Source organism: Mustela lutreola, chromosome 5 (assembly GCF_030435805.1).
Source record: "Mustela lutreola isolate mMusLut2 chromosome 5, mMusLut2.pri, whole genome shotgun sequence".
Classification (NCBI taxonomy): Eukaryota; Metazoa; Chordata; class Mammalia; order Carnivora; family Mustelidae; genus Mustela; species Mustela lutreola.
Window position 1 is genome coordinate 73,715,377 of NC_081294.1, and position 143,411 is coordinate 73,858,787.

The 143,411-nt window shown below is 48.6% G+C and overlaps 1 protein-coding gene across 5 annotated transcripts; it reads right to left on the reverse strand.

Annotated features, from left to right (window-relative positions):
• Positions 1 to 26,938: 26,938 nt before the first annotated feature.
• On the reverse strand, positions 26,939 to 101,056 carry LOC131832064 (core histone macro-H2A.1). 5 transcript variants are annotated; one of them, XM_059174624.1, is made up of 9 exons: positions 100,883 to 101,056; positions 91,642 to 91,847; positions 70,008 to 70,114; positions 69,373 to 69,570; positions 52,001 to 52,111; positions 42,918 to 43,008; positions 38,448 to 38,537; positions 36,243 to 36,417; positions 26,939 to 27,699 (listed from the first exon to the last, which is right to left on the reverse strand). In XM_059174624.1, the coding sequence occupies exons 2-9, from the start codon at positions 91,811 to 91,813 to the stop codon at positions 27,534 to 27,536; spliced, it is 1,110 nt and encodes a 369-aa protein (XP_059030607.1). In that variant the 5' UTR covers positions 91,814 to 91,847; positions 100,883 to 101,056; the 3' UTR covers positions 26,939 to 27,533. The 5 variants fall into 5 exon arrangements, with proteins under 5 accessions (XP_059030607.1, XP_059030608.1, XP_059030604.1 ...); XM_059174625.1 differs by having other exon boundaries at positions 52,001 to 52,108; positions 100,883 to 101,055; XM_059174621.1 differs by lacking the exon at positions 42,918 to 43,008 and adding an exon at positions 44,717 to 44,816 and having other exon boundaries at positions 100,883 to 101,055.
• Between the last annotated feature and the right edge of the window lie 42,355 nt (positions 101,057 to 143,411).

The window sequence follows — 143,411 nt, forward strand, 5'->3', positions numbered from 1 at the left end:
ACTGGGGGATCAATGTTACCCACTCTCGTTGATGAGCTGATCATACTTGCACGGGAACGTTCTCACTGGGTCCTAAGGGGAAGTCTCCTGGACCTCAGTTTTCCACCTCTGTGGCATGAAGTTCCAGCACAGCGACTGCCTGGCCATGCAGGGGGTGGTGTCCCAGAGAGAAACTCACCCAGCCTGTGCTGGGTCAGTGATGAGGGGGCTGCCCCAGGACACAGTGTTCCCGAACCCCTTAACTTCTGCACTCACTCTGCAGGATGGCATAGAACTTGACCCTCCCGGCTCATTGCTTCCACATGGTAATAGTTCATTCCCTTTTATACCAATTCTGAGTCTTAATAAGAGTTTCTTGGTTGAGGGGCAAGTCTCTTGCCATGCCTAGCCCACCGTGTAGGGTACTGATGGGTTCATTTTGCTCCTGACAACCGTTAGAGCTGTGCAGGGTTGGGGGGAGGGGTTGAAATTGTAATTTGTGAAATGGAGCAGCTGGGGCTCGTCCTAAGGTCACACAGGTGAGTGGCGGAGGTAGGGGGCAAGACAGGTTTGGCTGACTGTGAGCACTGTTATCCCGGGCCACCCTGCCAGCCTTGATCTGACCAGCTCAGCCGTCCATCCTCCTTCACTGGCTCTCCAAACATGCTGACCACTAGGTGTGCCAACCAGGTATTTCTGCAGCCCGCCCTCTTGAGGACCGGTAGATTGTGGCTGGGACAGCCCGTCCCTTGCTGAGCTGAGGCCCGTGTGTGGCTGAGGGCACTCTCACTCTGGAAGGCTCTTGGTAGAGGCAGCTTGGGGCAGCCTTGCTTTGTTTATAGTGAGCTCCCAAGCTTGATGGTTCAGAGAAAAACACAGAGAATGACCATCTGGGTGACGACACTGGCTCGCAGGTGTCTGTTGGTGCTGACACACCCTGGGTTACGTTAGAGGGGCCCACAGGCTGGCTTTTCCACTGAAGGACATTGGAAGGTCATCTGGAGGGCCCGTGGCTTGCTGGCCACTGCAGTGTGAGGGCCAAGGGGCAGGACTGGAGCTCCGGTAGGAGCTCCTCTATCTGTGTCCGCAGGCCCAATCCGGCTTCTGATTCTGCTCCTCTCCAGTGTGGGAGCCTGAGGGTGCTGCTTAGCTCCGAGCACTGACTGTGAGGTTGGCGGTGACCGTGAGGACCCGCATGGTGACGATGCCAGATGCTCCCAGGATGGGCCCGTGGGTCACGGAAAGCAGCCCCTCAGTGCTACAAGGGCTTGTGGTTTGCTGGCTTATGGGTGGTTGGCGCGGCCCTGGTGGAAGGGAGTCCTCCCAGGCCCCTCCAGCGGAGGCTGGGGTGTTTAGGGGGGTGGAGGCCAACTGGCCTGCTGACCCCGCAGGACAGGTTCCTCTGCAAAGTGGACCCCGCGCCTGGCCTGAGCCCCTTCTGCACGATAGACACACGGAGATCCTGTTAAGGCCATGGCGTCCACTGTTCAATCAATCAGGCTAATCTGCCTGGCCCTCGATAAGGGCAGGGATCAGGTTTCAGGGAGATTTTCCCGGGATTACTTCTAGTAGCCGCTCAGTCTAGACGGGCCTCTCAGTTACAGGCGTACAGACAAAGGCGAGCACCGGGAGTGCCCGGCCACAAGGCTGCCCGGAGCCCTGCCATGGGCCGCTCCCTCCCTCCCAGCCCCTGCTGTCTTCCTGGGAGGCCGGGGCAGGGGAGAAGCCAGCTCACTGACTAGGGGCCTCGTGGTTGCAAGGAGGGTCCTAAGCCCCTGCAGTGTGCCCAGCAGGGCCCTAAGTTGCCACAGTAATATGAGCGGTTGGTGTCTGTGGTGTCCTCACTCTGTTCCAGGTGCTGTGAAGGGCACAGCTCCCCTTTATCTCCTTCAGTGGTCTTATGACGGAATTACTCTTGTGCCCATTTTAAAGACGAGGACAGTCAGGCAAGGAAGGTGGAGGTAGACAGTGGTGGAACTGCGATGTGAATGGAGACCTATAGTTGGGCTTTTTCTGGGAACTCGGGCAGGGATTGGTGGGTGAGAGAAGGCTGCCCAGTGCTGAGGGCATGGGCAGTGATGTCTACCCACTGGCCTTGATTCTGGGCTATTGACCTGGTTTTGCTGCTTGCTCTGGGACTGGGGCAGGCTGCTTTGGGATGTCAGTTTGCTCGCCTATAAAATGGGCATGGCAGACAGGGACAGTGCAGGTCAGTCAAGAAGAGCGTGTGGGAAGTGGTTTTGGGAACGGTGAGGGCTCTGCCGCTGCCAGTCCCTGGTTCCTGACTTGTTGTCTGGCCATGAGCGAAAGAATGGATCAATCTGAACAGCCTTCCTTGTGAGGGAGAATCTGCGAATCCTGTAGTTCCCGCCTCTCCCTCCCCAACATCCACTGATCCTTGGAAATGTGGGTAGCAGCTCAAGGCTATAAGGGACGGGGAGCTGTGGGTATGATCCCCCTCTCCAGTTTTCCTGGAAGGTGAGCAGATGGCATGTCCCCCCCAGCTGCCCTTCTGGGGACACGCAGGTGTGACCCCTCCCACTCAGATACTGCTATGTCCAGATGGGGTGTGTGTGTGTGCACTTCTCAGGCTTTTGGAACAGAGCCTAGAGAGGGAGCTTAAGAAAATGTTTTTGGGGGGCTAGAATAGAAGCTTCGGTCTTGTCTGTGGATAATTGAGAGGAGGGAGACAGACACATGGTAGGCTTACATGGCTCTCCATTTTATGACTTACCTGCCTTAGGTTTGAAAGTCTGTCAATTACTTTTTGGTTCTCAGCATCCCACAAAGTTGAAGATCTGCCTCTGGAGAACAAAGCATCACTCATTTAATGGGTTAGCTTTCCCCAGAGCAACAGAACCAAAAACTAATACTTAATAAAGAATAAAAACAGGGGCACCTGGGTGGCTCAGTTGGTTAAAGCCTCTGTCTTCGGCTCAGGTCATGATCCCAGGGTCCTGGGATCGAGCCCCGCATCGGGCTCTCTGCTCAGCAGGCAGCCTGTTTCCCCCTTTCTGCCTGCCTCTCTGCCTACTTGTGATCTCTGTCTGTCAAATAAATAAATAAAATCTTAAAAAAGAAAAAAAATAGCAAAATTTGTAAGTTTGACGAGACCCTCAGGCATTGTTCTTCTGTACAAATGGGTTCTATCTCCGAGCGTTTTTGTTTTGTTTTGTTTTGTTTTAAAAGGCCTCAAATCAAAAATTGACCTTGTATATGAACCTTAGTGGGAGGAGGTTACACAGAGATAGCCTTGGGTGGACTGACATGTGCATCCCTTCCCCCAGTATGGTACAGTTGTCTAACATGTACACTGTGTTCTTCAGAGAGGAGTATACATTGACTGAGAGAGCCTAGTGAAGAGGGAAGAGGAGGTCTGTGTGCAAGGGACACAGGGACGAAGCATGAGGAGCTCATGGAACTTGGAGTTTCAGTAAATGACCTGAGTCTGAGACGTGGATCCACCATTTCACCAGCTGCGTGAGTTAAGCGGGTCATTTGGCCCTTCTGAGCTGAGCCTCTGCTTTCCCATCTGTGAAATGAGGAGAATGGTAGGACTGAGGTTGTCAGGCCATTGTGAAGATTGGTCTGAGATGGCCAGGCATGAAAGGGCTGTGTGAGGCCTTTCAGAAGGCCTTGCCCTTGGGAGGATGAGCATGGAAAGCCATTGGCAGAGCCATCGATCTAGTGGCTGGGCCTTTGTTGTGGGCTCTGGGGTTGTTAAATTGGCCCTGCATAGTCAGCCTTGGGTGCCTCGACTCATTTCCGTTTTCGCAAATGCATTTAAAATGCCACTGGGCTCAGAACAAATGCCAGTTTAACTCTGTAATGGAGTCTTGGGTTTTCGCTGAGCCACGCATGGCTGCTCCCAGCACGATGAGCAGAATTACAGTGAAATCAGCATGTGTTCATGGACGTTGACTGTGTGATTAGCATCTCTGGAATTGTCGAACCCTCATTTTTCCTCGGTCCAGGAGTGAGTGAGGTCAGGGAAAGAGAGGTGGGAAAGGAGTCTCTGGTGGAAACCAGAGACATGCGCTACAGGAAAGGGAAAATGGCAGCTTTTCTGCCACCCTTTCTCTGTAGAGTCTTGAGTGAATCACTTGGCAGCTCTGGCCTTCAGTTTCCTTAATCGGTCAGATGTGACCATTCCTGTGCTGTCTGTCCACTAGGGTTTTTGGAAGACCACATGGACATATGTACTGAAAAGACGTTTAAAAACACAGAATCTTGTGCAGATGTATAGAGTTGTTACGGATGGAAGAATAGGGTGTGTGGGTAAACGTTGGCAACACATGACTTGTCAGGTTTTGTAGTTCCATTTTTGGCTTCGGGGATCTACGAGGGACTTGGAAAACAGGCCAACCAGGCAGATGATTATATTTCTAGGAGCCCACACTGTGGGTTTTTTATGATTAATTATACATTAGTCCATTTTCACAAATAGAGTGGTGCGGACAAAATGGTGGCTCTTAGAGGTCAAGCACTGCATGTAAGCCTTATCCGTGTCACCTCAGGCTCAGGCAAGGGAGACTATGTGCCCAAATCATGCAATTAATAAGAAGTGGGATAGCATGTGAGCCCCTGAAATCTGTGGCCCTCTAGTATCGCCAGTAAGTCATTTACAAGTGTTTGGTCTTTCCTCCCTCCCTTCTTCTTCCCCTCTTCCTCCCTTCTTCAATAATTGTGTCAAAAAGTCCTTGGGTGTTGGCTGCTCTGGTGGAGTGAGAAGCTTGGCAAATCTTCACCTCCCCCCCCCCCCCAGAATAGTGATAAAACTGGATGAAAGTGTCAAAAACCACCATTTAGGTGTCCTAGAAACTCACTAAAATCACACTTTTCTGGCCAGAACATAAAATGATACAGCCAGCTTGAAAACCAATATAGATTTGGCAGTTATTTACACTAAAATATCCCCCCAAAAGTTAAACATAAACTTACTTTCCAACCCAATATCCGCTCTTAGGTATCTTCCTGTATAGATCTCCTTCAACTCACAGTGGGTTGGGTATCCCAAGGATCTCATCCTAAGTTGTCAATAATGTACGTGGCAAGTGTGCTTAATACAACCTAACCTACCAGACCTCCTAGCTTAGCTGAGGAGACCGTACATGTGCTCTGAACACTAATATTAGCTTCCAGCTGAGCACGATCATGTAACACAAAGGGTCGAACCTTTCATGGCATATTTGGATACTGCACTGAAAATGAAAAACAGAACGGTTCCACGGGGACAGGGTGGTTGTAAATTACTGGTGGTTTATCCTCAAGATGGCATGGTGACCGGGAGCTATGGCCCCTCCCCCTGGCCAGCACTGAGAGAGAGCATCGTATGGCATATCGATAGCCCAGGAAAAGAGTGAAATACAGAACTTGAAGTCCACTTTCTGATGACCGTATTGCTTTTGGATCATCACAGAGTCGAAAAATCGTAATGTGAACCATCTTAAGTTGGGGACCATCTGTGTTGGATTTCCATTATTGCTCTTACCGATCACTACAAAGTAAGTGGCTGAAAACAACACAAATGTATTATCTTATGGCTTTGGAGGTTAGAGGTCCAAAAGGGGTCTCACTGGCTGATATCAGGGTGTCACCAGGGGTGCATTTCTTCTGGGAGCCTCTTGAGGAGAAACTTGCCAGCTTCTGGAGGCTGTCCACAGCCCCTTGATTCATGGCCTCCTTCTTGCATCTTCAAAGCTGGCAACAGTGGGCTATATCCTTCTCATGGAGTATCTCTCTGACTTCTTCTGCCTCTTTTGAAAGGACACTTGTGGGTACAGTGGGCTTGCCCAGGGAACCCAGGGTAATCTTGCTTTCTTTGCACCAGCCGATTAGCAGCCTTAGTTCCATCTGCAACCTTAATTTCCCTTTGCTGTGTAACGTAACATATTCACAGGTTCTGGGGATTAGGACATGGACTTCATATAAAATAACCAGGATGACCTTGTTTTCTGAGGGTTGGCTGATCGAGCACATTGGTCATCTTTGGAAGCCATTGTTCTGCCCTACCACACTACCCACAGTAAAAGAAAATATGTGTCCACACAAAAAGCTGCACATGAGTATTTTCACAGCCTTGTACATGATAGCCCCAAACTGGTAGCAGTCACAATGTCCATCACCTGGCTGATGGATAACAAAGTGTGACATATCTAGAAAATGGGGGTATGATACATCAGTAAAAAGAGAGTAATGATACACATTCAATCCCAGATGAGCTTCAAAAACATGATGCTAAGTGAAAGAAACCCGTTGCAACAGATACATAATTCCCTGTATATTTGCCTCTGAAAGAGGCAAATCCATGGAGACAGAAAGCAGAGTGGGCAGAGTGGGTGCCTGGGGCTGGGGAATGGGGCCTGGCTGAAATGGACAGTGGGAAGTTCGTTGGAACGATGGAAGTATGTGCTAAAACCAAATTGTGGTGATGGTTACACAGTTGTATGAATTTACTAAAAAATCACTGAGTGGTATTCTTTAGGCTTGGTTGATTTTATGGTCATTGACAATTCACTAAAGCTCTTTGAAAAAAGAAAGCACTGGGGGTGCCTGGGTGGCTCAGTGGGTTAAGCCTCTGCCTTCGGCTCAGGTCATGATCTCAGGGTCCTGGGATCGAGCCCCACATCGGGCTCTCTGCTCAGCAGGGAGCCTGCTTCCTCCTCCTTCTCTGCCTACTTGTGATTTTTCTCTCTGTCAAATAAATAAATAAAATCTTTTAAAAAAAAAGAAAAAGAAAAAAGAAAGCTCTCATGCAGGGCCAACAGGGAAGCTGGCAGAGGTTAAAGGCCACATGAAGAAGGCGGCTCACTGTGGTGGCAGCCTCGCGGTTTGGAGAACTTGGTTATAGACACTGGGATTGAACAGAGAAGTGAATACATTGAGAGTGAAGGAGGCTGATTTTCCCACTATTAGAGGAGGGAGTTACAGATAAGGAAAGGGGAAAGTGAGAATGAACATAGTTATATTGGACTGTAATTGGAGGTATTTGTGTAAACGTGCGGCTTCCGATATTGATAAATGTAGAAATTAGCGTGTATGTAAATATTACCCATACATATAGATGTGTATCTACATTACAAATATTGGTACTCTCTTTCCACTAGGAAGGCCTAGCAACCAGGACAAATAGCACATCTGGTTTGCCCAGATAATGGTTTCTAACACCACGTTCTACTAACAGGGACTAGGAATCCTTGGAGAAATGGCTGATTCCAGGGACAGGGCAGGAAAAGCATGCAACATGCTCGAAATATTTTCTGCCAGAAAGTCAGGACATGGTTGAAGGGGCTCCCATTAGCGCAGTCTAGGACATTGGAGCATCAGAATAGATCATGATAGTAGTGATGGTTTAAACTCACAAGAAGGCCATCCGTGAGTCCACTCTAGTGTAAACGATGACGTGTGGGAGAAGAGAAAGCTCACATCATAGTAGAACGTCAGCAGACCAATATAGAAGCAGTAATGAGGTTAGGAAAATCTCCCTGCAGCAGGCATTATAATGATAATTATAATATTATAACAGTCATTATATAATAGTCATTATATAACAGTCGTTATTATAATAATGATAATTATCCAGGAAAAACTAAATAATTAAAGTAGTTTCGCATTAAAAATGTTAAAATTTCATCTCTATGTGAGAGCGTGCCACGCCTTGTTCTTGGCTCTAATTCAGAACTGACTCAGATGGGAAGCACTGTTTGATTCTGCCCTGAATGGTCCCAGGCCACTTTTCTCCAAATTTCTTTTCATCTGTATGGTGCTGCGTTCCTTCTGTCTTCGTGTGCACTGGGTAACCGTCCCCTTTCTGCTCTTGCCACTGTGTCACCTGCAGGTCTCCTAGGCAGTCTGGGACACCTGTCCTGTGGTGGCTGGGACACCACAGGAGCAAGCTTGTCAAGGGCTGCGTTCTCTATTCTTCTGGGACTTGCCATGTGGGGACAGGGCCTGGGCTGTTGTGCATGGAGGCTGTGGAGTCTCTTTTGTCTGCTCAGATTCCTTGTGGCCTCTTGCCGGCTCCAAAATTATTCTGAAGAGCTGAGAGTGCCATCACCTTCGGTTTGGGGGCTTTTTGTTTCCAGCAGCATTGCTTGACAGGTCAGTGTTGGAATGGGCATGCTCCACTCGACGCCGTAGCCCACAGGTTGCCGGGGTCAGTAGACTGGCCAGCACCAACTGTGGAGTGAAGCGTCCTTTGACAGCCGATTGTGGGTGAATGGTGACCTCAGGGGTGCCTTCCAAGAAAACACTATGCAGGAGTTGTTCCGAGCTGGGTAATGGCCTGTCACACCTCTAGGCCCAGACCATTTTGCCGTTTCTTCGCTTGCCAGTCCACACATTCCACAAGACTCTTCGTTTGCATGGTGGCTAGGCCCCTTTGAACCCCAGAGCTGTCTCTTTCCTTCCTTCTTGGAGCCCGGGAGGGAGGAAGTTGGGAGAGCAAATCCCCAAGACAGCTGTCATTTCTGGAGACCACACTGCCAGGGGCACCTTTGGGCGTGGGGATTTGGGCAGGACAGATGGCCCTGGGCTCTGGGAAGCTGTCCCAGGAAGTCTGGTTTACCACACACAAATAGATGTTCATCATCCTGGAGCTGGAAATTAGGTTTCTGGACTGATTTTTATGTGCTGTTTATGTTGGCCACTGTCCTTGGAACAACCTTGGCCAGCTGAGGGTTGAGGGAAATCATGCCTTGTCCACTTGGAGAGGGTCATTGAAAAAGGGATGGGCTGGCTGGCCAGGGACTTTTCTGATAGGGTCTGGCATGCCCCTGCCTGACAGGACTCGGTTCTGATTTGGGCTGAGTGCTCCCTTGGGAGTGGTAGCAGAGGTATTGCCAGCCAGGAGAGGCCCCAGGAGCGTGCTTACATCAAGTAGAAGGCACTTTTTTCCCAAGGAACAACCCTCATGAGCCAAGGAGGGTCTGCCTCTGTAGCTATGCCGCAGAGCCTTTATGGGGCTCTTCTTGCTTCTTGCAGGCCCTGTCACGTGGACTTGAGAAGCACCCTGGCACATTCAGTCTCTGTGAGAGAAAACACAGGCCGGGAGCTAGCGCTCTGGCCTGGAGTCTCGTGTCTGCCGAGAGAATGAGACAGTGTGTGCAAGCATTTCCCCTTTCCCTTTTGGAGCTCAGTGTCCTCATCTGTCATTGAGGGGGCCAGAGCAGAGGCCCTTGAGGTTTTCTTCCGGATGTCATAATACCTGCAGAGACACGTGCCTGGCAATTCTCCATGGTAAAGGGTATAAGTATTTGTTGCCATAGGGAGACCCCTTGGCCTGGAGCTCATCCAGGCAGGGGCTGCATTGCCTCTTTGCAGGCAACATGTAAGATCTTTCCTTTGTCTTTGGCGTTGTGCAGTTTCCTTGTAATATGTCTATGTGTAATTTTTTTTTTTTTTTAATACTACTTGGGATGCCTTGGGCTGCCTAAGACTGAGGCTTAACACCTTTTACCCATTCTGGAAAAGGGTCTGTCAGGATTTATCTCTTCTCTCCTACTCTATTTAGGAAATCTGTTGAGATAGTTCATAAATAAAGTTTCTCTTTCTTCCATTTAATTTTTCAGGGAAATACTGAAACCAGCACCATTTCGCTTGTAGATTTCCCTCATAGATTTGTGTGTTGGCTCTGGTGGTTCCACTCCACGTTAAGGGTCAGGTTCAACTCTGGTCCACAGGGCACTCGTCTCAGGACCCAAGCAGAAGGGGCGGCAAGTACCTGGGAGGCCAAGACAGACCGCGGCAGTGCATTTCACCTTGGCCTATTTCATGTCTACTCAGATTCCACCGGCCCAAGTACCTCATGTGGCTCAGCCCAATTGAGCTTGTGGAAAGTCTACTTGACTCAAGGAGGGGGTTGAGGAGAGGTGGCTGTTGGCTGAACACTAGTGCACTCTACCCCCGCCTGTCCTCTCAGGCACAAAGACTCACTTGAAGACTCAGACAGAAATGTGCTTCCTCCTTCCCCAAGACAGGATGGAAGTTTCATCTGGTCAGTCCAACAGGCTCAGGATCTTGGGACTGACATCATTTCTCTTGGTCCAGAGGCCTGTGAACTGAAGGGACGAGCATTTGCCTCCCACACCCCTCAAAAAATCCCCTACACAAAATGCCGTTGAAGAGCAGGGACAAAGTAACCACAATTATCCTTCAGTTATCCCCGAAAAGAGGAGAAATGGGAGGCACCAAGCAGTGGTCCAGGGTAGTCTTCCTCCTGGGAAAAATGCTGTGAGATCCTCTTATCATGGGCTTAGGCAGTGTTCCTGGATGAGGTCCTGGTTCTGCTCTCTCGGTGTAACACCTGGGTCCACAGCAAAAATACCTCCTGATTGGGGATCTGGGTGGCTCAGTGGGTAGGTGGCTCAGCCTCTGCCTTCAGCTCAGGTCATGATCCTGGGGTCCTGGGATCAAGCCCCGCATCTGACTCTCTGCTCAGGAGGGAGCCTGCTTCCTTCTCTCTCTCTCTGCCTGCCTCTGCCTACTTGTGATCTCTCTTTCTCTGTGTCAAATAAATAAATAAAATATTTTTTTTAAAAAACCACCTGATAAAATAAAATCTTAAAAAACAAAAACAAAACAAAAAACCTCCTGATAGCTTCAGTGGCTCACAACAAAAATATATTTTTTTAAAGATTTTGTTTATTTATTTGACACAGAGAGATCACAAGTAGGCAGAGAGGCAGGCAGAGAGAGAGAGAGGAGGAAGCAGGCTCCCCGCGGAGCAGAGAGCCGGATGCAGGACTCAATCCCAGGACCCTGAGATCATGACCTGAGCCGAAGGCAGCAGCTTAACCCACTGAGCCACCCAGGCGCCCACAACAAAAATATTTTTTACTCAGGGGTCTACAGGCCTTCTGTTCTGCTCCAGGCTGTGGGTCAGGTTCACGTGATTGTACATGTGGGGCCCAAGGTTGAAGGGTGACTGCTCTCTAGGGTTCGCTTCTCTCATGTTACGTCCCAGAGTGTGAGCCCAGCTTACAATTCTTCAAGCATTTCTTTCATGTCTTTGCCCCCTGTTCTGTCCTATCTCTGGACCACTTTGTGAGTTCTTTCTTTACATCTTTTCCACTTGAGTAATTCTTGTGCCAGCTGTAGTATTTACTGGGTTTCTGATTTCGTTTTTCATTTCTAGAAACTCTAGTAGATCGTTTCTCAAGTATGCCTGGTCAGTTTGCAAATTTTCTTTTTTCATTGGGTTTAAACTCACAGGCCTTATTTCATGTTTCGTTTGTGTAATCTGGCCCTTGGGGGTCAATTTTGCTGCCCTACCTGCTGACTTTCTCTCATAGTGGCTTCTTTCCTTGGATATTTGGTCATTTTTCATGGTGAGCTCATATTTAGCTGATGGTCACCTGCAAAATTCCCGAGGGCCTGGCCTGAACGTGTGTGCTCTTTGAGAGATCATGTGAATGCTGCTTCTTGGTGTCCAGCAATGTCATCTACCTGAGGTCACTTGAAATCTACATGTATCCTTGGAGGGCCCCAGATGGAGGAGGTGTTGTAAGTTCACCTGAGTGAAGACAGGCTTGAGTCATGCCCTCCCATGGGACACTCCCTGGGTCTATCTCCCTCACTCAAGTCAAGGCTGGACATGGCCCCGTTTCCTGGTGGTCTCCCTTTCCAGTGAGTGGACAGGAGGGGGTGTAACTTCCAAAGATTTAGGTCCAGATAGAGGTTCCATTTAGCCCTCCCCTGTTTTGTGGGCCAGAGGTTTTTTCTGCTTCTGGGATCAGCTGATGCCCCAGGGTGGCTGTGGTTTCAGCACTCACATGGCTCAGGCTTCTCCAGTTTGAGCTCTTAGCCCTGTAGGTTCCCTCCTCTCTCCCTCCTTCCTCCCTTCCTCCATCCTGCCCAATGTTTCTGCTGTCCTTCCTCTTTCCACCTTTGATTAGTCTTTGCATTTAAATTTCTATTTATTATGTCTGACCCAGCATTTCTGGATGTTTACAGTGGGAGTGTGGCCTGGTACATTGCCAGGAACTGGAGGCTCCAGAAAGGTGAGAGCCAGCCGAGAGATGGGCACTGTGTGCCGTCGGGGAACCTCGGGGAGAGCTCCCTCCACATTCATGACTGTATAGAAAGCCATACTAGCCACAGGATCTGTGAGTTTTTCTCAGAAATTCCTTTGGCTTTGGGGTCCTCAGGGAGCAAACACTAAACCACCACTTTCCCCATGGCTTACAGAAGTGAGCCTACGACTGGCAATGGGCTTTGTAGAGTGGAACTATCTGGTTGTGTGGATGCACAAGGTGGGGTGAGGGCGGAAGTGGACAGTTTTGGGGGTTTTGCTTTATTTAAGGCCTCAGGAACCTTCCATGAACAGGCCAGCCTTTGCCCATAGAGGGTTTCCTCCCAGGGATCCACACATCCCTGGACCTTATAACAACCTAAGAAAGCTAATCAGCTCTCTCTCCAAAGAGGCACCGAGCACAGACAATTACCACAGCACTGAAGCATTTCAAGGCTGTTATAAAGAAGGCTGAGGCAATGACAAGAAGGCAGATGGACTGAGACATTGCTGCCTAATCCCCAGCACAGACACAGGACTGGTCACTGCTCTGGAGCAGACCCTCTGTCCCTGGGCCTCAGTTTCTCTGCTACCTAGACATTGCCCATGGCTCCATCCACTCTAGACTTGTAGCATTCATTGACTCCAAGCTTGAACATGGCTCTAGGCCCATGCTTTGCACGGCTTCCCACGGAGGAGTCCTTGATCCATTCAGAAGCAAAGAGAAACTATTTTGCGAATGATTGAAAAAGAATTCTCTTAGAGAGTAAGGATTCCATGGGGTGGTTAGCAGGCAGGCCTCAGGATTTGCAGAGAGATACCAAGCATCCAGATAACTCGGGATGTGGCAGAGGGATGCCAGCTCTTCGAAGGGGCTGCCAGGCAGCCTTGGCTCCTGCCTGCAATGCCTCCCCAGCCTACCCCTTCCGGAGTGCACAGCCAGAGGGCTCCTGTCCGCCTGGCCTCCGCGGCTGGGGTGCTACAGGGACTGGCTTCTCGGGAGCCACAGTTTAAAACTAGCCCTGCCCTTGAGGGTTTGATCTCCCGCAGCAGATGATAAATTGGCCGCAGGCACTGAACCAATTGCCCAAAGCACTGGAAACATCGTAGCCCACCCTCTGCCTGCCATCGCTCATTCAAAGGAAGAAACAACACTCAGCCACGATGCTGAAATAAAAATAATTCTTTCGTAGGTTTGCTGAGCACCAGATTCTAGGTAGGTTTCTGGACCCTAAGTTTTTCTCACTGATTTAGGAGCCTGCTTGCCTCCCAGGCCTGGGATGCTTTGCATGCCAGCATTGATGGCTATGGCCTGGAGTCTAAAAGAGCTGGGACTGAACGTTCAGTGACTTACCCAAGGTCACACAGGAGACCTTGGGTAAGTCATTGAATGTTCTTGGTTCCCTTGTTATCAGAAAGAGGAGAACGGGATCTTCTGTGCAGAGCTGTTACGGCACTAAGCTGCCATTTATGGAGTGCTTGCTGTGTGCAGGGGACGTGTACCGTGTCGATTAATATTTGCAGTAACCTCATGGTGGGGGGCGGTGGAAGGGTAGTATTATTCCTATTTTATAGATAACTTGTAAGCTCTGAGAGACCAGTGGACGCACCCAAGACCACAACTGGTATATAGCACAGCTGGGACTGGAATCCAGAAGTTGACATGAATTCCTGCCCTTTGAAGGCCTTGTACATCTTAGGGACACCATAGGCACAAATGAGTGAACAAAGAGAAGAGAGCTGCGTGCGTTGTCTCGACCGTGCCGGGCCTCGGGCAGGAACCCAGGATTCCTGTGAGCTGGCAGGCAAGCCGACGGCCTCTTGGGGATTGCTCCAGCACAAGGCAGGGCAGGAGAAAGCCCTTGGGGGTGCCCGAGCAGACTCTTCCTCTTCTTCCTGGGGCAGGCAGGCCTCTGTGGAGGCTGAGCCCAGATCCTGGATCCTGGAGGCCGGCGCAGGGTTGCTGAGATTTAAGGAGTAAGTTCAAAGCAGAAAGGAAGCTCTCTTAAAAATGAAGGGCAGTGTGAGTGTCGGGAGCCAAAGGAGGATGGTTGAGAATTCCTAGTAAAACTTTACAGCTTCCGCATCTCTGCTCCTCTAAATTTTCCCATGAAAACTGCGTGTCTGGGGGGCCGTCTCGGCTGAGTGAGGGCAGGAGCCGCCCGTTAGCCGGGCCAGGCAGGGCTTTCCGGCTTCATTAGTGGCCGCACACGGCCCTGGTGGACGGCAACCTAATTGGGGGCCACACCACAGGCCCATGGTGGGGAGACACGGCTGGCCGTGCCCTTGGGGGCTGGGATGGCCTTGCCGTGGCCCGCCGGCCCGCCCGCCCTGCCGGCCGGCATCTGCTCAGAGGAAGCTCCGCTCTTGTCCCGTTTATGCATATTGACTTAGTGGAGTGCAAACACGTTAAAAGTTCACTTTCTCCTTTATAGGAGTCTATAAAAAGGCTCTTAAACTGGAGTCTCAGGGCTTGAGCGAGACAAATGTAGGATTGGGCCTTGGGGAGGGTGCCGTCCGTCCCCTGGCCTTCAGCACAGAGGCGTGAGCCCATTTTGGCCATTTCTTCAGCTTGGAGTCTGGAAGCCCCGGCTTGGCTGGCCCAGCCGCAGAGGACTCGTGCCCGCGGGCGCAGGGCTCCAGATGTTTGGCTTCTGGTGAGTTCCTGCGGAGGACTGGCCGCCCTCGTGGCCCACTGGGGTGTAAGAGCCAGAGAGGTGGCTTGCCTGGGGCCTGTGGGGGTGCCTGAGATCCTGGGGTCTCTAAGTGAGCACAGGAGAGGAAATGTCCCAGGTCCTCAGTGACTGGCTAAGTGAGCTTGATGATAATTGTCCCTGGTGACTTGGATCCCAGGGATGGCCTGCTGGGGTGAGGGAGAGGGTGGAGATCCAGGATGGAGTTGTGCCTCTGGAACCACAGAGCCCATGGCACACCTGTCCATGTAAAATGTCCCCTCTAAAGAGTGACTTGGTAACCAGGTCAAAAGCCCTGGGGTCAAGCCTTGGGGGGTGATTTGCAGGCTTTGGGAAATGACTTTTGCTTCTCAGTCCTTACTGTTTCCATCTGTCAAGTTGGGAGCCTGTCCCTGCTCCACCTGCCTGCCTCTTGGGGCGGCCGTGGGGCTGCAGTGGGAGAGGAGTGTTTGGGAATGGTGGGAGAGATCTGTAGAAGGTGGCCCTGGCGTGGGGTTCAGCACCTGGCACTCCTTTCTTCGGTGTACAGCTCACGGATGGGTCAGTGAATGATGCTGGAGCATGTACTGGTGCTCACCCCAAGAGCCTAGCTGGTCACCCTGTCTGGCTCACTGGGTCTCAGTGACTTCCATAGCCACGGCTTTGGGCAGGAACTCGGGAGCTGGTCCTGCTCACAGGCACACACCCTGGGGTGTCCCCCTGACACCTGCCGTCCCTTTGGTCCTTGCTGACCTGATCCCTGCCTAGGGCTGTGCTCACTGATGGCACTTGGTGGCACAGCTGAGGTGTCCACCCGTTATCTCCCTACCCGGTGCCTAGGCCTGGTGAGAAGGTCCCTTTGGGCACTGAGGGTGGTGAGGGTGGAGTGAGGGCAGCCCCAGTGGTCAGCAGCAGCCTTCACAGGCCTGTCCTGTGCAAGGAATTCCATACAACAACCAAGAGCGAGAATGAGCCTCGACCCAGGCTCAGAGAGGTCAGAGCTTTCCTGAGAGCAGAAAGTGTTCAAAGCCAAGGGAAAGGCAGAAGGGAGATAGAAACCTTCTGGAAAGAATAGCCAAACCTCTGGGTGCAAATCTCATCAAGGCATAGGAGGTTAGCATGGGTTCTGCCCCTGAGGGTCAGGCTGGCTTTGAAGTCCGAGCTGGTCTTGTCTCTCTACCTTGCGTCAATTCCTTAGTCTCCCTGAGACCATTTTGTCATGAGTAAATTGGGGATATGTCACTAACTGTAGAATATCTGGGGGGCTTCAATGCAAGAATGTGAGGCAGCCAGCATGGGGCCTAAAACAGAACTATCCTGTACATGGATATTACTATTTCTACCACCATGATTAGCAATCACTGTCTTTATCACTTTTGGTAGCCTAGAACCATTTGCTGGTGGCCATGCCCTGGCCATGCTTTTTGCTCCATACACTAAAATAAATGGTATGAAAAACTTGGGGTGTCTTTCTGGAGAGCTTCACAGACAGGTTCTAGAACACTGTTACCCAATACACAAGCCACCCACCATGCTGAGCACTTAAAATGTGACAAGTGAAAATGAGGAACTGAATTTTATATTTTACTTCATTTTAATTTAAACAGCCTTATGTGGTTAGTAGCTATCATATTGGATAGCACAGTTCTAGAAGGTTCCCTGCGAACTTGCCTAGCTCTTCTCTGAGCCGTGTTAGTAGCAGATGGAGAAGTGTTTATCAATAATTCCTGCACCTTCCGCTACATACAGTAAAGGCTAGGTTAGAATTGTACATGGTATCAATAACCACCTGGCCAGAGTCCTTTGAACTTGGCCCACATAGAGATCAGCTGGCTAACTCTCAAACATGGACCACAGCCCAAGTTTGGGTGTGGACCTGCCATGGCTTCTAACATTTATGGGAATCTGAGCATTAGAAAGAAGTAGTTCACGTTTTTGTCCCGGACACTATGCTGCCAGCTCTCTTTTACAGACAAGGAGACCACATCTCCAAGAGGTGGGGTGACTCACCTAGCCCCTGATCCCCTTCGTGTTCCTCAACCCACAGAAACAGAGGGCCAGCCAGTTTTCACACTGGTGGAATGCCATAGTACAGCTCAAGGTCATGGGTTGTGGAGCTGTTCTCCCGGGCAGAACAGGGAGTAGCTTCCCATTTTATAGCTGTGAGAATGGAGGCTCAGAGGGGCCAGAGGACCTGCCCAGAGTCCCCAGAGCCTTGGTCCGTCTGCCAGGGGCAGGGATGGTGCTCGGGGCCTGCTGGTCTCCAAGCCGGCTTCTCCCGTCACCTGAATCCTTGCCGCCGTGTTCCAACTTCCTGCGGCCGCTGCCAGAGTGGACAGTCCACACCGCAGGGCAAGTCTGCACCAATGGGAGCCCAGGCTGGGCCCTGAGTGGGGTGGTCCTGCCTCAGCAGGGCGGGTGTATTGGTGGGGGGGGGGGTGGCTGACAGCTGACAGCCTTAATAGGCACATTGTCCCCTTGCTGCCGAGTGCCGCCCGGCCACTTCCTCACACGCGGCGCGCTGATGAGCTCATGTCTGAGGCTGCGGGCAGCACAGGGCAGCCGGGCTTGGCTACAAGGAGGCCCGGGGCTGGCGAAGCCTGCGCGGGCTGGGGCCGGCAGGGTCGTGAAGCAGAACGTTGTAATGAGCGACGCCGGCTGGATTTATGGGGCTGCGCACGTGCGCCTGGCCTTCCTGCGAGGGCCTCCCCACAGGAACAAAAACAAGTCCTGGCTCGAGCTCGGCGCGACTGGGTCTTAACAAGAGCCCACTAATTACTGGAAGGCCCCGGCCGGGTCCCCAGCCTGTGGTGGAGCAGAGCTCGGGGCTGGTTCCTGTGTCAGCAGTGGCTGTGCAGGGTCCTGGGTCTCTACTAGGGAGGCCCAGCCGGAAGCCCAAGGCCCCTACCACTTACTGACAATGGCCTTGCATAAGCCGCCGACCTCCTCCTCACTTCTCCTCATCTATAGAATGGGGAGTATCCCCTCGGAGGCCCCTGGGAGACAGCACTGGAGGACGAGCGAGAGCTGACGTCACAGTTTTCCATTCCTAGTTCCGAATCCTGGGTCTGCTAGCTTCTGCTGTGCGGCGTGGCCAAGTAACTTGACCTCTCTGAGCCTCGCTCCCTCACCTAGGAAACAGGGATCAGAATGCTCATTTTGTGGGGTTGTGAGAAGGATTTGACCGGTGAATGCACATTGACTCCTTAGTGAACCGGGCGCTCACGCCACTGCAGCTTCTCCGTGCACGGTCCCATCTGGCTGTGTGTTGTGTCTCTTGTTTTCTGCCCTGATCGTGGAAGCGGCAGATGGGTTCTTGAAGGCCCTTTGTTGTTGTGACTCTGCTCCTGTCCCATGGTGTCTGGGCAGCAGAGGGTCAGACCCATTCTGTCAGGGACCTGTGTGTCCCTGGTGCTCTTTCTGGTGGTACAAGGGCCCGATGATGCTTGAATCCAGGCCTTGGGCATAGCAGACAGCAAGACTTTGCTCTCCTCTCCTGGGGCTGGAGCTGTGAGAAGAGGATTCCTGACTTGGGCTTGTGTACTGGGCCACAAATGCCGCGAGGGGCCCACCAAGGACATCTGTCCTGGGGCCAGTACTCTTGCCTGGAAATTCTATGCGTCCATGCTCACTGGCATGAAGGCAAGGAGCCCTTGGCTGCAGGAACTCAGGGGTCTCTCCTGAAAGCATTTTCTGCCATTTTCCCTGTTTATTGATATCGTGGATTTAGCATCTAGCCAGAATGTTCAAGAGCCAAAGAAAGCAGAAACACCAGATGCCATGAGATCCGGGCTGTGGTTAGCAGTGTGGCAAGAGTGTGCTGAGCTGGGGCCTGGTGCCAACATCAGACTCCACTCTGAAGCCACCGTGTGCCCACATGAAGCCAGAGAGCCTGCGGGGTGGTACCCCTGGCTGACTCGTATAGGGCTGGAGTGTCAGCAGTGATCATGTTCTCCCCAGTCTCCTCACTGCCTTCTCTGGGTCAGGCGCTCTGCCTGGTGACTGGTCTTCATGGTCCTGCGTGGTCCTTCGTGGACTCTGTTGGAGCTGTGATTCATGTAACCACTGAGAGCATGCCCCTTCCCGCCCTAGGCCCTCAGGGCAAGGAGCTGAGGGTGCCATAGAGGGCAAAGGTCCTGATCCCCAGCCTCATGGAGGGCAGGGTTTCCTTCACTTACTGCTGCGTGCCCGGGACCTTATATAGTGCTCAAGGGATCTGTGCGGATGAGTGATACTCCCTGTGTGTTGGGGAGACAGGCTTGTCAGCACAGGACAGCTGTCCAGGAGACACAGGGCTATGGCTTCTAGCCCTCCTAGAGGGCATCTAGCCCAGAGTGCGACGGGATCCAGGAAAGCCCCCTGGAGGAGGTGGCAGGGAGGTCTAAGAGCAGAGACATGAAGGGTTGAGCAGGATTACAGATAAAAGGTGGCAGGGCTGTTTCCAGCCTGAGGAACTGGCATACACAGAGTCCTGAAAGGAAGATGAGAGTGGCCCGAAACAGAATCCGTATCGGTGGAAAGAGAGGCAGAGGTAGGCAGGTGAGGCAGGCGAGGCTGAGCTGCCTTCCTCGGAATCTAAGCCTGCAGCAACTTTGGACAGCAGCTTCTGAACTTGCATGGGTCCCTCTTCTCTTATCCATTCTGCAGATGGAGATGCTGCAGGGGATGGTGAGGACTGAGCCAACTGTGTGCACGCCCGTGTCTTGCATGCTACAAAGGGCTGAACAGGTGAAGGCTTTGGGTGCTGGGGTGACTGGGGCCCCTTGAGGCCAGGGAGGGTTCAGGTGAGGGCCCCCTGCCAAGCGATGTCCCTGAGGTGTCACATCACCTCAAGGTAAGCTGTGAGCATCACCACAGTTATTTGGATTTGCCCGTAATTACATTCTATATGCACTGTCCGTGGCTGTGGACAAGTGTATCCTATGCACTTTGGCCAAGGGCAAGTTCCCCACCATTGGCCCACCCCCTGCCCACGGTGGCATTGACCCTCTCCAGGATGGGCCAGAGGGCCTGGTGAGCTCTCTCTGGGGCTTGGGAGGTTGCATCAAGATGGGCACCAGAGGCAGGACCTCCGTGGGACATAACAAGGAGCTGCCGGGGTTCAATTATGCGCCAGCCCCGGTGCTGGGCCGTGTGACTGACAGCTCATTACCCTGCTGCCATTTTGGGCGGTGGAATTTAATCTCCCAGATGGGAAGCAAATCAATTTGTCCATCCACTGCAGCTGAGCCTGCTCGAAGTCTACCCTAATTTATTCTCTTAAGCTTCAGAAGCCTGGCCGTGTTAAGGCAGAGAAATAGCGGCTTTCCCGGCCAGCCCAGGCATGGAGTGCACAGGCGGGCATGGTGAGATGCCGGAGCCTGGGGCCTGACCAGACAGCCATGGTGGCCGGCGGGGGCCATGCCATCAGCCACGGTTCTGGTGTGGGTGGCTGGGCTCATCACTGGAAGAGGCGTATGTGGGGATGGGACTGGCATTGACAGCCAAGTCATCGAGACCAAAGTCGCCTGCTCCCTGGGCTCAGGGCCAGAAGGGACTCCCGCCAGCAAGGCACGTATGATGCACTTTCGTGTGTTCAAGGGCTGGGTTACCCTACGCTGTGGTCATGGGTCTCATTCTAAGGCTTTGGACACAAGATTTGGCAGGTGTCATTCTGGGACTCTGAGCTTTCTGCCCTCAGTCAACTGTGGCCAGATGCTCGTAGCCACGGTGGTGACCTTCACCCTGTGAGGCTGGGACAGTTTTCAGGGCAATCGGAGGCCTCTTCCCTGGTGATTACATTACCTGTGGCATGTGCTCTGGGACCTGTCATGGTTCCCTCTCCACTTTGGGTGCAGGGCCCCAGCAGACCTCGGAGGGCAGTCTGGTGGTCCCTCCGGAAGGTACTCAAGGGGACTGTGAGCAGAGGTCTGCATTTACATGGTAAAACTGGCCTCTCTGAGGAGAAACTTCGGCAGCTTTGTGGGAGACAGATTTTGGGGTGCTCCCGTTCAAGGCGGATGTTTCTCTGCACATCCTTCAGTGCTGCATTCTGCTGACACAGGACTCTAGAATATTCTAGATGTGTGTGAGCGTGAGAGAGAGAGTGTGGGTGTCAGGGGTGTGGGAGGGGTGATCCTTCCTTTGGTGGGAGTAGGGTGTGAGCAGGATGGTGGCTTCCACGGAGAGAGCACTTTTTTTCTGGAGTTGGACAAAGCAGCCCGGCTGAGTTGATTTTTAGAGGTCAGAGAAAGGCCAGTCTATTTACACACCTTTGCTGAGGAGCATGGCGGGGCAATGATGGGGGCCGGGATTAATGAGCAGGTTTATTACCTCCCTGTCAGGAGGGTCATGGGATATTATTTTGATATCAGGGGGCCCCCAGAAGCAAACACAACAGGTTAGATTCTCAATAGAAGAAATGCTGGAGAAAAAGGGAGCCTCACCCCTGGCCATTGAGTGTTTCCCTTTCTTCTCAGCCAGGGCTGGGCCCAGGACCCTCCTCCCCCCCCAGTGCTTTCAGGGGGATCCCTCCAGGGCCGCACCAAGGCCAGCTCCCAAGATAACGTTGGACGGTGGCGCCAGGCCTGGAAAATTAAACATCGCGGTTGCTAGTGAAGGAAGCAGTCACGCCAGCCCCCAGCCACTGCGGGCCTCTGATGGGGGGGAGCCGGCCTGGCCAGGGGCACTGACAACACAGCCCGAGTGCCAAGTGAGGAAACTGCCTGAGGACTACCTGCCCCCGGCCCCGACCGGCCCAGGCGGGTCTTCCAGCCTCAAGCCCTAGGACTGGACTGGGATTGGCGAGACTGCAGGACAGACCCAAATGACTGTGCATCTCTTATTTTTCAGTCTTCGCTTCCCGCCTTTACTCTGCCAGGGCAGACTGTGGCTGTGACCAAAGGTAGCCGGCTGACCCCTCAACAGGAAGGAGGAATTCTGCCAGATGGACAGAGGCACAGACAGAAAGCCCCACATGCCAGGGATAGGGACGGGGAGCAGAGGCTGCATGTGCAGTTCAGGTCTGGGCTTCTCAATCCCCAGCAGACCCCATGGCTCCCCTAGCTGGGCCTGTAGACCTATGTGCCATCTGGCTACTTACCACCCATCCCCTCGCTCCCTTAGCCTAGGAGACCGTGGCCCATCCTAGGAAACCCTGGTGTCTAGGTCATCTGCTGCACAGAACCTTCCCTGCACGCTGGGCCAGTGAGCACGACTCCCTCCTGAGTCCGTGCCTGTCCGGCAAGCATGGCTCCGGGTCTCCCACTCTGCTGGACAGAGGCACTGTCTAATCTGCCTTTGCAAGAGGCCTCAATTTGGGGGCTCTTTTATAGTATGTACCCAGCAAATCTCGCTGGCCCCTAGATGCTTTAATTACATATTTCTCTTCATCTGTTCTCAAACACGTCTGTTTATACTGCCAGGGCTGGCCACAAAGGACCTGTCAGTGTATAGGCAAGAAGGCCTGCCTAACCCGGGTGAAACTTCGTGGTGCATATCAAAGGAAAGGCCACCTTTGGGGGTTCAGATAATATAGAGTGGGGAGAGCTTTGTAAAGTCTGACAGCTGGGTTCGAATTCCAGCTCCAGCCCTGAGGGTTGTGTGGCTTTGGGGGAATATGCCTCGCCTGGAGAGAGGTGTGTTGTATTTCTCTCATCTATAAAATAGGGATAGTGTTACACTGTTGCGGGGTTTCGGTGGGAAGTAGCAGGTATGGGTGTAGAGGACCGGTGTGCCTGGGGTACACACACAGGAGTTATCATTTTGGGTCCCCTGGGTCCCAGTGGGAGCCATGGAGCTGTGTGAGATCTCAGATGCGGGAGGTTGAGGGAAATGTCTGGGTTAGGCAGGGCAGAGCTCAGCTGCCGAGGGCTGGGACTGCTCCTCAGGAACAAAGTGGGGGGTGTTGTCTGGCTGGTGCCGCCACCAGATCGCAGGGCTGCGTGGCCCCCAGGTTGCAGAATAATTTCATTTTTGGTAAATTTCATAACTGCCCACCAGTCTTGTGAATAGAGGCGCATGCACACTTCGAGTTTCTCTCCCAGTCACACCAACCTCTTTTTAAAGTAATGAGCTGTTTTCTTTTTTCCCTGTAAACATGAGGCTGACATCAGAGAACAATTTTTGATCCTGGTTTTAAAAGCTAACTGGGTGGTTTGGACATGATGGGAATCCCAGGCAGTTGGCTGGCCTCTTTCCTCCGTTTCACTGAAAAGAATTTCTTCAATGAATCTCAGGGGCGAGATGCACTTTGGATTAGTGAAAGTTTAGAAACATTTAGGTGATTATGGTAAATAATTCACGCAAATCCTGACAAATGCAACCTACTCTTTTGTGCGTGTAGAAGGGCGAGCAGAAACCAGCCCCCTTCCTCTATTTGCTTCCCAGTCCTTTTAGCGCCATCTAGTGGAGGATCCCCGCTAAACACAGGATTGGCTTCTGTGGTCCGTCCTTCAAAGTTGAGGAAATGCAGTTCACATCTAGAAGATTTTTAACCCTGAGTTTGTTCTGTGTTTCAGTCTCTGAGTTAGAAATACCACCCAAACTGCCAAGGAAATGTAGAAAAAGAAAAACAAAGCTGGGGGCATCACGTTGCCTGATTTCAAGCTCTATTACAAGGCCGTGATCACCAAGACAGCATGGTACTGGCACAAAAACAGACACATAGATCAATGGAACAGAGTAGAGAGCCCAGATATGGCCCCTCAACTCTGTGGTAAACTAACCTTCGACAAAGCAGGAAAGAATGTTCAATGGGGAAAAAAAAAATCTCTTCAATATATGGTGCTTGGAAAATTGGACAGCTATATACAGAAGAATGAAATTCGACCATTCTCTTACACCATACACAAAGATAAACTCTAAATGGATGCAAGACCTCAGTGTGAGACAGGAATCCATCAATGTCCTACAGAATATTGGCAGTAACCTCTTCAACATCGGCCACAGCAACTTTTTTCAAGACATGTCTCCAAAAGCAAGTGAAACAAAATCAAAATGAATTTTTGGGACTTCATCAAGATAAAAAGCTTTTGCACAGCAAAGGAGACAGTCAATAAAACAAAGAGGCAACCCACAGAATGGGAGAAGATACTCACAAATGACCCTATGGATAAAGGGCTGGTATCTAAGATCCATAAAGAACTCCTCAAACTCAACACTCAAAAAACAAATAATCCAGTCAAAGAAGGGGCAGAAGACATGAGCAGATACTTCTCCAAAGACACACGAATGGCTAACAGACAATGAAAAAATGTTCAACATCACTAGCCATCAGAGCAATTCAAATCAAAACCACACTGAGATACCACCTTACAGCAGTTAGAATGGCCAAAATTGACAAGGCAGGAAATGGCAGGTGTTGGAGAGGATGTAGAGAAAGAGAAACCCTCTTATACTGTTGGTGGGAATGCGAGCTGGTGTAGCCCCTCTGGAAGACAGCACGGAGGTTCCTCAGGAAGTTAAAAATAGAGCTACCCTACGAGCCGGCAATTGCACTACTGGGTATTTACCCTGAAGGTACAGATGTAGTAAAAAGAAGGGGCATGTGCACCCCAATATTCATAGCAACAATGTCCGTAATAGTCAAACTGTAGAAGGAGCTGAGATGCCCTTCAACAGATGAATGGATAAAGAAGATGTGGTCCATATATACAATGGAGTATTATGCCTCCCAAGGATGAATACCCAACTTTTATATCAACATGGACAGGACTGGAGAACCTTATGCTGAGTGAAATAAATCAAGCAGAGAGAGTCGATTATCATATGGTTTCACTTACCTGTGGAACATACAGAATAGCATGGAGGATATTAGGAGAAGGAGGGAAAAAATGAAGGAGGGGAAATCAGAGAGTGAGAGGAACCATGAGAGACTCTGGACTCCGGGAATCCAACTGAGGATTTGGGGAAGGGGGTATTAGGGAGGGTGCATATTGCGTGGAGCACTGGGTGTTGTCTGCAAACAATGCATCACAAAACACGACATCAAAAACTGAGGTACTGTATGGTGACTAACATAACATAATGAAGGAAGAGAAGGGGGAGGGAGGAAGCAAGAAAAAGGAAAGAAAGAGAGAAAGGGAGGAAGGAGAGAAAGAAGAAAGGAAGAAAGGGAGAAAGAAAAAAGAGAAGAGAAGAGAAAAGAAATGAAATACCATCAGAGCAACCCGGATTCTCTCTAGTTGCTGATTATTACAGTGAGTCCTGGATGGCAGTGTTCGGCATCTTTGCATTTGAATCTGGTTGTGCCTTACAAGCAGTGTGATCATTGGCAGGTTCCGTAACTCCTCCCAGCCTCAGTGTTCTTAGCTGCAAAATGGCTCTGATAACAGACACTGCCCACAGAACTATCCCTAGGACAGAAAGGAATGATGCCCACATGGGCCTCAAGACGGCGCGTGGCACACGGTGAAGGACTGCTCTTTCCAGCTCCCGTTAGCCCTGCTTATTTCTCGTGCCGCTGCGCGCCGCGGGCTCTCCCTGCAGCAGTGACGCTCTTGGGTGAATGGCTGCAGTCAGGCCTGTCCACGCACTCTCATCAAGAAGTGGGAAATCTAGACTCGGTAGAGATCTTGGGGAAGAAAGGTAAAGGTGTTTTTTTTTTTTTTTAAAGATTTTTTATTTTTATTTATTTATTTGAGAGAGAGACAGTGAGAGAGAGCATGAGCGAGGAGAAGGTCAGAGAGAGAAGCAGACTCCCCGTGGAGCTGGGAGCCCGATGCGGGACTCGATCCCGGGACTCCAGGATCATGACCTGAGCCCAAGGCAGTCGTCCAACCAACTGAGCCACCCAGGTGTCCCGAGGTAAAAGTTTTAATAACACCTTACTTTTAGGAGAAACTTGGGAAAAAATCATCTTTCAGGTTTTCATTAGCGGTAGTGTCTTTTCACTGAAAAGCGTGGTTCTGTGATGGCTCAGAAAGTCTATTTTGATTTCATTAGGCACAGTTTGGAAAGGAAAAATGGTCCTTTACCTCCGTCCATTATATGCGGTGTGCTGCATATTTTCTCTTGGTTAAAGTCTGTTTTAGAAGCAGGCACGTCTTTTTAAAGAGAAACAGTCTTCTGCATTGTAGGCAAATTTAGATAAAGGCAAACTTACCTTTAGAAGGAAATAGTGTCTGTGTTTTGCTGACCGAATTTAGGTAAAGTGTAGCTACTTTGGTCCAGCTGGGATCTAACTACAGCTGACCCTTGAACAAGATGGGCTTGAAGTGTGTGGGTCTAACTTAGGCAAAAAAAAATTTTTTTTTGATAAATGCAGTACAGTACTATAAATGTGGTTTCTCTTCCCTATTTTTTTTTTAAGATTTTATTTATTTATTTGACAGACAGAGATCACAGGCAGGCAGAGAGAGAGGAGGAAGCAGGCTCCCTGCCGAGCATAGAGCCCAATGCGGGGCTCGATCCCAGGATCCTGGGATCATGACCTGAGCCGAAGGCAGAGGCTTTAACCCACTGAGCCACCCAGGCGCCCCCCCTATTTTTCTACTAACATTTTTTTCTCCTGCTTTCTATATTGTAGCAATACAGTAGATACTACATATACAGTATACACTCATCGGCTCTGTTATCAGCAAGGCTTCTAGCCGACGGGAGGCTACTGGTAGGTAAGTCTGGGGGAACTCATAAATATGTGGATTTTTGACTGTATGGGGGTTGGTGTCCCTGACCCCCATGTTGTTCAAGGATCAGCTGTCACCTGTATCACTAAACGATAACCCATGACCTTGAGAAAGCGTTACAAGGTGGCAGCACATCTTGGGGACCTTGGTGGTGGCACCTTTCCCTTAGAAGGTCCTCAACAGCAGGTCCAACACAGCCCCAGCAGAAGGCTTGAGGCAGCTCTATTTGGCAAGTGGCCCAGGGACACTGGGCCCATCCATGAGCTGGGGAGACCATCCATGGGGGGCGGGGGGGTGGGGGGGCAGATGGCAGGAGAAAGCCGGGCTTAGAGTTTAAAGACCTGACTCGAACACTAGTGCCATGGCTGTCCGCATGGCGTTCAGTATATCTGTTTCCTTATCCATGAACTGGGGACAATACCCCTCCCCAGGTATCACAAGGCTGGAAGGAGAGACTTCACAGGAGCTCCCCCTCCAGCCATCGGGGACTGAAGATGCCCGTGTCTGGGCAGTAGTGGCCTGTGGTGCTTCGGTGGAGGCAGGGGGAGGGGGGAGAATTAGAGAGGTGGGAGGGGGGGGAGCAGCTGCCTCGCGCTAGCCCCCCATCCTGTGATGAGAGGAGCCCACTTAGGGCTCAGGGGCACAGTAACTTGAAACAAGCCAGTCAAAACAGCAGTTTAACATTTTACTAAATCAATTCACACAAATTCCAAATTGCAAATATAATTAAGGACAACAGATTCTGTTCTGCCTTTGAAATCTTTCATTTTCAAATCCATCATTAAGACAAAAAGTAAACAAAAATTAAGTCGGCTGCAAATTCATGATTTTTCTTCTTGAGGAAAAAAAAAGGAACATTATTGTAAAAAGAACGCCACTGGGTGTACAATAAAGCACCACGACACACGGTTACAAAACAGGCTTCCTGGATTCGGCCACAGATAGAAGACACTGCTCTCCCCGCTGCTCTGCGTCAAGCAGGATTTCATTAAAATAAAACTATAAAATCTCCTAGGTTACACTAAAGTCAGACACGGTCTGGAACACAGTGCTTAACAACAGTAATGCCAACTATCAGTGCTAACGTAAAAACATTTTAGAAGGTCAAAAACAATTAAACTGGAAACCAAAACCTTATTTTCCCTAGATGAGCAAAATTGGAAATTAAAGGGTCCCGCCTTCCAACAGGAGTGATGGGGAGTTTTCGTTCTTTCTTTCAGATTGGAGGCAGGGGAACGGCTTGGGCTGGCTCTGTTGCTCCTCAGCCTAGTTGGCGTCCAGCTTGGCCATTTCCTGTACGTAGATGCCTATACTCTCGCTGTCAAAAAGCACGAAATACACCGTCTTGATGGAAGAGGACATTGTTGATACGAAGTAGCTGGAGATGGCCTTCAGGATCAGCTGAGCTGCTGTCTGCTTTGGAAAACCATTCCTGCAGGAGAGAAAAGCGCTCAGCAACCAGAAAGATGATGACTGCCATGGCTCTGCCTCATGCTCCCTCCCTCCCAGAGGCCCCTGAGGCCGAGGCCATGTGCCCTGCTTTGCCTCCTGTTGCCTTAATGCCCCTGGCAGAGACAGAGGGCTGTGGGATCCTGTGGCTGCTCGTACACAGGCCTGAGAAAGGCCCATGCCTGCCACACCCCGGAGCGACAAGTGTGCAGAGAACTGTGACCTTCAGGAGGATGTCCCATGTGCCCTCAGAAGGGACACACCAGGCTTTCTGAGAGCAACCAGCTGATGGGCAGGATCTGCGTGTGAGGCATTAAGTCTCCCAAGGGTAGGTCGAGCTCCTGTTTCTCCTCGCAGCATCACTGTGACTAGCATGGGGCCTGGCGCATAGCTGTGGGTCACAGTCCGTGGGACAGTGGGACGCTGGAGCTTCTCTGGGGTGGGGGTGTGTGTGTGGGGGGGGGACTGTTCTTCATGCCCACAGGCAGAAGGACTCCATCCCTCACATGGGCCTGAGACCTCACAGTGCCAGGGCTACTGGCCCGGAATGCCTCCCAGGACACACCAGCTCATACCACCCAAAGGCCAAGGCCCAGGGGAGCTGCGGGTGCAGGGAACAACTCCTGGCCCAGGAGGCCTCTGCATCTTGAGGGGCAGCATCCAAGTCTCCAAGCCAAATGGCTGTGAATTCACACCTATTTCCGCTTGTGACGAATGCCCAGTGGCAACTGCAGGGATAGGTGTGCAGAATTCTCAAGAATTGCAAATGAGGTCTAAAAAGACTGACACCACTTGCTCCAAGAGTGCCTTAGGCTGTTTCTGGTCAACTCTGCAGGCACAGGACCCAGGTGACCCGGGACAGCAGCAGGAACGGAGCAGCTTGCCGAGTCTGGCAGAAATCATGCAGGCTTTGGAGCCGGGGGCCCTGGGCCCAGATCCTCAGCAAAGAGTACTTGGGGTGAGTCTGGGGCCCATTTTCATGGGATTTCTTTGTTCTTTAGCAGGTCTACAACCTTCAAACGCCCCTGAGTGTGGGCACTGTTGGTAGCCTGAGTGCTGGGCCGGCCTGCCAGCTCTGGCTGCACTTCTTCAGATGAGGAACCTGCTGCCAGGTAAGAAGTTCTCTACTGCATAAGGTACGGGATCTCTTGTAGTACTCTGAGCCTTCCTCACTCAGTGTCTGGGAGTTCTGAACCACCTTAGGACCCCGAGCAGCTCAGAGCTACTGGTGAAAATCACTCTGGTGACCCACTTTGCATCAAACAGGGCTTTGCCCAGCTTTGAAGATGAATCCCCAGTAACTTCTAGATGCTTCACAATGAAGCTTGTTCTTAGCAGAGAAGGGCTGTCACCCAGGGCACGTTCCCAGCCTGTGCAGAGTGGCCTTTCGTGGTAGTGGGGTGTGAGCAATCCCTCACAGCAGGGCCCCCCTTCCTCAGCCCCACGACGCGCCCACAGGAGAGCCCGCACATGCCATCCTGCCTGCGAGGCTGAGGGAAGAGCGGCACAGGCGTGCCAGCCAGGGTGGTGCTGTCAGGCCCAGGTTGCTCTGGAGCTGACCCCGGTGCTTGGTCTACCAGCACAGGAGGAAGGGCGACCAGCAGGTGGGCGGGGATGGAGGGTGGTGGAGACCATGCGGAATGAAGGGTTTTGCTGGGAGTGGGGACAACTGGGACCCCCATGGCAGGTCATTCCCCTGCCACCCGTCATCCCCTCTCAGATCTGCAGACTCATCTGGGGAGGGAGCTGTTCTCGCACCTGACAGGCCCTGACAGTTGAGTTTTTGCAGCATAGGTTGTCCCCAACAAGGCACATGTTGGCAAGTGCTTGAGGACCTAAACTTAAGCTTCCGTTTGAGGGAGGGGGTGCTGGGGGCAGGCGTCTGCAGTGAGGACATTCCCAGGGTCCTGTGTTGACATGAGTGTTGGGGCAAGTCCACCTCGCACCTGCTGGGGGTGCATGACTGCTTACGGGCTGCCCTTCACCTGGTCCTGCCGGCTTTTGTGCAGATACAGGGTCATGGGGTCACTGGAATAAGGGGTTACCCTTCTGAGTATCTCCCAAAGAGCAAATATTTATTTTCCTGTTGTAAATTCAGCTGCTGCACAAAGGGGATGCCAAATGACAGCCCCTCCGTTCATCCCTGGTGAGAAAAGCCTGAGGCAGCGGCAGCCTGCGGCCGGTTCTGCAGGAGTGGGGAGTTCGAGGAAGCTGCGGCAGCAGCACAGGGAGGAGCCGGGCTCCAGCCAGGGGAACGCTGAGGGCTGCTGGACCATGCAGAGCTTCGTGTGTGGACATGGCTGGTGGGGGTGAACAGGGCCATGAGGAGTTGATCTCAGCCCTGGAAGTCTGGCTCCCCACAGCGAGGGCTCCCTTCTGTCTCTGCATCACAGCCGCAGGGGATGCTGGGCTCCAGTGAGGATCTGTAGAATGTCCCTGCAGTCTGCTGAGGGGCTGGATGGCTGCAGCCGCTCTCCTCTCGCGCTGGCCCAGCCTGCTGGCCCGGGGGCACAGTTCTGTCGGCTGCCCTCACCCACACTGTGGCTGCTGTGTCCGAGCTGGGTGACAGATGGGGCCGTGCAGATACTCTGGCTCCTCGGCTCTTGCTGACCAAAAGCACGTCTGTCACTCCTGCCAGACTCCCGCCCTTTCCCCTTTCAGACACAGGCCTTCTCCTCTAGCTTTCCATCCCCTTCCTCTCTAGACTCCTGAGAAGGGCTGTGTGACGGTCAGTGAGGGAACATTCTTTTTCGTCCCCCTGTATCAACCGTTCTCCATTTTTGCCGGTCTCAGCATCGCAATGGGCTTGTCCACACGCAGGGTGCTGGGCTCCCCCTGGCGAGTTCGACTCAGCAGGTCCAGGGAACGCGTTCTCCTCCTGTAGCCTGCATAGGCATTTTAATCTGAGCTCACATGGTGGGCCCCATGGTGAAGATCCTCTAAGTGGGGGAGAAAGGGGGGGGGGGGTCCAAGTTGTCAGGCTTGGCAGGCCCTACAGCTAACAGAACAGGGGCTGCTGTCCACTCTGAAGCTCACTGCTGGGTACGGGGGAATCGCAGTTGTTTCCAGAAACACCTCCCATTGACAAGCCTGTCTCTGTCGCAGGCAGCCACAGCCTCTAGAAGGACGCTAGCCACAGGACTGCTGCTGCTCCAGACTGCACAGGGCACTGGTAAGAGCTTTCCTTATGTTCTCATAAGGTGGTGAGAACTTAAGGACTTTATGCGCGGTGGCTTTGCAGAGCCACAGTTCAAAGTATTTGTGGCAAAACAGAATGTCAAAGTGGGTGCTCCCACAGGACCGCCATAGGTGCCAGATCCTGTGCCCACACGTTGGGGGCAGCTGTGGCACATGCAGTGGCCCCCCACTCTTCTGGGCCGAGCAGCTGCCCAGGGTGTGAGTCCAGGCCCTGCCCCCGGAGCTCGCTGACCATCCAGGGCAGTGGGCTGGGGCATCCATGCACCTGCTGGCCCAGGAGTCTGGGAGTGGTGAGCAAGAACCACGCAGGAGATCCTCTTTCACTCCCCGTATCTAACCAGCGGGAAGTCTTGCAGGGGCTTCAGGAAGGCTCATGGTATGGGAAGCTGCCTTCCCCCCAGGCCCCGCAACAGTGCTGGTCTCCGCACCTTCCTGGGCTGATGGGGCAGCCTTAGGCCCTCAGAAAGCTGCTGGCAGGTCTGCGATGCCTAGTCATTCTAGAGAGAGGAGGGGCCGCTGACACGCACAGTGTGGTAGGGGCCAGCTTCAGGAGACCAACAGCCTGTGGGGTCTTGTTCCTCTCCTGGCTTCCTGGCTGCTTGTGTTCCCTACTGGTTGTTTTTCTGTAATAGCCCTCCCAGCCTGGCCAAACCTTTGGCCTCCTCCCCAGCTCTGGCCTGTTGCCCCTGTTGACAATCACTTTATCTGTCTTCTGGAAAAGACCAGAGACCATCCCCCTCACCCCAAGATACAGCAGAACAAGAGGGGGTTGGGGCTTCTGTTCTGGTGTCAGATTGGGGTGTGAATCCCAGCTGCCCTGGGGCATTAACCTCTCCAAGCATTGTGGGTACTTGGGTGCCAGCTGGTGATGCCCGGGGTGCTACTGCTCCCCACAGGCAGCTGTAGCCTCCGGGCACCACTCGAGCCCTATGGGGCCTGTTAGGGGCTGCGAGTCCAGCAAGGTCCTTAAGTTACTCTGCAGCCAGTGCTTTCGACCTGGAGCAGACTAAGGAGACGGCTGAGCTTCCCCTGAAGTCATTCCGATTGTCTCGGACAGCCCTTCCCAGGGTCCTGGGCATCAGCTTCCCTAGACTGGGGCAAGTGGACCACAGGGGCTGCTGTGATCTGGCACCCTTTGGGCCAGCCTGGTCAGGGATGGAGGGGGCTCCGTACTGGTTGTCTTTCCATCCCACCTGGATGGCAGGGGTTCTGGGCTCACCAGGGCCACATCAGAGAAGAGGGTTTATTTCTCCAGCACTGCTGAGCCCCCACCTTTGATGGGGGATCGCCAAGCATCCCTGTTATTGGGAAGCTCCCTTGTGGGGCTGGCAGGCATACAGGAGGGATTCTAGGCCAGGAGCAGTGTTGAGCAGGTTGATCAGGGACGCTGGAGACTCTTGTGCAGAGAGGCTGTGTCCTGGGAGATGGAAAAGTCCAGGCCAACTTTCTGGAGGAGACCGTCTGGGAGCTTGCCTTGGAAGGCAGGGTAGGATCAAAGGTGGATTCTAGTTGGATTCTGTGCTGGACCAGTCCACCCGTCTATCTTGGCAGTCTAGAAGAGGGTAGGGCTGGATGGCACGGAAGGTTTGGTGATGCTGGGAAAGTGTGTGTGCCCACGTGTGGTCACTCTGCTGCCAGGATTAGGTCTCCTGCACCCTGTGCTACTGGGTCTTTCTAGGCATGGAGATGGGCCAGGGAGCATAGCCAGCCTGCTGTGGCCTGTTACTTCTCTCTCTCCAGGGTATTTTTGCTTGAGGCTACTAAGTAATTCTCCCCATTTGGTTTGGTTCTGTCCTATTGATCTTCTAAGGTTGGTGGTTCCCAGGGTGGAAGGAGACTGATGTGTAGGCCCAGGCAGGTCAGGGAATTCCAAAGTGGGGTTTCCAAAGTTCCCTAAAATCCAATCCTGTAGAGAGTGCTCAAGCAGTGGGACAATCATCTGCTGACCAACTGGAACAGAAGGAAGGGGTTCCATGTGCCTCATTTCAGCAGCACTGATGCAAAGAACTTCCCCTCAAATTCTGGCTCTACCCAGTCTAAGCTGTGGCACCTCAGGTACGTGTGTTAACCCCTCTCAGCTTCTGTTTTTTTCATTTGGTTTTGTTTGTATGGACTTAATGCCAGTGCTCACTGGGTTGGGTTGTGGGGAGATAATGTAGATCAGGAGTTTTGCACAGGGCCTGGGACTCAAGCAATGCCCATAAGTGGGAGCTTGAGAAAAACAAACTGGTGGTTCTTTTAAGCTCATAAACCTAAGCAGAGTTTAATCAAGGCCCCAAAGTATCTCTTCTCTTTATACTATGCCCCCCAGAGATGGGTCACCCTCAAATGTCCAACAGAGTTGGGGTATCCATAAATACTGTGACCGCAGTGCCCAGGGACCGGATGTCCAGAGGCCAGAGGTGGTGACTCTGAGGCCAGCCATGGCCTCCAGTGGGCTCAACTGCTTGGCAGTGGGGCCAGCGGGCTGAGGGTGGGCATTCACGGCTTCAGTCATCCTGCGCAGGCTGAGAGAAAGGGCTCCTGCTGCTCTTTACCAATGTATTTACATTTCTATACTGTGGGGGTTTTTAAATGTGTCTTTCTTTTTTTAATTTTTTAAATTTATTTTCAGCGTAACAGTATTGTTTTTGCACCACACCCAGTGCTCCATGCATTCTGTGCCCTCTCCAATACCCACCACCTGGTTCCCCCAACCTCCCACCCCCTGCCTCTTGAAACCCCTCAGATTATTTTTCAGAGTCCATAGTCTCTCATGGTTCACCTCCCCTTCCAATTTCCCTCAACTTCCTTCTCCTCTGTAACTCCCCATGTCCTCCATGCTATTTGTTATGCTCCATAAATAAGTGAAAACCATATGATAATTGACTCTCTCTGCTTGACTTATTTCACTCAGCATAATCTCTTCCAGTCCCATCCATGTTGCTACAAAAGTTGGGTATTCATCCTTTCTGATGGAGGCATAATACTCCATAGTGTATATGGACCACATCTTCCTTATCTATTCGTCCGTTGAAGGGCATCTTGGTTCTTTCCACAGTTTGGCAACCATGGCCATTACTGCTATAAACATTGGGGTACAGATGGCTCTTCTTTTCACTACATCTGTATCTTTGGGGTAAATACCCAGTAGTACAATTGCAGGGTCATAGGGAAGCTCTATTTTTAATTTCTTGAGGAATCTCCACACTGTTCTCCAAAGTGGCTGCACCAACTTGCATTCCCACCAACAGTGGAAGAGGGTTCCCCTTTCTCCACATCTCCTCCAACACATGTTGTTTCCTGTCTTACTAATTTTGGCCATTCTAACTGGTATAAGGTGGTATCTCAGTGTGGTTTTAATTGGAATTTCCCTGATGGCTACTGAAGATGAACATTTTTTCATGTGTCTGATAGCCATTTGTATGTCTTCATTGGAGAAGTGTCTATTCTTATCTTCTGCCCATTTTTTGATATGATTGTGTGTTGAGTTTGAGGAGTTCTTTATAGATCCTGGATATCAACCTTTTGTCTGTACTGTCATTTGCAAATATCTTCTCCCATTCCATGGGTTGCCTCTTTTTTGTTGTTGTTGACTGTTTCCTTTGCTGTGCAGAAGCTTTTGATTTTGATGAAGGAGACAAAAGCGAAAATGAACTTTTGGGACTTCATCAAAATCAAAAGCTTCTGCATTTCTATACTGTTTTAATTCTGCCATGATTTTTCTGCCAGACTGTGAATGCCAAAAACAAAGTGTTTTATTTCCCTTCCTGAAACCCACGATTTATGGGCCGGCTCTGGTGTAATCCCAGTCTCTGTTCAGGAAAGAGAGGGCTGCCATCTACGCGGCTCCGTGGGGCCAGGGGCTGCACACGTGTTCACCTTGGGCATTCTGCCCTCTTGAAAGCTTTCAATTGATTATTTTTAAAAATTTTTTACTCTGTGAAAATTGTAGAGAATTATTTTAGGCTTCAATTAAAAGTTCCCAATACCCACATGAAAGAACATGAAATCACTGCCTCCAATAAAGGCTCCTATTGCTGCTTTCTTCGGAAGCACCTTTCATCAGTGGAGATCCAAGTGCATCTGAAGCACTAATTGAGCCTCGGAGCGGTCTGTGAGGAAAGGCCGTCCCCAGAGCCCCCTCCCTGATAAGGCAGGCCAGAGAGGTTAACTCATTCAGCAAAGGTCCCACAGTGGCACAGTGCCCAAGAACAGACCATTTGTCAGAGGGAGACACAGGGGGTCCCAGTCTGAGAACACAGGAAGCCTGTCCCAGGCTAGCAAGCTCTGTCACTGGTGGTGTGGGACCCTGGTGAGGAGAGTGCCATTACAAGGCCTGCCCAAGGTGGAAACAGCAAACTGCTCTCTCTGTCCTCCTCGTGGGTTGGGAAGAGGAGTGCTCTGAAATGAGGAGCTTCCTAGAAAAGCGAGGAAGGAGTCTGAGGAGCAATAATCAGGCTCTCCCAGCGCAGCCTGTGGGGCTCAGGGAAGTCAGCGTGGTGTCGTCACACAGTCCTGCCTTCCTGGGGCACTCGGAGGAGCTGATGGCAGACACCCAGGTAGCTGCACAGTCTGGATGGGATGCCCTAGGTGCAGCCATGGCCAAGACAGAGCCCGAGGTTGGGGTCTCTGTTGGGCCCAAGATGTCCACACTTCAGCCTCTGCAGGCCCGTTTCCCTTGGCTTCGGTGCCCAATCCAGACTGTGAGCCTTCCAGGACGACCCCGTGACAGGCTCTGCAGCCTGCTGTTACATTCCCAAAGCCCTCTCCCTTCTCAGAGTGCCTCGGATGCTACTAGTGCACACAGCATCTGTCGGGGCTTGCTCAGGGCTGGGAGGTCGGCTGGGCCCAGCCCTGTTTCATGGTTACTTAAGTGCCCACTCTAGTGCACCCCTCCTGAGCTTGACAGCAAGACGGGGAGACAGAGGCAGAGTGCGCAGGTCTGGGGGAGGGGAAGGACGCTTGGGAAAAAAGGTGAGAGGCCGAGAATAGTGCAGTGGTGGGAGAGCACCCTCCACACAAGCATCCCAGCATTCATACCTGCCCTGTCCGCCCCACTCACTCCACACCTGGGCCTCTGTCCTGCACAGTTCACTGTCTCAGCACACCCTGAGCTCGCTTCCCATGCATCTACTGTGATACTGAAAATTTTCTGCTGGCCTCAGGCTTTCCAATTGCTGTTCACCATTGCTTCACGTTCATGTTATTCCCTTCAGATCTACTCAACACATCAGGTGGCCCGAGGACAGCCTCAGCAGACCTTGCACAAGCCAGAGTTCCATGAGGATGGGCCACATATGCAAATCAGCACATCCACTAACGACATCACAAGCCAAGTGTCCTTACCTGCCACTGCCAATAGATGGGAACGCGATGGACTTGAGCTTCTTATCATCGGCCAGGGCCAAGCAGTTCTTCACTGTCTTTTCCAGAAGTTCCTCACACTTGTCTGCACCCCAGACTGGACTGTTACAGTGGATCACAAACTTGGCCGGCAGGCCATGGCCTGCGCTGACAGCAGCTGGAGAGAACGAAACAGAAACAGTGAGGTCCATCCCTCTGCAAGGCTCACGGCACCTGATGCCCAACCTAGAGCCCTCTGGAGGCTGCTCCCCAACTAGACGTTTTAGGCGAGACATTGGGCCATGGCCCACCCTTGGAAAGTTGGCGTCAGTATCCATCACCACCAGGTATTTTAGCCAAGATGACAGCGAGCTCTCTCTGTACCCTCCCAGAGACAGAGCCTGGAGCACCTCACTCAACCGAGTATGTCAGCAGCCTCAAATGTGCCTTTTGGGGTCTCCAAGCCCCAGTCAGTCAGGGGACTCATGTACAGATAATGACATCGTAGCTAGATTGCCCCGGCACAGTTTAGGAAAAAAGCAACAGGAAAGCAGCTCTGGTCCATGAACCACTAAGCACCATGACAGACAGCTCTAGAGCTGCCTCTTTTCCCTCACTGACCCCCTCAATGTGGACAGAACTCAGCTCTTCTTCCACGATGCTATTTTCCAGTCCTGCAAGAGCCACTTTGTCTACCTCTCCATGTCCACACCACAGCCAGCTCTTGCCCTCAGGCTCTCCCCCTTGTCAGATCCAGAGAGCCTGGCCTCCAGTGTGTTCCCCACCCCAGCCAGGGTGGCATGTCAGCGCGGGGTCTCCCAGAGCAGGTTCTGCAACTCCCATTCCCCAAGACACACCACAGAGCCGGTAGTTCTGGGTCCACGGGTACAGTGAGTACTGCCTGCTCTCTTTCCGCACGGGAGCAAAGGGAGGCCTCCACATGCCGAGGGACAACCGTCCTCATGGCTGATACAACCTGTCACGGTAGGTTGTGACACTACTAGAGACCAGGAGAGCATGATGTGTGGGTGGAGTCTCACAGAGCAGTAGCAACAGCCCAGCAAAGTTACAGGTCTGCATCTGAGTCTTGGCTCTGCTCCCTGACTGACGGGAGAACTCTGGGAGGAAGTGCTGATCTCTGGCAATGAGAGACTGGGGTCTGTCCCTGGGAGAAGTCACAGCCACATGTCATGCGGGAAAAGACTGAAGAAAACATCCTTACAGGGATCACCTTTGGACAGTGGGGAAGGGCTGTGTTTTATACTACCTTTGTATGTTTCAAAGTGCCTTAAAACATCTTGTAAAATAGATGCTAATACCAAGAACAAAAGGAGTTATTAAAACAGACAGACATGTTGTTAGCCTTGCTAAATGTAGTGGGTTTGCCTCTGCTGTGTGTCAGGTGTACTAGCTGACCTGGGTGAGTGGTAGCACCAGGACTGCCCCTTGTCACAGCTCTACCCAAGGGTCACCCAAGGGAAGGACCTCCAGGCTGGTGCAGAGAAGGGCCAGGAAGGGACTGAGGAGAGGCCAGGAGCCCCTGGCTGGGTAGTTAATAATGCAAGCTCCTCCCTTGTCCCATATGGCATTTTGGTGGCAATACCTAGAAGGGCTTGGAAATGCCCTGTACCCTGATGCCATCCCCCTTTGACCACCTCACGCACCAGAATCCAGGCCAGCAGCAGGAAGAAGGACCTGATTCTAGCTCTTAGCAATCCTTCTCCCTACACCAGATTCCAAGTCATTTTCTTATCCCACCTTTTCTTAGAGGTGGGACTGGCAAATGGAGAATGTCTCTTGTCTTGCCCGTCAGAAACACAGATGGCTGAATGGAAAGGACTCATTTGCATGTCTCCCTCGCACTTCTGCAGATGGCTCAGCATCACTGTCGACAAGTCTCGACTCTTAGCTTTGCCAAACTCGGCTGCTCTAATTCCTTAAAATGTGAGGTCTAGGCATCAAACATTCAAGAGCTATTTTGAGCAATAAGGAAAAAAGTGGAAGGGCACATTGTACAACCCTTAAGCTCCTCCTGACAGTTTGCATGTGCTAAGCCCAAGTCATAAAGCTGACAGGTGTCCCTGTGCCTCCGGCTCGGAGACAGGTGCCTGTGGTCATGCACTTCTCAATTCCAAGACGCCTCAGAACCCTGTTCTCCTGATGTGGCATGAACCACACCCGGATAAGTAGGGCGCTTCCCCAGCTCACCTCCAGCAACTTCCAAAGGCCCGTTCTTTTTTCGGAGCTCCAGAACCGCTTCCACAAACTCCTTGCCACCCTTCTTCTCCAGCGTGTTTCCTAGACAAGGACAGGGTGAGGTCAGACAATCATCCTTGCATCTTGGGGCACAGACAGACACTCAGCATGTCAGGTGATTACAGACTTCAAATGATCTGACCAGCTAAATCTCCATATGGCTGCAAAACACGAACTAAGCCTTGGTGAGGTTATCAAAGTGACACTTGCAAAGGACCCACCACTGGCCAATTGCCCGAGTGGTCATTGCTGTCCCACATTTTGACTTGGAGTCAACGGAGATGGGCTGGAGATGGGAGGGACGTGGGACAAGCCTGTTGCTTGCAAGCATGCCTGTCCTACATGCTTTTCCTTGCTGTGAGAAACCAGATGGTGCTGGCTTTGGAGGCTCAGGCCTCCACTAGATTTTCCTGTCCCTGGGGAGAACCCCCAAATAGGGAGGCTATAGGGAAAGCATACCATGCTCCTATGAGGGAGCCAGGTCTGCCCTTGGCAGCAGGCCCAGAAGAAAGCATTCAGATTTGGTCACCTCTGGACCGGCATTATTACCATGCTTCGTTCCTATTTTGCAGCTTTAGCTTCATATGTGAATATAAAAAAAAAAAGAAAAAAGAAAAAAGAAAAAAAAAGAAAAGGAAAAAAAATGGCCTCAGACAGTATTTCCTTCATCACACTCATGACTCAGAATCACTTTAGGTAAAGGAAGGCAACATCAGAAGCAGAGCTTAAAGGCGAGCTTGTACCCCATGGAAGGTGACCGACTGTTCAGGGCCAGATTGCCAGGATTAAATCCAGTGGAGGTAGGCAGCCCCTCTTCTTGAGCTGGGGGTCCTGCTGAGCGTTCAGTTCCTGCTGCGAAGGCGGGTGCCCACATGAGATGGCCAGCGTCTACGTGGCCTGCAGCTTATAGGCCCACAGCATTCTGAACGAGTGACCACATCCTCCTCTCAGGTTTGGCCAGAATGGGGTCTCAGTCTTCCTTAAGCTCTGATTCGTCAGTTTTGCACATTTTAAAGTACTTTTCCTCACAAGAGGATGAAATACTCCCCTTAAGATTCACCGTTTATCTTGGAAAATTCTCAGTTGCACTTGGCACGCTGTGATACGTGTCACTCAGCACATCAGAGCACACCAGCCCAAATTCTCTTTGGATTCTTCACCCTCTCGTGACTAGGTCTGTTTATCTGAGACGGACCTGCCTCCCAGGCAGACTGGCCATGGAGGAGCGAACTAATCCCAGGAAGTATTGGGAAGGGAGAGCACGCAGCCTGGGCACCATCCCCCATCAGCACCGGGGCCAATGGCAGGCACTGACCAGCTGGCAGCAGGTCTGGGGGGTGTGAATGCATATGACCAGCAGGCCGTCACCACCCCACCCCGCCCAGAGCACTCTCAGATGTCCAGAAGAAGGGAGAGATTAGCATGTGGGATACTGGGGAGGGAGCCAGCATCCCACATTAGCTAAGATGATACCCTCACACCTGCGCTGGTCTTGGAAAGCAGTCACGGACACTTTAAATGGCAGAGGAATCAGGAAGGAAAATACATCCACTCCAAAGATTTCCATCCTCTGGCTGCGGCAGCTGCTGTGCATTTCTGACCAAGACCAGCATCACGGAAGGTGGAGCAACAGGCATGAGGGAGCAGGGTCGGGCCTCACAGTCCCATCCACCCTGCAGGAAGTGCAGGCTCTGAGGATACCCCCAGGGAAGTGAGGCCCAATTAGGGGGTCACTCAGAAGATCATGCAACAGAGAAAAAGGAATCTTTAAGTCTGAATCTGCTGGGTCCCAAACACTGCTGCCCACTGCACCTGGTCTGGCCTTCCCTGCTGACCTGTTCTCCAGCTCCAGGGAGGGAAAACAAAGCTGCTCCAAGCGGAGCTATGTTAGGTCTGCATTCTCTATCAGACATACTCTTTGGGGGAAAACTGAGAAATTTGGAAGGTAAAATAAAATCCGTACTATGTTCAAACTAACAACTCCTTTCTAAAGCATATAGTATTAAGAAAATGGGCTGATGTATTATTAAAGGTGCTGTATCTTAGGAAGAGCGTTTACTTTAAAATTTTTACTTGTAATTAAATCTGGCTTTAATTAGAAGTGAAACTTGCAAGTTAAAAATACACTCAATGCAATTCCCAAACTTAAAGATTGAAACCCTAGGTTGCAGGCATTCACCGCGGTCAGGACCGGACCCCTACACACACATAGGTATGCACATGTTCATGTAGACACACGTGTACTTTGTAACAAGAAACAGGCCCATTTCAAGTGTATTGTCAACACTCATCATGGAAGACTCTTGCTTTTTAGGCTCCACTTCAGGGTTAATCATAGTAAAGCAATTGGTTTCTTTGCCCCCAAGCATAAACATGTGTTACTCCCATGAGAACAAGAACATTATTTCATGCTCAGAAAGCAGGCATAAGTATCAGTGTTCAAAACAGCCTAAGCGAAAATTTAGGCTTGGACAAATGTCAGGCTAAGCCTGTGGTCTATTTCACTGTTAGAAAGAACTGTGATGGGTAAGAGTTAATCACGGGGCTAAGCATTCCTGCACTGGCATTCCTTCTTCCAGCAGTCTCGGGTCTCAGGAATTCACACCCAGGGAAGAAATGGAGCGACCGTGTCCTAGCTTCTGCTTTTCCCCTCTCACACATCAAAGTGGGAGCTGGTACCAATTGAGACCATGGATGAATCTGGTTTGTCATTATTTTTGGAAATGTCAAAGGTAGATGGGTTCAATACTAGTCTGGACTGGTTCACTAGAAACAGCACTGAGATGGGCTTTGGAAGACCTGGGTTCTGGCACAGTCGCTTGGGGTCCTCCTCAGCCAGTAAAGCTGTCTGGATCTGGTGAGGTGCCTGCCAGCTGTGACAGTGTTCATGAGTGATGTGCCACATGACCTTGGCTGAGCTCTGGGGGCCAGGTGACGGATAGGTCACCGAGGCTAACAGTGCCTCCCCTGCCCGTCTCAGTGGGCTGAGGGCAAGTACCTCACAGGGCAAAGTATTAGCACGGTCACGATTCCAAAGACACCAGTTGTGATCACGGTTCTGGCAGGATTAGGTTCCTTGCATGTTACCCCAGAACTGGCTCCTGCCCCCACCTCAAAGCCTCCAGCTGTACCTCTGGGCATCATGAATCTTGCTGACCACACAACTTCCACATCAAAGAAAGTCCCTTTCCCTTCTCCTTGGGACTGGGGGAGATACTTTTGCAGGGGAAGCTTGCTTATTTCCATCTCGTCCCAAGTCCTGGACGGCAGGGTGAACCCAGGTCTTAGTCACTCCTGGCAGAAAGATAAGCTCTTCTCTTTACTGTTTATTTTCCTCCAAATAAGTACTTCCCTCCCATGGAGTTTTCATTTGGTTAAGAAAAGGAGTATCTTTCTCTTAAGCTGCCTGACTTAGGAGCTCTTAAACTCCTCCAACATCTTATGAAAGTGGAGTTTATTGCCTGCAGCCTGATTTCATTTTGGCCTGGAGGCCTTGGCGAATCCCGACTTCCCGGCCAGTGTGTCTTTTCCATCCATGTTCCAGATCCAAAATGCCCAGGAGAGTAATCAGCCCAAATCACAGAGGCTAGGGCAGACCGGGAACGGCAGGCTTTGCTCGTGACGCTTAACAGAGCTGGACAGCCTCAGGCTGCTAACACTGTTTGCACTTCAGTGTCTGGGACACTCGGGGAAAATCCCGGGAGCCTCAGCCTGCAGGCTGACTGCACTTTTGCCCTGTATTAGAAAGGGCACTGCTTTAGGAAGTGATGTTCAAATCTACCACCAGCATGCTGTGCTCTGCTGGGAACAAGCACAGCTAGCTACTGGCCAAATCCTAGGTGCATGTGAGGGTGAGACCAGACAGGAAGCACCCATCATAGGGCAGGCACAGACCCAGGTGCCTCTCATCGTGATCACTCTTTCATCAATAGGGAAACTGAGGCACTGAGGACTTAAGTTCCTTGCCCAGTCCTCCTAACCACGAAACGGCAAGGCTGGGATTCAAGCCCCTTCCACCTAGCTCTAACCCTGTGCCTTCCTGCCAAAACATCCAGATGCCCGGACCTCACCAAAGTAGGCTTGGCAGCCGCTCGGCCCATCCCCCTGGCAGCTGAAATCCAGGGTGAACCCAGTCTCCAACAAAGCTGCGCCTCGTGAAGCAAATGCAGAAAGGACGCTGCTGAACCAGTTTCCAAACCAGAAGTGTGCCCATCTGTCTGGGAGCTGTGGGAGGCACCCTGGCGGACAGCTAGCTGTCGATTTCTCGTGGTCACAGCCCAGGGACAGGAGACCTCGGGAAGGTCAGGACGGCTGGAAGTGTGAAATGAATGCAGCCCTGCATAGCTGTCAAAGGATCAAGCTGTCTGCGGCGGCCGACTGACCATGCACACACACACTCGGCAGCACCCGGCTAGGCATTACCTACTTCACCACCGGTGTAGAAGTCAGTGTTTGTCGGGTGAACGACAGCATCACTGTCGATCGAGGCAATGTCAGCCTGTACAACTTGCAACTATAACAGGTAAACAAATGTATATCAACTGTGTTGGACCGAGACCCACGCACAGGCACATTTACTAAGGCCCAATGGCAGGGCTGGCCTACCTGGTCGATTCCAACATATGAGCCCAAGGGGCAATCAGTCCACGAAGTGTGCGCACATGTGGATGGGGGTGAGGAAGAGGAGGAGGAGGAGGAGGAATATCAAATGTGACATGTTTAAATTAAACATTTGAATGACATGTCCAAAAAAAGAGAAACACACACATGAGATCATTTCCAAAGATTAAAAGAAAGAACAAAACAACGAATGCCCCATTTCACTTCGCAAAAGCCTCTAAAACTGGCACCCCATTGAGAAGATTACTAAAAACATGGCATCTGTTTTAAAAAAAAATGTGGACTATCAGGCCAACCACAATGACAAGTTTCTCCATTTTGTCGGCAGCAACATTCAGAGCAGGGGTTTTAGTCTTAGGGCACGCATAGTTTTATCCGCCTTTGAGGGCCATCTCTTGAAAACCAAGAAAACAGTATGTGTGCATAGAAAACTGCCTTTATCTTCCCCCTCAATGGGTAAAAATATTTTTTTCAGGTTTGCCATTTATTCTAGCCAATCTTATTTTCATGTATTTTACACATAAAAACATACTTTAGGTTTGATCCCTGCCTTTTCTAGTTTATGGCCTTTTTTTTTTTCCTTAAAGAAAATATCTGCATGAAGAAAGTATATGGGTGGAAAATAAGTTTGAGTCCCTGTTCCCATGTTTCCAGCCCACAATTATATCTGGTTTGCGAGGATTGGGCCCAGGCTCTAGAATGAGCATCTCTGCTGGTAAGAGATGCTGCTACCTGACACAGTGGAAACTGGAAACAAGGTGGAAACAAAAGGCTTCAAAAACATACCTAGGTCAGCATCAGGCAAGAGGCTGCCTCAGTGGGCATTAGCTCATCTGCTGCGCCTGGCAAGGCTCACAGCTAGGAAGACAGGAGCCTTCACTGAGCCCCTGAGTGGAAAGTTCCTCTGTGCAAACATCAAGCCACAGACTGGGACACCTGAGCAGTACCTCTTCCCTTGCCCTGAGCTGGGCAGACACCATAGCTCTGGGACAGAGCTTTCCTCCATTGGAACTCCCTCAGAGATGTTCAATATTATCCTCGAATCAAATAATTCACGAAGTTGGCATGCAGTCATATACTGTTTTCGGTCATAGGAAACGCTGAGTAGGTGGTAAATTTGGGGGAAACCAATTTGCTGGTGGGTTAAAGCCAATGATGAACCAATGCAGTTTAATTGGCTCTTCAAGTACGTCTAAGCTTTGTCATTTCTAATTAAGGCTTAAATGGAGAAACTATCATTTTGTAGCAACCTGAGATTTTTCAGTTCTAAAAAAAAAAAAAAAAAAAAAAACAAACACATTTTTTAAAAATCCCTCCCAGGTAACCAGCAGTCAGTATGATCATTATGGAAGAGAATTTAGATAGCAGTATATTGACCAACCAGGGAAAGTAGCCAATTGCACTTAATGAAACATCATCAGATCACTTCCATTTGAAATGGCTTGGTGTGAGTAAACATTTGGGGTTTACCCTCAAATGTCCATCTTGGATTTGGGAATTTGGCTTGCCCCCCTGAAGTTTGAGAAGATGAAAAGCCTAAATTCTGGGCTCCATAACTTTTCATCTGACAGCTGGCGGTGCCAAACCCCATCCCCAATTACCTAGGTCATCTTTAAGGTCAATGTCAGCATTGGTAGGATTGATTATGGCCTCCACCTCAAAGCCGGCTAAATTACTGATTTCACTGTGAATAAGGTTCAGCTGAAAAGAAAAGCATGAGGTGGGAAATAACAGGACAGCCGGGAAGTCACAGAGAAGTGAGCCTTGGGATACAGATGGAGGACAGGGAACACTCCAGCTGTCTTGGGTACAGAGGGGAATGGGGAGTCGCTGGCTAAAACGAATCCGTTTCAGACAAGACTCAAGTGCTGCTCAGGATGCTGGAAGGAAGCAAGCTAGGCTGAGGGTCCAGGACCCGCTGGGTGAGGATCGGGGTAAAAGGGAGGCATAAGCCATGTGGACTGGTAGATCCACTTCCCCTTGAAGAAACAAAGTAACAGCAGCTATCAGGACCCAGAATCAGAGTGTTCACTGCCGGGGGTGGGAGGGCGGTATATGTGACCTCCTCTTTGAGCCCCAGGATGGTACACAAGTCCTAGCTGGTTTGGGAAAGCCCTAGGAGCTCTGCCATTCTCCTCCAAGTGGTCATGGTCTTTCAGTGTGTCTCCCTCACCCTGCCTCCTGGCCGGCCCGTGCCCTGCTCAGAGGTGGCCAAGAGCGAGATGGTCTATGGTTTAGTAACATCTAATTTTACGTGTCTATTAGTCACGTAATACCGAAGTTCTAGTAAAGGACAGGACGAGAAAGAGCTGCTCTCCTGCGAGACAGTGGCCCTTCAAGAGTTGCACTTTGCTGAGCCCCTCTGGGTCAAGTATTTCCTCTAGTTTCATGAGCACAAAACCAACTGGTTTTTTTTTTTTTGAAAAGCCACTGAATGGGTTCCCTCCTCACAGATAGCCCATTGCTATAGGAACCCTCTGGCTGAAGAGAAGCCCTGAATTCTAGATTCAGCTGTCAGAAGGGGAAGAGGACTTAGCTGGCCCAGGACCACTGTGCAGGGTCCTACTCTCTCCCCTCCTGTTCTTACATACCAGTGCCTGAAGCAAAGTGCGCTCGCTGGCTTGCTCTGTCTCTCTCTGTAACGATGCTTATCTTTCAGTGACATGAATTCCCCTCAGCTGCAGCAAAGAGCGATGCCTAAGCAGCCCCCAGAGGAGCCGGCGCCTGGGATCAACTGTGCCTAGGGCTGGACGAGCAGCCCGCAGCCGCAGGGCCCAGCAGGGCAGGAGCTGAGGCGCACACTCGGACGAGAGGGCCATATGCAGAAGCTTGGCAGGGAGGCTCCTGGCAACTTCGCTTCAAGGCACTGAACTGCTGGGGCCAAATGTTTTGTTGAAAACAAAACCAAACAGAAAACCTGACACTCTCTAAGCACCAGAAATATAAACCCACATTTCTCATTCCCAGAAGCACTCAGTAGATTATCAAAAAAAAAAAAAAAAGGACCCACTTAAGCCAAAACTCGTCCTCTGTGAGAAAGCACTTGGGGAAATAAATCTAGTCCTACGCTGGGCTGGGGAAAGACTCAGCCAGGCCCTGCCACAGGGCAATCGGCTCCCTTTCTAGTTAGGCCTAGAAGGTAGAAGAGGAACAGGTTTTCTCCACAGGGACTTCCTGGGGTCTGGGGGCTTTAGTGGACTGCCAACATCCCCAAAGCTGGAGGAAGCCCACCGGTGGGGGGGAGGTCTCACAGAGCACAGCTGTCTGCACTACAGGCTCTGGGGCTGGGACAGTGGCAGAGAAGAGACCAGCATCAGGGTGAGGGCTAAGTGCTGTGTTCAGGAAGAAGGGGTGTGGGTGGGCACAGACAGAAGAGGGAGGGGGCGCTCCAGGAAGGCAAGTGAATGGGTCAGGATTCAGGATAAGTTAGAGGGTTTGATCATGATATGTAAGTACTGCATCTTTGTATCTAACTTTAAGCAAATGCTGTTTACAAAAACTCAAGCTAATATTCCCTGCCTCCCACCCAAAAAAAACCCACCCCCAAATCCTACACTATGAAGTAGCAGGAGGTTGTTGAGGATGAAGGGAAAGGAGGAAAAAGGGAAAGCAACACTTGATTTGGTGTGGTATGGAGGAGGATACTTGGAAAGGATCTATCAGTTTGCTTTCCTGTTTGTTTAAAAATATGTATGTTCAAATCCTTAAAATTCACACTACTTTTTCCCAACTGTGTAGATGCTCCTGAACTTAATTTGTAATCACCTCATTGGAAAACCAGCTATTTCCATGGGCTCTGATTCAGCTAGCAGAGAAGACCCCAGAAGACTATCTCTGACTCTGCCTGGGGAATGGGATCTCTGGAGAAATTTGGGGGGGTGGGGGGAGAGGGGTGGCAGGGAGCTTCCGAACAAATTCCTTGGAGAATCCCTAGTTCTCTCTGGACTCCTCACCTTCCTGACAAGAGGGGCCCCACTCTTGGAAGTCCAGACCGCTGCACCGCAGGGAGACACTACCACCAGCCAGGAGAACTCATGGCTAAGGGAGTACTGTCTCACTCTCCCCTATGCCTGACTCTTGCTTTTCTGCCTATGCTGGGCACCAGGCTCAGCACTGGTCCAGGCTGAGGGTCTGAGTCGCAGAACAGTTTTGTTGCGGTTAAATATATTGAAGTATTTGTTAAAAACCACCTCTGGACTATAAAGCATGTGTTTCGGGTGGGGGGATTTCTCTGTGTATATCTGCGAGAGGAAGGGGGTGGGGAAAGGACAAGCCGGGGCAGGCACTCTGGAAAGACAAATGGGTAACCAGCTTGGCTTGGGCAGGCAGGCCCATGGACAGAAGCCAACAGTGAAATGGTCAAGAGCAAAGGCCACAGCTCCCATGGACAGGAGAAGAAACCCCATGAGCATGACATACAAATAGGCCATGCGTGCAGCGGACTGACAAGGATCCTGTGGTCCGGTGGCTATGCACAGATCGGCCTGGCAGGACCAGGAAAGATGGCCTGTCCTAGGAAGTCCTATCCCCTCCTCCCCTAGAGACAAGATCTCTGCACAGCTGCGCATATTCTCATATTAAGTCTGATTCTCTGAGAGGTGGGGCGTGGGGAGGAGGGTTACTGATGATTTCAGAATTTGAATAAGGTCACTACTTCCCTGTCTCATCACTGGAAATTATGGAAAAACAAGTTTTAATCCACAGTATGGGGAATTTAAAATATCCGAAGATTACTGGCCACTGTTGAGAGTGACCAAGGGGGACTTCCAGTTACAGAGCAGGAGAGGGTCCTACGTGACTGTGGGACTGGAAGAAGGGGACTTAGCCCGTGTCCTACAAGACCCTTCCACTTCTGGGCCCTGATTACTCTCCACTGGCTCTACTACAGCCAGTGTCCCCCTCTATTATGCCCACTTCTTCCCTCTACTGCTTATGTCCATGTCAGTCCTTGTTTTCTACTCATGACTGAACTCATTACTAGAAGCTCCTAGAAGGCAGAGTGTGGCTGACTCTTAGCCCCGAGTGCCACACAATGCCTGAGATGGTGCTCAGGTTGCTAGAGGGACACGGAGTTGAACTTGAATGTCAAGCCTCCCAACAACTCTGAGGTGAAATGGCCATCTCCCTTCTCTTAAAGTAGGGCTAACAGAAATGTCAGAGCTCGGGACCTGGGCCCTTGGCCTAGCTTGGACCTGAGGTAGCTCAGGGCCAACCTAGCCTTCTGGAAGGGAAGGCTGGCCCCCATCACTTACAGCAGGTCAGGTGGCCTGCCAGTGATAGGAAAGGAGCCATGGCTTGGAACTACTAGACAGACATGTGGGCTATGCCTTGACATGACCTACTTGGCTACAGGAACCCTATTTATATATACATATATTGTCAAAAACTCAATTTTAGGAAATGAAGGTATTTGATAAACAGTATCTGAGTGACACGTTGGATCTAGCCTATAATTTTCAATTTTGGTGTCTCTCATGGCCTCATGATGGGCAAGGAAGGGAGAAGAATGACCAGCTGCATTTCCTTGTGCTAGCCTACAAAATGTCACTCTTGTCTTGTCCCCAAAGTCCATTTCAACCAAGGTAGATGGAAAGGGTGAGGTGTTCCACAAAATTCTTTGTAGCCCCTGATGGAGAACAATGTTTTTTTTTCTCCATGGCCCACGCCTGACCTGCCTCTGGGATGAAGGGGCTTCTTTATCTGTGCTCTGCTGCCTACCCTGCACACATCCCCAGCTTCAGGTCTCTCAAAGGCCTCAGGTCTGGAGGTGGCATCTGGTGCGTCTCTGGCTAGAACCTGTCACACAAAGAGAAGGACAGAGGCAGGCCCTGCTGGAGGCCCAGGAGCTAAGCCAGCACTGTTCAGCCATAGGGTAGAAAGAGCATGTCAACCCCTCCGTCCTCACTGCTGCTTTCTTCGCTCCCTCTCTCTTGACACTGTGCCAGCCCCTGCGAGTCAGGTGTATATGTCTGGGAGGAAGAACACCCATGGTACCCCGCCCCCCACCTTCAGTGGCCTACGGGGCTGTGGCTCCGATCCTAACGGTCTGGGGGTGCCTGGAGACTCACTTGTAGCCTCCTCATGCTGCCTTCCCTACTCCTTCAAATAATAATGACCCTTCCAAGAAAGCCTTACATCATTTACTGCCACTGACCCAGATTTCTAGAAGTACACCCTGGAAGAAAATTTGGCAATAAAACCGCAGGTTTTTAAATCTCTGAAAGGAAGCTGTGAATCTCTGTTGAACCACAAAGCAAAAACATGTGGTGGATTCAGATTCACAGAACCATCTCCTTTTTTAAAACAACTCAGCAACAATGTGTGTGAACATTGGATAAAAGCAGAGTCACGAGGATGATTACTCCTGAGACTTGATCATCAACAATAACAAGATCCCAGCCTCCTCAGCCCTGGGCTGGCTTCTCCTGAGAGTAGCTTAGCAACCGGGCCGGCAGGGCCATGCAGGGCACCCTATTACCTTTCTCTACTGTCACATGCTTGCAAGAGTCAAGCCTTGGTTTCACTGTCACAGATGGAAAAACAAGATTCAAAGAATACCGGGCACTCTATGGTCTTCGTTCTGGGGTACCCTTCTTAGGACATTTCCAAAAGTCTAAGTCAAAACTGTCATCTGTAAGAATGATATTTTAAAATGTGCTTTGTGGGAAAAGTCACGTCAGTTTTAGGACTCTTGCCCCTGTTGCATTATATGCCATGACTTTCACCCCATGGTAACAGCCAATCAAGGGCCAGAAAGTACTGCTTGCAAAAAGCACTCCGGACAACCAACACTAGCTGCATGTCACCCCTCAGGCGCCAGGGTTCTAGGAAGGGCCGCCGGCACACTGCTGATGCTGGGGCCCAGGCTGACCTGAAGTGCCACCTTATTCTGCAATGCCACAATTGGGGAGAAGGGCATGTGCGGCCCTGGATTTGGGGGTGCCCTGTCCTGGATGTGTGGATCTCAGGTCATTAATCTGGAAGCACACTAACGTGGAGTGCAGCCTTGTGGGAGCTGGTGCCCCTTTTCCCTGCTGACCTCTGACTGTGGGACGTGGGAAAGCCGGTCGGTAGTCTTTCTAGGTCTGCACTCTGCTCCCTCTCTGACAGCAGGCCATTCTACCCTGTGTTCAGCTCAACCCGTCCTCTCAGATCTCCCTTCCAAAGCCAGGACATCAGTAATGGGCACATGAGTTTCTCAGTCAAGTCTCCTCTTCCATTTTCCTGTTCTTAAAAAACACTAAAGGACCCCCTCCCCCGCCCCCATAAGTTATTAGACAGTATCAGTACTTCTCTAGAGCTGTCTAGTCCCCCCGCCCTGGAATGGAGTACTGTCAGTATTTGTGGAACTGGCGTGGCTGAGTGTGGCTATTCTGGAAATACCTGACTTCATCCGGTCAGGGGGTGCAAGGAGGTCTGAGAGGAGGTGGCTTTGGAGAAGGCAGCAAGAACCAAGAGGGAAGGGAGAGGCCAGGGTTGGGGCACCCAAAGGTGGGGTGGACGAAAGGGTGAGGGATGGTGGGGATGGCGGGAGGGACTGAACGGCTCTACCGGCATAGCAGGCTTGCCAGCCCAGCAGACGGTCTACACTGGGGATCTAAAGCACACCGGAGTGCCTCCTGAGCAGCACCAAACCCCAGCAAATGGGACGACGGTTCACGTTAACGTCCAATATATGACCCAAAGGACACATTAAAGGGCGTGAAAGCAGACCCAGGTGCCTTCGCTGCTGAGTTGAAACTTTTAAAATAAATAAAAAATATCTTAAACGAAAACTTGCAAAGCCCCAGACCTTAAGATGATAAGCGCTGCTGCTTTTTTTTTTCCTTTGAAAAATGCATACAAAATACAGATAATGGTTATAAAATGTCAGCGGCGATGGTTATTTGCTGGAACACAGGGTCCACCACCGGAAATGCATCATGAGAGCCTGAGTGCAATCAGGGCAGGAAGGAGGGGGAAGGGGAGGAGGAGCACTTGCAAGGCAGGAGCAGGAGGGCTGTGTCACTTGAGATGCGAAAGAAAATTGACAGTGAGGTTGTAAAAATGATGCAGCTTCAGAACCAAACTGTTAGCCACAAAGCAATTTACACGGAAGGTCAAATTCATGCCTTTCATTTTCTTTCATGAAGGATTAAAAAAATTAAGAGAAGTGGAATTCCCTCTCTCTCCACCCCCCCCCCCCTTTTTTGGGTGTTAATAGAGAAATATTAATTAACTCTTACTCTCAGGTCTTAAAAGCCTTTGCATCATTTTTATTTTCAACAAAAGTGAATCATCTTTTTACAAAACCATGGCGTCCTGGCAAAGCTGCATCACTGGGATGGCTGAAAATACAGTGCCCACGGTTAAAACAAACAAAAGATTGGCTTGAGGAAAGTCGAGAGGTGGCTCAGTGTCCCGTTACCTAAGGACGTCTAGAAACAATCCCGCCCCTATCAGAGGCTCTGCCTGCAGGGCCCTCCACAGCAAGCGAGGGAGCCAGCAGGCTGCCTGCTAGACCTTTCCTTTTCCAAGACCCAACTTTGACTTCAGGCTGTTTTTCTGGCCGGAGCTACATGACCCATTTATCCCACATTAGCAGCTCCTTCCACAGACTAATCCCAGGCTGTCACTGTCCCCCTCCCCTCCCAACTCCCACCACAGGAGCGGCCTTCCCTCTTTTTAGCCCTATCTCCTCTTCCCACCCTGGAGACAGTCTCCCCCAGCGCTCCTGCGGAGGCCCTCCCTGAGACCATCCCGCAAGTCCCCGCCGCCCACTCTTCCACCCACACCCACCAGGCCAGGAGCGGCCTTCGGGAATCCCCAGGCCTTCCTGCAGCAGAGGTGGCCTCCACCTGAATGTCCCAGGGCCGCGAGCCAACTGAGGCCGCGCATCTGCCTACCTTCTGTCCGAGGAAGAGGCTCTTCGTGGAGAGGACCGTGAAGCCGTCGGCCGGCGTACCCTCGGTGGTGCTATCAGCGCTGGCGGCCTTGCTGACTTCCCCCTGCTTCTTCTTGCACAAATACAAGAGTCACTGTGAGGCCCCACAGCAGATACCCAAGGAATCTGGGCTTCTCTAACAGGGAGGTGGCTCCCAGGCCCTGCCCATCATCCTGCAGAAAACAGGCAACTACAGCACCACGTTTCTGGCCTTTCTCAAAGTAGGAGCCACAGGCTCTGTGAAGTCCAGTAGTTCTACCAAGAGTAGTTTCATCACTGTGTAATCTCAAAATATTGCTACTTGAAGGCACAACTGTATTGCAGAGTGATAATCTACAACAATTACTTTCATTAACTCAGACCAATTAAAAGTCTCTTAAATAAGGGTCTTCATTTTCTAGATGTGGACACACTGTGCAAGTTTGAGAGGGGAAAGCGAATTGTTTCTGATCATGAGTTCTCAAAGAGCCAAATGTCAGACCGAGGACCATAACTCTCCACCTTTTCCCAGCCCAGGAGGTAAGACACTCCCTGACTATCCTTTGAGAAACCAGCTGTGGAGAAGGATCCCTGAGGTGGGGTGTTGGTGAGCCCTGCTATTCCCAGGGATTCCCTGCCCTCCTGGTAGGCACAGCTATCAGCACGCTCATGGGGGGTGACACTAGTCCCCATCCCAACTAGACTTAAGTATGTATACCCTGGGGTTCCCAAGAGCCCTGTAAGCTACGTTGTACCCAGAGGTTTAATTTCAAGACCCTCAACTTTCTAATGGACTTTTCCTGAAACTCATAGGCCCTGAGTGATATGCACTTATGAGAGAAGTCTCATGCCCCATCTCCTTGTACCACCACCCTGGTCCCACTTCCCATTACTGGCCTGGCAGCCCCCATCCCCAGAAGTAGGGATACAGGGCTTTACAGAGCCTTTCATGCATTTCTGTTAAGTAGGAGGACAGTATCAGAAATGGGTATTTTGTCTCACTGGAGGATGTCCGCCTTCAGATATATCATGGACTGAGGATGTTGGGAACCATAGTAGTTTGTGTTTAGACACTCCACCTTTTCCCTTCCCCCCAGTTGCTATGAAAAAGTACATCATTTGGGGCGCCTGGGTGGCTCAGTGGGTTAAAGCCTCTGCTTTCAGCTCAGGTCATGATCTCAGGGTCCTGGGATTGAGCCTCACATCAGGCTCTCTGCTCAGCAGGGAGCCTGCTTCCCCCCCTCTCTCTGCCTGCCTCTCTGCCTAATTGTGATCTCTCTGTGTCAAATAAATAAATAAATAAAATCTTTAAAAAAAAAAAAAAAGTACATCGGGGCACCTGTGTGGCTCAGTGGGTTAAAGCCTCTGCCTTCAGCTCAGGTCATGATCCCAGGGTCCTGGGATCAAGCCCCACATCGGGCTCTCTGCTCAGCAGGGAGGAGCCTGCTTCCTCCTCTCTGCCTGCTTCTCTGTGATCTCCGTCTGTCAAATAAATAAATAAAATCTTACAAAAAACAAAAACAAAAACAAGTACATCACTCTTAAGGGGATGCTCCTGTGCGAGCACACCAAGAAGGCAGAGGCTGAGAGGTATACCAGAGCCTTCCTTTAGGAAGGCAAAGTCTGTGCCTGTTTAGGAATTCACATTCATTCACACATTAACATTTTTGCTTACACTGAAAAAATAGTCTAGTTTTATGGTCTGCTTTAACAAGAAGGGCTGCTTTAACATTTAAGGTCTACAGCCAAGCTGGAACATGTTCTGTGAATTCAGTGAGCTAAATCTAAAGCTCCAAGGTTTGGATATAAATGCTGAGACAAAAGACATCTTATCAAGAAACAGGGCATTAACAAAGCTAGGTTAAAATGATAGCATTCTGGTTGTCCTAATTCTTTCAGCATACCAGATCTGACCAGTAAAAGGGAACCCAAGAGTGCAAGGTATAACCTACAGGGACGTTGTAAGTCTTAGTAAGCCTTTGTTGATACACTTTCCAGGAAACAAGAAAGGGAAAGGCTGGATGACAAATGCTTTTGCTACTCAGATGTTTCTAATTCTGTACTTTCACCAAAATGGGAGAAATACCAAACTGACTGAACAGCTGAGAGACCATTAAAGAAAAGGCCGATGGACCTCACAGTAATGGACCACGGCCAATTTCTTAGTTGTGACCAGTGTACCGGGGCGATGGAAGATGTTATGATGGGGAACGTGGTGAGGGGTATTGAGGAACTCTCTGTACTGTCTCTGTAACTTTTCTGTCAATCTAAAACAACTGTAAAATAAAACATGCATTAAAATGAATTGGTGACAGATTACTAGGTGACTGTTGGCACTTAAGAGCTCAGAGGACGGAGTGATGTTGCTTTAACAGAATCCTTTCCATTTCCACTTACTTTTGGTGAACAAGATGTTCCCAGTACTTATGTCTATAAATTTACAAATATGGGATGCTAAACACTGCCTCATTTTAACAGTAAGTCACTATCTTATAAACTTGAGTTAATTGTAAAAATGCTATCTCGATCTCCATCTATCCCATAGATGGGATACAGTTCCCAAAATACAGTATCCATAGATACAGTTCCAAGAACACTTTCTCCTTAATAGTTATTAAATTTGTAAAATATTTATTGGTTTGATCAACTATATATTAATAAGTGTGATAACTGTCCAATCCTGTAAAATCCATAACATTTAGTCCCTTTATAAAGATCACAAGAAATTTTTTCCAAGAACATTTAAATTTATATACATTATTTTTGTTGGGAAGATCATTATAATATCAACACCAGCATTAAATGTGTGGCATTAGGATAAAATTTTGTGGGACAAGTGAAAGGGACATACAGGGTCAGGGAGAAAAGTGATGTAAATTTTCTACTTGTTAAAAAAGAGCTTATTTACATTTTTTAAATAATGATGACAGTATTCCAAATCAATGCAGGGTTTTGATTTCTTTGGATACATTTAAATGAGTGATGAAACAATTTTTATACAAATTCTAAATGTGTGAGATACAAAGATTTTCAAAATTCTTATAAGAGGTAGGCAAGCAAAAAAGTTTGAGAATCACTACTCTACCCAGTGAATACCATGCATACAGGAGGTGCTCAATAAATGCTTGGGAATGGGATGCAGTTTTTAAGTAGATAAGGATTTAGTGCTTATGCCAAAAACACTTAGACTTTTTTTTAAAGGTAGAATAGCCTTAACTAACAGAATTTCAAGGATTCAACAAATGGAGCTGGTTGTATTGGGAGGAGGGGGCTGTGACAGCTTCCCTGTGCCCCTGGTACAAGTCAGCAGCTGCCTATGAATCCAAGCTATAAGGCTTAGCCTGTGTTGTTTAATACTGGAGATTTTCAGCAATGGCTCATTTGCTCATGGCCTCCTCCATTAAAGCTGATGCCCACACTGTAAACTGGTACAACCACTATGAAAAACAGTATGAAGCTTCCTCAAACATTTAAAAAAGTAGAATCCAAATGATCCAGCAGTTCCACTTCTAGGAATATAATCAAAGGAAACAAAAAGCACTATGTCAAAGAGGTAACTGCACCTCAGGATCCCAGCAGCCTTATTTATGACAGCCAACACAAACAATCTATGTTTCCACAGTCAGATGAATGGATAAAGAACTGTGGAAACATTCAGCCATAAAAACATCAGTAAATCCTGACAGGAAACCCACAGAGATCCAAAAAAGATGAACCTAAAGAGAGCCATGGCAAGACACATTATAATTAAAATGTCAAAAATTAAAGAAAAGGAGAGAATCTTAAAAGCAGCAAGAGAAAAACAACTTGTTAAGTACAAGGGAACTCCCATTAGACTATCAGATTTTTCAGCAGAAATTTGCAGGCCATAAGAGAGTGGCACAATATATTCGAAGTACTGAAAGTAAAAAAAACGTCCAACCAAGAATATTCTACCTGGCAACAGTGTTCTTTGAAATTGAGAGAGAAACATTTTTCCAGACACACAAAAAGCCAAAGGCTTCTAAACTGGCCATACCAGAAATGTTAAAGGGACTTGTTTATTCTAAAAAGAAGGAGTGCTATTTAGTAATAGGAAAACATATGAAAGTATAATTCTCACTAGTAAAGGTAAGTGTATACTAAAGGTAGTGACTTAATCCCTTATAAAGCTAATATGACGGTTAAAAGACAAAGGTGGAATAAAAATTAGTACAATAATTAATTAATGGACACATGAGATTAAAAGACAAAGTGCGACACCAATAACATGAGGGGAGGGTAAAAATGCAGAGTTTTAGAATGTGTTCAAACTTGCACTATCAACTTGAAACAAACTGGATAGGTTGTTATAAATCAACCTCACAAACTGAATTCAACAATACATTAAAAGGATCATATACCATGATCAGGTGGGATTTATTCTGGGGATGTAAGGGTAGTTTAATAACCATCAGAGTGATATACTATATCAACAGATGAAAGATAAAAAGCATATGATCACTCCAACAAATGCAGAAAAAGCATATGACAAAATTCAACATCCATTTATGATAAAAAGCTCTCAAAAACTGGGTATAGAAGGCACATAACTAAACATAATAAAGGCCATAAAAGCTAACATTATACTCATTAGTAAAAAGTTCAAAGTGTTTCCTCTAAGATCATGAACAACACAACAATACCCATTCTTGACACTTTTATTCAATAGTATTAGAAGTCCTAGCCAGAGCAATTAGGTAATAAAAAGAAATAAAAGGCATCAAAATCAGAAGGGAAGTAAAGCTGTCACTATTTGCAAACAGCATGATATTATATAAACAAAACCCTAGACTCCTCCAAAAACCTGTTAGAATAACTGAATTCAATAAAGTTGCTGGATATCAGATTAGTATATAGAAATCTGTTGCCTTTGTATATGCTAATAACAAGTTGTAAGAGAGAAATTAAGAAAATCCCATCTACAATGGCATCAAAGAAATAAAATGCTTAGGAATTTAACCATAAAGGCAAAAAAACCACACATTGAAAACTATATATTGTACACTGAAAACTATAATACATTAATGAAAGAAACTTAAGAAGACACAAATAAATGGAGAGAGCTCCTTTGCTCATGGATTGGAAAGATTAAAATTGTAAAAATGTCCAGACCAACCAAAGCACTCTAAAGATTCAATATAATCTCTATTAAAATTCCAATGGCATTTCTCAAGGAAATAGAACACTCCTAAGATTTATATGACATCACAAGAGACTCTGAAAGCCAAAGCAATCCTGGCAAAAAATGAAGGAGAACGCATCATGCTCCCTGATTTCAAATTATATTACAAAGATATAATAATCCAAACAGTATGGTATCAACATGAAAACAGACACATAGACCAATGGAACAGAACAGAGAGCCCAGAAATGAACCCACATATATATTATCAATTCCTGACAAAAGAGCTAAGAATATACAATGGGGAAAGAACAGTCTCTTCAATTAAATGGGAAAATGGGACAGCCATATGCAAATGAATAAAGCTGTACCAACATTTTACATCTTATACAAAAATTAACTTAAAATGGATTACACATATGAATGTAAGTCCTGAACCCAGAAACTCCTAGGAAAACAGATGGACCTTGTTATTGGTCTCGGTAATGATTTTTTGGATATGGTATCACAAAAAGGCAACAAAAGCAAAATAAACAGTGGGACTACACCAAACTGAAAAAAATTCTGCAAAGGAACCATCAACAAAATGAAAAGTCAACCTTTAGAGAAACTTGCAAATCATATACAGACAGTCCCTGACATCCAATGATTTGACTTTGAATTTTTCAGCTTTCCAATGGTGCAAAAGCTACACACACGTCAGCAGAATCCATACTTTGAGTTTAAATTTTGACTTTTTCCCCTAGGATAGCAAAGTGTGGTACTATACTCTCTAGTGATGCTAGGCAGCAAGAGCTAGTCACAGCACCCAATCAGCCACACATCCATGAGGATAAATGATTAATATACTTATAAAACCATTCTGTACCCTCAGAATCATTCTGTTTTTCACTTTCAGTAAAGTATTCAATAAGTTACTTGAAATATTCCAAACTTTCTTACAAAATAAGTGAAATGGCTTTGTGTGTGATGATTTTGTCCAACAGTAAGCAAATTAGTGTTCTCAGCACATTTACAGTAGGCTAAGCTATGATGTTTGGTAGGTTAGGTGTATTAAATGTTGTTTTCAACTTAATAATATTTTCAACTTACAGTGGGTTTACCAGGACACAACCCGATCATAAGGCAAAGATGATCTATATCTGATAAGGGGTTAATATCTAAAATATATAAAGAACTCATACAACTCCTACAACTCAATAGCAAAAGGAAAAATTTCTTGATTAAAAAATGGTCAGAAGAGAGAAGGACAGAAGGTATATTGCAGCAAATTATAACAGAATTTCCCTAATATGGCAAACAAGCATCAAAATCCAGTAGGCAGAGAGAACTCCCCCTCAAAGTCAATAAAAATAGGTCCACACTTCATCATCTAATAATAACACTTACAATCTTAGAGAAAAAGAGAAAATCCTGAAAGCTGCTTGGGACAAGAGGTCTATAACATACAATGGTAGAAATACTAGATTGGCAGCAGACATCCACAGAGACCTGGCAGGCCAGAAAGGACTGGCATGATATATTCAGAGCACTAAACAAGAAAAATATGCAGTCAAGAATACTACACCCAGCTAGGCTTTCATTGAAAATGGAAGGAGAAATAAAAAGCTTCCAGAACAAACAAAAATTAAAAGAATTTGCAAACAACAAACCATCCCTACAGGAAATGTTGAAAGGGGGTCATCTAAGCAAAGAGAAAGCCTAATAGTAACAGGTCAGAAAGGAACAGAGACAATATACAGTAACAGTCACTTTATAGGCAATACAATGGCACTAAATTCATACCTTTCAATAGTTACCCTGAATGTAAGTGGGCTAAATGCCCCAATCAAAAGACACAGCATATCAGAATGGATTAAAAACACAAGACCCAACAATATGCTGTCTACAAGAAACTCATTTTAGACCCAAAGACATCTCCAGATTTAAAGTGAGGGAGTAGAAAAAAATTTACCATGCTAATGGAAATCAAAAGAAAGCTGGGGTGGCAATCCTTATATCAGTTACATTAGATTTTAAGCTAAAGACTATAATAAGAGATGAGGAAGGCCACTATATCATACTTAAAGGATCTGTCCAACAAGAAGATATAACAATTATAAATATCTATGCCCCTAGCATGGGAGCAGTCAATTATATAAATAAATTAATAACAAAATCAAAGAAACACATCGACAATAAAACTTAAAACTTTAACACACCCTCACTGAAATGGACAGATCAGCTAAGCAAAAGATCAACAAGGAAATAAAGGCTTTAAATGACACACTGGAAAAGAAGGACATCACAGATATATTCAGAACATTCCATCCCAAAGCAATAGAATACACATTCTTCTCGAGTGCACATGCAACATTCTCCAAAAGAGATCACATCCTGGGTCACAAATCAGGTCTCAACCAGTATCCAAAGAGTGGGATCATTCCCTGCATATTTTCAGATTACAATGCTTTGAAACTAGAACTCAACCACAAAAGGAAAGATGGAAAGAAAAATACATGGAGGCTAAAGAGCATCCTACTCAAGAATGAATGGGCCTACCAGGAAATTAAAGAAGAATTGAAAAAAATTCATAGAAACAAATGAAAATGAAAACACAATTGTTCAAATCTTTAGGACACAGCAAAGGCGGCCCTGAAAGAAAAGTATATAGCTACACAAGAGTTTCTCAAGAAACAAGAAAGGTCTCAAGTACACAACCTAACCCTATACCTAATGGGGTTAGAGGAAGAACAGCAAACAAAGCCTAAACCCAGCAGGAGAAGAGAAATCATAAACATCAGAGCAGAAATCAATGAAATAGAAACCAAAAGAACAGTAGAACAGATCAATGAAACTATGAGCTGGTTCTTGCAAAGAATTAATAAGCTGGATAAACCCCTGGCCAGACTTACCAAAAAGAAAAGAGAAAGGACCCAAATTATTAAAATCATGAATGAAAGAGGAGAGATCACAACCAACACCAAATAAATACAATTATTAGAACATATTATGAGCAACAACACACCAGCAAATTTGACAATCTGGAAGAAATGGATGCATTCCTAGAGACATAAAAACGACCAAAACTGAACCAGGAAGAAACAGAAAACCTGAACAGACCCATAACCAGTAAGGAGATTGAAGCAGTCATCAAAAATCTCCCAACAAGAACCCAGGGCCAGACGGCTTCCCAGGGGAATTCTACCAAACATTTAAAGAAGAATTAATACCTATTCTTCTAAAACTGTTCCAAAAAATAGAAATGGGAGGAAAACTTCCAAACTCACTTTAGGAGGCCAGCATTACCTTGATCCCAAAACCAGACAAAGACCCCTCAAAAAGGAGAAGTACAGACCAATATCCTTGATGAACATGGATGCAAGGATTCTCACCAAAAAACTAGCCAATAGGATCCAACGGTACATTAAAAGGATTATTCACCACAATCAAGTGGGATTTATTCCTGGGCTACAAGGATGTTTCAACATCCACAAATCAATCAATGTGATGCAATACATTAATAAAAGAAAGAACAAGAACCATACAATACTCTCAAACAGTGATGAAAAAGAATTTGACAAAGTACAGCATCCTTTCTTGATCAAAACTCTTCAAAGTGCAGGGATAGAGGGTACAAACCTCTATGAAAAACCCACAGCAAAGATCAGTCTCAACGGGGAAAAACTGAGAGCTTTTCCCTAAGGTCAGGAACACAGTTAGGGCTATCCACTAACACCACTGCTATTCAACGTAGTACTAGAAGTTCTAGCCTCAGCAATCAGACAACAAAAAGAAATAAAAGGCATCCTAATAGGCAAAGAAGAAGTCAAACCCTCCCTCTTTGCAGATGATAGTTTATGTGGAAAACCCAAAAGACTCCATTCCAAAAATGCTAGAACTCACACAAGAATTCAGTTAAGTGTCAGGATATAAAATCAATGCTCAGAAATCAGTTGCATTTCCAAACACCAACACGAAGACAGAAGAAAGAGAAATTAAGGAGCTGATCCCATTTACAATTGCACCCAAAACCATAAGATACCTAGAAATAAACATAACCAAAGAGGCAAAAAAATCTGTACTCAGAAACTATAAAATACTCACAAAAGAAACTGAGGAAGACACAAAGAAATGGAAAAATGTTCCATGCTCAAGGATTGGAAGAACAAATATTGTGAAAATGTCTATGCTACCTAAAGCAATCTACACATTTAATGCAATCCCTATCAAAATACCATCAATTTTTTTCAGAGCAATATAACAAATAATCCTAAAATTTATATGGAACCAGAGAAGAACCCGAATAGCCAGAGGAATGTTGAAAAAGAAAGCTACAGTTGGTGGCATCACAATTCCAGACTTCAACCTCTATTGCAAAGCTGTAATCAAACACAACACACACATAGATCAATGGAACAGAATAGAGAGCCCAGAAATAGACTCTCAACTCTATGGTCAACCGATCTTTGACAAAGCAGGAAAGAATGTCCAATGGAAAAAAGACAGTCTCTTCAACAACTGACACTGAGAAAGTTGGACAGCCACATGCAGAAGAATGAAACTGAACCACTTCCTTACATCACACACAAAAATAGACTCAAAATGGATGAAAGACCTCAATGTGAGACAGGAATCCATCAAAATCCTTGAGAAGAACAGCAACCTCTTCAACCTCAGCTGCAGTAACTTCTTCCCAGAAACATCACCAAAGGCAAGGGATGCAAGGGCAAAAATGAACTATTGGGACTTCATCAAGATCAAAAGCTTTTGCACAGCAAAGGAAACAGTCAACAAAACCAAAAGACAACTGACAGAATGGGCAAAGATATTCACAAACGACATATCAGATAAAGGGCTAGTATCCAAAATCTATTAAGAACTTATCAAGCTCAATACCCAAAGAATAATCCAATCAAGAAATGGGCAGAAGACATGAAGAGACATTTCTGCAAAGAAGACATGGCAAACACACACAAGAAAAAGTGCTCAACATCACTCGGCATCATGGAAATACAAATCAAAATCACAGTGAGATACCACCTCACACCAATCAGAATGGTTAAAGTAAATCAGGAAATGGCAGATGTTGGCAAGGATGTGGAGAAAGGGGAACCCTCCTTCACTGTTGGTGGGAATGCAAGCTGATGCATACACTCTGGAAAACAGTATGGAGGTTCCTCAAAAAGTCGAAAACAGAGCTACCCTACAACCCAGCAATTGCACTACTGGGTATTTACCCTAAAGATACAAATGTAGTGGGACACCTGGGTGGCTCAGTCAGTTAAGTCCCTGCCTTCAGCTTGGGTCATGATCCCAGGGTCCTGGGATCGAGTCCTGTGTCAGGCTCCTTGCTCGGCAGGGAGCGTGCTTCTCTCTCCACCTCTGCCTGCCACTCTGTCATAAAATCTTTAAAAAAAAAAAAAATGTAGTGATCCGAAGGGGCACATGCACCCGAATACTTATAACAGCAATGTCCACAACAGCCAAACTATGGAAAGAAACTCCATGTCCATCAACAGATGAATGGATAAAGAAGATGTGATACACACACACACACACACACACACACACACACACACCATGGAATACTATGCAGCTATCAAAAAAGAAAGCTTGCCATTTGCAACAACATGGATGGAACTAGAAGGTATGCTAAGCGAAATAAATCAATCAGAGAAAGCCAATTATCATATGATCTCTCTGATATGAGGAATTTGAGAGGCAGGGCAGGGGGTCATGGGGGGTAGGGAGGGAAAATAATGAAACAAGATGGGACCGGGGAGGGAGACAAATCATAAGAGACTCTTAATCTCAGGAAACAAATAGAGTTGCTGGAGGGCAGGGTGGGTGGGAGGGATAGAGTGGTTGGGTGATGGGACACTGGGGAGGGTATGTGCTTGGTGAGTACTGGGAATTTTGTAAGACTGATGATTCAGCCTGTGCCCCTGAAGCAAATAATACATATATGCTAATAAAAAATACAGTTACCATATGATCCAGTAATTCCACCACTCGTTATGTACCCAAAGAAAAGGAAAACGCTAATTTGGAAAGATGTATGCACCTCTATGTTTATTTCAGTATTATTTATAATACCCAAGACAGAGAAGCAACCCAAGTGTCCATCAAGAGATGAACACACACAGAAGTGGCATATGCATATATTATACACATGCACACATGATGGAATATTAGTCATATAGAAGGATGAGATCTTATCATATGCAACATGGATGGACTTAGAGGATATTACGCTAAGTGCAATAAGTCAGAGAAGATAAATACCGTATGATTTCACTTACACGTGCAATCTAAAACTCAGAAGAGATGAAGAAAACAAAAAGCAGAAACTGAGTCATAAATACAGAGAACATCAGGCTGCCAGAGGAGAGGTGGGCAGCATGGTGGGCAAAATGGGTGAAGAGGTGTAGGAGGTTTAGGCTTCTAGTTATAGAGTGAGGCACAAGGATAAAGGTTTAGCACAGGGAATAAAATCCATGATATTATAGTAAGGTTGCAGGGTGACAGATGGTAGCTACATTGGCACTGAGTGCCTTGAAATATACAGAAAAAACAAACTGCTATGTTGTATGCCCTGAAACTAACATTGTAGGTCAACTATACTTTTAAAAAATACTACGAAAATAGATACAAGCTTCCAGTTATGAGATAAGGAAGTAGAGGGGATGTAATTCACAGCTCCCAGCTACAGTTAATGATGCTGCATGGTATATCTGAAAGTTATTAAGAGTAAATCCTAAGAGTTCTCATCATGAAGAGAAATGAACTTTTTTTTCCTAGTCACATGAGATAATGAATGATCTGAATTTACTGTGGTAACCACTTCACAACTGATCTAAGTCCTTGTGCCGTACACCTTAAATATATGTAGTGCTGTATGTCAAAGATATCTGGATAAAACTGGGAAACAGTGCTAGAGAGGAGAGGAGGTGGAAATTTTAAGCAGAGTATGTATCAGGAATGCACAAATCTATTCAATGAGAGTCCAGGATGTGTTATTTAAAACAAAAATGTTTGTAAGCTGTTGGCCCCACTTGCCTCCAGCAGAGAGCTGTCGGCCCTCCACCTACAGAACAGGGGGGCTCTGCCAAGGTAAGTAAAGGGTCTGTGGTCACAGGACACATGAGGGGCCTGAAGTCTGGGCTCTGAAATTCTGCATGTGATTTTTGGTTCTACTACTGACTACTACTACTGCTTAACTTCCTCTCCCTTCGATTCCTTGTGGGAAAACGGAGTCTAAGCTGGGAGATCTGATAAACCAGTGGCCTTGAGAGAAAGCTGCCAAAACCTGTCTGTATAAGACAAGCCATTCCTTCCCAGTTCTCTCCAGTCTGACTACTTGGCACACAAGCTGAGTCTCTTGCATGCGAGGATCCCAGCCCACGACAGGGTAGCTGAGGTGTACTCAGATGCCTCCTGAGAAGTCACTACATTCAAATCACAGTAACTGTTCCCCTAAGCTTTACATAAAGCCTGTAGTCAGGGATTACTTCCCTGCCCAGCCTTTCAGATTCAAATACCATTTTATGAAATGGTGGCAGCAGGTGGTAGATTTTTTTTCAGATCCTGGTAGGAGGGGGAAAAGCTAACAAGCAATACTCTTTGTCAGTCTCCAAAAGGATTGACTTTGGGGAATTTCATACTGTTGAACAAATCCACAAGCTCCCATATATCATCCCTGCACCTAGCTTCATTCTGAACAGCACACACCTATTCAATCAGAGTCAGGGGGAGACCTATTTAAGAACACGCAGGGCTGAGTGTGCAAAGAGGCTTATCTGAAATCATCAACCTGAGATGACCTCTGCCCAAGCTCTTGTACCCAGATGTCTGACCTGCTAGGAATCTCATTAAAAGGCCAGTAAGATTTTGCAAGGATGGCAGCTTCTCACAAGAACCAATGTCTTTCTTTAGCATCCCTTTCCCAAACATTCATCATTCAATTTTCAGTTTAAATATTCATTTCTCAAAAAAGAAACGGGTGTCCTACTAAACTCATCATGGGCTTCTTGCCAGGCAGTGAGGAGCAAGCCTATCTTCACAATTCAGGGGGTGATTTCCACATGGGGGTGGAGTTCAGTTGGGGGGTTTTGCGAGTTTGTTTGAAAAGTCCTAGGTGAGACTGAATCACTATATTGTACACCTGAGACTGCGACAATGCCATATGTTAACCAACTGGGATTAAAATAAAAACTTAAAAAAAAAAAAAAAAGGAAACAAAGAATTCGGGTGAGAAAATTTTTTAATCCAGATTTTTGGCAAAAACAGTCTTCTTGGAGATTATCCTATGGCTCTCAGTGATCTTTCTGACAAGGGGTCTTAACCTGGAAGACTGAAGCCTAAATGGCTTCCTTCGAATCTTCAGGATTTTATGCATTGGAAAACCTAATCTTAAGAAGGGTTCCTAGACCCTCCAGCTGCCAGAGGTGTGCGTGTTATGGAAACGTCAGGAACCTCATATCCAAATCCTGTCGGGTGCTGTCTGGGAGGAGGCAGGCAGCTGGCTGGTCCTCTGCCACAAGCAGTCTCCCATCAGTCACTTGAACCCCCAATACCCTCCTCTCACAGGCCTCTCTTCCAGTGCCACCTGACCAGAGAAGCCTCATCCAACGGCCTCTGAGGGTAACGCCACCCCTGGCGTCCCTGCAGTGTTTCTGTCACAGCACTCTCCTCCCCACACCTCTGTAAGGACTCTGACCCCCTCACTAGACCAAAGCTCAGCAAGGGCCTGTGTTCACTGCCGTACCCTCAGGAGTAAGAGGAACGAGGAGCATGTGCAGGGGCAATGACTGTCGATCGAACGGAGGCATCTTCTTTCAACAACTTTGGTGTTTGCTATTAAGAGGAGGCGGCAGAATCTGAAATTTCTGAATGGGCTCAGACGCTCTCTAGGTGAGCAACAGTCACCAGAAATCTGTCTGCCTCAGCATGTTCCCGTGGGGGACTTTGTCCTGCAGACCTGTGAGCACAGACACCTACATACGATCCGGTTGGAATGCTCAGAACAACGGCAAGTCCATTCACAGAGACCTGTGAGGATGGTGGTGCATCCTGTCTAGGGCACTAGAAACACACCATGGAATATTCCAGAGCCAGCTCTCTACCGAGTGCCGCGGAAGAGCAAGGGAGTAAGAGCAGTGGCAAAGCTGTGCGCCAGGCACCACTGTAAGGACACCACGGTGTTCTCTCCTCAGGCTCCCAAGCCCCATGTTCGAGCTCCATTCCACTGATGAGGAGACTGTGACACCAGAGAAACTCAGTCACTTCCTAAGGTCATGCGGCCAGAAAATGGCTGAATTAGAACACAAAGCCCAGCAAGCCGGCACCCCTCACCACTGTGCCACCCTGCCAAAATGGGGGGTAACATATTTTATGTGTATTTATATTTAAAGGCAGGGACAATGAGGAGGGCTTTACAGATCTCTACGTTTTTCCATGCACAGACTTTCTGAAAGGAACATCAACATTACAGAGACTGCTCTGGGGAGGCGACGTGGCGGGGGCCTATGGTGAGAGCTCTTACAGCATCCTCCTTTGAACCATCCCCACCCTTACTCATGCTACCTAGTCAGAAACACGGTGAACATATTCAGGCATGGAAATGAGGTTGGAATGGATGCCATCATCTTATGGGAGGGGGTAAACTGAGGCACAGACTTGCCTGAGGCCACCCAGGCAGGCAGGAAGAGCCCCATGGCACCATCAGGGCCCCGGACTCCCAATCCCAGTGGGTTTCGTGGCCTCCTCTCACTGGATCCATGATAGCTGACTCAGCTGTCACAACTGGAGACTTTCAAAACCTCCCAATTACATCGAATTGGGGGGAAAATTATGATTTGGAATTCAAGTGTTGACACTTGAAAAATACCAACTCCCTTTTCCTCCAAGTGCTTTAGCATGTTACTAAGGCTTTCTCTGCATGCCTCTGGAAAGGTTATTTTCAGAACATTCCACTTAAACCTAGGGATGCAGGTTTTCTGCTGTTTCTGGGAGCTGACACCACAATTTACATTAAACAAATGTTTTGAAAATTAGCTGTTCACGGTTCCAATTTCGGCTTCCCCCAGGGTTTAATGTTAGCCAAATACTGGTACAGTAAGCAGACAATGTGTTTTATTGTGTGGAAGAAAAACAGACCACCATAACAGACTTCCTGCTTTTGTAATCAAGGGGAAAGCTGAGTGTTTGAGTGATTATTGGCATATGGTTATTAGAAACAGTGAGTTCCAAATATAGCTACTAGAGCTAAAGACACACGCGCGCGCGCATACACACACACACACACACCCTTCATTTCCAGTCCAAAAAGAAAGAAACAGCCTTCCTAGTGTTTGGTAAAGTGGGAAGGCCAGAAAGCCGTCAGGCAGTAACTACTAGGGGAAGACTGGGGTGACAGGAGCAGGGTTCAGCCCAGGGATGCCCAGGTTTGCCCACGGCACACAGTTAGAGGGGCTGCTCTGAAGTCAACGAGCAGTGGGTCCACACAAACAAGGGCCACGCGTGGGTCACAGCTGGAGGAATGCTAAGCCAACCACCAGCTCCCCGGGGCCCGTGATCCAGAGATGATTGTCTTGGCATCTTCATCATCTCTTTTAACATTTAGAAAGGCGTGCACAGGCGCTTTGCCCCTGCCTTCCCTGTCCTCCTGTTCCTCCCCGCAAATGTGAATGTTCAAATGGGAGACAGAAACAGTTCGAACTGCTAATTCTATACTCGGCAAGAACAAGTAATGGAACATTCTGCGACATCCCCGCCTGACCAGGAGCCTCCCCTAGGACTTGGGAGCTGAGTGGAGCATAAGTGCCTGGAAAAGCTTCCAGGACGCTCTTCACTGACGGGTTTCCCTCTCAGAGAGCTGGCCCTGATTCTCAGCTATGTGGGGTGGGTCAGGGCAGTGGCCTGCGGACAAGACGAATTCAGATTTTTTTGTTTTGGGAGAAGCATTTGTTCATACCCACCAGCATGGACAAAAAGTACAGCCACGTCCACCTCAACTACCAAAGGATGGGCAACAATGTAGACAGAAGTTGGGGGCCAGAGGCCTGCTCTGCGGACCTACTCGAAGCAGGGTACGTGCTGGGAGGGTGGACAGGAGAGGGGTGCAGGGGCAGTGTTCCTGCAGCCTGGCCTGGTGGGTGTCCTCCCCATCTCATCAGGCCAAAGGCTTTGGGTTCTGGTGGGAAGAATGTGCCAACATGGCATCTGACCCACAAGGCTTCTCCAAGGAACTACTACTGAGGGTTTCACAAAACAGGCAGGTCACCTTCTGCCAGAGGAAATTTCCTCCTACTCTGGCTGGAGACCAGAAGGCTCACACCCTGAGGGGGTGCCCCAGGGCAGAGCAGGACAGCTTAAGATTCCATTTTGTTAAAGAGGCGCTCTGATTGCCCAGTCACTAGCTGGTTGGCCCCGAAGCTGTGACAAGAAGCCCAGAGGCCGGGACCAGGGAGGAAGAAATACAGAACATGTGTTTCAGGTGCTTTGGGGCCTCCTGCTGATGCTGAGACAAGGAGAGTGCAAACTCCCACAGGCCCAGACCTCCTGAGGGTGGGCGGTGGCTCCTCCACTGTGAGGATTGGGGCTGGGGATTAGCTGGTCTGTCCCCCCCACCCCCATGAAGATGTTAGGTCCCACCCTAAGAACACTTCACTTGCCACAAAAACATCAGCACCTGGGACCTCATCTCGGGCCAAGCTGGGTCTGGCAGGAGCATCTGAATAACGCATCTGTTTTCTTCCTTAACAAGGCAACCATTCTGAAGAGCGAACTGTCTGAACCATCCTCCCTCAAAGATGTTCAGAGGAGGACATGCAGCCATGGCAACACAGTGAGAGTTCTGAGAGCATCGGGGGCAAGGAGGCAGCCAGTGCCTTAAGGTAGGACTCAATGGCAGCTGCCTCAGCACAGGAAAGCTCTCACATATCCAGTTCCTTCTGCAGAGGTGTGAGCCTCTCCCTTGCAGGCCAGGAATGGGGTCCTTGCAGCCTGGGGCTATCTGCCCCCGCCTCTTCCCCACATCCCCCTTGCCTACAGGAATGTGGGGTTTTGCTCTGATTCTGGCTGCTGGAGCTGGGCTAGCCTCTCTGCCAGAGGTCCCATGCAGTTTCCCTTTGTCCCTGGATAAGCCCTCAGCAGGAGGGAGCTACTCTGGACCTCACCTGCACGCACTTGTCCTGACCCAAAGCACACAGCCCCACCCCATTGTGTACCTTGGATTTCCGGGCCCCTTTCTTGCCTCCTGCTTTCTTAGACACGGGCTTCTTCTGGGATGGAGACTTGGCCTTTTTGGCTGGGGGTGGTGTGATGATGGCTTCCAACTTCCCTTTGGATCCTCGTTTCTTTGCTAGCAACTCTGGGTGGATGTTTGGTAACACTCCCCCGCTGGCTATGGTGACTCCTTTTAGCAGCTTGCAGGAAAATCAAAGTAGCAGATGGTTAGCCCGTCCACCAGGCCCCTGGCCTTCAAGAAGTCTGCCCTCCCCATTCACATTCTTGCTTTGCTCCCTCAAGGTCTTTCCTCCAGGGCATCTCCAAGGATGCTGATGGGACCCAGGCTCACTATACAAGGGAGAAAGGCCTCAGAGTAACCTCACTCCGGTGGAACTTCACTACCTTTCTTCCAGGGAGAGCCAAATACCTTGATCCATTCCCTCCTGTCCCCAAATAAAGCCTCAAGGAAAAACTGGCACGGGGCACGTGGGGGAGGGGAGAATTTAGAGAAGCTACTAGTAGTCCAAAATGCAGAGCACACCTCTGGCAGCCCGCCAAACACCAACCTGTGTTTCTCGGGCAGAGGGACTGCCTGCCCAAGCGTCTGGCAGGAGAGGGAGAGAAGCACCCATACCTGATTCAGCTCCTCGTCGTTGGCCACAGCCAGCAGGATGTGCCGGGGTGTGACCCGTCCCTTCTTGTTGTCTCTTGCAGCATTACCCGCCAGTTCCAGAATCTCAGCTGTGGGGAGCAGAGGGGGAGAGCACTGGTCATATTAGAATGTCAGGGGACCTCAGGCGTCCTCCCAGGCCCCACGTTCATGGCCCTGGGCATGGCCAGCGGCCTCAGGAAACAGCTACCCCAAGGCATGAAGCTGTAGGCGCTCTGCCCTGCCACACCGAGAGCTGAGTTGGCTAATTGCAGATGTACTCAGTGGAACCAGGAGACCTCTCCACTCCGTCCCCTTTGTTTAGGATATGAAAACATGGAGGTGGAGAGAGAAGGGACCCGCTGAAGGTACCCCAGTAAGAAGTGGGGGAGTGGACAAGAGACCCTGTTCCCCAGAACGGGCACCTGCAGTGCGGCCCTAGAGGGAGCTCTGCTTTCTGAGTACTGGGTCCTGTCGGGGTTCAACACTGACCACCTACACATTCAGACTCAGAACTCAAAGGGTAGGACGGGATTCCATGAAGTCAACATCCCAAGAACAGAAACCAAAAGAGGTAGGATGCAGCAGAAGAGGCCAAAGAGGCCTCACAACCAAATGCAGTGTGTCAAACCTATCAGTGCTTGATGGGATGCTGATTACCAAAAAAAAAAAAAAAAAAAAAAGGAGAGAGAGAGACAGAATGAGAGAGAGCTATACAAGTCATTCTGGACAAAACTGAGATCTGAACACAGACTGGTATTAGATACTAAAGGATTATTGATCTTATTGGGAGTGACTGTAATGTCACTACTCTGAAGAGAACTGCAATTTACTCTCCAATAATCACAACCAACTCCACGGAGAAAATGTGGTGATGCTCTAAATGCTATTAAATCTAGGTGTGCAATCAGAGTGTTCCTCTTTCAGCATCGTGTATGCTTGACACTGTGAACTTTAAGATTTTACTTTTTTGAGAGAGAAAAAGAGAGAGAGCGAGCACACACACAAGCAGGGGTGGGGCAGAGGGAGAAGCAAACTCCCTACTGAGCAGGGAGCCAACTCAATCCCAGGACCCTGGGATCATGACTTGAGCCAAAGGAAGAGGCTTAACCGACTGAGCCACCCAGGCGCCCCAGCACTGTAAAACATTTTACATACTAGACAGCTAGAAGCCCGGACCCTCGTTGGTGCTCGGGTTCATGTGCCTGTCTTTCAGGACAGACCCTTGCCGGACAGGATGATGGTGCTTCCATTGCACCTAACATGGGCCAAAATCGCTAGTGCCCTTAGCAAGAGTTTTTTCTCCTCCACAGCACAGTTCTCTTGGACAATGTCAACATCATCCCTTCCTCATTTTCTAAACCCAGACTGTCCTGGAACATATCTTACACTCCCCTCCCCCATTTCTGCAATTCTGCCCAGGCCACAGCCCTGCCTATGACCCTGGCTCAGGCCGGACCCCCTCTGGGTACTGAAGAATTTCTAGTATTCTGGGTTATGTTATCAATACTAGAGATCTCCAGCAAAGTCAGAACTCAGAGTCATTGTAAAATAAGAGGAGAACAGGTCCTGTGCTTAAACTTTATGATATTCCATGGTCCACATGAAGGAGAGCTAGCTGCTGGACCCAGGGCGGTAACTAGGGCATAAAATGCTGAAAAAAGGCCTGGCTCCTCACACAAACTCTCCTCCTGGGAGTGGTGGAGAACTAGCCACAGCCTGAACAAGTTTCCACCTAGAACCCAAGGCATGAACTCAGAAACTCGGTAATCGCGTCACTGAAGATACGTCCTCCCACACCCAGAGACACCATGAGACCCCTACCTACTTGATGCTCCCAGGCATCTCACCTTGAATTTCCCATTTGAGAATCACTACAATGAGGCCCCATGAGGACCTGATGAGAACCAGCACATTTCCCACCCTTAAGCATTAATCTCAACGGGGCTGTTCCCCCCACAGCCTGAGGGCGGATGGTAGGGGAGAGAGCCCACCTTCAAATTTAGCTGAGGCTTCCCTGTACATGATGGTGGCAGTGGGCTCCAATGCCCAGCAGAGATGGACCTATCTCAGCCAAGCAGGAAAAGGGGCCCGGGAGGCCCAAGGGACCCTAAGCCCCACGTGCAATGATACAGAAATGGGCCCAAGCTTGAGCTTCTTCCTCCTCCACTCCTGGAGGCGGCACCACACCTGCAACACTCTGGTCCTGCCCGTGGCTGGGGAGGAAGCTCCCGTAGGAGCCTCAGCTGATGCAAGCACAGACTCTAGGATAAAGAAAGGAGAGCTAGCCAGAGCTGTCTCTGGGGGGAGCCCAAGCAGCGAGAAGCTCAAAGAGGAACAGCTGGTACCAGAGCAGTCCTTAGCCGGCACTCCTCCTGGTCCCCACTATCCCCGCACCGCCTCACCGTGCCCTGCTTTCTGGGGCCACAGGGAAACATGGGGCAAACAGTACCTGCAGGGCCAGAATGTACAGAAGGAGTCTGGTGGATTACAACCTTTCCCCCAGAAGGTGCTAAGAACGCTCTACGCTGCCTGCATTAGGCAGAGACCCACCATGGTGCCCTAAGCCCACCCCTGTGAAATTATGGCTTCTCAGGCAAGAGGACATGGCTTATTTCTTCCTCCTGCCAGGAGTGGTACTGAGAGGCTCTTCTCAAGAGAAGGGGCGGTGGCCACCATGGGGAGACCTGTGGTCTTATTTTAGGGACTGCTCCTTTAACTTCTGGGTGTGCAAGTGAGGATGTGATGATGGACACGGAGACCGGGGAGGTCGGGAGGGGTCACCATAACTCTTAGTCGCCTTGGGCCACTCCTTTGGGTGAGACACAGGCAGCCTGTGACACAAGGATATAAAGCACAGCAGTGGCCTGTAAGTAGCTCCCACGGCTCAGAGATCTGGAGATCAATTCTCCAGCAGCTCCCCCTCACTTCCAAGAGCTTTTCTTCCCCCAGAACTGACCCAGCCCCAGGGCTCATACTCTGTGGCTGAAACCTCCATGGGCAGAGTGACTCCACTTGGGAATATCAAGGGGTGCGCTCACCTACTGTTCATTCAGCCTGGATCCATGTGGGAGTGACCCTGAGGGGCAGGTGTGTCCAGTGGGATGAGGAGCACTGCAGCTCCTTGCTGAAGAGCTGGCATGTGTATTGGGGGGGCGGGTATCTCATTCCTCTGTCTCACCAAGGAGCAAGAAAATTCACGGCTCTTCTCTCCCCACAAATCCCAGCGTGCCTTCCATCTGCGCATGCCCAGAGGACTGGCCCTCCCACCCTCTACCGCCCAAGGGTGGGCCCTCAGTTCCACCTGTGGGGAGGGGTTGTCAGGTGGGGACAACTAAGTAGCGCACAGATTCCGGCTGCAGCTAGTTGAGCAAGAGCTTGATCTTGTTTACTCCTGCATGTTTTCCAGAGGGTAGTTACCATAGCAACTCATTTGTCAAGGGACAGGTGGAGACGAAGCACCTCAGAGGTGAGATGAGAAGCATGTTCCACTCCCATCTGTCCCCCGGGTACATGGCAGCCGGCAGAAAACTGGGGCAGTTTAAGCAGCCTCGAAAGATGTAGACCTCATCTGACAGCGAACAAAGGCAGGAAGCCAGAGCACTAACTGAGCACTGGCCAAGTCTTCATGAGTGCCCACCCTATCGTCCTCGGGCCCATTTCAGCATCAGCCATCACAAGGGGCTTTCCTGGCCAGGAGAGGGCTGCCTGCTGCTGGGGGAGAGGGGAGGCAGGCAACACCAGCTGCTCGTCAGGTTGGAACAGATCCCCTCGACTCTGTAGGGGCAGAGGGTGCTGGCTTTGAGGAACAGGAGTAGGGCACAGGCCCCCCAAGGAACTTCCTCATTCACTTCCCTTCCTTGTAACTGATCCTCACCCTTGCGAGTGACAGCAACAGCAGGATCATGAAAGACCAGGCTCAGGGCTGTACACCGTTCTGGCCATGGCCCTGGGGAACCAGAGCCGGCTTCAGCTCTGCCTCAGCTTACATGGAACCCATGCCTTCCCACAAGGGAAGGTTTCCTGCACCTGATTCATCTTGAATTTTGGAAGGACTTATGCATCTCTTAAAAAAAAAAAAAATATATATATATATATATATATATATATATATATGTTTTTTTTGTTACCCCCCTCACCACCTGGGTTAAAGGGAAAAGGATTCTGGGAAAGAGAAGAATCGGGAAAGCACCACACCTACAGATGCAAGTCCTTTTCATGATTTCCAGAGCTCACTGCTTGGACCCTCCCTTGGAGGGAGTTTTCAGGAGCCATGGCCCTGGGGGCTATAACCAAAACAAATGGAATCTGCAAGAAACCACAGGAGGAGATTGGGCAAGAGCAGTTACAAAGAGAAGAAACAGACCCCTCACCAGGTTCTCCACCAGCTCAAGGCAGGACTTCCTGGCCAGCAAAAGGAACAGCTTTGTTACCAATGACCAAAAATGGACAGGTGTGGGACCCCAAGCACGTGGGCTCAGCTCTTGAAAGGACTGCAGGTGCGCTAAGGTTCCCCATGATAAGCATTGCATGGGGCCAAGTTAAATGGTGAGCAACACTGGCCAGCTTATGAGCTATGTTTTCATTTTAAAGATCTCTTTTAAGATCTAACTTGCAAGACACCCCAATATCTCCTGTTCCCACTCTTGACTACTTCCCACATCAGGCAAGTAGTGAGCCCCCAGATACATCATCTCTAGTGGCCGGGCCCAGCAAGGAGACCTTATTCTCTAATCCGAGCAGCAGGCACTGCACAGACAGCCCTGGGCCCACCATTCCCCAGGCTCACGGAGCATGACTGCTTTAAGGCTGTTTGACAAAATTCCCACAGCTGTGAATAATGGCATTATTTGGCAGCCTTTCAGCTACAGACCAGCTGTCTGAACGTGAATACCTTTGACAGGTCTCCTTTCCAAGTTCACCCAGAGACCAAAGGCTTAGTCTTCCTTCCCTCCCCTCCCCCACAACCCCAAACATCTTGAACTGAACCATATCTGTTGGAGGGAAGCATTCCCGTCTATCTCCCTTGAGGGAGATGAAGTCATGGCTTACAGAATTAGAGTCCTAACAGCTAACAGGTGACGTGTGCAGGCTGCGCCAAACTCTAAACACAAACCTTGCAAAGGCAAAAGGCGGGGGCTTCCCCGGAGCTGTTTGAAGCATCTCCCCTAACAAAAGAGATTGAAAAGAACAACCAAAAATCAAAGGAAAGCAAATGTTCACATAATCCCAAGGAGAAAACAGCTATTTGCTACAAAGCCAACAACATGACAGGCAATCTGTTTATTGTATTTCTTTCAGTTCCTCGGGCTTCCATCAGCAGTTCACGGAGTTCAGAACTGTTTTACACCATTCTGGAAAGCCTTAACCCAATCAACCCCAATTGGGGAGTGATTGCTCAGAGTTTCCTGCATCCTGACTGCACCGTACTTTCCTCTATTTCCTCCGGGGACCTAGAATCCACCGGCCCCCACATCTCACCTTTTCAGATGAGCAGCAGAGTCTGAAACCCGCCGACCTGTCAACCCAAGGCTTCAGGGCCTCACTCATGGGCCACAGCAAAGCTCTCCAGTCTGCTCATCCTGGGCCTCAAAAGAGCCAGGGATTCCAAAGAGAAAAAAAACAGCAATAACAGAAAGTAGCAATTGTGTGTATGTGTGCAGGATACAAGGTATTTGCTAACAATAAGCCATTCTGTTGCTTTTCTGCAGATGTTCCGAGTCTGACAAACACTTGTCCCTTGCTGTTAAGCCCACATTGCAGACCCTCATAAGAATCCAGGAGCATCTGCTCCAGTCTCCCACCTTCCCCACGTCTCGAAGTAAGATAGAAACGCAATGTAATTTGGGAGTTTCTAAAGTAAGCTGTTTTTCTGATTTCAAAGTAGAAAATAAGTAAATCTACATTCTACACATTAACAAAAAAGAGGGAGGATTCTTGAGACCAATACTACCTTCCTCTTACCCAGCACCCCAGCCCCGTACTCGAGTCCCTTCCCTTTCTGCAAAGCCTTCCCGTGTCTTCCCCTGAGTCTTCTGCACTTCTCTGTCAGCTCACCTTCTTGGTATGTCTTTGGGGGCGGGGGGTGGGGGTGGGGGGAGGAGGGTGGCAGTCCCCTGGTGTGCCATGGCAGAGCTGGGGTCTGCGGTCAGACAGGCCAGTGTGAATCCCAGCCCACGCACTTGGCTGAAGACGTGCCGGTACACACCGCAGGTGTGCATGCCCTTTCTATGGAAGGGGGATGATTGCGAGGTCACTTTCCGGGAGGTGAGGATTCCTGACTTGACAAGCTGCGGCGTGGTTACCACGGTGGTTAGGTGTCAGCTGCTGTTTCAGGGACTACGATCACACACTTCGTCTTTTGCAAAGCCCACCAGGCTTGATATCTAGGGGAAAAAAACTATCCTTTCTTTTCCTTGGGTTCCTCCATCAAAATAATGGGCTGGCTAAGTGCATAGATGCTCTCACGTGTGTAAGAGCCAGGAGAAGGAAAGCAACACAGAAAACCTGGTGTTTCCTCATCGACAGTCTACTCTGTGCTGTTACACTTAACAGTTTACATATGTTTGAAAAATGCACTTGAACCCGATTAACCTTGGGACTGCCAGACTTACCTTGATAGAATGCAGCACCCGGAGCGGCCCCACAGGCAGTCTTTGCCTCGGGATGGGGCCGGGGGCTTTCGTCTGACCCCCATGGCGCGTGTGCCAGGGCAGAGGCAAAACCAAAGCCAGCTGCCCAGACAGCACGAGCCAAGGCCCAGGACAGAAGGTGGAAGGACGCCACGCTGGGGTAGCCCCAGAGAAACCTGCTCTCCCCCAGGCCCTGGTTGACAGCTGGGCAGGACCCTCTGCCCCGCCACTCACTCCTTCTCAAAGACTGTTAATTTACAAAGAAATGGTTAGTATGTGTGTTTGTCTGGATACAGAAAATCACAGCCATTTGCTCTTAACTCCTCTCAGGAAGAGATGGACATTCAGAGAGCTCTGATGAAATGAAATGATTTGAAAAGTGTCATGTAAAGAGGAAACTCATTTAGAGAGCCCTGACAGTGCCATTTCCCAGACAGACTTTTACAGAGGGAAATGAGGAAGGCATGTATGGTGGACAGCCCTGGTATGGGGGGTGGAGGCAACGCCTATCCCTGCACTCACGACCATGTTCCCCAAGATGGGGCGCCCTGGTGCCTCCTCTGGGTGGAATCGGGGACTCCATCAGAGGGAGACACTTGACCCTCTTTGGTGCTGTTTCCTTTGTGCACAACTGTCTTTTCAAAATGTAAGAAATGAAAATGCGGTGTGAATGAGAAGAGGCAACTACGGTGTGTGCACCCCCTCACCTTTGAAACACTATGTCACCCTCCTACCCAGATATCTGTCCCTGCCTGCTTAATCCTGCTTCTCACAAGGGTTCTGAGCATGTGGAGTTTTCAGGTTCTTTTCATGACTGCTTTAAGAGCATTACGAGTGTGTAACAGCAGAGGAGGCGCTGGCCCTGTCTGCCCAGGTGGATTCCCAAAGCTGAGGGCCACGAGTCCACTGTAAGCTTTGTCCCCCTCTTTCCTAAATGGAAGATGAAGGGACATCGGGCAAAAAGCTATCAACCCTCCAGTCTCTCCTCCATGCCGCTGAGCCATATAATCTCCTCATGGCGGATAGGGGCTACCCTCCCCTCTCCGAGGACTCTGTGGCTCCCCTTTCCCCCAGAACCTCACTTGTCCTGCTGCTGATGCAGCCAGCGCTCCCAGCACTGACCAGACTGCCCCTTCTCTATGGCCCAGCACATGTCATGCCAACAGCCACCAGCCCTCATGTGCTCAAACCCATCTCCTTCCTGTCAGTGACCCCTTGTCCCTCCAGGCCCATCCCTGCAGGACCCCTGTCCCCTCTGCCCAGGCCAGACCCCAAGACTGTCTCCAGCCCTCGCACATCACCTGCAACTGCTCGGGGTTTGCCCCTCTCAGGAGGCTTTGTCGCCTCAGCCAGGCTGTGGCTCCACTGAGGACCCGAGCCAGCCCTCCAGGACTGGGCACCTAGCATCCTCCCGCAATGTCCACAGGAGACACAGGAGATGCAAAGTGGACCTAGGGACCCTGAGCACCTGCAAACCACCCCCCCCCCCACCTGGCCCGCCAGCTCTCCTGGTAATGGCTAAGGCCTGCACTCCTGAGGCGAGCCTGCAGGAGGTGGTCTTCTCAAGATGGGTTATTACACAAAATGGCCTTGCAGAGAGAGGTTTCTTAGGCCCTAAACCCCAGTCTCCTTCTAGGCCAGACAGGCAGTTTGAGGATTCCATGTGTTACCACATGTAAAGCAGCGAGCCAGTGCCTGACACATGGTAAGTGCTCACTAATAAGGAAGACGTTTCATTACTTATACTGGCCAGCCTCTGCCTAGTACTCAAAGCACTGGCCCCCATGCCCCTCAAATGAACATAACCACAAGCCACATTCTCCATCTGGAATAGGGACCACCAGGGCCTGGCGGGGAGGTGGGAGGGCAAGGAAACCGACCCTGCTCAAGGTAAGTGTCCTCATTTTCTGATGCTGACTTCCAGCAGTCAACCCCCAGATTTACAGAAGCTGCGCACAAATGTGGACCACAGACTACCTCAGTCACCAGTTACCATGAAGGACATCTCTCAGGAGAGCCATGGCAAGGGAGGCCTATGATTAGTCTTTCCCAGAGGCCCTGCGTTCCCACACGGTTACCACTGTCCTACAGACAAGAAATGTGAGCTCTGGCAAAACAAGAGCCTCCTTCTAATGCAGGCGACCTCTCTAAACGTCTTCTATAAAGGCTACTCTACACAGCGTACGCGGGGATGACAGCAGTCCCACAACAGGACCCCTGGGCATCAGGAGCCACCACAGGCCTCTGAGGTACCAGGGAGACATGCTTCCAGGCCATCAGTTGGAAGGCACATGCCTCAAAAGGAAGGTGGGATGTGAAATGAAGGAGGAAAGACATTGAAGAAGGGGGGATGGGAGGCAGGGTCAGAGCTGTAGGCGGGACGAGCAGCCCAGCAAATGGCAAATCCCAGGCCCAGTTATCTTCTTGGCAACCAGCATGGGAGGGGGTGGTGGGGAGAGGCATACAGGGAGACTGGGGGTGGGGAGGCTGACTGTGGTTACTACCCTTTGGGTCTGTCTTCTTGCTACAGTGTATTTATAGCTCTGAGGAGTGACTTTGTGCTTTCACCATGTTTTATTCTGGGTTGACTAGACCTAGAGAAGCCTTCAGGCAAGCAAAGAAAGCAAGAGAAAAGAGAACTATAAATATGTTCTATTAGTTGGTATCTTTCTGTTCAAATATCAGCAAGAGAGAAGACGCCTGTAGAATTCTTATCACTTCCTTCTCCTCTCAGTAGGTGAGAGGTGCTTTAAAACCATTCTTGCAAACCATCCACAGAGAGACCCTGGGGTGCGGCTAGCACCCCTCCTGGGATGTTGCTATTTAAATCAGGTGGCTGGCTCCTGGCTTCCTCTCCTTTTCAAGGTACAGCTGAAACATCCTCAGTGGCTTTCGCATCAGAGGTGACAGATCAGTCCTTGATAAAGTTCCCATGCCTTCCCATTTGCCACATACGTGGCCTGCCCACACGTGCCCTGCCACTTCCCTCTTCTCCACCTGGTCCGGCTGTGCCCTGGTGTCATTAGCACAACCCGAATCCGGCTTCATTTACAAATCCAGGGGGCAGGTTTGGCTCCCATCTCATCAACATCTGGCAGCATCTGCCATTACCAACATTCTGTCCTCCTGAAATTCATCATCCTCTAACTGAGCTTCTGATCCTTCAGCGAAAAACTACTTACGAAGCAGCTGCACAACGTGAGCCTTTGTGCTAGTAGCTGAGCTCATGGTGTTGAGGGAGAAGAGGGGAAGGCACGTTCCCAGCCCTGGGGTCGGGAGTATGGCCTCCGATATGTCTGACCCACCACAGACCCTCACTACAGATCTGTTGAAATGAACACTGATCCCTTCGACCCTCAGCAGCCCACATGGCACCTTGCACCTGGCCAGAGCCTGGTACCTCTTTCACACATAGGTCATTGCAAATGGATCGCTAAAGGAGTACACTAGGCCCTGCAGCATTCAGATCATGATTCTGGGTGGAAGTGTGGGCACGCTCTCCAAGGCACTGGCCTGGTTTCATGTATTAGAGCCGACGCTCAGGCTCCATGGCAGGCAGTGTGAACTATAAAGCAGTCATCCTAGGGGAGGGCAGCCCCAAGAGGGCCCAGGGTCCAGGCAAGCTTCCGCTCACAGTCTCAAGTCAGGTCTCAGGGTTGGCAGAGAGGCCTGGGGGTTCTGGGGAGATGTTCGAGGCAGAGCAGCAATCCCCAGATCCTCCCAACCAAGATTTGGGCTCAAATATAAATGTCAGTCACTGAGATCACATGTACCCATTAACCTGATTCATTAATCCTTGGCATTTCATTTTTAAGATTTATTTTGAAATGAAAAGGGAGAAGAAAAGTATCTTCAGAAAGATACAGAACACACATAAGAAATTAATGCTGTCTCCTGGGAGGAGAATTAGGTAAGGAAAAAGAGCAGAAAGGGAAATGAAGGTCTTACTGTGTGTCCTGTGGGGAGGTTTTACCGTTGGTATACATCACTTACTAAAGAAAATAAAGACAATGAAAGACCCACCAAATATGAGAAACATAAAGTATGTAACTAGACAGACCAATCAAACAGAAAATAAAGCCCAGAAATAGCCCTAAATATATCTAGAAATTTCATGTGTGGTGAAGGTAGCATCTCAGATCACCAGGGAAAAGATGGGATATTGAATTGATTGTGTTGAGATAACCGGGTAACCATCTGGAACAAAAGGAAGTCAATCCCTAACTCACACAATGTATCAGGATTAATTTCAAATGGATCAAAGTAAAAATGTAAAAAATTTAAACCATAAAAAGACTAAGGAAGAGCATGAAGAAGTTCCTTTGTAACCCTGGAGAGAAGGAGACTTTCTGAACAATGATTCAAAATCTGGCAGAAATAGATGATAAGAGACTGCCACTATTAGGATTATTCAGATAAACCTGGTAATTCCACAATGTATAGGGATATAAAATCATCAGGTTGTACACCTTAAATATATACAATTACAGGTGTCATTTATTCCTTAATAAAACTGAAAAAACCCAAATTATTCAAGTAGATGTTATTACATATAATAGAGTTAAAGAAAAGTTTGAAAATGAAGAGAAAACAAATTATCAAGAACAACCAAGCAGATTAAAAAAAAAATCCCAACAGGACTTCTAGAAATAAAAGTTTCAAAGCTGAAATTAAAAATTCATTGGGGGACCCAAGTGGCTCAGTTGGTTAAGTGTCCGATTCTTGATTTTGGCTCAGGTCATGATCCCAGGGTCGGGAGATTGAGCACCAAATTGGGCTCCGTGCTGGGTGTAGAGCCTGCTTAATATTTTCTCTCCCTCTCTTTCTGCCCCTCCCTGCTACAACTCAGGGGCCTGCACAGCATTCTCTCTCAAAATAATCATCATCATCATCATCAGTGACTGAATTAAATAGTATATAAGATATAGCTGAAGAGAGAATTAGTAAATGGGGAGATAGTCCTAGAAGACAGAGCAGAAATAATTATCTACAGATAAGTTCTGCAAGACAGAAATGAAAATTATTACTGAGATGAAGAGATATGGAAAAAAGAATGAGACACTAATGTGTTTGGCTTGTGTTTTATAAGTAGAAAGAGCCTAGAATAGAGATATTGAAGAAATAGCAGCTAAAAACTTCATGGATGTGGTAGAAGCATGTTCACGGACGCCTGGGTGGCTCAGTCTTCTGAGCATCTGCCTTCGGTTCAGCATCTGCCTTTGATCTCGGGGCCAGCATTGCCTTCCCTGCTCAGCAGGGAGTCTGCTTCTCCCCCTCCTTCTGCCTGTCCCCTGCTTCTACCCTCTCTCTCAAATAAATACAAGAAATCTTAAAAAAAAAAAAATAATAATAATAAAAGGAGCATGTTCAAAACCACAGCCTGAGAAAAATTATCACAAAAGGACTCACAAAATGGAATTCTGAACGATGTACTTCAATCACAAATAAAGTGATCCCAGACGGAAGACCTGAGAAGAAAGAGGCACACTCAGTTTGGGGCATACCTTTTCCCTGCCTGAATCCAGAAACAAGTTTGGTTTTGCTGTGGGCTTTTCCACTGGCCCCAGCGAAAACAGAATCCTTGCTAGGGAACTTGTCTCTGCATCTATAGACCCAGTGGCAAAAATGAAAGTAATATGTGACCCTTCATGGGGAAATAGTGAAGCAAGAAGGAGCCTCCCTGACCACTGGGCATTTCCAGGCAATGCAGCGCATCTTCAAGGAAACAGAGAGGAACAGCTGCACACCCACATGCAAAGTCTAGACACAGACCTCACATCCTTAGCAAAAATTAACTCAAAATGGATCACAGACCTGAATGTAAAACACTAAACTATAAAACTCCTAGAAGATAACATAGGGGAAAATCTGCACGACCTCGGGTTTGGCGACAAGGTTTTAGATACAACGCCAAAGGAGCAAAACACAAAAAAAGAAATGATACGCTAGCCTTCATTACAATCACAGACTTCAGCTCCGTGAAAGACGCTGTTAGAAAAATAAGACTGGGGCGCCTGGGTGGCTCAGTGGATTAAGCCGCTGCCTTCGGCTCAGGTCATGATCTCAGGATCCTGGGATCGAGTCCCACATCGGGCTCTCTGCTCGGCGGGGAGCCTGCTTCCCTTCCTCTCTCTCTGTCTACTTGTGATCTCTCTCTGTCAAATAAATAAATAAATAAATAAATAAATAAATCTATCTTTTAAAAAAAATAAGACCAGTCACAGACTGGGATTGCAAAAGATTGCAAAAGAAAGAAAATGATTGCAAAAGAAAGCGCAATGAGGCCTTTCCTTTCTCTGAGCCCAGTGCCAGAGTCCATGCCCCGGCTCTGAGAAAGCAGGGGAAGCAGGGCCGCTGTTCCACGAACAGGTCACGCTGACACTGTCGTGGACCCCCTCAGGGACTCCTCAGAAGGACTGGGTGGTGGACAGATAAGAACTCCATGTTTGTGCTCTGTGGCAGGTGCACAAGCTTCTGGGATCCCTGTGCTGTCCTGCCGCCCTCCACATCTGCGGCAGGGGTAGCAAAACTCTGGGAATGCCACCCCTCCCCTTGGAGGTTTCTGAGCTCTCTCCTCCAGCCTGAGACCTGTCCCACCTAGCCATCGGACACCACGTGATGAAGGAAGTATCAAAGGTGCGTTGTGATAAACCGCTTCTCCGAGCACTCCTCCTATGTCTCCCACCATGGAATCATCTCCTCCCCTGGGAGGCAGAGGGAGGACTGCCCGTGCAGCATCTCCTGAATTACCTCGCAATTTGCTTTGTGAGATCGATGGTGATGATTTTCTGTGACTGGCTATCAGTGAAGCTCATCAGTAGCGGATATTAATAAAAACAAATAATTGGGCTAAAATCTAACTCCCTTTCCTGCATGTATGCATGAAAGGCATCCAGTACCGCAGCTATCTCTGGACAGTGGAATTATGAGTTTCAACTTCTTACATTTTTAAACACAAGTTGCTCCTATAACCCGTAATGGGAATAGGCATTTAAGCACTGTCTGCATGCACTGGGTACATAGCACATTAGTTTCAACTTCGGTGTTTCCCACTTTTTCTAGCTGCAGCCCTCTGGCTCATTAAAATCCCCAGTCCTCCCTTGCGTGTGTGCACACATGTGCACGGGTGTGTGTGTGTGTCTGTGTGTGTGTGTGTGTGGTTTGTTCAGGGCTATGAAGCTAGTAAAGCGCTTTGCAGAACAGGGAGCACTGTGGGGGGCTGAGAGCCCCAGAGCAGCAGGAACGCCCAAGAAGGTGCTCATGAGAGCTAGCTGGGCCCTGGCCTGAAGTGAGTCCAAGGTAGAGGTGGTCCGGCTAACACACCAGAGACTCATGAGGAACTCAGGGGGCATCGAGGCATCAGGAGTCAGTCTGGCTGTCCTCCTCTTCCTGCCCTATTTTTAGCTGCATGAGTACAGGACACACTTGGGTGTCCTGGATAGGAAAGTGCTAGGCAGTCCAGGTAAGTGACAGAGCCAAGTGCAGGTTCTGCCTACCTCAATGTGCCAAGCCTGTCAGGTCCTTTCCCAGGCCAGAAACACTGAATGTGATGGATGTTTGCTGAAACGAGTATGTGTATCAGGGCGTGCTGTGGACAGGGAGGGCTCCCCCTCCTGCACTTGGAGGACACAAGGTGGGGCCAGAATGCAGCCCAACCCCTAATACCAAAGGGATATGCAACACCTGACCCACTTACGGATCAGAAATCAAGCAAGCTGAAACCTGGGCAGAAGATAATCATTTCATCAGCCAAGTCAGACAGCAAGGTATATTTTTAAGAGCCATCCCTCTTCCTTGGGTTTTTGCCGTAGGACGCAGTCAGGTACAAGGGCGGGACCCCATTTAGTCTGCAAAGTGGCTGTAAGGTCACCCAGGGGACCCTGCTTATTCCCCAGGTCAAGGGCTGGCCCTGTGAATATCACCACAGCAGCTTCCCATGACAGCATCTGCCAGAAGAAGGTGCCAGGGGCTGACTGGACAAGGGGGAGGCTCTGGTCCCTGACAAGACAAGAGAGGGATGACCAGGTCTAAAATATGGACTCTGGGGGGACAGGGCTTGGGAAAATGAAAGGAGTAAGGGATTAAGAATACAAAAATCTGGGGTGCCTGGGTGGCTCACTTTGTTAAGGAACTGACTCTTGGTTTCAGCTCAGGTCATGATCTCAGGGTCATGAGATTGAGTCCTGCATCAGATTCTGTGCTTAGGGCACAGTCTGCTTGGGACTCTTTCTCCCTCTGCCCCTCCCCATGGACCCCCGACTCTGTCTCCCTTTCTCTCTCTCTCTCTCAAAAAAATAGATCTTTAAAGAGAGAGAGAGAGAAGAAAAGAATATAGAAATCCAGAGGTCTTCATCATTTTGTAGATTAGATCCAAAGAAGACAGAAAAAAAAAAAAAAATTCTAGCCACAGCCTTATATAGAAATGCAATCCTGCTTTGTAGCAGGATTTCGTAGCAGGATCCTTATGTAGAAATGCAATCCAAAGCCCTGCTTTGGCTGGTTCATGCACCCCATGGGTTTTTAAACTGGATTTAAACTGGGTTTTTAAACGGAACACAATTTAGGAACCCACATCAGTGGCTATCTTGGGAAGATCCATACTTATCACAAGGTATCCACATTCAGTCTCGAGAGCTTTCCATCCTCCTTAATATTGAGAAACCCTCTGAGAGTAGACTGGATTTTTGCAGCAAGCCTGAGTACTAGGAGGGAAGCTAAAGCACAAGGTTTGTAATCAGGCTATGGGATAGGGTTCCTGCACCAAAGAAAGAAAGATAAAGGGAAAGGAAAGGGAAAAAAAGAAGAAAGAAGGAAGAATAAAAATAAAAAGATGTCACTGCCTATCTTTTTGGATCTGATAAACAGGAGCCAGGCCTGTTCTCTCAGGGGTTGGTTGGGTAAAATGGCTCCAAAGGTGCTTCCCTTCTAGGGAGTCAGTTCCTTGGGCCAGACTTTTGGGGGTACATCACTGTCTGGCACAGGGCCTGGGGTCTAGCAAACTGTCACCAAGTTAATATCTGAGCAATTCAGCTTAGTGAAATATATGCTACGGGCTTCCCAAGATACCACCTTACCTAGCGAACGCTGATGCACTGCTGCTGGTGCATCGGGCCCCTCTGAGCCAAGCATTGCACCCCAACGGAACAAACCAAAGCCTGCTCTTGGGGAGGCTTTCGCTTTTGTTTCTTCACTTAGCCTGCCACACGGTGCTGCTGTCATGGGGGAGAGCCATACCAGGGTCCCCCACGCTGCACCATGCAGGGTGTTGTAAGGTATCCCTTGAGATACTTCTGTGACAAAAGTTTGGGAACAAATGTGGATGACAGTTCTTTCCCATGGAGATTCACAGGGACACCCACATGGTAAAGGCTCTGAAGAGTCCTGCAGTAAACACAGCTGCTTCTTGGTGGTTTCCAAACTAAAACAAATTCCTTCACTGAGAAACTCCTCTGAGGTTATTCATATAGCCATCTCAGAGGAGGAGATGTGAATCAAGCCGTCTTCCTATCTCGGCCATGGAGCTGTGTTTTTTGGTAGAATACCTCTTAAATTTCATCACTTAGGTTCTGCTACACACAGCTGGAGCAATGCTGACCCACAGCGCCTTGACCCATCATTTAAGACCAACAAATCAGGGATGCTTGGGTGGCTCAGTTGGTTAGGCATCCGATTCTTGGTTTTGGCTCAGGTCATGATCTCAGGGTTGGGATATTGAGCCCCATGTCAGGCTCCATGCCGAGGGTGGAGTCCCCTTGTGATTCTTTCTTCCTCCCCCTCCCTCCCTATCTGCTCCTCAGCCCCTCCTTGTGCTCTCTCTCTAAAATAAATAAATAAATGAAATCTGAGGGGGAATAAAAGAGCAACAAATCACAGGGTGCTTGCTCTCTGATCTTCCATGCACTTTTCAGTTACCACACCTTCCCCTACCTCCAACAGTAGGACTCAAGCACCTTTTACACTTCTCCCTTTTTCTGCCCTGTTCCTTTATTGGTCTCTGGGATGATGTGTCCCAAAATCACTGGATATCTCACTGGGGCAAAAGCCATGCCACAAGTTGCTCATTTCACATCTCACATCAATACCTTCCAGCAGTGCTATGCTGGGCACAGGGGAGAGATTCCAGAGGCTTTCAGAACTGATCCAAGTCAATTTCCCTATTCCCTTAAATGTTATCATTTAAATGTCATGGAAGGGACAAGCACCACAGTACCATGGGGTAGAGGTGATGGTTGGACAGGGGCTGCCCCAATGGTCAGTGTCACATTTCTTGGGAAGAACTCTGGAGAGCCCAGCAGGGAAGTAGAGCCAGGCACCCACGGATCTGGGGAAGGAGCTGTCTGGTGGCTGTTCTAGAGGTTGCCTTTGCCTTTTAAGTACGACAGATGATTGGGCTCTGGACTCAAGAGGAGAAACAGAGGCCAGCTTCACATTTCAGAGCAAGATGCAAGGCTACAACCTCCTCCCACACCCACTCCAGCCTGGAGCAGGCCATAAGGAGGAAAATTGGGTCACTTACCCAAGAAAACATGCTCTGCATGGTTGGGGGGTGTCACTGGGCTCTGATGGCTCCCAGGCTGAAGGTCCACTCTTGGCTCAGACATTCTGAATGCCAGTGGGCCTCTGCTCTGGCATGCCCAGCTCCTGGCTAACTAAAAAATCCTTCAGGTAGATGTCCATGCATGTGCCAGGTGCCCAGGATGGAAGGGGCCTCCAACATCAGACAGATGAGTTTGCTAACAGGACATCTTGGTGTTGAGGCTGGCACAGGCTTTAGGGGGAGGACTTAAGTGCTGCTTGAAACAAATGAGAGAGAGCAGGACTGAGGCCTCCAAGGCATCCTCTGCAGGTGCCGGTGAGGCTCAGTGGGCTCTCAGCAGCTGAAGGACCACATGCATGAGTGGGCAGTGACAGCCCCATCACCATCATAAAGGAAGGTACGTCAACTGCCAGAGTTGGGGTATTAGGGACTTCCTCTCTCTGCCTTAACCCCAATGCTAAGGGTCAGATGTGGGCCCTTACACTGTGTGTGGGGGGGGATGAGCCCTTCCCCTGCGTCCCCTCACTACAGCATCTAGGACAGTCCCCGCTAGCCCCAGGGTACAGATAATCAAACCACAGCCCAGAAATGTGAGCAACCGGCCTGAAATTGTGGACACCTAGGTCCACATCTTAACCATCCAGCTCTACTGCTTCTATGTGACATCCACTGAACATTGTGGTGTCCCATCTGGTCCCCAGGGCTGGATACCAGGGAGACATCAGCTCCCTGCTCTGCAACCACCTAGTCTCAGCAGGACCCTGGTAGGTCAGCTGTCCTATTAGCAACCTCATCCAGACCCCTCATCTCTCCACTGGGGCCTGATGAATGCTGGAGGCCTGGCCCAGCCATGCCGAAGGGCATCAGCCATGCACTTCCCTTGCTAGGCCTGCAGCTCTGTGCACCACCTAGAAGAGTCTGGGCCACACAGAGAACACAGTCCCTCTAGAGGGCCCTTTGGGTGACAGCTAGACCAGCAGAGGGGCTTTGGTTAATAAGCCTCCTCCATCTAACACAAACCCACAGCACTGCCTTCTTCTTGCCTGTACCTGTCTATGGACAAAAAGCTCTGTCGGGGGAAGAAGCTCCAGCTTCAATACTAGGGCCAGAGACACGTTCAGCAAGTTCCTGCTGATTGGCTGGGACTTAGCTCACACGCCTCATGCTGGAGCACCACATCTGGGCCATACCCTGGTCAAGGCCCTGAGCTGCTCGAGGGCTGGCACATGGGCTCCTCCCTCATCCTCGATCTTCCCTGAGCTCTGGGTTGAGGCTGGCACCCAGTAGGCACCTGGAGCACAGGTGAGTGGGTGGCACAGCCCCACTGCCAGCTCTCATGGGGCTGATGGGCCCCACCTCCTTCTCCAGGTGTCTGCTGAGAGCTCCTCGTCCCAGAAGCCTTCCTGAGCCAGTTCCTCTCCAGGTGCCCAGGTGCCTGAGCCCTGCTTTGGCTGGCTCATGCTCTCCATGGCGTCTATCCCAGGTGATAACCATCTGGGCTGCTTGGTTCTTTCTTCAGCTTTGACCATGAGCGGCACAGAACAGAGACAATTTCTGCCGCAGTCACTCCTGTGTTCTTGCACAGAGCCTAGCATGGGGCCTGATACACGGCAGGTGCTCAACAGGTTGTAGAATGAATGAGATAGTGTCTGGAGGGAAGCAAAATAAAAAAGCAGAGCATCTGCTTTCCCATCCCACTCATGGAACAAAACCAAAGTTCTGAGGGGGCAAACAATCAGGACTTCCAATATGCACATGCTGTCACATCGCAGGCCAAGGTGCTCAGCACCAGTCTGTCAGTGCAGGCATGCAGTGCTTTTCCGAGGCCTGGAACAGTGTTTTCATTGGATGTGGCCCCAGAGCTCAGCTACTACTCCATCTGGCAACAGGGCACAAGTGACCACTACAAGACTAAGCACAGCACTAATATCTCAGGAGGTCTCCCGAAGTGTTTGTCATGTGGGCCAGGCACCACGGTGGGACAGGCATAGGGCAATGGTCAAGCCAGTGACTCAGCACTGTATACAGCCAGAAAAAAAAATGGCTCAGATTCAGTGAACTAGCCAGAAGGACTTGGTAAAATGTAAAAATATATATTATTCTTAATATACAGGGGTTAACATGGCTGACACCTGAGTAAAACTTGCCTTGAGTTACTGTCCAGTGCTAGTGATGGGCATCCCTGGCCATTCCCACACCCCTCTGTGACCACTGCCACATACCCATGAGAGCTGGGGAGAGGCACAGCGGGTGTGGGTGCAAACAGAAGCAAAGGGCCCACTGACCTCAAAGTCAGGAGCACTGTGCTCAGCTCCAGAGCCGGCCAGCCACAGATGAGGAAGACATCCAGACTTTCTGTGCAGCACAAACAGTACTGCCTCGGATATGCTGGAGCAATGGTAACCCCTCACCCCTGCCCCACACCCTGCCAACTAAAAAACAGAAGCTTGAAGGAAGAAATGAAACTGATCTGATACTTGACTTAATGACAGCATCTGTGGACATCGCAGTGACAGGGACATCATGGCCTTCGGGACCCAGGAACCACCGCCTGACTGGGTATGCCAAGCACGTCAGCTTTCCCATCATACTCAAACAAAGCCCTCTGGCTGTCATAGCAGTCTGGAGTTGGAGCACAGGCTGTTGTCAACATCTGAGTTGTAAGGAAACCGGGGTCTAGAGAGGTTAAGTGAATCACTCTCGGTCACACAGCATGTAAACTGACAAGCCAGAACGAAACAATGTCCTCTGCCTCCTATCTAGTAACTTCTCCCCTGACTGCCAACATTCCACATGGCTTTTCTGGGCATGTTGCAAGCTCTGGGCCTCTGGTTCCTCATGTCTAGAATACGAAGAACCACACCTAGCTCATGCGACCAAGCATGCTGCCTCTGAGAGTCTGAGAAGCAGAGGGTTAAATGTCCCAGAAGTGCAGACGCCTCCCAACTATAACCCACCAGTGATTTCTCATGCCTTGGTGCTTTGAGAAGAACACAACAACTTCATGACCATGTTTTTAGGGAGGAACCCTTGGTGTCGCCTCACTGAGAGATGGGAGAATCAAGAAGTGATCCAGCGTTCCTGCTGCGTGTTATCACTTTGGAAGGGGCACCATGTCTTGCTAAGTCCCCTTGTCTGGCTGTGGGAGAGGTGGCTGCAAGATCGCGGGTGCCCTTCCTGCCACACACCCCGAGGAGCATGGAGCACTAAGCAGTAAAAGCGTTACAATGACCCAGTAGGATCTGGGTCCCTTCTCAGCTCCTTACTTGCTCTATGAGGCCCCAGGCAAGCTCTCTTACGCTCTGAGGCTGGTTTTCGAGTCACTACAGATGGGGGTGATATCCCTCCTCAGCTGATTTCCCGCAGTGGCCATGGAGCCACCAGTGAGACCAATAAAGTTATTTTCGGTAAAAGGACCACCCCTGACCCCTGATAGAGATAGCTGATTTTGAGACTGGGGCTGGGGAAATTCAGGGTGAGACTAGAACATCTCGTTGTGGGGGAAAGCAAGAAAATGTGTAAGAATGGAAAAGGCAGCAGAAATGGCCTGAATGTCAAATGTGAGACTGTGAGATAATGAGACAAGAGACAAGACACCCATCCTGGGAGATAATGTGTAGAGTATAACCCAATAAAGATGTCCATGAAGCAACGCTGTGAGTCCAAAGAAAAGAAAGAGGGAAAGGCAGAAGGAAAATAAGTTCTTTACAGAAGAATGCCAACTAATACAAGCTGAAGAAATGACAGAAACAGAAACAACATTATTTCATAACCACTACAGCAATAACCGATTCAGGTAAGAACATCCAGGAATGCCAAAGCCATTGGGGGAAGACCGTGATTCAGGCTGTGCAGAAATCCTTAACCATAGGACCCCAGTGAATCACCAACAGCAGGACAAACTCAGGTGCCTCCTGACACAATACTAGACATGGACACAAGAGCTCTTAGGCCATCCCCCCGTCAAAAGTGCTCAACCCAAATGCAAGCATGAAACCAACCCAGACTGATGGACATTCTGCAACACAACTGGCTGCACTCTTCAAAAAACATCCATATCATGGAAGATTTAAAGGAAAAAAAAAAAGTAAGGAATTGTTTCAACTTAAATAAGTCTAAAGAAACCTGACAACTAAAAGAAATGTAGGATCCTGAAATGGATCTTGGATAGGGAAAGAAAACAACAACAAAAAAAACCACACACACACAAAAACTACAAAGACCAATGTTGGGAGATTAAAGAAATTTCCAAATGGACGGCTAACGGCAGAATGTAAACAACTGGGGCATCTGGGTGGAAAGGTCCATTGTACTACTCCTGGAGCTTCTCTGCAGGTTTGAAAAGTCTCAAGAGAAAAGGAGCCCCATGGTCGGCTCAATTCCTACAGGGTGTCCGGACCACCACGACGCAAATCCAGGGGTGCCCCTAGGGGGACTCAGGTGTACTCACCCGTCAGGTACTCCAGGACAGCGGCCATGTACACGGGCGCCCCCACTCCGATCCGGTACTTGGGGTGGCCTTTCTTGATGTACCTCAGCATCCGCCCCACCGGGAAGATGACTCCTGCCTTGGCGGACCTGGAGGTTTTGGTAGACTTCTTCTTCCCACCCCGGCTCGACATGGTGGCAGCCCTGGAGGTGGATCAGTAAAGCACACTGTGGAGGCAAGAGGCACAGACGTCAGGACCATGGGAACGGTGTCTGCCCCCTGGCCCATGCTCCCCGGCCCCTAGGGGACGGGCTACTGCCTGCAGCCACCGAGCCCCCACCGAGCCCAACTGGGGCCCTCTGCTGGAGCACCTCACCCCTGAAAAGAGAACAGCAATGCTTTTCACCTTTAATACCGTAACATCCATTTCAGCGGCCATTTCCGCTCCAACACTACTCTGACAATGAGTGCTCTTAAGTACCTTGCCTTTATGCCTCATGATGTAAAAGGCAATGGGATTTCTTAGCGATGTCTACACACTTGTTCAATAATTGCATTTTTCATATCCTTGAGACCAAGATGGACACACGCGGAAGCTTTCGTGAAGGAAAACTATGACACCCGCCCCCAGCAATGATGGAAAGCCTGCTACCTAGGTCGTCTGATGAAAGCAGCATCTCTACCTTATGATCCTTTCTCCGTGGGGCCAAGAACAGCTCACCAGAGTTCAGCAGGATGCTGGGCTGTAATCACAGGCCCTCAGAACACTTCCAGTCTGCTAGCTGGGCCTGTCCTTAGAGAAGACGGAGAAGTGCTTATCTTTCCTTGCTCCTCCTCCCCATCTCCATCCAAAATGCCACTCAAGTCCAGAGGATACTCTGTCTCCATCAACTCTCAGAAGGCCTCTCCTGTCCACCCGACTGTGACTGAATCCAGGCCATCACGAACATCTCCTGAAGAGGTCTCTCCACAGCGGGCCATACTCTCCAATCACCCTGCCCTCCGGGCTGGTACAGAAACACCTGAATGGTTAAGGGCTCTGATCTGAAAGACTTCTCTGGCTGCCACATTCCTGAGGAAGAATCAACACCCTTGGCCCGTCATGGAAATGTCCTAGAAATCAAGGCCTGGCACATCCATCGGCTTCACCCTATACCTCTGGTGCTCCAAACTTGGGCACAGGGGGAGTCATACACAGCTCCCCACAAATGCCCTCCCCTGCAGGGGCCCTGCCCTTTGGCCAGGACTGCCACTATCCCTCTCACTTGAGTTCTGCCAACCCTTCCCCAAGTGCTCAGATCCAGCCACTCCATCCCTGGGCTGCCTTGCACACGACAACACGATGATGTGGCTATGCCCCCATCTCTCCCATCAGAAGGTAGGCTCTCACAGGGCAGCCCCTGGCTGCACTCCTAGCAGAGCATCAGTAAGGTCTACCCGTGTGCTAAGAGGATTCAAGGTCTCAAATGTTCAATGACAGCATTCAAGTCATTCATGCACTCGCTTCAAGAACTGTGCTGGGGAATGGAGACAGCAAGGCACAAGGCAGGTGGGATCTTCTCTGCTCTCCTGGAGCTCATGGGGCAGAGAGAGATGCAATAATCCTACAGTTATTTAAGTGATAACCATGAAAGGCAGCGAGGGTGCTGGGAGAGGGGTTGTGAAGAGGCCTCAGCCTATCCTTAGGTACCAGGCAAGCATTTCCCAGAGGACATCTATGTTCAACTGAACATTTGTTCACTGAATTTGTTCACAAATGGGAAGGACTCTCTACTGGTAAACTGAGGTCAGGCTGTGGGCTATGTAGGTCACTCCAGCTCCAACAGGCCATGCCACAACACCAGCAGAGGCCACAGAGTTAGGAGTCCTTGTTACTGATGCCCAACCCTATATTCGGAACACACTGTGGTCCATATAACATCAGGGTGACAAATAAGGTCATCTCAAGACTTCTGCCTGACACAGATAGCCAAAACAGCAGACAGCAGATTCTTGGGCACTCTAACGGGGCAGTGGAGGTGGTGGCTGGACAATTCTGATGAGAACCTTACATTTCTCATCAAGGGGCACCGAGTCTTAACTGATCACTGCGAGCTAAAGAGAACCCCAGAGGGGCCTGAGTTTCTCTGAAAAAATTAAATGGCCCCATTTCTTCTTGCAATGGGCTCCATTTTGAAAGAGTCCCTGCAAACAGGTGTCCATGCGGACTCTGAGCAGGAAGTAGTATACATACACACATGTGCACATGTGTGTCTGCAGGGAAAATTGTCATGGGGCTTCCCAGCAGTCTTTTCCTATAGTACAAATGTGTTTCACGGACCAACCCCACACCTCTGGACTAGGAGTTTTCAGATCTGAACATTTCCCTTCCTTTAGCAGGAGAGGCCTACGGTCAGTGATGATTAATGCAGCTCAGCCCTGTTCTTCCCAGAGCCCTGGTGTCAGCTCCCATCCCCAGGCAGAGCTGTCTGGGTATGTTTGGGGCTGCCACTGTGGCAAATAGTCAATGTCCTGTCCCAGAGAGAAGCCATTAGCATTCACGAGCCTGATGGGTCCTCGAAATGCTCCTGGTGTTTCCCTTCCACTCCAGCCTTTACATGGACATGCTGGAGCCTCCCACGTACATACCTAGCTGTGGCCCCAGGGCTCTGTTCTGACTGCCTGTGGCAAGGACCCACTTGAAAGTCCCATGGGCACCTGGAACTCCCTCCTCTGGGTTTCTCAGCCCCAGCAGTGACCTCATTCCCAAGTCACCAAGCAGCAGTCAACCTGGGCCCTACTTCTCTGCCCATCTTCACAGTGCCCAGCCATGAGCCAAGCTCTGTTGAACCCACCTCGTAACTTCTCGGGCCTCTTCTCTTCTCTTCGGCCTCCCTGCCTTGATTCAGCTCTCTCTCCTCACCTATCATCCTCAGCTCCAGGCTCTCTCCATGGAGGCCAGAGGATGTGTGTCCCCCCTGCACGTTCCCCGTCGCCCTGAGCTGGCCACAAACAGCATCCTTCGCCTGTTTCTGAGGCACTGCTTCCTGCCACCCTGACTTCCTGCCCTGCGATGCAGGGTCCAGAATAACTCCCCCGCCTCTGACGCCTTTTGTGCTCTTTCCGACCCACTGCGCTGGCGCTCATGCCATTCCTGTCCTCAGACCCGACCGCTGACTGGCATCACTTGCTGCTCCCTGTTTCCGAAGCTCACCTTCTGGAATGTATCGGTGCACCTGCCTCCCCTGCTGGACTGCACTGCAAGTGTCACTCTGCTGAGAGGAGAACATCTTCACACCTAACTTTTGGTCAGGCTCCTGATAACACAGCCCCACGTCTTCATCCCCCAGGGCTGACCCTGCAGCTCCTGCTCCTCACCCCTCCCCATGTTCTTTCCGCATTTCTAACTGTAGGTCCCCAAGCTGCAGCCACAGCTCGGAGAGATTCTGGCGAAGCCATGCAGCCTCTGACATCCAGTGATACGTGCTAACTTTAAAAATATCTTTCAGAAAATCGCCTTGTAGCAGGGCAGTCTCCAGATAAATCCGCAAGTCTGCCCAGTTCATTCCACTCTTCAGGGGTCTGTGGAGACATGGGCGGCCATGGCCAGGCACCCCTATGGGGAGAGAGTGGCTGTGATGGACGTGGACATTGAGCACTAGGGTTAATGACAAATTCCAAAGTCAGACTGGCTTCATTCGGGTTGTGGCTCTGCTCCTTCCTGCCTATGTGTCCTTGGGCATGTGACATAATGTCACCCTCAGAGCTTATCTTACCATCAAGCGGGGATGAAGACAGAATGGACGCCGAGCAGTTGGTGGGAGAACAGAACAAAAACATGCATATACAGGGCCTGATAAGCACTGATGGAGTGAGTGCTCAGGACAGTCAATAAAAATAACAACAACGTGTATAATTTGAAAAGAGGCCGCCTCCTGGAAAGATGATGTGGGCTATTCATACTGGCAAGGATGGCACCAGCTGCTCTAACAAACAAGCCCCTACAGCTTGTTTCTCCCTCGTGAAAGTCCAAAGTGGGTTTCCATGATTGGCTGGTGCTACTGCACATGAGTCATAGGCCCAGACCCCTCCCATCCCTCACAGCGCAATTCTCAGGGTTACCACAGAAGGGGAAAGGGCATGGAGGATAATGCATGGAGGCCCTCAAGGGCCACGCCTGAGGGGGAAGGGGGTATACCACTACTAACCATGATTCACTGACTGGAACTTGGTCATACAGTCTCACCTAACCCCAAGAGCAGCTGAGAAATGTCCTTTAGCTATCCAGTGAGCAGAGCAAACAGCCAGCTCCATCACACAACAAACCTAGGTAAAAATTGACCATGAAACCAGGGTGTGAGCAGCCAGCCAAAGCCCGTTGGGTCCTATGTGACCAATGTCCTGCATCCAGCCTCGTCTGAGAGTTGGATGGTCCCCTGTGACAGAAAAAGTGGCTTCTAACACACTTGGCTTCTCAAGGCACTGATGTTGCTCAAAAGAGAAACAGCTCTACTATCTTGTCAAACCGACAAAACTGTGTGCTTCCTTCCTGGACTAATCATCCAGGAGGGCACCCCATTCAAGAAACTGGAAGTCCTCACCCCTAGAGAGGGCCCCCATGTGCTTTGACGATGGTTACATGGCTTCAGGCAACCTTGGCATTCATTCATCATGGCACATTATCTTAGCTGGGTCTTTTTTGACTGGAAATGAAGGTTCTGTGGTTGATCCTGAAGGGATCTCTGTGGTCTTTACCTCTGCAACCCCTCTGACTACAAGTCAATCACAATAGACGCAAACCTTGCTTGCAGAAGCCCAAAGCTTACCCAGAGTCACACAGTGGTGGAGAACGGCTGTATGGAGAAGTTAGCCAGGCTTGAGTGAGCGGCAAGTCTCTGACCACAGGCCTCCCACAAACCGAGATGGGACAGGGCATGTGATCTCTCCTCATGGCACAGGACTAGGAAGAAGGCTGGCTGTGAAACCAACCTCCTCGACCTTAGCAGTTGCTACACTGTATCATCAACGCCAGTTCCCTTGTCTGTTGTGAAGGGATACACCAGTGGGCTCTGCTTACCAGGCCCCCAACAATCTGTGATCTGGTAGGTTCTAAAATACTGGCTGGATGGTGACTGATCAGTTGGCATTTACAGTAGATGGGGTGCTCTTGACAAAGATGAGGACAGCATTTCCAAAGGTCATAGGCCACAGGACTCAGAGACATGGCAAGCGGGACATCAGTCAGGCACCTTCAGTGAGACCATTCATGGACACATACCTGGCCAGTCCCTGTGGGAACTCATATCCTCAAAATTCTGGGAGCTCGTGGAGTCACCTTAGGGATTCCCAGGAAGGGAATACCACAACTGCACCAACAGCTAAAGTGGGAGCCACGAAGGGGCCTTCCCACTCCCTGATAATTCTATGGTTCCTGCCTCCTCTCTTGCCATGAGACTAGCTCGGTAAAAGATGAAAGAGACCAGAGGGAAATACTTAGCTTCCGCGCATCTGTAAATGACTGACCTCCGCTAAGGCTACAGCATAGACAACTCTTTATCAGGGCACTTACAAAACCACTGTAACCAGCGGTTGTGAAGTCTTTTATTATCCAAGCAATGAAATTCGTGCATATTGATCCCAAATGAAATATTGACCAGAACTGCTGGGGAGCTGCTAGTCAAACGGCCCTACTTCCAGCACCCGAGGATGGAGGAATCTGAGCAATCAGTGGTTCAAGTCACTGCTGCCGAGAGGACCGCACCATCCACTCCCTGCAGCTGGATAAATGCCCACGAGTCCGCATGCATTTGTCACTTCCCATCAACTCCAATCTTGACAGCCAACCTGAGGCCCTTAATTGTGAAGCGTGGGACACTAATCCTGTTGACGGCATTCTCTTCCATTTACTCCCATCATACCAGATGATTAACAGTGTCACTGCTGTCATGTCCCCAGAGGCACAAGGATCTACTCCACAACTATCACTCACAGAGCCGGGCTTCAGAAACAGCCCTCTGATTGGCCGAGAAGAGAGACTTGCTCTGGTACACTAGCCAATCAGAAGAAACATCTCTCTCCATTCATAAAACACTACATCATCAAGTGAGCTGGATGATTAAAGGGCTTACGGTCCACCTTCAGTGAGCCAAGGGATTACAAACAAGGAGAGAAGGACAAACTGGGATAATAAATAAATCCTAAACTGCAAATTTTGTTCCAGCACATGTATCTTTCTTGTGTGTCAGGTTTTTGTAGTGGGGTTAAAAACAGAAGCCAAACACAAGTATTATTTAGGAAAGAGTTTCCAGAAGGCTAGTCTGGAATTAAAACTTCACCTAAGCCCCCAAGCTTGTGATCTGCGCTAAAGGAATTGCACTAACTTTCAATAGCAAGGCACTGTCTCCCTGCTTCAAGAAGAAACTTTCCTTCCCACCTCCTCTCCCTTTTAAAGGTTTGTGCCATATTTAAGATAGCCATTTCAATGGAAGACTATCAAAGGAAAAGTTTAATGTGAGCTTCAATAGAGAAGGACCCTGGTTGGATGTGGTTGGCATCTAGAAGCCATTCAGTATTTGCTGAATGGTTGAAGTATTCCCAGTAAGAATAAAGAACATCTAGCCACGTCTCTCTCCTGCTCAGAGCCTTTGATGGTTTCTTCTAGCTTTACCTGACTCCCTCTAGGATTCAGCCATTCTGAGCCCCTGGCAGTTCCCTCATATGACCTCTATTCTCACTGTTCTAAGACTCAACACATGGGGCTCCCCAGGCCTCAAACACTTATCCACATCTGCCTTCCTCTGCCCAGTCAATTCCTACTTGGCTTTTCTATACCCAGGAAGGGCTTGCCCCTGCTTATGTCACTGTTCTGGGGACTACCATGAGAGTTACTGTGGCCTTCTGCACCAACCTTACAACAGCCACTTGCCTATCTTCTCTTTGCATTACCTTCCCAATGATGAGGACTGGGCATCTCTTGATCATGCTCCTGACCCCAGCGCCTGACTCAGAGGTGATTCTCAGGAATTATTTATTGAAAGACAGTTAGATATGAATCTGGAAGGCTTGATCCAAGCAAACAAACTATACAACTCTTCAGAACCCACTTAGGCTCTCTTGTAAGAGCTGGGATGGCCTCCAATGTGCTTCTAGAACTATAGAATGTGGGGGAGGACCCACAGGATTGGCATGGGCCTCCCAAACCCTGCTGCTTCCCAGCATATGTGCCAAGAACGGAGCTGTGAAAAACCTAACATGAACCCAAAGACACAATCCAACAAAAAGCAGAAGCTGCTGTAATTCTGATCAATAACATATATAGGTTCTTACTGTGTTTTGACAGCTTGGGGTTTGCACTTTGGTTTATTTTAATAAATCACCTTGAAATGACCAGGGACAGCATTAGCTCTGAACATATTAGAGGCAGGTCCCAGAGTGCAGAATACATGTACTCCAAGCCTCTCTATGGGAAAAGGATAAGGGGTCTCGGAGTTCTACTGTCACCAGGACCAGAAGAAATGGCAGACAAAGATGTCCCACTCCCTGCCCCTGGTCCCTTGGGTACGGACCACGCCAGTGACTTGGGGCTGTGTGTTAGAGTGTCACAAGTGGTAGTCCAGACCACTCCTCATTCTAAAGACCCTACCTCAAGTAATTTTCGCTTAAACTCTTCCCTCCTTCTTAATACCTTCATCTAGCTATCAGCATTGGTAGGCTAAAACAAAGTAACAGAATGAAGAGATTTCCTGCTCTCCTCCTAAAACTAGAGGGGGGAAGAATTTAAAGACTCAAGGGTCTTCTGGTTTGGGTTGGCTTTTGGTTTTTTTTTTTTTTTAAGAAAAAATTTAAATTTTTAAAGCAAATCTATCCCCACTGGAGAGGCTTTTGTGCAAGACTGGGATGACACTGTCCGACTCTAGTCCATTTGTACAAGGGGTCTAATTTCCAGTTGCAGGCATAAGGTGGGCATTTCAGAGTCAATAAGTGCTCTGAGGGCACCTGCAGCAGGTGGATTCCACCTAACTTACACCTAGAGTCTCCCATTCAAACTTAAAGCTCTTTGAAACTCCCCTAGTCTGCTGAGCAGGAAGCCTGGGACAAGGTACTTTGCCCCCTCTTTAACCGTAAAACCTCAAAACCACAAAGGTGGAAGAAAGAGAAGCCAGCAGGAAGGCCCCTCTAATTGTCTATTTTTATATGCTGTTTATTGGATCATTAAAATCTTACAAGGATTTCATGGTAATTGTAATTGCTGAATTCAAAGTTTGCCTTAGCTGTTTGTACAGATGTTTCTCGCTTTCAAACTGTGCAGTATTTTCCCTAACATCTTGTCTGAAAGTATCTTCCAATCTACTGACCAGATCCCTGAGCGATCCGTGGTCCCAGGAGTGGAGGCGGGGCGCGCCACTCCGCACACCTGTTGTCAGGTGACACCGTCCGCAGCATCCAGTGCTCTCACCTCCCCACCCCTCCCCACCCCCAGCGAGTCCCTACCCTCCCGGCCTTCTCCACCCTGGGAGCCTACAGCCTTCCGGAGTTACCTTTTAAAAAAAACTCCCAGCCACGAAGCAAACAAAAGGCCGATCAGAAGATGAACGAGGGCAACCGGGGTGGGGGGTGGGGTGGGGGGGAGGAGTGTTCCCGCGTTCCCTCTCCAGCCACTCCCTGGACAACCCCCTCCCGGGCCCTGCCTGGCTCTGATCCCACGAGTGTATCCCCCCAGCCGCCAACCCTCCCCTCTGCGCAGAGACCGAGCCAGACGCCTACACCGCCGCCACCTGGCTCTCGGGCCTGACTTATTGTGCAGGGGGCCGGCAACTCGCGGGCCGGCGGGGGCCTCACCAAGTACAACTCCGCGCACCGCAGCTCCCGGCCGCCCAGGCCCAGGCTGGCCGGCCAGCGCCGCGGGGCCTCCGCGGGCCTCGGGCTCAGCCCGCTCGCGCGCCCCGGGAAGGGTCGCCGGGAGAGGGGCCAGCACTGTTGCCTTCCCACAAAAGCGCCCAGGCGCGGGCAGGAGGACGCGGTTTGGAGAGAAGTTGGCTTCCGGGTTTGCTGTTTGAACAAAACCAGAGAGAATCCCGCGCGGCCCGGCAGGGCCTGGGAGGGCGCCGAGCGCGCGCGAGGCCCCGCATGGGCCACGACGCGGAGCGTGGCGACCCGAGCCCGGCGGAGCGCCGCCCGTGCGCGCCAGGCTCGGCCGCTCCCGGGTCCCCGCGGCCGGAAGAGCGGCGACCGGACCGGGCGGCGGGGACCAGGCGCGCGGCGAGGGGGCCCGCGCGGCACTTACGGGGCGGCTCGGCGGCGGCGGCGGCAGCAGCTAGGTGTCCGGCCCGTGCCCTCTCGGCCGCTCGCGCCTTTTCTTTCCGCGCTTCCTCGCTGGCCCGCCCGCCCGCCTCCTCGCTTCCCGCCCGCGCGCCGCGCGCTCGCCCCCTCCGCCCGGCTCCGCTGCCGAGTGAACTGGAACCAGTCGCCGCGGCCCCGGGATTCCCACAATGCACAGCGCGCCGCTCGTCACATCCCATGCCGCCCCGCGCGTCCGGCCACCCCTCCCGCGCCACCCGGGCGCCCCGGCCTTGACCCCGGTCCCGCGGCTGCGCGCGCCGCGGCCTCCGCGCTCTGTCGCCGGCACGTCGGCCGGTCTGTCCGCAGGCCGCCCCGAGGCCCCGCCGACAACCCGGCTGGAGACTGGACGCCGGACGCAGGGCCGAGCCCCGGGCGTGCCCTGAGCACAGTGCTGGGAAAGGCTCCGGTCCCCAGCAGAGAAGTTTCTCCCGCGCGCCTCCCAGCCTCTGTGTCTCCAGCGACACTTCCTTAGCACCTACTGTGTGCCTGAGCACGACACTGTAGCAAACTCAACCCTAGAAGCTTTCCCGTTAGTCCGGGGAAGGGGAGGCATAACTGCTGTTACCAGCCAGCAGTGTACACCGCCCGCACACCTCAGAACTTGCAGCTGTCTTTTGGTGCAAGGCCCCGCCGAGCCCTCTTTGGCTCCCTTGGGCTTCTTTACAGTGACCCCCGGAAGTTGGACCTGCTTTGTCCATGGAAGCGATTAACTACTTTGAGTCATCCAACCTTCACTATTGGACCCAAATGGATCTACTGCCTTCAAAAGTGATTATCACACACACACACATTTTTTTTTTTTTTTTAACCGCAGACAAGCAGAAAGAGAAGCAACCACTACAAAGCCCATCTATATAGTCCTAAGTTGGTTTCTTGCTCGAAGGCGTTAGTGCCCCATCCAAGGTACCTAAATAGGGCCTTTTCTCTGCTTCCTTCCCTTTCTTGGCCAAATCGCGATGGTGGAAGCCACCTCGGCACCCAGCTGTGGACCGAATTTAAATAATAATACACACCCGCCAGGAAGAATGTGAAGTTTAGTGTATCTTGCCGAAGGTGATGGGAAGAGATTAGAGAATTAATTCAAAACCACTCCCGGATTTCAGGCTGTAGAGGTAGCAGCAGTGGTAACCTCCTCCCCTCGATGTGCTGCTTTCACATCACATCTTAAAAATTTGCAAAGCGGGCGCTCCTGGGTGGCTCAGTAGATTAAACCTCCAACTCTTGATTTGGGCTCAGGTCATGATGTCAGGGTCCTGAGATGGAACCCTGCTTTGTGGGCTCTGGATTGGGTATGGAGCCTGCTTAAGAGTCTTTCCCTCTAAGTCTGTTCCCCACCCCGGAGTTCGCTCGCTCTCTCCTAAAATAAATAAATAAATAAATTAATTAATTAAAATAAAAATTGAGATATAAAACTGACATATAACAATGTGTAAATTTAAGGAATGGGTTGACTAGATACATTTATATGTTGCAATATGATTACCACTTCTATTACATCACCTAATTACTTCTTTCTGTAGTCAAAACATACTAGTCCTTGACCACCTCACAGACACTTCTGCCTCAGGGCCTTTGCACTTCCTCTTCTTCATCTTGGAACACTTTCTCCTTTCCCCATCTGCATGGCTTACTCCCTCAGGTCTTTGCTTAAATGTCACCCACTCAGGGAGGTCTTCTCTAAAATTTGAAATGCCACCCCATCTTACACTCTGCCCCTTGCCTGCCTTATTTTTCTTCATGGCAGTTACACTATCTGACAGGTCAACTCTTTAGCCTCTTGTCTTTATTTCCCTACTAGATTTCAAACTCCCAGAGGTCAAGGATTTTTGCCTGTTTTTTTAACTGCTTAATCTTCATCACCCACATTGGTGTGTGGCACAAAGTATGGCCTCAGTACTTAATTGGATTACTGAATACATAAATGGCTTGTAGTGAATACTGTTTTGCAATTTTTTTTCATTTAAAAAATTTTTCAACCCTGAAATCATGACCTGAGCTGAAATCAAGAGTCAGACAATCGACTGAGCCACTTAGGTGCCCCATATCTCAATTTTTTAAAAAAGAGAATAATGAGTGCAGAGTTGGAGTGAAATGAGTGAAGGGGCGAGTAACAACAGATGAAACTGGAGAAATGATGATTCTTTGGGCTCCCCATAAAAGCATTAAGGATGTGTGAGACTCCCTCAGGGAAGCTACAGATGGGTGTCAGGGAAGGTGCAGAGACTGCCTCCCTTGTCCTTTTGTCCTTCCCGGGGTCCTTGGGCAGGCCCCTCGGTTTTGCAGAGGTCAGGCAACAGGTGAGGTTTCTGTGGGCCGCAACAAGTCAGAAGGATACCAGACTTTGTTTATTCAATCAACAAACACTTGCTGAGCAACTACTTTGTGCCAGGTCCATGCCGGTGTGTTGCCACGCTTTCCAGACCCTGGTCCAAAATGTAGGAGGTACTCCTGGAAACCTTAACAAGAGGCAACACTGCAGCTGAAGGGAAGGCCAGGCCTGTGTGAAGAGGGGGAGGCTCCTATAGCCTGCTGGTGTCCTGGCAGCAGACAGACTTGGGGGTTTTTCTTCCCCGGGTCCACAGCTATGGCCAAGGTCAGACACAGAAGATGACTGTCTAACAGATGCCAGTCTGCAACCCTAGGAGGCCAAGAAGTAATTCAGAAGTAATTCTGCAACCCTAGGTGGCCAAGAACCATCCACCCCAGCATCGGCTCTGTCTTAGTGAAGAGCATGTATATCCCATAATTTGACCCTCACCATAGGCAGGCTCTTTCTCATACATTTCTGTTCCCATTTTACAGATAAGGACAATATACATTTGGAGGGGGGGGCAAGAAATCTGCCTGAGATCACAGAGAGGACAGGCAGTGAGGTTCAAATCCAGGTTCATCCAGAACCTGAGGTTTTGTAACTTGCACCTGAAGCATACTTCTTAGGGGTTGGTTTCCTCTCGGTGCTCATCCAGGCTTCCATGCCCCCTCCCAGGGCAGAGTGGGTTTTTTGTCCCCACTCAGTCCCACACCACCATCCATGAGTTAGAGTCTATACCCCACCCCCAAGAGGTAATCTCAGCCATCTCATCCCCAATACTTCTCTACAGTGCACTGTTCTCGTAGAACTCACCAGCAATATTGTTCCCCACAGCTGTTCAGGCAGAGGCCCTCTCTCTTTCTCTCTCCAGAAAGCTCCACCTTCTCTCTCTTTCTCTTCTCTCCTCCTTATTTCATATGCCTTGTTCTTTCACCTCCTCGGTGACCTGTCCCCTCACCTAATCTGGCTTGGGGGTTTCACCAGCTTTTTTTTCCCTCCAATTGCAAAAGAAATGCATGTCTGCAATGTGGAACTTGGAAAATCAAAATGCACAAAATATGAAAATCTCCTTAGTATCCCACTGGCAGAGAACCACCACTCTTCTTCCAGCTCTTGTATCCGTATCCACTTGATAGTAAATATATTTGGATTTCCACTGCATTTACTCCTTGTCACCAGCTTTTCAAGCTTAATGGTCTTTTTTGATCATTTTACCAGGTAGTTATTCTACAATAGCAGCTCTCAAACTATTTGGATTTAAAACCCTTTTATCCTCTTAAAACATAGCGAGGACTTTAAAGAGATTTTGTTTATGTAGGTTGTATCTATCAAAATTTGCTGTATTAGAAATCAAAACAGGACAATTTTTAATATTTATTAATTTATTCATTTTTAAATATACAAAAATATATGATTATTTGTATGAAAAACTATTATATGCTCTAAACAAAAAAAGGAATGAGTAGCATTGTTTTGCAATTTTGCACATTTTTTTACTGTCTGATTTAATAGACAATAACTAGATTCTGATAGTCCCTGTATTTAATCAGCTACCACATGTATTGAAGTATTCTAAAAAAAGAAAAAAAAAAATCCAGCCATAGACAGATACGTATTTGGGGGGAAAAGCAGAGGATTTTAGGGGCACCTGGGTGGCTCAGTCGTTAGGTGTCTGCCTTCAGCTCAGGTCATGATCCCAGGGTCTTGGGATCGAGTCCTGCATCAGACTCTCTGCTCAGCAGGGAGCCAGCTTCCCTCTCTCTCTCTGCCTGGCGCTCTGCCTACTTGTGATCTGTCTGTCAAATAAATAAATAAATCTTTAAAAAAAAAAAGAAAAAGAAAAAGAAAAGCAGAGGATTTTAATAGCCTCCTAAGATTCTTTTGCATGTTCTTCTTTGATATTACACCAAAATCAAGAAGCAGTAGTTTCTTAAAGGTTAATTGCAATGCAGAATCTAAAACTGAACAATAAACTCGGTAACATAAAAGTCCATTAATCTGTCTTATACCTTGAATGGATGTTTTAGCCATGCATGATTTAGTAAAGTCATACCTTGGTCATTTAGAAAATAGTTGTTTCAACGGGGTTATATAGCTCTTCTTATCTTCCAAATATGAGCACCTTTCATTGTACAATATCAGAAAATCACATTCCTTTTTAAAAAAAAAAAAAAAGGTTTTATTTATTTATTTGACACATGAGAGATCACATGCAGGCAGAGAGAGAGGGGCAAGCAGTATCCCTTCTGAGCAGAGAGCCTGATGCGGGGCTCGATCCCAGGACCCTGAGATCATGACCTGAGCCGAAGGCAGAGGCTTAATCCACTGAGCAACCCAGGCACCCCAGAAAATTACATTCCTTAATAGCAACAGTTTTCTGATACCATCAAAAGACTCTAAAGTATTGTTAAGTTGTAAAGCGTATAGCAGCAAAGTACAAGTATCCCAAAATTGTAATTTTTGCTTGAAAGTTCAAATTTATCATTGGCAACATAATGTTAGTTACTTTCCTTGAAGTGACAGGTTCATTTCATGCATTTTCAAGAAAATGCCTACCGTATACGCAAGACTGTATTATGATCTCTGTGGGTGTTGGGCATTTTGCATTCATTGGACCCTTCCTCTGTTAAAACAAAACATAAACCAAAAACTTAAAAAAAAAAAAACCCTCCATTGATATAAATACAAATATATTAACGCTAGATATTTAAATTGTGCCTTATGGAGAATTCGGCCCTGCACATAACCAGGTCTGAACAAACATAGTTTGCCAGTCAGGCCCAACTTCTCCAACAGGAACATTGCTAAGGCTCACAGGACTTTATGGGTCCACAGAAAAATTTTCTTTTAAAATCAGAAAAAAGAAAAATCAAGTTAATTCTTTTAGATAGAAGAAAAAATATTTTGATTAATAATATTAATTTATCTCTCTTATAGCAGTGTGGTCATAAAATGTAATTTTTATATCTTCTATACAGAGAAAAGGATTCACAAAGGCAAAAGTGTTCCAGGCCCATGAAAATATAAACAGAACCCTGTGGTTGGTCAGTCATTGTTTCAAGTACAAATGATGTTTGGCGGGGCGCTTGGGTGGCTCAGTCGTTAAGCGTCTGCCTTCAGCTCAGATCATAATCCAAGGGTCTCGAGATCAAGCCCCGCATTGGGCTCCCTGCCCAGCGGGAAGCCTGCTTCTCCTCTCCTACTTCCCCTGTTTGTGTTCCCTCTCTCGTTCTCTCTGTCAAATAAATGAATAAAATCTTTAAAAAAAAATGTTTCATGTTAAAAACAGCTAGGTTAGCTCACAACTCTATCACACAAAGACTCTTTCTCAAGGCAACCGTGTTGGTTTGTAAGATAGTAAAAGTGTTTTATCCACACTTCTCACTTGGTCACCTAGAATGTTTAGAAATGTATTCGAAAGGATCACGATTCAACTAATACTTTTTATTGCCTCATCAAGGACGTTCTTAAGTGAAACTTTTTTTTTTCTTTTCCTGCAAGTGCTTGGCAATAAAGAACGAAACGATTATCAGTGCAGTTCGGCTCCCTTGCCGATTTCTACTAAGTCACCAACAGTTCTACCCCCCACCGTGTTTGCATTATTGGTGCAAAGATCAAGGCTGTGAAATGTCTAAATAACGTCTTAGTATTATCATGAGAAACTTTGACTTTGCGGACCCCCTAGGAAGGGTGTCAGTGACCTTCAGGGCCCTGCGGACCCCATTTTCTGAACCACTGTTCCAAACATCCTGGGGTTGTTCCATCAACCATTTAACCCCTTTCCTTACTGTCCCCCCCCCCACCCCCGCCAGGGTGTTTCTAACTCTATTACAAAGACACAATGAATCCCCTTAGAGATACACCTGTCCTGCACATCTGACGGCTGAGGATAAGTTCTCACAAGCCGACTGCTGCATCAAGGAAATCGTAGCTTGGAGCTTTAACACAGGGAGCCCAATGGCCCTCCAGGGAAGGTGGGATAGGATGTCCTAGTGCGCAGGCCTGAACAGTCTTGCATTGCCCAGGGCCTCTTTGCCCCACTCTGAATGTTCTCCAAGACCTCTGATGATCTGAGGGTCAAACAGTGAGGGTCACTCTTTCCCTTGGTTTCCCCTTGATCTTGTTTGTGGAAGGCCAGCCAGGGAGTCTCCAGTTCATTCCTAAGGAGTTTTTTTTGTTTTTTGGTTTGTTGTTGTTGTTGTTTGTTTGTTTGTTTAAGATTTTTTATTTATTTATTTGACAGACAGAGATCACAAGTAGGCAGAGAGGCAGGCAGAGAGACTGGAGGAAGCAGGCTCCCCGCTGAGCAGAGAGCCAGATGCGGGGCTTGATCCCAGGATTCTAGGATCATGACCTGAGCTGTAGGCAGAGGCTTTAACCCACTGAGCCACCCAGGGCGCCCCCATTCCTAAGGTTTTGTTCAACACATATCACGCTAAGGACAGTGTGTGTGTGCGCTCGAGGGAGTTGGGTGGGGCGGCATCCCCAGAAAGAAAACCTCTGGCAAACCCTCCCCCACCGTCGCCTGCCCCGCAAACGGACAGATGGGCTCTTTTCCATTGAACAGGTGTATTTGTCATCTCTGCTGGCTGGAGCCTTTCTTCCTTGCTCGATTACTTCTGAGATAAGTCCTCTCTTTGATCTGCTGTCGGCGGCAACATCTGACACTTTCCCTTGTTTGCAGCAACCCACACCCCATCTCATCTTTGTTAAGCATTTAATGTCCTTCTCCAAGAGGGGTACAGGTGAACGTTTACCCTCGGTGATGCTATTGCAAAGGGGCTGAGGGAAACCATTGTAGGGTGTACATCAGAAGGAAGAAGGGCTATATTCCCTCTTTCTGGGCATCTCTAGATTTAATATAGTTTCCTTGAAGTTGGTGCTGAATTGAAAATGCAATGTGAAAAATTTAGGCAACCTGTAAGAGCGGTGGTCTTCCAAGTGCAGCCTATGGACCCCCGAGGAGTATGTGAGACATTTTAACAGCATCTGCACATCACAAGTACTTCCATAATAGCACTAAGACCCTGGGGTGCCTTGGTGGCTCAGTCGGTTAAGTTTCTGCTTTTGGCTCAGGTAGTGATCCCAGAATCCTGGGATTGAGCCCCATATCGGGCTCCCTGCCCACTTCTCCCTCTCCCTCTGGCCCTCTAGCCTTCTCCCCCTCTCTCTCACATAAATAAATAAAACTTTAAACAAAAATTAATGCTAAGGCTTTACTTGCCTTTTCCACCATGCTGTCTTTGCACTGATGATTAAAAGAAAAAATTTGTGGGTCAACTATTGGCACCTCGGTTGCATCCAGGCAGTGGCCCCAAATTGCTAGCAGTCGTGGGAGTCTTCAACACACACACACACACACATGCATGCAGTGAGCTCATTTCACTTATTTAAAAATCTCCCAAAAGAAGCAGATTTAAACATTTTTGTAACTGCCACCATGATTTGACAGCTTCCCAATACTTAAAAACTTTCTGATGAGATTGATGATGGTATTGACAAGTATGATTTTCTGATATTGTATAGTAAAATCTGCACACATTTGGAAAGGTCTTATATATCTGCTATATGAGAGTACAACTTAGTGAATTAGCATTTTCCAAATGACTAATGTATGATACTACAGCATCATGAGTAGGTTAAAAAGAAAATCCACTCAAAGCACAATGTCACAGAGTATGAACAGCTCACTGATGTTTTAATAATCTATGCAACTTTAAGAAACTACCACTTGTAAAGTTTGGGTACAGAATTTAGAGAATGACTGCACAATTATTGGAAAGGTTATTATAATACTCCTCCTTTGACTACATAAAAAATAAAATAAAACTTCCACATGGAAAAAGCCAACATAAAATCAAAAGATAAATGACACACTGAAAGAAAATATTGGGAAAATTTAACACAGGTTTAAAAGTATTGTTCCTGCCTTAATCTGTCTGGGCTGCCATAAGAAAATGCCATCGACTGGGGGTCTTAAAAAATAGAATTTTCTCCAAGCTCTAGAGGCTGTCAAATCCAAGGTCAAGGCTCTGGTTCAGTTCAGTTTCTCTTCCAAAGCAAAGTGACTTGTCCTCACATGACCTTTCCTCTGTGTGCCTGTGCTGGGGGTGAGGGTGAGGGCAAGGGTGCAGATGGGGGTTAGGGGTTCTCTCTGGTCTCCTATTGGATTAGGGCTCCATCCTTCTGATCTCATTCAATGTCCATTACCTCCTAAAGGCCCTATTCCCAAATATATTCACAATGAGGATTAGGGCTTTGATATGAACTGTGAGTGAACATAATTCAGTCCCTAGAGGTCATATATATCAGATATATATGACCCATATATATGTGTATATATATCTCTTGTGAAAATTGTGGGGGAGGGGCACCTGGGTGGCTCAGTGGGTTAAGCCTCTGCCTTTGGCTCAGGTTATGATCCCGGGGTCCTGGGATCGAGCCCCACATCGGGCTCTCTGCTGGGCGGGGAGTCTGCTTCCCCCTCTTTCTCTGCGGGCCTCTTTGCCTACTTGTGATCTATCTGTCATATAAATAGATAAAAATATTAAAAGAAAAAGAAAATTGTGGGGGAAATTAAAACTATTGAAAAAGTGCTCAGAAGTTGGGAATAATTAATAAAAATATATAAAAATGGTTCTTACAATATGAAAAGATGTTCAACTTCACTCATAAGGAAGTGCTTATAAAACTATATCAAGGTATCGCAAAAGTTCAAAAGCTGGAAACGGTGCTCTGTCAGCAGAGCTGTAGGAAACAGGCTCTCATATATTCCTGGTAGGGATACAAAGTGCCACAGCTCTACGGAGGGGACCTCCACGTTATTTGATAAGCTATCTCTGAGTTTACCCCTAACCAAGCAATACTGCTTGTAGATTTTACTCTGAAAATACACCCCAGTGACAGGAAAATACAAACCCACAGGATTATTCATTGCTTCATTATTTGTAATTGCAAAATATTGCAAACACTTACATATCCAAGCGTAGGAGATAGGATGTGTTTACACACATATGTGTGATACAACGTGTATACACAGTAAGGACTACACACGGTAAAAATGAGTGATGAAGATCTTTATGAACTGATTATGGAGTGATTTCCAGGAGATAACATTAAGTGAAAAATGCGGAGGATGAACATATATGGGATGCTGTGTTTTATGTAGGAATATAAGGAAAAGAAGAACACATACATATTCTCTCTACAGAGGACAATGCGGGGGGTTGGGGTAGGGTAAACCAGAAAACACTGAGGACAGTGACCTATAAAGGGTGAGGGACAGAAAGAAAAAGATACAGAACTATTTCTCTGAGTATATTGTTTTGCATACCTCTGGTTTTCGGAAGCAGGTTAGTGCTCTACACATTCAAAAACTAGCCTTTCATCTGTACTAACAGACAGGGAGAAAATTTTTAGAACTGAAGTCAGACTAAAACCAATGAACCCAAGCACATCTCTGGTGAATGTCATAACCCTCCTGAGGGCAAGGATAAAGAAGTAATCTGCTTTATTTTTTAATATAGTATTTGCTACTTTCAGTTGGTGATGAGAAAGGGCATCAGGGAACAATTACAAACAAATCCTGAACCACTTTTACTGATTTTGTTTTTCGTAGTGGCATGGGAAAATCAATTCTAAGACATCTCTAGGTCTATTATGGTTTTAGCAAATGAGTAAATATTGTTATTAGGAGTCCGATTATCAGTAGGGAAGAAGGGACACATATATATATGGAATGGAGGAGGGGTGTCTGCATGGCTCAGGACTTTGAGGGACCAACTCTTGCTTTCAGCTTGGCTCATGGTCTTAGGGGATGGAGCTCTGTGTCAGGCTCCAGGCTTCAACAGCTCTGGCTTCAGCTGGGGGTCCGCTTGGGATTCTCTCCCTCTGCCTCTAAAATAAATAAACGAATGTTTAGAAAATATGGAATGGAGGAAGGTAAGATGGAGCTGTGTGAGAGTGAACTGGGGTTGGAGGTGTGAACTCACTTCTAAAAATACCAAAATATGAAACTTGGTCCATTAAGCATGACTCTTGGTTTCAGCGTGGGTCATGATTTCAGGGTTCCGAGATCGAGCCCCTTCTCAGACTCCTCGCTCAGGGCAGAGTTTCCTTGTTTCTCTTCCTCTGCACCTCCCCCTCCTCTCTCTCTCTCTCTGGAATAAATAAACAAAATCTTATTTTAAAAAATTAAAAAATAAAATACACATAAATGTGTATGTATCTGTGTGTGCATACATGTATATGTATATGTGTGTGTGTGTATGTGTACATACATTCATATGTTTCCTAGCTCTGGCTGCTGAAAGGGCCAAGAAGCAAAGACCTCCCTTGCAGCAATTAGCACATCTAGGACCCTACTTCCTACTAAAAGAAGGCAGAGCTTCTTGGAGAAATGCCTGAGCCTAAAGCTGGAACAGAAAGTATACAAGATGAGGCTGAGATATCTTATTAAGCCGGAAAGTAAGAAAAATACACACACACACACACACACACACACACACGAAGGGGTCAAGTCACAAAAGCAAAACAGCCAGTTAGAAAAGCACCCATGAGGCCAAATCTGGGACAATGTGAGCGATTCTTGAGTTCATACTGAAAATAAAAAGATCTCATAATACACATATGCACACCTATGCATATATACTTATATATAACACGTATGTTTAAAAATACATACTTACAAAGATGAGGGGAAGAAGTTCTCCTGCTTTAGTAGAATACTGAAATAACAAGCAAACGTTGAGAGAAGGTTGGAGTTGGAAAATCAGCATTTCACAACCGTGATTATAAAGATTGGTTTTGGCAAACACTCTCAGTGGATACTATATTAGTTTCTGATTACTGTTACAACAAATTGCCACATATTACAAGATGTGTCCTTGACATTTTACCAACAATTTGTTTTTTTCTATCTTCCCAATAATAACACGATCCTAGACTATTTTCACCTAGAATACTTTAGCTCTCAACTTCTCATTATTCTCATAAATCTCCTACATATATTTTAAACTCCACTCCATTTCTAGGATTACTTTGTATGGTTTTATGCATTGATGTTTACCCACATATTTATCCTTCGTGATGCTCTTCATTCTCCCCTGCCTATCTGTGTTACCACGTGGGTCGTTTTTATTTTTCCCGAAAGGTCTGCCATTCGTGCTGGCAACCACTTCTCTGCTTTTTCTACTTGAAAGAAGTCTCAAAACCTTATTGCGGCTTCATTAACAAGAAATTCCATTATGGGAAAATTCAAACATTTACAAAGTAAGGAGAGTGTAACGAAGTCCCGCAGACAATTATCAAATTTGGCCATTCTTGCATCTTCTCCCAACCACACTTCACCTTGATGGTCATGATGATGATGATGATTTTTTTTTTTTTAATGAGGAATTTTGCACAACGGTCTTCAATGTTTTTTCTTTAAAAATAAGAAAAGAGAGACCCATGGGTAGCACAGTCGGTTAAGCATCTGACTCTTGATTTCGGCTCAGGTCATGATCTCAGGGTTGTGAGATTGAACCCGTATGGAGCTCTATACTCAGCACAGAGTCTGCTTGTCCCTTGCCCTCTGCCCTCCCACACCAGATGTATAAAGATAGATATAGATATAGATATAAATAAAGACGGCGTGGCTACAGAGAAAACGGTATTAAAGGAAATGCACAGGAAGGAAAACTTTCATTAATCATAGAAAGCACGAGCCTGACAGCTTGACTTGTCAGTGCTTCTCAGAAGATGGAACGTGCAAACCAGAATGACTGTTTTGTCTAGATTGGTTGGAAAAGGGGGCAAAGGCCACCTGATGCTTCAGAATCTCTCGTACAAAATCAAACATGGAAGAATCCAAATCTCTAAAAGTAAGTATCAGGATATGTAGAAAGACAAGTGTTTCGACAAGCAAAATGTGTTTTCTGTTGGTGAAATTAGTTGTTTTTCCTCAGCTGCTTCTTTCTGGTGTAGACGAATCTGACTGTTTTCTAAGGAAGGAAGTTAGGAGGTACAATTTCAACGGCTGTGTAGAATACTCCACTCCGATCAGATGTAATCTGGGAACTCAGAGCTCTTGACTTGAAGTTTTGGTTGGTGTAGATGTCCAGTTTACACCAATTTTTAAAAGATGGGCAGTGGGGTGTGGCCTGACCCAACAATTGATGAGGATAATAATTTTTAATAGTTCTTTTATTTTAAGGTAGGTAAAATGTATGTATATGGAGGTACACACATTTTACCTGTGTCATTGTGACAAATGGATATCTCACAGATTATCTCCTTTATCACAATCACAACAGTTTTATCACCCTTGAGTTTCTTCCCAGTGAATCTCTACCCCCAGAAACAACTAACGTTTCAATGTTTTTTCACCTCACATTGGTTTTGCCTGTCTTAGAACTTCATACAAAGGAATTATTGAGTATACCACTTTCATGCTCCATTGTTTTTGTTCCTGGATCAATACATTTTACTGTGTGGGCTAATACTTCATGAATTTTTATTGTTGAATAGCAATCAGTACATTGTATAAATGTATCACGACTTGTTTATTCATTCTCCTATGAATGGATGTTTGGTTTGGCAGGTTTTTTGTGAGTAAAGGTGTGATGAGCATTTTTTAATAAGCTGGGTCACAAACATGTTTTATATCTCTTGAGTAAACCCCTCAGATTGGAATTGTTGGGTTCAAATGTAAGTGTACATTTAACATGCAAAAAAGTTGGTGGAGTTTTTCCAAAACAGTTGTACCTTTTTTTGTGCCTGCCAGCAACAGAAGAATTTTCATTGCTCCCCACCCTTGCTACTTTCCATTCAAATATTTCTTTTGTGAAATGTCTGTCAAGTCTTTTGCTTGTTTTTGTGGGACTGTTCGTTCTTTTAACTGTTAAGTCATATATATATTTGTGTATATATTCTGGACACTATTTCTTATATATCTTGCAAATATTTTCTTCCAGTCTGTGGCTTGCCCGCTTATTTTATTTATAGTCTTTTGATGAACAGATGTTTTTACTTTCAATAAATTCCATTTTATCAATGATTTCTTTTATAGGTTTGTCTTTCCAGTTTTATCTAAGAAATCTTTGGCCCCAGAGTATGAGGATATTTTCCTGAATATCTTTATGGTTTTAGCTTTTATGTTTAGGTCTACTATCTGTGGCAAATTAAATTGATGTCTAGTGTAAGGTGGGGAAGTAAAGCTTTGCTTTCCCTCATCTGGACCTTCAGTAGTTCCATTGCCAGTTGATGAGAAAATGTGTTTGGTTTGTTTTGGCATCTTTACTGAAAATGAATTGACCATATATACATCTTTCAATAGGAATGTATATCCTGCAGTCATTTGTGGAAAGATCGCTCCTCAGTGAAATCTTACTTCCTGTAATTGCCTCTGTAGTTCTCTGAAACTTTTGAATATATGATTTTTATAAGTTCTCTGAATTTTCTAGGTTTTCTCAGTGGGGGCATTGCCTTGCCACGAACTACCTCATTTACCTGGAGGGGGAACTCTTTGAGCTGAATTTGCTGTCATTATTCTAACTTCCTGCGCACAGATGCTCTTTCCTTTCATCACTTACGTGATTTTCAGGGTACAGATTTTCGTCTAAGCCCAGACTGACCATATTCCACAGTGTCTCAGCCAGCTCGGGTGGCTATAAGAAAATTCCATAAATGTGGGTGGTTTAGACAACAAACATTTACTGTTTATAGTTCTGGAAGCTGGGAATTCCAAGATCAAGGTGCTAGGTAAGGACTTGTTTCCTGGTCTGCGCATAGCCACCTTCTTGCTCTAGCTTCACATGGTAGAGAGAGAGAGAGGAGTCTGGTCCCTTCCTCTTCTCAGAAGGACATTATTCTCATCATGGGAATCCCACCAGAGTCACCTCAACTAAATCTAATGACTTCCGAAGGGTCCCTCTTCCGAATGCTGTCCCATTGGAGATTAGTGTTCCAACATAGGAATATGGGGGGAGGATCAAGTCCTCCATTCCATTGCACACAAGTTTTAGCGGGTTGTGTCTTCAATGCTATTGAGTAGGTTTCTCCTCTCTATTGAGATTTCTTCTTTGATCTGTGACTTATTTACAAGTACATCACTTACTCTCTGAATAGTCAACTGTTCTTCTAGTAATTTTACTGTTCCTGATTTCTAACTTAACTCCACTGTGGTTGGAGACTATCTTCTGTAGGATTTCGGTTCTGTGACATTTCTTGAGATTTGCCTATGACTCCATGTGTGTTCAATTTGGGCCAATGGTCAAGTGCCCTTGAAAAGAACATATATTCATTCTCTCATGTTGGGAGGTAGTAGTCTATGTATGTTAGTTAGATCAACATTTTTTATTGTATAGTTTAATTCTGTTCAGTCCTTACTTATTTTATTCTGCTCGTTCTGTTACCAAGAGAAGTGTATTGCTGCCTCCCACTATAGTTGTACGTTTGTCTCTTTCCCTTTTAGTTTTTTCAAGTTTTGCTTTTTATATTTTGAGCCTCTTTTGTGAAGTGTCTACAGATTTGGAATTGTTACATATTTCCAGCTGATTGACCCTTTTAATATACACGATCCTTCTTTATCTCTAGTAATGCTCTGTTTTAAAGTCCACTGAGCTACACCAGCATCCTTTTGATTACTGTTTGAATTGAATCTCTTCCATCCCATTACTTTTATTTTCAGATTTTTATTTTATGTCATTTTATTATCATTTAATTTAAATTTTTGTAGGATCCACACCCAACATGGGGCTTGAATTCATGACTTTAGACCAAGAGTCACACATTCTACTGACAGAGCCAGGCGGGACCCCCCATCCCATTAATTTTTAATAATGCTGTATCCTTCTAGTAAAAGTGTATATTTAAAGTAGCACTTGGTTAATGCTGTTTCTAAGTATGCTCTTAGACATCTGATTTTTCATCATTTATACTTAATGTTACAACTGATATTTGGGGCTAAGCATTGCAATTTACCATTTATTTTCTATTTGTCCCACCTCTTTAAGTTCCACTTCCTTTCTTACTCTCTTTTGTATCATATACTTTTATTATTCTGTTTTTTCTCTGTTAGTTTTGAGTTCCATATTCAACAGCTATTCTGTTAGTGATGAACCTAGAGATTATAATACGCATTTCTTATTTATTAAAATCCAGTATAAATGAATATTTTTACAATTTCCTGGACAATACTAGGATTTTAGAACTTTTTAACTTCACTTATCTCCTTCCTCCTGCTTTTTCTGCTATCGCTGTCTGTACCTAATAAAATATAATTATGTGTGTTTATGTTTATTAATATTTAATATGTGTATGATTTAATTACAAGCAATGTTAAATACATATTTACAATCCCACAAGACATTATTATGGGTGTTTTCAAAGTGAAAATTCATTTGGTTTAAACTACTTGTTTTAAAAAAAAAAAAAGGAAAAAAGAAACTATTGTTTACTCTTTTTTTAAAATACAATTTTGTGTTAGTTTTAGGGTGACAGAAAAGTTGCAAAGATAGTGAAGAAAGTTCCACATACTTTGCACCCATTTCCCCTATTATTAAGGGTTTACATGACCGTGGGGGCATTTACGACCAAAGAGCCCACACGGGTACGTGACTCTTCCCTAAACTCTGTACTTAGTTTGGATTTCATTAGTTTTACCCTAACATACGTTTTCTGTTCCAGGGAATCACTTCGTGTTCAGTCATTTTGTCTCCTCCTGCTCTGGTCTGTTACGGGCTCCGATTTTCCCTGACTTTGAGGTGAGTGCTGAGGAGCACTGGTGTTCTTCGGGGCTCAGAGTGCCCTTCCCTGCACATGTGCATGTGTTCCCTTCTGCTCCACCTCATTTCCCTTTTTCCCTCACTCCAGACTCCCTGCAAGTGCCTTTCTTAGTAAAGTGTCCACACGCAAGCTTTTGCTTCTGGCTCTCTATTCTAGGAAATCTGCAGTAAGACTCTTTTATTCCAGGGTATCAATCTTTGGGACCCCGACGGAAGACCTGATGGCTCATCACACCCTCTCCTGATTGGCAGGTCTCCAACTTCAGCCCTCGCTCCTGCAGAATGATGAGAGGCTGTCGTAAGTTCTACTCAGCTTCTCAGCTGCCACTTTTTGATAGCGTTTCAACCTGAAAACCTGAGTTAGCTAATATCTCAAGAGGAAAAAAAAAAAAAAAAAGCACACCATATATCCGGTTCAGATTCCTGGGCTCCCCTTCTCTCTGAGATCTTGCTTCTAGAAATCCTGTTTTGCTCTTTACTGCCATTAAACTGTTTAAAAGATATATATTTTTGTCTTTTTTTTTTTTTTTTCCCCTAGCTATTTTCAGCTAGAAGCTTGGTCTGGGCAAAAGCTAGTTCTCCATTCCAAGAAGCAGAACTCAAGCCTGGGTTTTCATAGGAAACCACAGGCTCCTGCTAGAGAAACTGGTGTTTCCTTACAGAGTCTGGTGGGCCCCCAGCCCAGCAGAGACCAGAGTGGGCTTGCCCCTCACATGCCTCTTGTTTTATTTCTATTTTTATTCAGTGTCTTTGTTTTCTAACTGCTTTCCACAATTGAGTGTGCTGGTGGAAGTTACCTTTAGTACAATTTTCCTTGTTACCTGCAGTTTATCTTTCAGCTGGAGAATCTTATTTTATTTTATTTTTTGCTAATATATGTTTTCCTAGAAAATTGTCAAGGTTTTGAAAAATCTTGATGGAGGATCAGACATAATATTCACTTATAATTTTATTTTTTATTAAGTTTATAATTTTAATTCCAGTATAGTTAACATACAGTGTTGTATTAGTTTCAGATGTACAATGTACTGATTTGACACTTCCATGCATGACCCGGGGCTCTTCACAAGTGTCCTCCTTAACCCCATCACCTATGTCACCTGTCCCCCTACCCATCCACCCACCTCTCCTCTGGGACCCATCTGTTTGTTCTCTATAGTTAAAAGTCTGTTTCTTGTATTATCTCTCTCTCTCTTTTTTTTTTTCTTTCTTTCTTTCTTTTTTTTTTCTTAAGTTCTGTATATAAGTGAAGTCATTTGGTAGTCTGGAAAACTTTAATACATGTGGGAAAAATACAGAGAGCTAGTCCTTGGAACAGTTGCAAGGGAGATAGAAGTGTGGGGGGTGTATCTCAAAAATGTTTTCCTCACTGTGCCGCATTCCATCAACCAGGGACCTTTCCATGATTGTGGTATCTGCCTCTTGCCCTTTCCATAGATGTAGACTCAAAAAAAAAAAGCTCGGAGATGCCTGAGTGGCTCAGTGGCTGGGCGGTCCACTCCTGATCTCGGGCTCCTGGGATGGAGCCCTGAAACGAGCTCCAAGGTCAGCAGTGGGGGTTGCTTCGGATTCTCTCTTCCTCTCCCTTTCCTTTTGCCCCCCTCCCTTCCTCACTAACAGGCGCCCTCTAGCTCTCTCAAATAAGTAAATAAATCTTAAAAAAAAAAAAAAAAAAAAAAAAAAAAAAAGTCTGACTCTTACTCTCCCTTTCACGATGGTTCAGTTATCATGGTGTGCACCAGCTGTTCTAGCATTGCCCCCTGGTGGTATGGAGCCGTTAGCCCCTGAGTTGAACGGCCTGGAGAATGCTGCCATTTTGAACTCTGTCAGCGAAGGAGGAGACAAAACGATTAGAAGAAAAACAAGACTACCACCTCTCCCACCTTGCTACAATGAGTCTTTTCCTCTGGTCTCCCGCCCTAAACTCACCCGGAACTGGCGAATTGTACCTGTGAAAACTGTTTCTGCACTAAGAATCCATAAGTAACAAGCAAGACTCCACTTTGGCTTCTCGGATTTTAAAAAATACTCTGGAGCTGGCTCAAGGTTGAGAAGGTAGGGGTGATTTGGAGAATTGGATTTGCTGAATTTCAAAATGACGCGTGTATTTTTCAGGGTAAGTTAACTGGGGAAACAAATAAGCAGCACGTTTCAATATACAATAAAGTGTATCTGTTGCTTGTGCAGTGTCCTAGCAAAGGTTTTTCTGGTCAGGGGACTCTCCTACATGACTCGCCTCCTCCTGATGTCACAGGAACTCAAGTTCCTTTTGTCATGACTCCACCCTCTTCTAGGGCCTCAGAGAACTCTCAAATTAGCCAGTAGCTGGGAAAACGTAGTCAATGGTTACACATAAGAAAGTTTATGGACCCGACTTGGAATTTATATCTATCACTTATACCAATTTCGGGTATTTCATTGGCCAGCATCCAGTCAAATGGCTGCACCTGCTTGCAAAGGAGGCTGGGAAGTGTAGCCTGGGGGTTTCCCAGGATGAATAGGTAAATGGTTGTGAACAGCTCTCAAATCTCTGCCACAGGTCTCATCCGTTTCTGCCTTCCAAAGGAAAATAAAAAGAATGTCTCTGCTTTTGCAAAGAGCCCCCCAAACCTCCTTGGATCATTCACCTCTTCAGGTTATTCAAATCCTGAGTTGACAGCCACACTGCATATGATTTTTTCAGCCTCTTAAGATGAAAGGAAACTTGCTTTTCAACTAAAATGTGGAATATTTTCTTGGTCCTGGGGGAGATCTAATTGGCCAATATTATTTTTAAGTGAGCTTTTTATTGAAGTTTGACATTATCTAGAAAAGTAAAAACGAAAAACAAACAAAAACCCCCCATAAGTAAACCGCTCAATGGACTTTCACAAGGTCGGTGTAGTCATGTGACTACAACCCACATCAAGAAATAACACATTATCACTATCTTAGAAACCAACAAGTAAGGGTGGGGCAGGGGAGTTCTTGGTGCTGAGGGAGGATATTCTGAGGGTACTGAGTTGCTAGTATATCACTTGGGTTCTCCTTTAAGTGTTAGCTCCAAAGGTGAGGAAACACCAAAGTGATCTGGGATTCGCCCTCCCCTTGATTCCAGCATCTGAATTAGCCCTGGCAAGTTGCTTCCTCTTTTAGAATCTCTGTTTCTCTGTGCATACAATGGGAGGTTTGGAACAGCAAGCCACCAGGGTTTGTCAACTTGGAACAACTTGGTTTTAGGAATTGCCCCCAATCCTACAGGATGGGGTGCAGTGGGGATAATACTTAATGGGCTTGGAAAGAATCCCTTGTGTAGAGAGTTGCCCTAGCCCCAGCTTGTGCCCAGGCCTAGGTCTGTCTTCAAAGAGTTCTCCAGATTGGGGTACCAGGCGTCATTCCCCAGTACTGTGTCACAGGTAGCATTCACCTAACTGATGTTCCGTTGTTTTGGCTTAATCCAGCTCTGTGCATGCTGTGAAGGGCTGCCAGAACTTGTAGACTCAATAGGGTATATGCATAGCCAGGGGCGAAGGACGTAACATATGGACTTGGGCAGACTTGAATGCCAATTCTGACTTAGTCACAAACTGGCTGTATGACCTTGAGTTGGCCATTTAACCTCTCTGAGACTCAGCCTCCGTGCCTATGAAATCCAAAGGAGGCAGTCACCTACCTACATTACAACTTTTCATGTGGATGCAGTGAGCTAATCCTCGGTGCCTGGCATCTAATTGTGAGTAAGCAGTTGTGAGTATTGCCTTTCTGTGCTAATCCTTTAACAACAGTGCCACAGGGCTCTTCCAGGCGGCCCACGGCAGGGGACAAGGACCTGTAGCTTGGAATGGGAATCTCCGGGGGGGGGGGGGGAACAGGTTTACTCTGCAAATAAGTCCCGACTAAGTCCCGACTTTTTCTTCCACACACACTTTCTTTATCCTCTCTCCTCTGAAACTGAAATGCTTCATTTCTCACAATTGCCAGTATCATTACCTTTGTACAGTTCAGAGTAATCTCCTGGCAATCTAATCTGAAACCTAATATTAGCTCCCAGTGTAATTATAATTAATAAAAATGCTTAGAATATGTAGAGTGCTTTTCCCCCTAATTGCTCAGAAATCTTTGGGTAAGGATGGACTTCACCGTCCCGCGAACTTGAGCTCAGGTCATGGTTCAACTACCCACTAGCTGCGTAACCCCATATGAGGGATTTAACCTGTCGGGATGCAACTGAGTGATGGGAACAGGAGGTGCTTTCATTCTTCATCCCACGCACCTCCTTCAGGGAGCCCGGAAAACCCCCAGACTCACTCGTACCTGGAGTTCTGGATGACAACTAAGTTCTACCAGTTGATGGTGCTCATGGGAGGTCTGGAAGGTGAAGCTGGGGAAAGCGTTCCTCCTTCTGCTGAGGCTGCTGGCAAGCTTGGCCTTGGTGAGTTGAGGAGCGGACAAGGATGAGGTCACCAGCCTTAGGCTGGGGGAGGCAGTTGTGACGGTGGCTATGGTGTCAGCTCTAAGAGCCTCCAGAAGTCTCAGCTAGGTGATGGGTCCTTCTAGCGGACAGCTGGCTGTCTCTTCCTTGCATGTGCTCCTCCAGCCCTTACCAGAATCTTGGAAGCATTTGATTCCCAGTACAAAAACCCCCTTTTGCCGGAAATATCTAGTATGACTTCTGTTCCTCACACTGAACCAAATTGACAGAGGATGATGGGTACTGCTAATTTTTTAGAATCATGGGATTAGGCAAGCTATTAAGTATAAAATGCCTGTCACGGAAGAAGCCCTCAGCCCATGGCAGTCACTAATGATTGCAAGAAGGGTAACTACATAGCTGTTGGAAACTCGGGCAAACCAGTTCTGTAAATTGCATCTTGCCGCCCACTGTTGCTAGCAGGATTTTTTTCCCACTTTGGTTTTTCCAAGCAGTCAGCAGGCATCTATAACAAGAGGAAAATGATCCTTGGCTAATGTTGCTTTCCCCTATGTTCTCGCCAACAATTCATGTTGCCTTAAGAGATTAGGCCTTTTTATTGCTTGCCTCATTGCCCTGCTGTCTGCTCCGGAGTTATGTCTTGGCTGGCTGGGCGTGTCCTTCTGATGGAGTCCAGGCCTGTTGCACGGAGAGCAAGGGGGTTATTTGATCTCTTGACTGTGGCTCTTACAAGTCCCATTGAGAGCGAGCTTACCCACAGAGCTCTGCTATGCTAATTGGGCCGGGGTTGCCGAAGAAGCAAAATTCTACCTAAAGCAGCGAGTGTTTCTTCTGGCAGGACTTGACATTTGGGAGAAGGCAGCCTCTGCAGGGGCTCGGGGGTCAGCCCTGGGTCCCACCCCACCCTTGCCAGATACTCAGCTAATGGGCAGCTGTCTCTTGATCAGGATGATGGAGGGCCATCAGGGTCATCCCCAGCCTCCGGAGAGATTTTCACTCAGCCTGGACTTAAATCCTGGAATGCAAGAAAACCCCTCTGATTGTCAGCCCCAAAGCCTGGTTCCTTGCCCACCAAGTTCTATTCCACAGATGTCTCAGGGAGAAGGTGGAGAAGTTTGTCACCCCACCCCTGACTCACGTGGCTTTTTATTAAAAGCTGCGTGGCGCTTTTCCCGCTGTGCCTTCTCATGGCAGCTCTTCCTAAAAGGCAGAGTGATCCTACAGAGCCAACAAATAAAATCATCAGACCCTGGAGAGAGAGGCTCGGACTCAATCCCTTCCCCTGGCAAAAGCTTATTAAAAGTGGATCCCCGGCGGTGAGCTTCCACAGCTCCCTGGTCACAAAGCCCATGGCTCCGCCCCCAGCTGGGTCATTCTTATCTGTCCAGTCTTCCCAGGGTTACCCCCACCCTGGCAACCCCCAAACCCTTCAAATTCTCTTCAGGACTCTGAGGTGCCCTTGATGGGTCACGGAGCTGAGCTCAGCCTGAGGAGACAGTGTTCATTTGCAAAAGAAAAAGAAGACTCATTCTTTGAAAGGTGACCCAGATTCCCCTTCCCTTTATTGTGAGTCCCTGTCTCTCTCTATTGAATGTTGAGCAGAATTACCTGAAGGGAAACCGTGTCACACCTACGAGGATGGTTATAATAAAAAACACGGAGGGGGAGGCACCTGGGTGGCTCAGTGGGTTAAAGCCTCTGCCTTCCACTCAGGCTTCTGGGATCGAGCCCTGCATCAGGCTCTGTGCTCAGCAAGGAATCTGCTTGCAGATTTCTCTCCTTCTTCATCTGCTCCTCCCCCTGCTTGTGTCTGCTCTCTCTTTTGCTAAAATAAGTAAGTAAACCTTAAAAAAAGAAGAAAATAACAAGCTTTAATGAGGACGGGCATGGAATCCTCATGCACACATTATTGGTGAGATATAAGATGCTGCAGCTTCTGGGGAAGATAGCTTGACATCCCTTGAAAAGTTAAATATAGAATCATGTGACCCAGCATTTCCATTCCTGGGTACATCCACCAAAAAAAAAAAAAAAAAAAGGAAACCAGGGGCTTGAGCTGATACCAGCCCACCAATAGTCACAGCAGCATTATTCACAATAGCCAAAAGGTGGAAGAATCTCAAGTGTCTACCAACAAAAGAACGGGTACACAGAATGTGGTACATCCATACAATGGGATGGTCTTCTGCCGTAAGAAGGAATGGAATTCTGATACATGCTACAATATATATGCCAAGTGAAATAAGTCAGACACAAAAGTACGATTCCACTTACGCATTCCATCTAGAATAGGCAAAGTCATAGAGTCAGAAAGTGGATTAGGGGTTTCCAGAGGCTTGGAGGAGTTACTGGTTCCTGGGGACAAAGCTTCTGTTTGGGGTGATGAAAAAGTCTGGGGAGCAGTGGAGAGGATTATACAACAGTGTGCAGGTATTTAATGCCTGCCACTGAATTGAGCATTGGAGAACTGTTAAAATGGCACATCTTGTGTTGTATATATTTTACCAGAATTAAAAAGAATTACCGGAAGAGCTTGCCACAGTGCGAGCTCCAAGGACCCACTCCTTGACTTGTTGAATCAGTAAGACTGGGGTGGGGCTCTGCAATGTGCCTTTCTAGCAGGCTTGCCAAGGGTCTCCGATGTGGGTGATCCAAGGGCCTCCTTTAGCATGCAGCTGTGCAGCCGGTCCTGCCACCTGCCTTGCTTGGGAAACTCAAGGAAGCAAAAGAGAAGGGCCTGCTGCACTTTCCTGAGGCAGGACACTCAAACCTTACACTTTGGGCGGAAGGAAGGTAGCACCAGCTGAGTGAGGACGGGCACACAGGTCTCCCCAGGCTGTACATGAAGGTGGCAGTCTTGGGAGCAGAAGACTGACAGGGACCCCCGCAAGTAAGCCTGTGGCTTGTGGTGGGAATCTGCCCACCTCCGTGCCAGCCCTCAGAGCCCTGGCCCACACCCTTCTCCAGCCTGCCCCTTCCCAGCCAAGCTTGTCTGTTGGCTACAGCAAAGGCCAGAGGCAGGAAGTGGCTTGGGGTTCTGGCCCCTTCTGGAGTTGGTCCTTCTGTCTGTCTTCTTTGTCTTTGTCTCTGATTCTCCCAGGACCAGGGTCAGGATTGCTCTTTTTTCATCAGAGGGACATGATCTTGGTTATGGCATCTTCTCCCAGTGGCCGATGCGATTTACTCTTATTTATTGTCTCCGCCTTTCCATGCATGTAAGTAATCAGATTACTAGCCAAGAGAACCACCCTGAGCAATTACAAAACATCTCTGGGCTGATATTTGAGAGTTTGTGCTTGTGTCCTTATGTTGCCTGGCAACTCAAGTATTCTTTGAGATTGGTTTGCACTTCTACTCTGAGTTCCTGAAACTCATTTTCAGAAACGATTCTAGTCATGTCCCAGGCAGAGAACAGCACAGAAAAAACCTAGCCTAAAAAACTCAAATGTAATTTTTGTTCATCTCCAGGAGGGAACGAGGAAGAAGGAAAGAGGCTCACTCATTCACTCCTCTGACTTCCACTGAATCCCAACCAAGTTCTGGGAACGCACCAGTCTCGGAAAGTGGGAGTGAGCAAGACACAGCTCTCCCCCACAGGGAGCTCAGTCCCCAGAAGGGTGAGGTTGGGATGGGGAACATAGGACAAGAAGCCACTATGAAATAGTTGATCAGTGGACAGGGCAAGGTCTTGAGACTTGGCCTGAAGGGTCAGAGACTGGAGGACACCGGGAAGATCGGAAATGACAGGACGTTTTGAAGAGGTGCTTGGAAATGAGTAGTTTTGTAGGCAGAGCAGATGGGGTTAGTTCCCGTGTTCTCCACGCAGTGAAAGGGAGCATCTGTCAATGTGGGGACAGAAGAGGCGACAGGGAGCTGGAGAATGGAAAGTGGCCTGACCCCTCAGGCTGGCGTGACACATTTAAAAGTCTGGACTGGATCTTCTAGGATCTACTCTAGAGATTCCTGGAATATTCTGAGCAGGAGAGTGCTGTGATCAGGTTTGTGGGGGTTTTTGAATGTATGACAAGTTCCGTAAAAAGTGGAGAGCAGAGTATAGTGAACCTCCATGAGCCCATACTTAAAGTGAGCAATTATTAATGTTTTTCCAAATTTTCTTAATGTATTTCTTCTTTGCTAAAATATTTTAAGGCAAATCAAGTCACACTCTTTAGAGGGAACATCTTTTATAAATTAGTTTTGTTTGATTGGTTTTCGTTTTGTTTTGTTTTGTTTTATAGAACTACACTACCATTGTTATCCCCCCTCACATAATTAACAGAAATTTCTTAAAATCTGAAACAAGGTTCATAGCCAAATTACCCAGTCTCTGCAAAATGTGTTTGTTTCCAGGTTGATTTGTATGAATCAGGATTCAAAGCCAATCTACATATTACAGTTATGATTTTTATTTTAGAAAGCTCACCCAGAAAAGGTGCGATTTGGAAGGCTCAAGTCTTCTAGCTCCAGAATGAGGCCAAGTTACATTGTTTCCATTGGAAACAAGGGTCTGGAGTTCAGGAGAGCAGGCTGGGCTGGAATTCCCTCTGCCCCTGGGTGAGAAAGGGTGATGTCTGAGCCCTGGGATGATGGACCCTGAGAGGTGGCGGGCTTGGGAATTTCTGGCAATCTTCTCAGAGAGTTGGGGAGTGGGGAGCTCGCCGATGGCTGATGGGCTGACAATTGGGTGCACTGAGCGTGGAAAATCCACCTTGACATTTGGCTCAAGGGGGGCCTGTGGTACTCTGAGGACAGTGGTGGTGGAGTGGGGGGGTGGTCAGAGGCTTCTGTGATGCCCCAAGGGGTGGATAGGGACAAGGGTGAGGGGAGAGGGATGGGGACTGCTTTCTTAGCTTAAGCTTTAAGAGAAAGCAAATGGGCCACAGTGAGAGAGGGTAGCCCAGCAAAGACAGGTAGGGGAGGTCTGTGAGTTTCTAAAAGACGAAAAGTCTCTAGTTTGTCACTAAAGGCAAAGAGGAAGGGCCAGGTGTTGAGTGTAAACTGAGGCCGATTTCGGGAAGATAGCCCAGAAGGATAGATCAAGCTCTTTCAAGTGGCCATAGCCTTGAGCTTGCCCACAGAAATGGACACGAAGGAGAAAGATATGCACAGAATGGTTTATCTGGGAGGTGTGCTATTGCTTCATTCATGTCAGGAAAAGCTGAAAGCAGCCTGTAGGTATGACAATAAGGACAGGATTATCCAGGGATTCTCAGCCTCAGCTGTGGACATTGGAGGTCAGATAATTCTTTGTTGTAGGAGCTGTCCTGGGCATTATAGGATGTCTAGTGGTACGAAGGGCAAATCTAGATGACTAGATGCCAGTAGTCACCACCCGCCGCCACGCTGTGACCACCAATATTGTCTGCAGACTGTGCAAAATGTCTACCCCAGAGGGAGTGGCAACTTCGACCACATTTGGGAACCAATGGGTGAACACATGACGTGCCCACACAGTGACACAAGATAGCGTCCTAGAGATCGCTTTCAGGAGCGATTAAGAATGCATGCAAGAATCCGTACAATATGATAATAAGGGGGAAAAGTTGTACAAATAATTTCCTATACAAGAATAATGCTACATGTATAAATAAGCATGCCTCATACCTGGGAAGAGGTAGGAAGGGAAAAAAAAATACTGAAATATTAGAGGAATTAACCCTGGATGGTAAGATAGGTGAGCTCTTTCCAAGTTTTCCCTCTTTAGGAAAGAAAACCACTACATTTTCTACCCTGATCATGAGTGTTTTCTATCTATTTATTTGTACACCCAGTGTCGCCACTGACCCACTAATTTATTTTCAGGAAATCTATTATTGATATAACATACATGCAGTAAAGTTTATAGGCATATGTAGCTCAGTGGAGTTTCACTAAGTGAACATACTTGTGTAAACCAGAGCTCTGATCAAGAAACAGAACATCAGCAGACCTCTTAGAGGTCCCCCTGTGTCCCCTTCCAGTCACCACCACCCCCAGGATGACCCATTTTCTGACTTAAACACCAGTTTCCATTTGCCTGTTTTAAAGCTTTGTGCCGATGGACTCATGCATGCAGCGTGAACTCTTTCGTATCTGGGTTCTTTGGCGCAACGCTGTTGGTGAGATTCACTTATGCTATGGTGTGTAGCTGTAGTATATTATAATGAGCCTATATTATTTTTAAAACCATAAAGCTATTTTAAAAAAAGATGGCAGATGGCGGCTATTAAAAAGCTGGGATGCTTTCCACTTCCCTAGGAACATTCTGCAGTTCTCTGCCAGGGAGACAGTCATGGCCTACAGCCCCTGGCGGCTTGCCCTAGAGGTTGCTTCTCCAGATCTAGGAAGGATTTGTGCTGATCTCCCCATCCCCCGGCTCACCGGCCCTCACCAGTGATGCATCTTCTTGTCTGACCTCCTTGATGTGGAGACCATTCAGACGAGATGGAAAGGGGGATCTGTGCATCTTGCACATGGGGCTGAATGGGAGGTAGGGCCTGGGGTGTCCAGAATGCGGCCAGGTGCTCCTGAAGAGAGGGTCTTCACCTCTGTTCCCCTGGTGACTATCGCTGATCTGCCACTGGCAGAGAGAGAATCAGACGAAGTTTGCCTTATCACATTCTGGGAGCTTGAAGCACCTCCCGGGTGCTCCTTTCAGGCTCACAGTCTTATAAGGAGGGGCTGTCGGGATTCCCTGCTTGAGGCAACAAGTCCCTGATGCTGGGAGAAGTAACTTGTTAAAGGCAAATGCTGGACTAGGAGACCAGGCCTTCGTCACCTCAGTGCTGCCTCTCCAGGCCACTCTCCGGCCCCTCCCATCACTGGCTGAGACAGGGGATAGAGAGTCAGGACTCCATCGGGGCATCCTTCTCAGTCCGCTGACCTGTTTGCAGCCGGCCATGTGGCTGGGAAGTCCTGATCTCAGACACTGCCTGCGTTGGTTTAACCATAAAACGGGCAGCTCAACACCGCCCTTCTACTTGCCCCAAGCCGCCCTCCTCTCTTCAGCAGGAATCACTGGGAAAATGTTCTGGAAAAACGGAGGCATTTTTACGACTCTCTCCTCACCTAAACCTGCTGGGCCAGGACAGAGAGCAGACCCTCAGGCTCTGACCGTTATCCTACACTCCGGCCCCGGGCACCTTGGGCTTTGATGTTGTCTTGGTAAATGTCCCCGAGTCACCGATGGCCTCTGATCTTCCCAGCACCTAATAACTCAAACAGCCCCGGGGCAGTGAGCCGCTAATCAGCTGGGCAGCCTTTGCAGCTGCACAATGAGGTTGAGGGGAAAGGGGGTCCCTTTCATTCTTAGGGTCTCATTCCACAACCTGAGGGCCAAGGTAGACGCCACCGTCCCGGCCCAGGGGGGAGGTGAATTCCTGCAAGGACCTAGCGGGCATCTGCCTGGCCAAGGCGGCCAGTTGCCCGGTTTGAATCATGGCTGGCCTGGCCAGGCCATCAGGTGGGAATTAAAATTTAATTTAGAAAGTCCTGTCTCTGCGGCTCTGGTGGCCGTCGTCTGGGTGATTGACTGGCTGGTTTCTTTCACCTTTGCATGCCTTGGGTTTTTACTGGCGGAGGAAATGAAGGCTGAACTGGGGCAGGAAATTCCATGTACACAGGTGTTTCTGGTTAGCCCCGTGCACCTCACCCAGGGGCACAACTGGGGGCCAGGGATGCCTGTGAGCCCGGGGCTTCTGTGGCCCAGAAGCTGCTGTGGTTTCGCCTATAGGGAAGGCTGGACAGGGCACTCAGGCCACGGCAGGGCAGAGGGGGGACCCGGCGAACAGTCCTGCGGGCTGGCCCTTGGAGCCCCATGACTGCCCAGCTGTGCCACAGGATCACGCAGGGGACTTGGCGGGAGGTACCCCAGCCCCTAATGCCTGCAGTGGGTGCCCGGCGGCACCAGGACCTGACCTGAAAGATTAGCAGGGCGCCCAAGGTGGGTTTACACATTGTCGCCAGCGCTTCATGTGGCTGACCCACCCCCATTTGCACATCTTCTGAAGGGCTTATGGATCCACAAAGCACTCCCTCCCTTGCTTAAAAGGTCTCTGGAGGGGTTGGGGAAGTAGCCTGGGGCTTGGTCAGAGACAGCCATCTGCAGGGTTTGTTCCAGAGCCTAAAGAAGCAGCCTTCCTCCTTCCATAATACCTTCATGCTGCCATTGGGGCATTTCCATGGGTCACTCAGTGTGCGGTGGAGGCACTTGGGGTCCTGCTCCCACAGCACGGGGAGATACCCTGGGGGGCTCTGGGCAAATGCTCACTCCCACCCCTCCCATCTCAGGGCTCTGATGTACATCACAGGAATGAACTCTGCTGTGTTGGCGCACAGGTTAATAAGATACCCATGGTCCGCGATGGGCACACAGAAAACCTTCACGCGGCTCTCAACTGAGCTTCCAGCTCCTGGCAACATCCCCAACAGATGTCTCAAAAGGAAAATTGTTTCTTTGGACAGTGTAGAGTAATTTAGACATAACAAAAAAATTGCAACCAATGAAAGTGCCCATCAATTGGTTGTAGACTGAGGCATGTCATTGATGCAATAAGGAGTAGCCCGTAAGATCATGATGACAGGTTTGAAGCCATGTAAAAGGCCCAGGAAGCAAGTAAAGACAAGAAGCCCACGCTCCCTGAGTACAACAGTTGGAAGATGTGTACTTTGGGGAAGATCAGAGGGCGATGCAAGTTGTTGCTTATGTAAATATATTTAAGTCATTTGATATATACATGCATAATTTCAAATGCAAATGAAATAACAGAGAGAGAGAGGCTAATGCGTGTCAGTTATCAAGGTCCTGCTAGGATGAGACCTTGCATCATCAGTCCAGGATGAGATGTATGTGATCTCGAAGAATGGAGAAAAGCCTGTGGTTAGGGCTCAGCCCCTGCGGGGATCATAGGTGCGGGGTCATCAGAGTGAGTGCTGGTACCCTCTGGAGGCTCTGGCATTGGGTAGGGTGTCCTGGGCAACTTGGGGGAAATGGGGCTAAGTCTTTGTCAAGACACCATGTGGGCCTGGGTCCCCTGAGGAGGGTGGGGAGGTTCCTCAGGGATGTCCTCAGGGCTCTAACTGGCACAGGGCTGCCCCTAGCTGTAGGGGGTGAAAAACATGCTTTCATGGCGGTTAGGAGCTCTACGGCTGGGCACCTGAGCAGCACTGGAGACAGGAATCTCTTGTTCTTCATGAAACACAAATGAATGGCTGCCCCAAGAAACTGTGTAGGTTGAGGGCTAGAGGGAGCCTAAACTGAGAGCCCTGAGAGCCAGCTGCCTTGTCTTGGGACCCCTGCCGGGTGCACTGCAAAGCACGGAAGGTGGCCATCTCTCTCGTTCAGTGTACTTCCCATCCCTCAAGGCGGTAGGTAGCTCCATCCTCCGCCTCCTAGGAAACTGTTCTGACCAGCTTCGCCCTTGCCAGTCCCTGCTCAGCACACTTCTAGAAACTGGATGTGACCCTGAGTCCCCGGAGGGCAGGAGCTGGGCCTCCCCCTTTCTGGGCACCTCCCTCTCCCCTGGGGCTTTCAGAATGGCTCTCCATTCCTTCTCATTGAGTTGTCCCAGGTGCAAAATAACAGTTGGAATGGCATCAATAACTGTGAATTTCGATTCCTCTTTTAAAACCACTTGCAGATATTTCTGCTGCTTTCCTCCACTCTCCTATCCCATTTCTTCCTTCCCCCCAAGACTAGAGTTATGAAACGGTAACCCCCATCCCCTCCCTTTTCATCTCTGTCTCCTCCTGTGGTTATCACTGTGGCTACTTCGTGGGTAAGCCTGATTGTGACCCACCTCCCGGCGCCCTGGGCCCCGGCGAGAACCATCACACAGGGGGCTGGTGATCTTGGGAGGGAACAGCAAAAACAGGTAAGTTCCAAACCCTGAGCATTCACTGTAAGTCAAGCTCTGCGTTCTGCAACCTGCATGCGTCATCCGGTTTCATTCTCCCGAACACCCCACAAGACGGGCAGTGTTCCCGCTCATGTATGGGGGACACTGAGGCTGAGAAAGGTTGGTCTCTTGCCCAAGGTCATGGAGCTAGTAAGAAGTAGAGCCGGATCCAGACTTTGGCTGTCTGATTCCAAAGTCTAGGCTTTTCTTTGCTCTAAATCCCTCCACTCGACCTTCTCTTTTGTCTGCAGAATTCTAGGAAGTGTTGGTTCTGTTTCTCATCAGCAGGGCCTTGTGCTCCCCGTGGAGCAGGGTCTCAGGGCATTTGCACATCATCCCTAGAGCCAAATGTTGGGTGTGCAGAGCCTCATCTCCAGGTCCAGGATGTCCAGAACTAGCTGGAATCGGAGGCATTCTGGCCCTTTTCCCCGACCACATGGAAATGTCATTTGCAATCAGCCGGCTATAGTTGGAGAGCTGCCTTGTAGGTACAGTGAGTAAAAGGACCACATGGAAACACTCAGTGCCTGAGCCAGCACCGGAGAAGCCCTGGCTCACAGCCATGAATGGCGGCAGGTCCAATAATGTTGAGCTCCAGGCATGCATGTTGCCAAGAAGCCAGAGGGGTTTTGGAGACTGACCAGCTCCTCCAGCACGTGAAAAGGCTGTGCATGGTGCCGGGTGTAAGGGTGCTGGAGAATGTAGGTTCATGTTCTATGACAGAGGGACCGTGGTCCTGTGAGCTGAGTGTCCTGGTGATAAAATGTTCCTTGCCATGGTTATCTTGGGGGTAGGGGGCAGTCTAAATCAGGGGACCCTGGGCTTCTGAGGTCCTATGCAAGTTTGAGCACGTTCCTGGGTCCAACAATTAGCCATAGCTTTTTCTGCATTTTCAGAGGTGTCCAAGACCCACAAAAGGCCAAAGACCCTATTATCCAAGAGACTGCAGTGGGGGCCAAGGGTTTTACTCCAGTCGGCATGTTTAACTACACCATCATCCACAGGACTAGGCTGGGGGAGAGGTGCCAGACGGGCCCAAGTGTGTGAGGACAGGGAATGGGTACCCAAGTCAGGTTGACTCTCTTCGGACTCCCTTCCCACTCTGACCACACAGGCTGCAGGGAGCAGAGCGCCCCACCCCCCAGGCCTTTGGGGAAGATGGCCTCCCCCTCCATCATCTGTGAACCTCATCTCCAAGTTTAGAGCTTCCTCCCCAGGTGGGGTTGCCCCCTCTCTGAGCTCCAATTTCCCCATCAGCCTGTGGCCGTATATCTTCTCCTCTTTTGTCTTGGCTGCTTTATAGCTTGCTGGAAACACCTTCCCTTAGCACTTAGAAATGTATCACTCGAAAGCATCTTAACGTTAACCAATGTGATTCTTTTTTAATTTGAAGGGGCTTATTTCTCTGAACGGCTTTCCTGATCATATAGGAGGGCATGCTCCCTAATATTAAACTTTTTCTTTAAAAAGAGCAAAAAATGACTCACATCTGTTTGATATTTAATTCAAATTGAATGGCAGGACAGGATCAGAATTACACAGCAAGCAGCCATAAAGCGCCAAGCATACCAAACCTACATGCTAGAAAATGTGAAATGAGAAAGCATCGAAGGGATGTGGCCTGGACAATGGGGCATTTCCTACCCAGAAGCCAGAGCTGTAGTAGCCAAGCGAGAGAAGGTGGGAGAGGGGCTCACTTGGCACTGGAAGATTTTGCAGGCACTGGTTTCCAGCCACATGTGAGTTTGGCTCCGGGATCCAAGCCTTAAACAAAGGTCTTGATCTCACCGGGGATCCAGTGCCAGTTGCTCTGTGTTGTCGGGCAGAGGGAGTGGCCTGTCTGGCCACTACCCCCAAAGGATGCCAGGTAATGCTCACACACAGCCTGGGTGGTCAAGCAGATATTGCCTTGCTCTCGGGGTCCTGAACACCCTGGGGTTTGGCTACAGCTCAGAGATTGAGCTGGAAGTCTCCCTGCTCTCAGCTGATCAGTTTACCAGTGTCTCCAACATCCGGTGTCTAAGAGGGCAGGGAGATGAGGTGGGGCCCAGAGAAATACTGTTCCTTCCTTCTGAGAAAGAAGGTGACCTCAAAATGCCAGGCGACCTGTACTGCCCTGAGCTCTGAGAGTGAGAGATTCTGGGAAAGAAGAGAGCATGGCCTCTTAGCTAATACTCGCTGGCATGTTCTGAAGCCAAGGGGTGGGTGGGTTCCATGGTCCTGGCACAGCATTTCCATTGTGAACCGAGTCTGGTTACAACGGCTAGGCGGGCATTGACAGTGGGGATCAGCCAGAGCTTGTGGGCTACCCCTTACCAGGTGTGCATGGACGGAGGAGGTGAGGGGAAGAGCAAGAATCCCCCACGTACCAGCTCCGTGGGTTTGGGCACCTCTCCCCTCGGTGCATCTTACTTCCCTCATCTGTAACATGGGATGCTTTAAGATCCTCTTAAGATTATTTTAAGTATCTAACGTTATAAATATAAACGTATTCACTTCTAAATGGCAAAACATCGTACAGTTTCTTAGAAGGTTCACCTTGACCTCTCCAGTCCTTCTGGTAGGCACCACAATCAATTCAAGACATTGCCATGTTGTTTTTTTGCTCCTCGGGCCTACTGTTCTCAGGGGCTGCAACTTTCTCTGATTGTGCTAAAAGCTGCCTCAAATTGTCTTCTAAGAGCTGATTATTAAACAGCCCCTCTGGAAAACAGTACGGAGTTTCCTCAGAAAGTTAGAAGTAGACCCAGCCATGGCATCACTAAGTATTTATTCAAAGGATACAAACATAGTGACCCAAAGGGTCACGTGCACCCCAGCGTTTCTAGCGGCAATGTCCACAATAGCCAAACTATAGAAAGAACCTAGATGTCCATCAACAGATGAACGGATAAAGAAGATATGGTAGGTAAATACAACACAATACTACTCACCATTAAATCTTACCATTTGCAATGACCTGGATGAACCTAGAGGGTATTATGCTAAGCGAAATAAGTCAATCAGAGAAAGACAGAAACCACAAGATTTCACTCATATGTGGAATTTAAGAAACAAAATGGAGGAACACAGGGGAAGGGAAGGAAAAAATAAAACAAGATGAAGTCAGAGAGGGAGACAAGCCTCTTCACTATAGGAAACAATCTGAGGGCTGCTGTGAGGGAGGTCAGTGGGGGGATGTAGTAACTGGGTGACGGGCATAACGGAGAGCACTGGGTGTTCTATGATGAATCACTGAATTCTACCTCTGAAACTAAAAATATACCATGTGTTAATCCCTTGAATTTAGAAATTTAAAAAAAAAAAACAAGTCTTTATTAAAAATTAAATTACATGAACTTACAGCCAAATAAATTATATTAAAAACATAGTTAACAAATACTAAAGAAAACTCACTGTTCCCTAAGCATTTTACTGTATCTTGCTATATCTGTGCTCTGGAGGGATTGGCAGTTACTGTATCTGTGTGTGGAAATGCGACCCGACCGTGTGCTCACCATGCATCTCCTTCCAGTTCCTGTCATCCTGATAAGTTGCAACTGACCACAGTGTGAGAATTTTCATCAGGGAAATCAGAAATTGTCAAGCATTGCAATCAGAGCTCCCCCATCCCCAGGGAGCTGGGGGTTAACCATTTCCCAGCATTAGAGATTAACATTAGAGATTGGCAAAGGGAGGGCTGCTGAGCCTTTGGTGAGTTTCTCCACGTCTTTCCGCCCATGCCCAATGGAAGCCCTCGACACGCTGCTTTCTCCATCAGATTTAACTGTTCCCGCATCCCCAGACCCTGTGTCCAGGGTGGATGCTATTTCTTCATTCAGAACACTCTGGCCTCCCCAGAATGGCCCCTACCGTTCTTAGAATGAGGTCACTCCTCAGCTTCTGTGTTTCCTCTGAGCCGAGCCAAAACATTCACCTTGGTTTTGTAAAGCCTGCTGAGAATCTCAGGTAGAGGTATTTTCTCTTTCTTTAACTGAAGAGCCAAACTCCCAGCTCCTAATTGCCCTGTGGATTTCTAACCAACACGTTACCCGGGGTGTTCGACAGAGACCAGAGGCAGGCAAATGCATGAGTCTGTATGTGTAGCGGGGGGTGGAATAGGGAAGAAGTCAAAGGACAGGAGGCTTTCCTGACATTTCAACTTGAAATCTGCGCGGCAACCGCAGGCCCAGGGGAAGAGGAACGTAGAAGTGAAAGATGAAGCTTCCTGATTATTCACTTCCCTCAGTAATGAGGCCCAGGACTGATTCTGGAAACCTCTGACACCAAGCATCCAGTCTGCTTGTTTCCAGGGCTCCCCGGGGCAGAGGTCCAAGTCTGGGAGCTCTGCACCTCACACGTGTGTTTCTGGATGCTGCCACGCTGGGCACTTGCGGTGAGCCATGGAGACAGGACTCAGCTGCAAACGGGAAATTCTATTGGCACAGAGCAGAACAATCAGGGGTATGCATCTTGCCTCGCCTTATGGGGATTTGTCCTTGCTTCATGGGCTCAGCATCCAGTAGATACAGTGAATCCATTCACTGAGCAAACCACTTGCCCTGGCCTCTTCCCCTCCTGGAGTCATTAATTGTTTAAAGTGCATTTTGCCCTGTTCAGCCGGCTGGTTTGCTGTGATTTGAGGTTCTTCTCAAAGCCTCATTCCTTAAAGGTCTGCTTTCACCCCACCCAAATTCCTTCTCCCAGCTCACTTTCTTGTCATTCAGGCGGTAGACCCTTCCTGAGGACATACCGCGTGCTAGACGCGTCCACACGCTTGTGCCTTGCTCTGGGCTGTGTTGGCGGGGAGGTTCCTGGTGTGGGAATGAGCACACAGCAAGAACGCGTGTTCCTTGCTAAGGAAATACCCCTTGTGGTTGATACTGTGGATTGCTGCCTGAAAACCCCTCTGAGTGTCCCCCAAACAGGCTTGGAGCTAGGAGGGAGGTGATTCTTTTGTGGAAAGAGGCAGGAGGGCTTTCCGGAGGAAGAAACATCTGGGGAGAGGGGGCCGTCAGCATTGATGGCTGGCATGGGTGGAGGCTTCCAAGGTGTGCATGCTAAGTTCCATTATCCACATATGTGTGCTTCAGCCTCCACGGAGGGGCGGGGGTGGGGATGGCATTCCCATTTCATACATGACTATCAGAGGCTTGGGGGATGACGTGAGTTTTAGAGTCAGTACCTGGATGTGAGGTTATGTGGCTGGGGTGACCTGTGGGAGGATCTGTGTTTGCCTTTGGCCTCCAGGAGCCCTCCAGGTGGTGGAGCCCTCTTTGCTCTCCCTCTCTGGTGGCCCAGGACCCTAGGCAGGCGGGGGCTGAGGCACACTGCCGTGGGCATAGTCACTGTGCTGGTCTTATAGTCAAATGCTCTTCCACTGAGCTATACCCCCCACGGTGCTGGTCTTCACTGTTGGTCCTCAGACCCATCTCTCTCCCTTCTCTCCTCTGCTTCATACTGCGGAGAATCACCCTGCAGGGTGCTTTCCCCAGGCTTCCTCATCAGCTGCCTTCTGGCTGCCTTCTGCCCACGAGGAGGGGGCAAGGGGAGAAGCCAGGACATCTCACCTTCTCTCTCAGCCCCTCGCCTTGGGAGAGGGGCACATTATCCCGCAGCAGGTGTGTCTCCTCATCGGCTCCAGCTCCCTCCGGGTGGCCTCTGCCTCTGAGATCCCAGCTTCTGCAGAGAAAATTCACAGTTGCTCTAGCTCTGTGCCAGGCAATGCCCACTCTGGCTCTGGCAATACCAACTCTCGGTCACCTCTGTAGCCCGAGGAGCGGGAGTGAGCCGTGGGAGCAACTCCTGCCTTGGTTGATTTCTGAGATTACATCGCCTGTGTCCCCCATACCCTGAGTCACATTTTAAAAATACTTAGAGTCGTTTTTGTTTTCTTGACTGGATCCTGATACACACGGTTGTCCCCTCCCCACTGTCCCTTCCCTCAAGCAGGGCAACCTAATAGGGTCCATCCTCTCAGCCCACGTGCAGCAAGCAGCAGATGAATAGAAGAATGATATCATGGCGTCCTGGTTCCTCAGAGAAGCAATTATGGAAACCCCATGGCAGACTGCCTGACAGAGCTCTCCCTTGGAAGGCCCCTGTCTCTGCTTTATTGGGAAGATCCCCCACCCCTACCCCCTCCTCTGCATCTTTAAAGGCAAGGGAGGCAGATGTCTCCGCTGGGGCTCCTTCCAGCAGTTAGAATGCTTGGCTCCGAGCCTGGGCGTCATGATGGTTTTGCTCAGTACCTGCTCTGTGTAATTTCTGTGTTAGCGAACCCAGAGATCAGAGAAAGCACAGAGGAGGAAAGAAAGCCCCCTTCAGAACTCCAAACCCCACGAGCCTTTCCGTCTTTCCAGGAGTGTGATTTGATCTTTATTCAAATCTGCCCTTTCTCAGACTCCTTCCTGGTTCCCAAAGGTCTGGAGCCGAGCATGGTGGTGAGTTGGTGGCGACCTGCCCCTGGAAAGAAGAGGCAGAAAATAGTAGGAGCTCGGGGAGCGCTGGCATCATCCGAGGCGTGCACATTTTTGTGGAGCAAACCCCGTGCCAAACGGCACTTAAAAGCCTTTTCAGCTCACGTGCTTAGAGAAGAAAGTAATTAAACTCTTCTGTCGGGGATCACCTGGCTTCCCACATCCCTTCACTTAGGATGTTTCGTTCCCACTGGAGCGTGTGATTGGAAAACAAAGGTAAATGAGAGCAATTTATTCCCGGATCATTTTTTTTCCCCCAGCAGGATTAAAGCTGCCTCAGCCATAAAGAGTTTACAAACTCTAAAGAAAAATAATAACTTCCCTTCTCGCAGCCCGGTCATGGGGAGGTAATGCATGTTTCCAATCAGCTGAGAATGTAACTCAAATGGTAGGTTTTAGTTCAGTTTAATCCGCCTATGAGTTCATGTTCAAGGTAAAAGGGATCACAGCCCTGCAGTGTGAATCGAGTTCATTAACTTGGCATCTCTTCTTAGAGGCGGAGGAGCTCCGTCTGTTTGCTGCTCTCCTGAAGGCTTACATGGGCTCGGACCTGGCGTGCCGGCCAGCAACCCAAACCCCAGGAGGTGGGCAGGGCTGCCACAGCGACAGAAAGCTGGAGGGTCCGGTTTGGGGACCAGGTGACCTCATGGCAACGTCAGCGCCACCAGCTGTCAGAGGCTGGAAGCTGAGAGGGAAGAACTGAGCTCACACAGAAGATACAGTGGGAAGTGGGGCATCCCCCAGCCCCCGCCCCACACAACCCAGTTGAGGGGGTGTGTAGGGGAGTCCTGGAGGAGGCGATGAACCGTCCACACCACCATCACCTCTATCTTTGTTGACAGCAGCCTGGCCTTTCGGTGGGCTGTTAGGGAAAGAGTCTGTTCTTTGCTCTGTTAAAATCCTGTCTCAGCTCTACTCAGTCACAGACAGACCTTGGGCCAGCAGGACTGCATCCTGCTTTATACTTTGATGAAGTGACTGTCCATTTGAGGGGAAAGGGAAATGTTTCCTTTACTGGCCTCCTGTGAAACCTTTAATGCCCCTCTTTCTACAACCAAAACCACTCCTTCAGAGCAGACATCACCCTCTCCAGTCCTTTGTAAATGCGGATGCCTCTGGCAGTGTGATGTCTTAGCTTCCTGTACCAGAGGGTATCTCTTTATGGGACAGCTCTGGTCTGAGCAGGCAGGCAGGCAGGGTGTCAGCTTAGGGAGGCAGCTTGTTCCTAGTGTGTGTTTGGGGGAGGAGGTTCTGTGGAGGGTGGCCTCCATTGTATGGGGCTGGGGCAGAAGGGTCAGACCAAATCCTATGGAGATGTGGTGAGCCTCGGGGGCCCTGACTCAATCCTGCCAGTCCAACTTGTGACTATTTGGGCTTGGAGCCCCTTCTGGGGTCTCCTGGGGGGTGTCTCTGTGCCTCTTCTTGGGACAGGAAGTGCTGCCTGAGAGCTATCCTCAGTGACTTGGGGACCTGTCAAATCTATCAACCTTCCACAGCGGTTGTTGGACAGAATTCTGAAAACCCAGATTCTTGGTTGGTTTGGGCTGCAGAAGCCCCAGCACCAGGGAGAAGCACCGGTCACCTTCTATCCCAGCTAGAGGATCTGGGCTCTCCTCACTGGGGCCAAGAGCAGCCAGAGACTTACTGTCTGCCCACGGCTTTGAGGGCTTGCTGTCCTAGCTGGCTGGCCCATCTCCTGTCCCATCACTACAAGCCTCAGCCATGCCCTCGCCTGCCTGGCTCATGCATTCACATAGCCGAGGTGACTGCTTCCTCGCCCGTCTGTCTGTCCATCCATTCTCTGGCGAGCTCCCTGATGGCCACCAGGAGCCCAGCCACAGACAACCTGTAGTCCCTATCTGTGCAGAGCCCGAAGCCTCATAGGGCGACAGACACAGAAACGATGGCTGCAGCATTCTGAGGTCCTGCGTGGACTGCGGGTGCCCAGCTGTGGTCTTTCTTGCTCAAGGTCACAGCCAGGACCATGCTGAGTGATATGTCTTCTGTCACAGCCCTGCCTGTTTACCGGGTCTTCTTGGTCTCCCTCGAAATGGGGCTGGAGGGGATGCAGTGTCTCGCAGACAGGTTGGAAAACTCCTATTCTTGGAAAAGCAGAGGAGTGGGAGGGTTGAAATGCCTTAAAAGGCACAGAGGATGATTTCTGCATTTCCAGACGTGGTCTCAGAGAATTGTAGTGCTCTGGGGGGTGCCTGAGGGGAACTGGTGTAGCTCTGCGGAGCGGATGTGTGTGTGTGCGTGCATGCGTGTGTGTGTGTGTGTGTGTGTGTGTGTGTATGTGTAAGCTGAGATGATGTGCCTGCCTGTGTTCAAGTCATTCCCTTGAACTTGACAATGAAACAAACTCGATGGAGCACTTACTATGTGCCAGGTGTTGTCCTAGGTGCTTTATATGCAGGGTTTCATTTTATCACCATGGCCAGCCATTACTTTTCACGGTTTCCAGAAGCAACTGAGGAACAGGGAAATTCACTCATCCAAGATCACAGAATGAGTATGCAGTTGAGCAGGAATTCCAACCCAGGTAGCCCACTGCTTGCAGAGCCCTGGCTGGGGGCCACCCCAGTGGGCACAGACAGCTCATTTCAGCGCAGGCGTGCACACGTACCCCCTCGCCTGCCCTCACACGTGCACTGCCCTGCGTGTGGGAGCGAGAGAATGCAGAGGATGTTGTTGGCAGTTTCCCTCCAGTCTGCTCGAGCTGTCTTTGCAGGCCAAGGAGGGAGGTATCAGGTGTGTCAATGGGAGTGGGTTCAGGGATGATTCTCTATTCAAGAATAATGGGATCTAGCCTGGAGCAGAGCTTCCCTGCTGGTGTGAGGCAAGCAAGGAGTTTTGCAAGGAGAGTTTGTGAATTAAGAGAGTCTGGCTCCCTCCAGTCCTGTCTCTGGCATGTATGTGTCCTTGAACCTACCCTGTGATTCATTATGTGCTCCTGGAGGGACCCCCAGATGCTTGACTCGGAATTCCTCATCAGGAGGACTCAGATTCCTCATCAGGAGGCAGCTAATTTCCCCCTTGGAGACCCCCAGCTGGGAGGGTTTGCTGCTTCCTGGAAGGGAGAGGACCCCTCTCAGTGGCAGAAGTTCCCTGGTGGAGGTGGGGAGCTGCCTCCTGCGACTCTGGGGTGCATGGCCCCAGACGGCTTCCTCTGTTCCATGTTCAAAGACCAGGTGCAGTCTCCAGGATGTGGCTTCCCAGTTCTGTAGGTGCACTCCTGCTCCCTAGCAAGGTTGGGGGAACATTCTGGTCTTTGGAGAGGTCATCGCTGCATTTAGAATCTGTGTGTGAAATAGAAAGGCTGTTCCAAAACAGTGGGCTTCTTCTGATTGCCAGCCCTCGTGGGGTGTCTCCCATCCTACTGACTCTGAATACTGGGCCTTCTGGTGCAAGCAACAGGTTAAAGCCTGCTCCCGACTGCCCACCAGTTCTCTGGCAAAGACAAAATCCTTTATCAGGTGATCACAGAGTGCAGAAGAGCTCTTGGTCTCTGCAGCCAGTCTGTCAGGCTTCCATCCTTCTCTAGCTCTATATATGCATCCCAGGTGAGCCCTTGGATATGGATCTATTATGTACCATCTCTCTGGTCTCACAACAGTAGATATCTAACCTGTACTGAGTGCCTACTGTATGACAAATCGTTCCCTATGAGCTTTACACCTGCCCCCTCCTAAGACTGTCATAACATCCCTGGTGGATGGGTACTATTATCTTACCCACTTTCCAGAGGGAGAAATGGAGGCAAGAGAAGACTAAGTCATTTGCCCAAGATCACAAGCTAGTGAGTGATGTGATATTGGGCAAGATGCCCTTTCTTTTTTTTTTTTTTTTAATGAACATATAATATATTATTTGCCCCAGGGGTACAAGTCTGTGAATCATCAGGCTTACACATTTCACAGCACTCACCATAGCACATACCCTCCCCAATGTCCAGAACCCAGCCACCCTCTCCCTCCCCCTCCAGACCCTCAGCAACCCTCAGTTTGTTTCCTGAGATTAAGAGTCTCTTATGGTTTGTCTCCCTCCTGATCCCATCTTGTCTCACTTTTTCCCTCCCTGCCTCCCATGACTCCCCCGTCCTGCCTCTCAAATTCCTCATATGAGAAAGATCATAGGATAATTGTCTTTCTCTGATTGTCTCATTTTGCTTAGCATAATACACTCTAGTTCCATCCACATTGTTGCAAATAGCAAGATTTCATCTTTTTGGTGGCTGCATACTATTCCATTATACATATATGCCACACAAGATGCCCTTTCTAAGTCTTGATTTCCTCATCAATACAATGTGTTAATACCATGATCTGTCTGGATGTTTTTAGGATTCAGCCGAGCAAGTCATGTGGCACCTGGCAGAGCGCTGAGCACGCAGTAAGCACTCATCAGACATGGCCACTTAATGGTACCGTGAATATTAACCCCAGCTTGAAGACAGAAAACACAGCATTTACAGCACCAGTAATAGTGGTGATCAAGTAATGAAGTGATTAGCTCCTCCACAGGTGTCTTTCGTGAGCCTACATAAACTCTCTGAGGGCAAGGCGTTTGCCTGACCAGTTCACTGTGGTTCCTGGGACTTTGCATAGCATCTGGTGAAAGTTTGTTGAATGACTGAGTGAAGGACTGCTTGGGGGACCTGAAGGGCCATTCGTTGTATTAGATAGCCCCCTCTCCTCGTAGCCCTTGCCCTCCTATGCCTTGTGTCTGTAACCTCGGGGTCCTTGCCTTATTCCCTCTTAAAAGGGAAGCTTCCCCAGCCAGAACAGGCCTGGGTCCTGCCCACTGCTATCTTCCCCCTGGAGACGATGCTCAGGGAGGAATGGGCAGAGCAGCTGAATGTCCGGGCAAGGCTTAGGTGCAAACGGGTTTTTCTTCATGGGTGGGAAGTAGAGAGTGTTGAAATACTTGTTGGAGGTGGTTAGAGGCCAGAGGATGTGAGCCACCCTGTAGGCAGCCCCATGGCCTTAGTGTCTCAGATACCCTAGAGCAGGATCTAGGATGATGATGACCCCTCTGGTTTGTAGGTTCCTCACTTCCTTACACAGGTGAATGCTGTTCTTAAATGACACTTCCAATCCTCCACTGCCACTAGAATGACATGAAGAGTGAGTGCCTGTGCTCAGCTCCCCTGTTCACTGAGAAAGGTGTCCCACCCTTGGTCTGCCTGGCTCACTACTTGTCCCTATTTTTGAAAGACAACCCCACCTCTAATGGCCATTTTTGAGTCAAATGATGGCTGAGTTGAATTCCACCACAACCTCCCTCCCCACCTTCTGAAAGAGCCCATTGCTCTGGGAAGCTACCTTTCCCTGAAGACCTTGCCTTCTGATCAGCCAAGGCTTTGATCCAGAAATGACACAGGAGGGAGCCTGAGGATGACCGGGACACTGAATTTCCAGGCAGGCTCAGCCCCCAGCTCGCCACCCTGCAGGAAAACCCTAAGCTCTGCCCGCATCCTTTCCAGAAATGTGAGCCCCCACCTTTCCAATTTCCTCTTACATCTCTTCTCTACTTCCCGCCCCCGCCTCTGCATGACAACACGGCGAGCATGCAGCCCATCTGGGGGCCAGGGGATCCTATTGGGTATGCCAGCTTAATGAAATACTTGCAGTTTATTAAACACAGGCTTCC

Excerpts from the sequence above, each read along its gene's own strand:
- LOC131832064 (XM_059174621.1), bottom strand. The coding sequence starts at position 91,813 with ATGTCGAGCCGGGGTGGGAAGAAGAAGTCTACCAAAACCTCCAGGTCC. Across the intron at positions 44,817-52,000 it reads GCCTCTTCCTCGGACAGAAG|CTGAACCTTATTCACAGTGA; the intron begins GTAGGCAGATGC and ends TTTTCTTTTCAG. Across the intron at positions 36,418-38,447 it reads GCCTTTGGAAGTTGCTGGAG|CTGCTGTCAGCGCAGGCCAT; the intron begins GTGAGCTGGGGA and ends CGTTCTCTCCAG.